Genomic DNA, 144179 nt, shown 5'->3' with positions numbered 1-144179 from the left:
AGATTAATGATTTCTCTGACTTAGAAATTGCTGCAGGGCAATTGCAAGATGCAATTATCTCTGCATACAATGACAACTGTCCTCTTAAAACAAGGAACCTGGACCTTGCTAATAAGAGGAAGGAGACGAAAAGGCTATTTAATGTAGCAAAGATAACAGGACAATGGACTGAATATAATAAAGCCCTGAGAGAAGCTAAAAGAGCCTCCTGGAGAAGACACTGTTAGGAGATAGTACAGGCACCAGAATGTGCCAGAGTGAAGACTCTCGGTGTGCTATTGGCAATCTCCAATTAGAAAACGGAGAATTTACTAAAACAGAGAAGGAAACATTGGAGGAACTCCTTGTCCACTTCCCTGGTTCACAAATCATACAAGAGCCTCTTGGTGGCTGGGAAAGTTTTGGACTTGAATTTCCAAATTACCGGGGTTTAAGAGAAAACTGGGCACTGCCAAAAGTATTATTATTTATGACAAGTTGAAATGGGCCGTGTTCTCATTCCAACCATACAAATCCCCAGGATATGACGAAATTATGCCCATCATGCTCCAGCAAGAACTTCAAATAGAACCCATTATGCAGTTCATCAGCAAATATCAACTTCAGTGGAAGGGTCATCTCGAACGAATGAATCGATGCAGAATTCCAAAAGCACTGCTTCATTACCATCCATATGGCAAAAGATCTCTAGGCCGTCCAAAGAAGAGATGGGCTGAAAATTCTAGTTTGAGACCGTAACAGGCCACTTGGCCTAATACTTGTTAGGAAGATGATGATGATGATGCTCCAGCAAGGATTAGAACCAATGTCCAAACAACTGATACTTATTTTAAGGGCTGGTTTGGTATCAGGACGCATACCAATAAGCTGGAGGCATAGGTATAAGGGTAGTATTTATACCAAAACCAGGGAAATCTTTGATCCTGACGAAGTCCCTAAGACATATCAGTTTAATGTCATTTATACTCAAACTCTTGAGAAATTGGTAAAGGACGGTGAGTTGAATACCTTTTCCTTGCACAAGAACCAACATGCCCATCAAGAAGGCAGATCAATAGACACTGCACTTTTTCAGGTTTCACGAAAACTGGAAAAGACAATTAAAGCAAAGGAGGTGGCACTAGGTGCCTTCATTGATACTGCAGGCGCCTTTGACATTACCTCCTTTAAAGCTTTTACTACAGCTGCAAAGAAACATGGTATAGATGAAACCTGTATCAGATGGATTGAGTCCATCTTGAAAGGCAGAGTGGTACATACAACCCTCATGGGCAGCAATTTAGCTGCAAAGGTCATGAGTGGATGTCCACAGGGAAGTGTATTATCACCCATCCTGTGAAATGGATTACTGGATGAAGTCAGTAATCTAGGATTTGATATTATGGACTATGCTGATGATATAGCCATCATAGTTCGGGGAAAATTCACGAATACCATTAGGGACCATATGCAAGTGGCCCTAAATAAGGTAACAACATGGGCTGAGAGACAAGGTCTTAAGATCAGTCCTCATAAAACAGCCTTAGTACCTTTCACCAGATAAACAAATTTGAAGGGATTAGGACCATTATTTCTTAAAGGTGAAGAACTCAAAATGGTTGAGAAAGTCAAGTACTTAGGGGTGATTTTTGACTCTAAGGTAGACTGGAATCAACATTTAAAAAGAATAACACAACGAGCAAATACAGTTTTTGAAACTGTTAGATGCACGTACGGAAAAAAATTGGGACTAAGGCCTAGTATGATTCACTGGATCTACACTAGAATAATCAGACCATCTATAACCTATGAGCTCTCGTTTGGTGGAAAAAAGAACTCCTAAATCAAGCTATGCAGAATTCAAAGAACAGCCTGTATGGCTATAATGGGAGCTATGAAAACGACTCCCACTGCAGCTATGGAAGCACTCTTAAACTTGACTCCATTAGACACAGTAGGAATGGAGGAAGCGAGACTGCAACATTCTAAGCAACTGATATTCTCAGATGTAGAGTTGGGTTTGCTGAAATTCAAGAGATTTATGGCAAATGACATACTGTGCATGGAATCAGACCATATTAATCCTGTTCGACATTATACAAAGAATTTCAGTCATCATTGACTCTGAAGTATGGAAAAACAAAACTCCAAAATTTCCTGAGAAGTCTCTGGTGAGGTACACAGACTCAGGAACTGGATCAGGAGTCTATGGCATCAGACCAATGGTTAGCTTAAGCTTCCCCTTGGGTAAATATGCCACTGTTTTTCAAACACAGATATACGCCATTATGCAATGCGTTCTTGAAAATATAAGAAGAGCTTATATAGGAAAGCAGATTCTTATATTCTCGGATAGACAGGCTGCCCTTATGGCTTTAAATACCATATTGTTACTTCAGGACTGGTTCTTAACTGCCTCAATATAATTTGGATCCTTGCAGAACAGAATGAGGTTAAACTCATCTGGGCACCAGGGAAACGAAAAAGCTGACGAACATGCAAGATAAGGAGTGGCTTCAAAATGTATTGTAACAGAATACCTAGTTGTTCTGTCAGAGAAGCAATTAAAAAATGGTTTAAGGTTCAACACTATAAAACCTGGATTAAGACACCAGGTATCAATCATGGGAAACAATTTATTATTAGACCAAGCAACAAAAGAGCTGAAATATTACTACAATGTAACAGATTTCAGCTGAGAACAGTCACAGCTTTTCTCACAGGTCATGCACCTGTGAAAAAGCATCTTAATTTAATGGGCCTACTTCAAGGTAACCTACACTGGCTGAAACAGCCCAGAACATTACTTGCTTCTGCGATGCATTGGCTCGCAGAAGATACCATACCTTATCCTTGGGAAAGATTCTCTAGAACCAAAAGATTTTGAACCGAGTTCTATATCTGAACTGTATACCTTAATCAAGTTAACAGGGCTGATGAATCGGTATTATATTATAAAACATAGGTAGCACAATAAGCCTAAGGCTGCAGTGCGTCCGGAGCAATGACGGGCCTAAATCTTGGAAAAAAAAAAATACAACACAAATCAGATAACAGTCTCATGTGTGGAATGGGAGGATTTCGAAGTTTCATTATTATTAGAATAATAAGAATAATAATACTAATAATAATAATAATGATTATTATTATTATTATTATTATTATTATTATTATTATTATTATTATTATTATTATTATTACACATTTATTGACGTGGGTGTAACTATGGAATTGAAACTAATTATGTTAATAATGCACATTATATTGTCTAAAAACTTGCATTTTCAGTTTACTCAAACAAAATAATCATTACGATGCAAATGTACCACGATTTGCGTGGTAAATCGGGAATCAACTGTGGATTATGATGCAGAGAGTTCCATTTTTTCCCTTGAGATTGTGTTATCAAATTTTGTTTGTTGAAGTCTAAGTATGTAGATTTAATCAATCTTTTCACAGAGGAATACGTAGATTTAGTAACAGGTCTGTAAGTAGCAGTGCTGCCCTTCTTTGCTAAAGCATCCGCATTCTCATTTCCCAGGATTCCACAATGGGATGGTATCCATTGGAATACAATTCTTTTATTGAGTGTTATTAGTTGAGACAGCATTTTATTTATTTCTGCTATTTGAGATGAAGGTGTGTGTTTAGAGACTATTGATAGAATAGCTGCTTTGGAGTCTGACAATATAACTGCATTTTTAAATTTATTGATGTGGCAGAGAAGATTCCTGAGACTTTCACTTATTGCAGTGATTTCTCCATCAAAACTTGTTGTTCCATATCCAAGAGATCTATAAAGTGAGAAGAGACAGCACGTAACAGCTGTGCCTGCACCTTGTTCCCTGGAGATCAAGGATCCATCGGTGTACAAATGAAGCCAATTTTGTGGAGGGTACCTAATATTAATTGTCTCTAAAGACAATTGTTTCAGTATTTCAGTGTTTACTTCTGATTTCAGTATTTCTTGTGTTAAATTTAGATTATACTCTATATTTAATAGTGTTAAAGGGTTTGGTTTAATTTGTAAGTTTACATTTAAATTCGGGACGTTGATTTTCTGTTTTAATTCTTGAACCATTGATATGAAACTTTTTTGAGTTTTTAATCTACGGAGAGGATTGTATGAATGTCAATTGTTTCCTGGTAATCTGGTGAAAAAAAGAAAATGTAAATTAATGTTAAAAAAAATATTCTGCGACAAGATGTGGTAGCTATTAAAATGATAAAAATAAATAATATAAATTGAATATTATAAAGATGAATAGAGATGGTAATTGATGATGTTCAATAAAGATTTTAAAATGGTTGATGCAATTGTCTGAAGAGTCTTTTCAGGAACCTTTAATTTTCTGAGGATCTCCAATGTAAATTTGGGAATTGTTCCTCGCCCACCAAACATAAGTCCAATGACATTCCAATCTTGAATATTATATTTGTGACTGAGATCATCACAGCATGAAAGGTAAATAGCGCATTTCTCTTCATGTACCTGCTTTGGTTGATCTTCATTAATTTCGAACCTTACAGTGGGGTCAAGAATGAGACCAGTTTTTTATCACGGTCAATTATTATAAGAAGTGACACGAAGTTGTTTATGATGTTACGTGGATTAATGGTTCCAATATTGTTGACATTAATTGGTAAGTGGCGAAGACTGGCAGTAATTTCGCTTGAAGGTTCCTAGTTTGATTAATATAAGGGTTGTCTTCTATAACTAATAATCTGCAAACATTAAGATGTTGGAGAAAAGCTTCCCACTGTGCTTTAAAAATTCCAAGTCCTCTCAAATTTCGAGGTGCATACAGCATTGCATCCGGTACATCTGTCGGTAAGCCAACGATTTCCTTGACAGAACTACGGATAAGTTTATCAATATCATTAAGAAATTTTAATTTAAGATCCTTTAACGGTGCACATTGAAATGGATAGATAAGCTGAGGCGAAATATATTGGTTTAAAATGTCCAGTTTTTGATCAGGAATGAGCAAAGGTGATGACACTAGGTGGTTGAGACTATTTGTCAATTTATTAATAATTTCTGTAGGATTAAATTTAATTTGATCATGAAAAGTGATTCCCAAATATTTGATGTTTTCATTAGAAGTCAGACAGGATATTACAGAGCCATCTATTAACTTAAAGGCTGAGAAGAGAGTTGACCTGGTGAAGAGAAATGACTTCACTTTTATCAGTATTAATCGGCAGTCCAATTTTTGCAAGTGAGTTCTTGACTAACATTGTCAGATGTTTTGCAGCACTATCATTTTGACTTATAAGAACTAAATCATCAGCAAAAGCTAGCACTGATATGTTTTCAAAGTTAGGAATGATATTTTAACCATATTCTTCTACAACTTGCTTTTCACTCAATTCTTTTAAAAGAAAATCTAGTGCCATATTGAAGAGAATAGGAGAAAGACGAGCACCTTGTGCAACTAATTTTTGCATTGAGATTTGTCCTGTTTTAGATATTCTTTTTATGGAAACACTAGTTGTATTGCCCTTAAGCAAAGCAATGATGAGATTTTTCAATTTAGAAGGAACAGGGACAGTATGAAGAGTCTGTTCTATGTGAGCATGAGAAATATTATCAAAAGCTCGTGTTATATCAAGAATACTACTGTACAATCTTTATGTTTCAATTTGGAATCAGTTAAACAACCATTCAAAATCGATGAATCAATGTAAGCTCTGGAGTGGCCATACATCCTCGTTGGTTGGCATTAAGGCAGAGAAACATTCTAAATTTGGTGTCATTTATTCTTTCAACAATTCGGCAGATTAAGGAGAATACTGTGATTGGGCGCCAGTTTTTAACTTCGGCTGGGTCACCATTCTTAAAAATTAAAATTGTTCGACCATGCTTGAGAGGGAGTGGGACATAACCCCAACGAAGCATGTATGTCGCGAGGTAAGAAATTGCTTTATATATTTTAAGTTCTCTTATAACTTTCATCCTTACTCCATCCAGCATATACTCCTACAAGCTTTGATGACATCAGTATCTGTTATTAATATACTTTCTATCAAGATCAATATATAGGTTATATCTTTCCATTAGAATATCATTTGTAGATCCAAACTGGTTATTAAAATAATTGGAAACAGTTGAGGTATTGAGTTTACATTCAATTGAATTAGAAGAAGATATTACATGACGAACAATTTTCCTCCTTTGATAATAGTAATAAAATTGAGCTAGTTCAAAGTCAAATTTATTTTTTCTTCTTTCAGATTGTTTTCGACTGTTTTTTTTTTTTTACATTAGCTAAAGTATTCACTCCAGGGCAAATAAAAATGCTTATAGCGGGAAAAGGAAGCAAAGAAGGGAAGAACAAGACATAATCCCTGCATTAGCTCAGAGAGCAATTAGTGATAAACTGTACAATCATTTGAGATCACAGGTGGGAATTCCTCTACCAAGCATTGCTACCCTGCAGCGTTGGACAAAAAAATTGCCCTTTTCTCCTGGTATTCTTACACCGGTACTGAAAATTTTAAAAGAGCAGGGACTGTCTTTGAGCGAAATGGATAAGTTATCAGTGTTACTATTTGATGAGTTGAGTGTCAATGTTACGACCACGAGGATGATTCGATATTGGGCCCTCACAGAAGTGCTCAAATCGTAATGATCCGAGGATTGACAGGTGAGTAGAAGCAGCCCATCTATTATGATTTCGATAAAACAATGGACAGAGAGCTACTGTTCGAAATTATAACAGAAATTGAAGTGGCAGGCTTCAGAGTAGTTGCAATAGTTTCTGATCTGGGTAGCGGCAACAGAAGACTGTGGAATGAGTTACAAATAAATGTAAATCAGACCTGCTTTTCAAATCCTGCTTCAGAAGAAAATATTTTCCCCACCTGATTAAGTTATTAAGGAACCATTTTATTGATAGTGGGTTTCAATTGAAAGACACAATTATAGAAAAAAATGTAATTGAACGGATTATTAAATCCGATTCTTAGGAGTTGCAGCTATTCCCGAAATTACATTGGGGTCACTTTACTGTGCAAGAGAATGATAGGCAAAGAGTTGCACCAGCCATGGAACTTTTTTCGCGTCACACTGCTGCGCTGATTAAATATTTGGTACCCGAAAGTAAGTTCATGAATTTTTTTATTCACAAATGACTTCACAGATGTAATGAATTCCGAAAGATCCCACAAGGAACAAGTAGAAGGAATGTAGGAAACAGTAGAACTGAGAGTCAGAGGCAGAAATACTCTTCTACCTTTTCAGAATGGCTGCCTTACCTCTATTAACTCTATTAAGAGCTTGAAAGGGTTGTATAGCGATTTAAAAGAAAAGGAATTGATTCTATAATGACCAGGAAACTCAGTCAGGAAGCTCTGGAGAACCTATTTTCCCAAATTCGTGGGATGGGACATTTTTATAATAATCATCTGACTGTGGAAGTGAAAAATCTTTTGCGCCTATTAATATTAGGATGTCGCCTGCCCCACCCTACAAGTGCCCCAGTAGAAGATTCAGGTGGAATAATAATAACAAAGCAAGTTTTTCAGGATCTCGTGGACATTTCTCATGAAAGCGTGAATGACATCCTTGAGGAAATAAACTCATTAGAAGTGGATACTGATGATAGAATTGACACAACAGAGCTAATGAAAAGGGAAGAAGTAGAATTGCTCAGATATGTTGCTGGTTATATTGCTAGAAAATGTAACAACAGAAATGCTGTTTCGAATGCTAATTCCAGTCAACAATCTCCAGGATGGATAGAGGTCGCTACATGTGTTGGACTGGTTCATCCCTCTCCTCAGTGGATGGCAACAATTGAAGAGTGTGAAGTTATATTTAGAAAATTTCATAAAAAAATCAGTCAAAAGAAAAAAGAATGTAATAAGCTGCTTCTTTAGATTTTGAGGACAAAGTTTCCAAATGAAGACCTGGAATTACTAAAGTTATTTAGTAGAGCACGAACATTTTTTAGAATTCGTTACCTAAATAGAAGAAAACAGGAAGAAACCGCATGAAGCAGAAGCAATGGCCATCGCGCCCTTCACAAGACTATTTGAGTCAGTTCAAATTTTGTGAAACATTCTTTTGTTGTATTTGTACAATCAGTGTTAAAATTGGGATACTTTTACTCTCCGCTGCTATTGCAATCCATCCTCAACCATTCCACTAAAATAGGTTAATTTACAAAATTTCATTTTACAATCCTGTATAAGATTAATTATCAATTAGTTTTAGTACACACTCTACTCCACTGTTATTAAGAGACATTTAATACATTTTGCATGCGTAATTTAAATTATGTCGTTCATCAGTAATATAATTAATATTTTGAGGCTCGGAAACAGAAATTGCCGTGTAAAATAAATTCAATATAGGCTACCTATTGTGCAATGTGCAGGCCTATTCGTTAATAACGTTCTTTAAAATTGGACTGAAATATTCTCCAAAGATTAGAGATACAAAAGCAAGTAGGTACAATGAAGCATTCATAGTAGTTTTTATATTGCTATGAGAATTTGGAAAGTAAACGATCATTGAATTAAAAAAAAAAAAAAAGATGGGATATTGAAGTGAGAGTTCTACCTCTAAGCCTTTACTCCTCCAGTGTGTATGTAACCCAAACAAATATATAAATATAGGTCTTTAAATCACTTGGTTATCGCTAGAAAGTGCAAGCTGAGGGTTGACAATGTTGCCGTGGTGACGTCACAGATTTACAACCCTCTTGACTGTCTCTTTAAATGCTGTTATGAAGGGACCTGTGAGAGTGATAGCGACTGACAGTTCACCGACCTTGGTTTTTTGTATTAACACCACTGCCACCTGGTGAGTGAAATTATAACTACTTACTCAAGTGGAAGCTTTTGATGGGTTAGGCGCAAGACACAAGTCTAGAAAATGGGTCACAGTCCTGCCATCTATCCACAATATGCGGAATCCGAATCACTTAAAGTGAAGTGAGTAGACATTAGATACATAGACTACATGCTAAGAAATAAACATGAAGTTCTGTCTACATTAATAATAAGATTATTAGAACGATATAATTTTTAAGTTCACAAATACTATTAATTAATTTTTAGTTTGCGCAATAACTAGATGCGAAACAGGAACAAGATAAAGTTAAACTTCTATCAAGATTAATCCCTTCAGACCTGAATTTATGTTTTAAAAAATTGAAAAAAAAAAAAAAACTGGTCACATAATCATTCTGGGGATCCAAAATTCCCGAATCAAGTCTTCACAGAAAATCAAAATTTAGGAACAATTTTGACCCCTGGGGCCCCAAAATTTTAAATTTTATTTTTAATTCAGGTATAGAAATGTTTAAAAAATAATATTCTCCATTTGTATCACAATGAATTTTTCAAAATATTTAAAAGTATCGAAAACATTCCAAAATAGAAAAAAAGAAACAATGTACAGTATCATGTAGAAACATCAGGCCTGAAGGGGTTAAGCAAGCTAACACTTCAATGTTATTTATTTATGCAGTGATAAGAGAAGTTGTGAAACAAATACAAAGAAAACTCGTGAACTGAATACAATTTATTAGAGTAATAACTATAGGATTGATAGAATTCCGAAAAAAAAAAAAAAAAGTTTTAACTTCAAGCTTTATGTTCGTATGGAGTGGAAGGCACACAGGTATGCATGGGATAATTTTGATTGTGCTGCTAAAGCCCCTTGAGTCTTGGTGTTGCCTAAACCCCGAAAGACACAAACCACTATAAGGAAGAACATACTGTTTTATCGTCGTTAAAATCAACATATTTTCACACAATTTGAACGCAGAAACTATCAAGAAATCTCTACTAACTAATTTCAAGAATTAAGTAGAATTGCCCGTTCAAGATGGTATGAACATGCAATAATTTAACATTAATATTTCTCACAGCAAAAGCCTTACATTTCTAGAGGTAAACAATCTTAAACCCTCAGTTTCCTGCTACTGCAATGCAGACCAGGAATATTTCTGGAGTAATAGTTCATGCTAATTCAATTATTTGACGTAATAAAGAAGATGAAAGTCGCAAGGCCTTACCTTGTTGGCATCATTAATTCCACTGTCTGTTATCCTGATGTTAGTTAAAGGGTCCCACTCAATGGGCTGCATGTCACTGTCGGCATCGATGCCTTCCCACAGCATGGGCTCCTGTTGTTCCTAGAAAATTTCAGAAATGTGGAATAATAAATGGTAAAACTTTAATCGACGATGGTGAAGTTTTAAAAACTATAAACGGCGTAATTTGTCTCACTTTAGAACAAAAGTAAAGTGATGTGTCCCATGATTTAGATTGACGCAATTAGGCCTACATTAGACTAGTCTTACCTAAATGAGAGGATTCTATGGAAGATTTAGAGTTCACTTTGTCTGAAAATGTTCTCTGTCGCAAGCAGATCTCTCTGTAAACCTACAATACTGCAAGTAACTTCGATAATAATCGAATCAGTGAATTACTTGAAAATTCCTGGAATTGTTTCGAAAGTTCTGAAAGACTTGTAAAAGCCGCCTAAAATGTTTAATTTAATTTAATACAGCTAGTGACAATCGGCACAGATGGACTAGGGAAAGAGACTCGTGTGCTGGGATGCGAGTTAGATTACACTCCGGCTGATTGATTATAATTATGTGCATAACCTATATTTTATTTCCATGCTCTCGGAGGCAGTGCCGAAAATGCAGTACAGACAGTGCAACTTTCTACATTCGAACGTGGAAAGATAAAATGTATCCACTTTTTTTTTTCTTTCCGGCAGCTTGTAAGCCTGTTATTTAACGAGGTCACTCAGCATCGACTGAATTGGTGGAATGGAGGTGATATTAAGGCAAAATGAATCTATGGTGAGCTACGTGATTATGTGACCCAAACAATTGATCAGACCAAGTAGGCTGGAAGTAGTTATGAGATTCAATATATTTAAATTTCTGTCAACATTGAGACCGCTTCGATAATAAAAGCACCAAAAAGGAAAGATGAGTTCGTGTCAATTTAGCCGTTATTAATTGAGGGGTCTATGATTAGTTCGTGGCCACCTGTAAGACCTCTGATATTGTGAGTTCGTAACGTTGGTTAAAAATTATAGATATTTCGAAGCAATTGTTCATTCGTACAATATATTTCTATTAAATTAGAGACAGATGAAGATTTTCGTAACAGTTACTTGAATTAGAATTAGATTTAATAACAACTACGAGTATGAACATACTGTAATACATTATGCCAGTCTTTCTCAAACTTTTTTCCATTTCGGATCACTTTTAACGTAGTGTACAAACTTGGAATTCTTGTAGTCCATTTTTATTATTATTATTATTATTATTATTATTATTATTATTATTATTATTATTATTATTCATTTAATGAGGTGGGTGTAACTGTAGAATTGAAACTATGTTAATAATGCACATACACTCTTACCTTGTTGGCGAAATGTTTAGTCCACCATCATTAATTCCAATGTCTGGAATCCTGATGTTCGACTGGGTTAGTTAAAGGGTCTCACCCCATGGGCTGCAGGTCGTTGTCGGCGTCGATGCCTTCCCACCCTAGAAAATTTCAGAAATGTGGAACAATAAATGGTAAAACTTTAATCGACGATGGTGAAGTTTTAAGGGCTCTTTGTCTCACTTCAGAACAAAAATAAAGTGAGATATCCCATGATACAGATTGACGCAATTAAATTAGTCTTATTCCTGAATGAGTGGATTCTATGAAAGATTGAGAGTTCATTTTCTCTGAAAATGTTCCCTTTCACAAAAAGATGTCTCTGTAAACCTACAATACTGCAAGAAACTTCGATAATCGAATCAGTGAATTACTTGAAGATTCCTGGAATTCTTTCGAAAGTTCTGAAAGACTTGTAAAAGCCGCCTGAAATTTGGAATGCAATTTAATACAGCTGGTGATAACCGGCGTAAATGGAGTAGGAAAAGGGACTTGTGTGCTGGGATGTGAGTTTGATTACACTCCGGCTGATTGATTATAATTATTTTTCTTTTCACGCTATTGGAGGCAATGCCGAAAATGCAGAACACACAGTGCAACTTTCCACATACAAATGTGGAAAGATAAAATGCATACACTTTCTTTTTCCTTTCTGGCAGCTTGTGAGTCTGTTATTTAACGAGATCACTTAGCGTCGACTGAATTGGTGGAATGAAGATGATATTAAGGCAAAATGAATTCATGATGAGCTACGGGATTACGTGACCCAAGCAAGTGATTAGACCAAGTGGGATGCAAGTAGTTATGGAATTCAACACATTTCAATTTCTCAGTCCACTGCGAATAGAGGAGGGAGTTCGGCAGTGAAGAAATATTGTGTAGAGGCATTGACACCGACATCGCATAACAGTGTAATAATGGCGAATATTGAAGATAATAGCCAAGCAGTAGTAAACCTGGAAGCAAACATTGAAGAGATCAAGAAGTTGGAAACTCTACAGAAGGAAAACGACCTAATGAAAAGTAAGGTGAATATCTTAGAAGAAGATCAGAGAAGAAAGAAATTAATATTTTTTGGAATCGAGGAAAAGGAGGAGGAACAGGCATTGGAAACATACGAGATTGTGATGAAAGTGTGCTGGGATTGGTTCAGGATTGATGTGAGTGATGGACAAATAAAAGAAGCATACAGAATCGGGAAAAATGGAAATAGTCCTACTCTAGTTAAATTCCCAAGTGTAATGGCAAAAGAAAAAATTTTGAACAAACGAAAGGACTTAATAAACTCAAATATTAGACTGGAACATGATTTTGAATATGAAGTAAGATGCAGGAGAAGAATATTGATTTCTTTTATGAAGGCTGCAAGGAAAAATGGTCATTTCGCTAGATTATATGGAGTCAAATTTATATAAATGGGGAGATGTCTGATGTGGAATTCTGTTTGGAAAATTTGAACCATACAGAGATAGGGACAATGAAAGAGGAGATAAGGAACATTATAATGAAACATACGAAGGGAGAACTACTTGAAAAATTAGAAGGTGGAGAGGTCATCACACAGGAAATAATAGCAAACGATGGAATGAATCATCAGCGAGTCAAATGAGCCAGGAAGAGAGGCCAGCGACCAGTTTGCACAGCGCAGCAACAGCAGCAGACGAGAATGTCAACAAGTGATTAAAGAAGAAACAAGAGACTTGCACTAAAATTATGATGACGCCATCAGGTAGACAGGGGAGAACAGAAGGACGGCATACAGGAGCTGAGAACAGCAAAAAGAGTGCAGTGAATCCAGCTGGAAGAACGAATATGGGTCAGCAATTACAAAAGGGATCGACAAATGAAGAAGATACCTACTAAGATAAGAAGTCAAACTTCTGCAAGAACTGGAAGGGATGAAGTAATATTAGCAACACTGAACAGAGTTATGTCAGTGGGAAGAAAATAAGGGACAGAAAAGTTATAACTTAAGAGGTTGGTGCATGAGTAACAAAACATAGGAAAGTGATGAAGTGAAAATGGTGATGGTGACAGAAAAGACGGTAAGGCAAGGGGATGATAGTGAAAAAGGATAAGATACAAGTAATAACCAGAGAGTGATAATAAATATTTATTTAGTATTTTTTTAGTATTTAGTATTTATTTATTTATTTAACCTGGTAGGGATAAGGCTGTCAGTAGTGACACAAATATAATAAAAAAAGTAGGAATGGAAATGTAATGAAGCTTCTTCGTCTGAAAATATACAGAGTAGGTTAATGGGAATAAGTGGTCAGTGAATAAATAAGTTAACAACTATGAAAGAGTTCAACTAATGTAAACAATGTTGGGAACAAGTAATAAGAGGTTGAGAGAAGTGACTGTATTGTTAAATGAGATTAGTTAGAATAAGATAACACTGCGTAACAAATTTTAACTATGGAATTCACAACACATTTCTAGCTTCCATCGTTCATAGCATTCTAATACTATATTGTATACCTACATCTCAAATGGCTCAACTAACCTTATGATATCAGTTTTAAAGTCCATACTGATAATTCAAGACAAGATGGCCTAGAAAAAATATTTTAATAGTACAAGTAATTTCCACTCTGCGTGTATGATTTCTTAGTTTATTTCTATGTAATATTGTAACTTTATGAATACCACATCATTAGGCCACAAGCTTGTTCTATAGCCTACTGTAAGAAATACCTCGCATCTGGAATTCGTTATCTAATGACGTCAGAGACTGCCGGACTTTATCACAATTCAAAATTAAATTGGAAAATAATCCTGCGTATGATGCAGCCATCACCAAGTAACCTAACTTGAGCTTAGTACTGGCGCATAACTTAAAAAAGGCTGCTTTTATACCCCAACCCACTCTAATAATTCATTAATTCATTTAGTGTCCTGCCGAAGGGCAGGTATTTTACTGCAAACTCAGCTTTCTCCAATCTTTCTTATTTTCTGCCTAGGACTCGAGTTACGGAATGCGCGCTGGTTCGAGTCCTCATGGGGGAAGAACTTCTCATGAAATTACTGCCAGCGTATGATGTCCAACATCGTGATGCACTTGGGGAGCTACGATAGGCAGCAAAATCCCCTTACTAAACGTAATGCTGCAATATGAGAACGTTATAATCATGGGGGACTTCAATTTAAATTTAGTTGACTCACATTCTAGTACGACTAAGAGACTTCAACAGAGTTGCCAGATTTCCCGATTTTAATATAAAAATCCTGAGTACCACTTCTATTCGAGGCGGGACGCAAAAAGTCCCTCTAGAAAATTAACATCACTTGTATGATCTTATGGTTACCTAGTAACTATTACATTTAATTAAATTCCATTTAAAATTTTTGTTTCTTAACATTGGAAAGAACGAATATTTTGGCAAGTGTAAGGTTTGTAGCAGTGAATTCAGTGGTGAATATGATATTTCTAAACATTTAAAAAGAGACGTTCATCAGAAATGCGTGGCACAGGGAATGGAAAAAAGCTTGTTGAAAATGCTAAACTCCAGTGATAAATATGTAGGGTCTATATAAACTCTGTAAATGTATACTGTATGTTAAATTATGGGTTTTGAGCAGTAGTATGCCAGGGCACAGTATAAAATGTCAGTTTAGATGTATGTCTTTAAAAACACAGGTAGAAATATTTCAAATAAATTATTTAAAATTTAAGCCCTTTTAAACTTTGTCCCATACATAACACAAAATTACACCACTGAAAACATTTTCAAGCTCCCTTTCAAAATTCTGTACATTTTTACAAAATTATCCATGGATCTAAGTAATAGAGATTTCAAGCTTTAAAATGATGTATCACACAATTGTCTTTCACTCATTTTATGTCTGGTCTCTTCTGAACAGAAACACTGTGGCTTCACCCTTAGGAAGGAAAGCTGTAGCTTATTGCTTCTGCATTTAGCCTATTTCGGTAATTTGTTTTCGTGGATATTCAGAGAATCCAGATATGGAACTGATATTACATTCCTTTTTAGACCTTTAATAGTATTAATGATATTAATAATAATGAAATGTAATTATTAATATTTCTTTTGTAATATTACGATTAGCCTATATTATAATATTAATTGGTGAGTTTTCATGTTTTTATTGATTCGTATTTTCGTGACTTTGTATATATTTTGCAGTATTCTCCAAATTTAAAATACTATTTAAATACAATTTACGATTCACAGAATTCCAAACTTTCAGAAGCGCTGCATTGTGCAATTTATTTTGCTTGTATTTATTGATAAGGCAGGTTGGTCAAAAAAAATATCATGTATTAAAACTATAAAATCTCATTGTTCTCAGTGATTTTTAAACTGCGCCACGCGTTTGGTAGTGTCTCTAAATGTGCCTGTCCAATAGAGGCTTAATTTATTATCAGCCCCCAATAATATAGACATTTATTCCTAGAATCGCCATTGCCGCTACAAAATGTAAATGTTTTTATTCCCTACTTATTATTGCAGTTTTCAAGTAGGAATCGTAATATAACTTAGGAAGCTTACCTTTATTTGGAAGAGGTTCATCCTGGTTGTCCCATGGGAATCGAACCGAGCTCTTCAATACATGTACTCTCCATAAAACGTTATCTCTGCGTGCTTTAAATGAAATAGAAAATCATAATGGCAACCCAATATGTCATTTACATTGTTGAAGACAGCATTGTTACACGTTGAGAGATGAATGTGAATTCCATAGAGAATGAAAAGATGGATCCAGTGTCAGTGAATAGAAGCTGTACATAAGACAATAAATTGATAGTACTTGGATCGAGTATTTTCGACCTGATTTTAAAATATAGTCAACTGGCCTCAAGGAAATTTAAATATTGTTTTCATATTTTATATTTAAAACATATTTTTAAATTTTTTGAAGAAATTGATGTAACTTACATTTTATGAGCAGTTACAGAGCCACGCACTGCATTCGTGTTACTTGATGTTTATCAGTATATAAATCACAAATCTTTACTTTTCTTGAGAATATTAATTTCAAAATTCTTTGGCTTGAAGATTTTCTTCTCTTTTATTAATTTTGTAACTGAAAGGTGAAACTCATTCTATACTATGTTGGCTGTGTTCTCATTATAGTCAGGACTGAGTTCTTCTTATACTGTGGTTAGGAGATGAACCTTAATGTTGTGACTGCAGTTAAATTATCCATGTAATATGTACAATTCAAAATTTGTTTTGTAAATGGTGTACTTTGTATTCTAGGCAATCCCTGTTTAGGGAAAGTGTTTCATAATAATAATAATTGAATATAAACATAATTCTTCTCACATGCTCATCCGTGTATTATCATTACAAATAATTTATCAGCATATCAATAACAACCTCATAAAATTACTTACAAAACCACTCCCAAAAATAATATACACTTATGAAAAATAAATAAATAAAAAAATAAAAAATTATTGGATTAACAATATTTTCACCGTTACAATTACACATATATAAACACTAAATATAAACATTTACATAGAGATAAAAAATGTTACAGTAGAAAAAGTTCGTCCAAAGGGCTGGACTCTGGAAGAGTACCCAAAACGCTCATTGCATTTCCGCGTTGAATAGCAATACTTAAGCGCTGACGCAAATAAGTAGTGCAACGGCGATCACCAGTAATGGAGATCAAAATTTGGCCGATTTGAGATACCAAAACTTTAGCGTCATGGCTCCAAGGACCGAAGGTCTCCACAGCAAATGGGACAAAGATATAATTGCCTAAAAGATGAGCATATTTATTGACTTTCTTCTTCACGGCTAATTCAGCAGCAGATGCTGCGCGTCAGGAGGTATTCGGCAAGTGAGATGGAGCTAGAGTGTCAATGCTAGTGGAGTCCCAAATTAACGATTTTCCTCTAGACCATGGAATTAAGGTCAGACCATCGGGTCGTTTACCATCCGCGCGACTAATACCTGGTGGTTCCAAAAGAGACGGGATGCCACAAGAAGTCAGAGATCTTTTAATGATATCATTGAGTGATGTATGTCTGGGAATGCGGCCCTTGCTCCTCGCACAGCTGAGTGCATGATAACCGTAAATATCAGCAATTCCCCCGCAAATACATTGGTGTGGCTGGCAGAGTTTACAACCAAGGCGTATTTGGTTTTTAAAAAATTATATTTCTTTGCATGTGTCTTCATTTTCTCTGGAACAAGTGAAAGAAGACAGTTGAAATTTCACAGTTTTCTCTATCATACTACATTATGTCAGTCATGTAGTAAGACCGTACTGATTGAAAATAAAGTTTAGAAACCTCAGTAAGGGTCAAAACGTTTTCAAATAATAATACAATAGAAATATATTACCTAATTTGACACTGGATAATTGGAATAAATGTCTGTTTCTCTAGTAACTGCTTTAAAACGAATGTTGATAATTAACAGAGTCAAGGGGATGATAGAGGTAGTATCTTTGTTTGGGGTTGACCCAACACTGGTCCTCATCTACCCAGGGCTAAGCGGAGGCAATTGCAAGATCTTTTTGCCGAGGATGCTATAGTCAAGACCGTCCATGCATGGCGAAGCGCCACATCCTGCAAGAGGTGACCCTGCTTATACTGAACATGGCAGATGTGGAGTAACGATCAGCGCGTCTGGCCGCGAAACCAGGCGGCCTGGGTTCGAATCCCGGTCGGGGCAAGTTACCTGGTTGAGTTTTTTTTCCGGGGTTTTCCCTCAACCCAATACGAGGAAATGCTGGGTAACTTTCGGTGGTGGACCATAAAATAACCCAATAAAAAAAGCATGGCGGATCTAGACTTGGCTAGTCGATAAAAAAGCCCCGACATGTAGAACAACAACACATGGTAATCCTGTGAGTTTTTTGGCTGGTTGATAAACCTGTGAGATATCCTTATGCATTGGAAAGATATCTACAAAAACCCAGGTAAACATCTGAAGAACCAGCGATCTCCCCAGGGAAGTCCAAAGGCGAAAATCCGGTGCCTAATCGGGAAACCAATGCTGAGGAATGGTAACCCCTACAGCAGAGTCCCTGGCCCTCCAGGTGGGGGGTTGGTCGTTAGGCCAGCTACCTATCACTGTAAAAAAGAATTTGCTAAAAAGTCTCAACAAACGAAAGTCAGAAGGAAAAATGGAATCAGACTAAGGTGAAGACAAAGGAACACGAGTAAATTAAATATTGGAACATGGAATGTAACTGCTCTTCTAAAACCGGGAAAAATGCAAGAACTAGTAGAACAAATAACTCAGACCAAATTAGATATAATAGCATTGCAAGAAATTAGATGGAGTGGAAATGGCATAATAAATAAAAAAGATTTTACTCTATATTATAGTGGTTCAGATAAAAGAAAAGGCCAGCCTGGTACTGGCTTTTTAGTTTTAAAAAAGTTACAAAATAACATAATGGATTTTAAACATTTCAAGGAAAGAATGTGTAAACTAAGAATCACGAGCAAATATAACAAGATTACCTTAATAAGTGCATATGCACCAACAGAAGACAAGAACATTGAGAGTAAGGAACAGTTTTATGATGATTTAGAAAAGTTAGTTAAGGGAGTGCCTGGAAGTGACACACTTGTGATCTTGGGAGATTTCAACGCGCAACTAGGAAGAGAATTAATAATATATAGATACGTCACTGGTCAACATACACTGCATGAAAAAATTAATGAAAATGGTGAACTCCTATGTCAATTTGCGACGGCAAATGATTTAATAATAATGAGTACACAATTTTAGCACAAAAGGATAGACAAAGGTACTTGGATCTCACAACACTGTAAACCAAATAGACCACGTTATAATTAATAATAATAAGAAAGATCTTATAGAGGACGTAAGAAGTTTGAGAGTCCACATATTGATTCTGATCACTTTTTAGTTAAAGTCATCATGAATCAAAAACTGCCAAATATATACAAGAAACAGGAAACTGATCAGATGATTAAATGGAATAAAGTTAATTTACAAAATACCAAGAAAATTAAGCAATATAGAACAAAGGTGTTTGAAAATCTTAAAGGCCTACCAGAAGAACAGGTTGTTAATAACAAATGGGAAGGAATTAAAAAAGGCAATAGATGAAGCGGCAAATGAAACAATTGGTAAGGAAGAGAAGAAACAAAGAAATGAGTGGTGAGATGAAGATTGTAGGAATATTATAGCTGAAAAAAATGAAGCAAGAATGAGAGCATTGCATAATAAGACAAGAGCTAGTAATGATATTTATAACCAAAAAAGGAAAGAAGCTAATACAATATGTAGAAACAAGAAAAAAATGGTTAAATGAGAAGATCATCAAAATTTAAGAAAATTCCAGCAAGAAAGAAACAAGAAAATGTTTTGAAGAGGTTAAGAATTTCAAATGTCAGCAAAGTGTGAGTCCCATGATATGTAAAAGTGCCAATGGCAACATACAAATGCAACCAAGTGAGGTAATGGATAGATGGAAGGAACACTTCCAGACACTCCTTAATATAAATACTAATGAAACAGAAATAACACAAATTTTAGGAATGGAAATAGATACTGATCAACAAGTATCCTCACCAAGTTTTAATGAGGTATGTCATATAATTAACAATCTGAAAACAAATAAAGCTCCTGGATCAGACAACATCCCACCGAATTTGATAAAATACGGGGGAAGAATGCTCAAACAAGAATTGCATAAATTGATGACAAAGATATGGGAAGAAGAGAAGTTACCAACACAATGGAATGAAGGAATCATCTGCCCAATCTTTAAAAAAGGAGAAAGATTAATGTGTATTATGTTATTAAATATAACATATAAAATATATGCCATTATATTAAACCAAAGAGTTGTTAAAATAATAGAAAACAAACTGGATGACTATCACATGGGTTTCCGAGCTAACAGATCAGCTGTAGACAATATATTTATAGTTAGACAAATATTTGAGAAATGCCATGATTTTAATATTGACCTATATAACATCTTTATTGACTTCAGTAATGCTTTTGATGCAATATGTAGAAATAGAATTATTGAGTGTCTAAAATTTTATGAAGTACCTAATAAAATGATACGATTAATAGTCCTAACATTAAGAAACACTGAGGCAAAAATAAAGGTGACCAATAAGATAAGCGAAAAGTTCAGTATTCGAAACAAGGTGATCCGCACTCAGCTGCACTATTTAGTTTGGTTATAGACTTTATATTGAAGAAACTGGAAACATTACAACAAAATTAAGGCCATGTATAGCTTATGCTGATGACATAATAATAACTGCAAGAACAAACCAGCTTTGATAGAAACATTTAACAATCTAAAAGAACAGGCAATGAAATATGGATTGAAAATTCACTGTGTAACAATGATTTTGTTTAAGTTAATTTTTTTGCTGTTTCTAATTCAGTATGTTGCAAAACACAAGAAAACATCAATTTCCCATGTGTGAAATTGTTTTTAGAGATATGGCATCGATTTTCTTAATTTCAAGAAAATATCTTCCTTTTGTACTATATAAGTGAGTTTACAATAATAGTTTTTTCTATATTAAGGCAGAAAACATATACAGGGTCTGAGCAAATGTGCAGAAGTTATGTAAGTACATTAAAACATTTACACATCATAAAAACGCATACACAGTGTCTAAAGATGTATTTTTTCCTACTCTCTCTTTTGTAGGTTAAAACACTTACACATCATGGAAAGATATTCACAGTGTCTACAAATGTGTTTTTTTTTCTTACTTTTTCTCTCGCAGCTTACATCAGACTCTGATCAACCCCAGATGTAGTCGCCACTATACTGTACTTGGTAGTCCATCTCTTTTCTAACAGTTGTAGGTCTTGATGGAATCTTTCGCCCTGTTCCTCTGAGTATACATCCATGTGTGACTTGAAAACATCTGACTGGAGGACATGTAACTTGAGTGACTTTCTTCAACCCATTGCTTTGTAATTCTTCAGAAGACCCTACACCACCTCCCTGTAATTGTCCACTCTACGATCACCCGGGAAACCTTTCACTATATCACGGAAGCTTTTCCAGGTTCCCCTTTGTATAGGTAGAAGTTTCACAATGAATTCATCATCGTGAAGTAATTTCTTCACCAGGGTGCCCACAAAAATTCCTCCCTTGATCTTCACCTCTGAGAGTTTGGGGAAGACAGATACTTGAAGATATCTGAATTTGTATCTAGTACTTTTACAAATTGCTTGATGAGGCCAACCTTAATGTGGAGCGGAGGCATCAGAATCTTGTTTTCCTTCACAGAGAGCTCCCACCTGTTTTTCTCACCAACCACAAACTCCGTCTTCAATGGTCATTCACTGGTCTGAAAATGCCTGGCTATATCCCTGCTAGCCTACAGGCAGAGAAAACAGGGATATTTTGTGCTTCCACCTTGTTGTCCCATCAAAGATGCAATCATTTTTGTCACTAATTACATTCCACTGTTGTTCTGCATAGTTAACCATCTGCAGAAGCTGCTGGACATGGGAGTAATCTTCTTTAAGATGGGCTGAATGAGCAATTGGAATTGAGGGACACTTGTTGCCGTTGTGGAGGAGGACAGCTTTCAGACTCTTGCACGAACTGTGAATGAAGAGCTGCCAGTCCTTTGGATCATAGGGAAACGCTATTTCTTTAACACATTGTGGCAATAACACAGTTTGTCAGCGAGAGTGAAGTATTGCGAGAACGTTTGGTGACACTTCCTCTTGTCCGGATACCTTGCAGCTCCAGTCCAAAATGTTCCACTGCTTTTAATCTTGATGTTAAAAGTTCTGCACAGGATTTTATTAATCCTAAGTCCGTGATTAAATTGTTTAACTCCTTTTGAGTGGGAAAGTGAGGTGTAGCCTCTGCATCCTCTGAGAAGTCCTCTTCCTCGCTGACATGATTCACTATTGGAAAAGTCAGACTACTGCCGTCCTGGAGGAGGAGAAACCAGAAGCTCCTCGTTGTGTGCAATAGGCCTGAGTGATGATGATGGGGCCTACACATTGTTTTCGTACCTCTTCTGTGATGGGATAAGTCAACAACACAGGAATAGCAGATATTCCGGTGATCTGCTGGTTCATACCGAACTTCATTCTTCTGCTCTCCCCTCTGTGCCAGGCCTCAGAATGAATCTACAGCTCCTACACACAACATGTGGTGCCCAACTTTGTCTTGGTCACCCATAGGTACGCCGCAATATGACTTGCAGGCTGAGCGGGAGTTGTTGGCATACTTGATTCTGTTCTTCAGCACTCTGGAGGTCAGGAAGACCCGCACACATAGCAAACCAGTCTGGATCATGCTTACAATCACTGGGAGACACCATCATTAATCAACCTTGTCAGTGAAGCAGTAAATTGGATTAACTCTATAAATATAAGTTAAATATTACAAAAAATACAGAAGACGTGCTAAGCAAGTATTACGTAAACTATTAAATTACATAATTGACAACTAGGAACAGAGAAACGATTACAAGAAGGTAGGAGTACCCAATTTATCTTATTTGTGATCTAATTTATCCAATAAATGAATAAAATTTACTTAAACCGAAAGGTTTTTTTTGTTACACAGTGATAATTAATGAGAAGAAAACAAAATTCTTAAAATGTAGAACAAAAAGAGAAACTTTACGAGATTTTAAAATAAATGATAAAATGATTCAACAAGTACCGAGTTTCAAATATCTTGGATCAACTGTTAATAACAACAACGCCATTGAGGAAGAAATAAGAGAAAGAATTGTAATGGGAAACAAAGCATACCATGCCAACCTGCAGTTATTTAGAAGTAAATTGATATCTAAACAGTCCAAATTTAAGCTATACTGGACTACAATAAGCCCTGTAGTAACTAATGCCAGCGAGACATGGGTCCTTAAAAACTCCATAAAACACAGACTACTAACTTTTGAAAGAGCAATATTAAGGAAAATTTTTGGTCCAACTAAAATGAATGATGGTAAATGGAGAATTAAATATAACAGTGAACTGAATGAGCTGATAAAGAATAGGAACATAATAAATCTTTAAGATTAGGATGGTCTGGTCATATAAATAGAATGGAGAATAATAGACTGGTCAAACAAATGTACAAATGGAAACCAATAGTTAACAGAAAGCAGGGTAGACCAAGAAATAGATGGGAGGATGATGTCCTGAATGATTTGAAATTGATGAAGGTGGAAAACTGGACAAAGATAGTTGGAAGCTGTAATGAATGGAAGAAAGTTGTTGAGAAGGCCAAAACTTTCACCTGAGAGTTGAAGAAGAAGAAGAAGAAGAAGAAGAAGAAGAAGAAGAAGAAGAAGAAGCTGATAATTAACACTGCATTCTAATTTTTGAAGTTTACATTATTTGGAAAATTCATTAATTTCAACGAAAATAGTGCCCATTCTGGAATCCAAGAGGATGTTGATGAAATGCAATTATTTTTTCTTTCAGCTATAATACGTTGTTCTTTAGTACACTTATTCATTTTATACAACTTTTAACACTAGGCTTATATCACTTAGGAATACAATAATAATTACTTTCACGTGTTAATAGCACAAGGAAAGGTTGTCAGATCGATGTCACAGTTTTCTATGGGGATTTGTTTGGAGAAAATACACAAAAAATACAACAACCAGTGTCTCAGCTCTCTTTCCCATAGGCCCCAGTTTACACGTAAAAAATAAAGTATGAAATACTATCGGATGTTCTTGAGTTGCTGTTGCATATTCATACAGCAACACAGACTGATGTCTTCGATCTCTGTAACCGAGTTTACAATACATTATATTATTTTTTTGTTTAGATATTATTAAGCCTATTATTTTTTACTTATTATAATTATTATTTGTTGGTTTTATGGACACAAACACATCGTCTGACATTCCGATAAATGTGGAACCTGTCACTAAAGCTGTTCTCACTGGAGCGGCGCGATATTTTCAAGGTAAAGACGTTATGTATCACTACTTTTTAAAATTACCATCATTATAATGGTTTTTCGTTTCATGAAAATTTGAAATCAATTTTCATTCATAGTAGAAATACACTCATTAAAATAACAACAAAATTAACTAAATAAAACATACTTTGAAAGAATACTAATTCGTTAGAAGAACAGAATTTTTTTATGTTATTTATTTTAACTACCAGATCGGCATCTAAAGGTGGGACTGATTGAAGACCTCTCCAGTGCAGAAGTAAATTTGCAGTCTTGACAGGTGACAAAGCCGTAAATTTATTCATGAACACTCTAGAAAGTTTCAAGTTCGAAGATACAGAAGAATTAATCTTCGATGAAGCTGATCCTGAAAATGATGCAGAAACACGTAGTGCTACCTCAACAGAAGAGAGTGATACCAAGTCTAGAAATCTCCCGAGATACGAGTGGATACCATTGGACACAAAAATAAAAGTGGCTCACGAGCATTCGAATTGGAGTCTGCATGCATTGCAGCAACAGGGTTCCCATCCGTCAAGATACAAGAGACTTCTTGCATTGTGGTGAAGAAACACTGAAATGGGAGGTACGTGGTACAATAAAATGGTGATGATAGACGTGGGTGTATGACAGATTTGTGGAAGGAATGAACAAGTGACAATCAAGAGACTGCAGGAGTGGGCTTTAGCGGTGGCCTTTCAATATTGGGGTTCTTCTTTCGACTTCACACAAGTTACAGCTGAGTTGTTGCTTTTAAGAAACGACATAAAATAGGCAGAGAAAAATACGAATCTGGTCTCTGCTCGAGAAACTTATTCGGAAGAGGAAATGCTGCAGTCAGCAGATTGTTTCCAAAAGCAGGCATCCACCCTCATTCCACAATTTGATCCTGATTACATCATTAATACCGACCAGACTGGATGCACGTATCAGGTCAACGTTAAAACAACTTTAACTACCAAAGGAGAAAAACAAGTTGTTGTTACTGTTGGCGACCTGAACAAAGTCAAACATTCGTATACTCAAGATTGGAGGAAGAAGACTGCCATTCTTAAAAAAGCAATCATAACAGCAAAAATGAACAGTTTCAATAAATTTATTGAAAATATTAATTACAGAACCGATAGCGTTAAAACATATAAATTTCTGAAGAATATTTCCAATACACAGGAAAACACTAGCCAACCTATTATTCATAATAACAAAACACTAACAGATAGTAGAGATATAGCAAAAGCTTTTAATAAACACTACTCAAACTCTCACAGATTACATCCCAATATAAAAAACACTGACAAATTTATCAATATTACTAGTACAAAACCTGAAATATTTCATCAAAATTTTACTTCCAAAGAATTAACTCTAGCTATACAAAATTTAAAAACCAAGAAATCTCCTGGCCCCTACAACATTCATTCCGAATTTTTTAAACATCTAGGGGAAAAAGCCAAGTATGTACTTTTATCCATTTTCAATTTATCATGGAACACCTCAATTCCTGCCGCTTGGAAAAAAGCAATCATTGTACCAATTCACAAAAAAGGGAAACCTGCTCATGATGTTAATAGTTATCGACCAATAGCACTATTAAGCATGATAGCAAAAACCATGGAGTCCATGATCTCCAACAGGTTAACTTGGTATTTAGAATCCCAAAATCATTTATCACCAAGACAAGCCGGTTTTCGACAACTACACTCTACCAATGAACAAGTCATACGTCTCAGCCAAGGAATAAAAGACAGTTTTAACAAGAAAGAAGATACCTTGGCAATATTTATTGACTTTCAGTTAGCATATGACTCTGTTTGGAGATATAAATTATTACTAAAACTCCAGAAATTAGGTATCTCCAGCAATATGTTCAGATGGATATCAGAATTCCTTAGTCAAAGATTCATTGCCACTAAATTCAATAACTCACTTTCTAGTTACAGACAAACATATCGAGGTCTACCTCAGGGCACCGTCCTCAGCACAACTTTATTCAATATTTATATAAATGACTTACCCTCCCTATTAGAGGAATCAAACATGAAAACAGCACTATTTGCAGATGATATAGTTTTGTGGACTTCCGGATCTTACAGACTTAGAGACAAAATTCAAAATTCTGCTCTTAAAGCTCTAAATCAACTAACTTACATGAATGGAATACATCAAATTTGATGACACTCAATTTAAGCAAAAGTAACTACCAAATATTTTCACTTGGTAAAAAAGAAAGAGAAAATTCAATATCCAATACAATGGCCAACACCTTCCTAGGACTTATGCATCCAAATATCTTGGAGTTATTTTCGATAGTAAGTTAACATGGAGCAACCATTTGAAATACATTTCTGAAAAAGCTCGTAAAAAATTCTCCCTTCTAAAAAGACTAGGAGGAAAGAAATGGGGATGCTCTAGGAATACTTTGAACATTACATACAAAATGTTTATACAGCCAGTGCTGACATACTGTGGAGAAATTTTAATTACTTCACCTTTCATAAACGACATAGAATATGTTCAAAACCAAGCTCTCAGACTCATTACTGGTGGAATCAAAACAACGCCAATAGATTCTATGAGATTCCTCACTAATATTAACAGCATCAAAATGACAATAGAAGAAAAAGCACTGATTCAATATGAAAAACTTATCAGATTACCAGGAAACAATTGGCATTCATACAGTCCTCTTTGTAGATTGAAAACTCAAAAAAGTTTCATATCCATTGTTCAAGAATTAAATCAGAAAATCAATATCCCGAATTTAAAAGAAAACTTACAAATTAAACCAAACCCTTTAACTCTATTAAATATAGAATATAATCTAAATTTAACAGAAGAAATACTGAAATCAGAAGTAAACACTGAAATGCTGAAACAATTGTCTTTAGAGACAATTAATATTAGGTACCCTCCACATAACTGGCTTCATTTATACGCCGACGGATCCTTGATCTCCAGAGAACAAGGTGCCGGTGCAGGTGTTACGTGCTGTCTCTTCTCACTTTATAGATCTCTTGGATATGGAACAACAAGTTTTGATGGAGAAATCATTGCAATAAGTGAATGTCTCAGGAATCTTCTATGCCACATCAATAAATTTAGGAATGCAGTTATATTGTCAAACTCCAAAGCAGCTATTCTATCAATCGTCTCTAAACACACACCTTCATCTCAAACAGCAGAAATAACTAAAATGCTCTCTTAATTAATATCACTCAATAAAAGAATTGTATTCCAATGGATACCATCCCATTGTGGAATCCTGGGAAACGAGAATGCGGATGCTTTAGCAAAGAAGGGCAGCACTGCTACTTACAGACCTGTTACTAAATCTACATATTACTCTGTGAAGAGATTTATTAAATCTTCATACTTAGACTTCAACAAACAAAATTTGATAACACAATCTCAAGGGAAAAAATGGAACTCTCTGCATCATAATCCACAGTTGATTCCCGATTTACCACGAAAATCGTCTGTAGCTGCATTTAGATTGGCAACAGGCCATGATTGTTTGGCCAAACACTTGCATAGAATTGGAATATATATGAGTCCCCTAACTGCCCATTGTGCAACTCAAACCAAGAAATTGATTCGGAACACCTGAAAATCTGTGCTTCAGTGGCTGGTCATGATAATATCTTTGAAAAATATTGGAGTGCAAGAGGTCAAATGACTTTATTGTCAAACGCCTGGCATTAGAAAACAACAACAACATTCGTATACTGCACAATATGCAATAACATCTTTGGGAAAAGTTTCACCTGAAGTGTTATTGTGTATGGAGGAACTTGGAGGTAAATTTGGTCTAGAGTAAGTGCAAAGGTTAATGAATTACAGGAGGAACTAAAAAATGTGGTTGTTACATGTTCAATTTCAGGAAAACTGACTTCTCCACCTTTCGAGAAATTTTTGGATAGGTACAGTCCTCCAGTCATATGTGAAACAAAAACAGTTCCTTCTTATGTTAGATTCATGGGGTGGACAAACAGTACAACGAAAAGTTTGTTAATGAAGACAACCTGCCAAATGTACTACTCTAAATGTACACCATTATGCCAATCATGTCACATGTATTTTTACAGGGAGATTAAACAGTTTACATATCTATTAGAAAGGAGTCAAAATATCTCTTGCCGGGAGGATGAAATAGAAATTCATTCCCTTTTACATATCAGCTGTCGTCTCCAATTTTTAAAGACATGCTACTGTATGTATGGTGTGCAAGTAAGTTAGTAGCGGAAAGAAAGCTTGTCTTGTGCTTCTGAATGACGTTAAGAGAAGTGTGATTGTGGAATGATGAGCTTCACGAGGTGTGCCAGGTGCAGGAAGTCTATCTATTTCCATCCACAGTCCTGTAGTGAGTGCACCATTGGAAAGGACCAGGAGTAGGTGAGTCCTTTCATTAATTGAAGACTTGAAATAAAAAGGCTCTAAGTGCCATAATCATGAATTTGAGGAAAATGAGTTTTAAGTGTACTAGGTAATTAATGGTCATAGTTTCAGTATTAATGTGTTTTAAGCATAGTATGGAGCTAGTGTCCAAAGGAACTTACAAACGTAATATTGTAATAGTATGAAAAATGTACTGGAAGTGGAAATTTAATGAAAGGCTCTAAGCTCCATGGTTCAGAATCAGCAAAATGATAGTGAAAAGGACAAACGAATGAAACAAAAATGCTTAATTGTTCATAAAGTAAAAGTTCATTCTGTAATGCTTCTGTAAAATTGTTTGTGGTCATAATTTGTCAGGTACTGTATCTTTTCAGTCAAATACTTCTTCTTCTCGATTAATACCTGGATTTTCTTCAGAGTTAACGAAAATATTTCAGAAAATGTTCCTCTGCAAACTTGCACTAAGTCACCTTGCCCATCTGGAACAGTGTAATGAATAGTTGCTTGTCTCCTGCTCTGTGAAGGGTCATGGTAGGTACCATGACGTCTTCTTTTAACATGTGATACTTGCATCAGCCCCATCAAGTAACTCCCTCGCTTTTCAATATCTTCCAGGCCATAAAAATCTTCAAACAGCCCGACCTTGTGTTCTTGCATTTATACTTGCATGCACACCGACTCTGAAAGCAAGATGGAGAATCCTGTGCACTGTACCTCACTAGGTCTATCAGTTTTTTCTGATGTCACAACCAACCTAATTTAGTTAGACCTTATTGTTGCTTTCATGCAAAAAGAACAAGAATAAACAGTCTGTCCAGGTATGGTGTAGGTTAGCGATCAGTAATGAGACTAGCCTCCTGTGCTGGACAAGCTTTTGCAGGAACACGTTTATTATTTGAACTTATGTATTCATTTCCTTCGTTTTTCAGCTTTTTTTTCATTGCAGCCGCAGTACCTTCTCCTTTAATTCGTCGTTTCTTTCCTGTTACTCAGACTGTTACAAACATCTGCTGCCTCCGCCATTTAATCTAACTATGAGGAGGAAGCGCGCGCAACATAGAGCCTTTCATAACAGCAGTGGCAGTTAAATTGTATGCTATCTCTCAATTGCATTTAGTACTACATTTTCAATCGTGGCAATTCAAGTCTTTTAATACATTATTGGGCTTGGCATATAGATCCCATTTTGCACACAATTTCAAAATTCCTTATTACGGCACTTAGAGCCTTTTTTATTTCAAGTCTTCAATTAGTATAGCATGCTTCTCTGTGTCTTAAAATGTTTTCTACATCTTCATTACACAGCTTTTAACACTAAATCACTTTGGGAAATGTATTATGTGTCTTTCACGTGTTAAATTTAACACGTGAAAGACAACATAATACATTTTCCAAAAATGTTTTGATTAGAATCCTTGAAAGAACAATGTAAAGCATTAGGTCTACTTCTGACTCATCATGGTATTGTGGCAGCTATGCCTTGGAACAGATGGGGCATAGCCTTCATGAATTGGTCTGCAGTATGACAGTAGCTACGTGGGAGTATAACCATAGTCTAATACAGTAGCGTGCAAATTAATCCGCACAACGTAATTACTTATGCAAAAACACTCAAACGGGATAAAAAAAAAAGGATCTAAGACATACCTCAGTAATCTATGTGGCCTCCCTTGTTCCTAATAACAGCTCTGAGACGATTTGGCATGGATTCCACTGATTTCCCACAAATATTCTTCATTTCTTCATCGCGAAACCATACACCAATGAGGGTAGAAATCATCTTCTCCTTTGTAGAACAATCCATTTTTTGCATTCTTCTTTTGCAAACTGACCACAAGTTCTCAATGGGGTTGATGTCGGGTGAGTTGCCTGGCCAGGGGAGTACCTGAATATTCTTCTTGTTGAAGAATTCTGTAGTTTTTCGAGACGTATGGCATGGTGCCAGGTCTTGTTGGAACACACCTCTGCCATCCGGAAATGATTTTTGCAGCTGGGGTACGATTCTGGTTTCCAATAAGTGAATGTATTTGTCAGAATTCATCAATCCCTTGATAGATATTAATGCTCCAGGCCCTTCATGTGTAAAACAACCCCAAAACATTACTTTAGGGGGGTATTTGGGTGCTTGTTGGAGTTGAGCTGCTGTTACTTTTTCGGATCCTTTCCGTACGTAAGAAACACGGTGGCCGTGGACCTCGAAATGAGACTCATCAGAAAAAGTACATTCTTCCAGTCATTCACTGTCCAGTGTTGATGTAATTTTGCCCACATTAACCGTTTTTTGCACATAATAGGGGTTAGCAGTTGCTTCGTAATAGGCTTACGAGCCCTTCGTCCAGCTTCCAAAAGCCTACGCCGCACTGTTGTGACGTGAATATTCGCCCCAGTGGTAGCCATTAACTCGCAGGTTAAGTCGGCAGCAGTTAGTCTAGGATTTAATTTACTTTTCCTGACAATTAAACGATCATCTGCAGGCTAAGTCTTCCTTTCCCGGCCACAGTTTCCTTTTTTCTGGGGTGTGATGGATCCAGTCTCCCTGTATCGTTTTATGATCCAATTAACAGTAGCCAAACTGATGTGACGTTCTGCAGCAATTTGCCTCTGTGTCATAGAAGAATGCTCTGCTAATGTTATAATTTTAGACTGTTTTCGTGGAGTTGTATCCATTTGTGAAGACGACAGAATGTACACAGGATTGCAGTATTAAGTCTTCAACACAACTGAAATGCTTATAAGTACAAAACGACAGGCAAAATGTCACATATTATAAAAAAAATAATAACGACAGACCTTCAACAACGGAATTACAAGTACTACAGATGTCAATTAAAGCGGTATGAGCAGCTGTGAGGCCAACAATGACAGAAAATGTAAAAATATATCGTGTTCAGATTAATTTGCATGCTACTGTACATACAGTCACGAAGCTTGAGATGATTTTTGCATTTCTCGCGATACAATGCTCCAAGCAGTTAGCAATTGAGAATACTAGGAACAATAATCTGTGTGATAGTAGTGATCCTAGTGGCTAGCAACTAAAGTTCTACTGTCATTGCATGCATATTCCCTATGTATTGAGCTTCGTGACTGTATGTACTAGATTGTGGTATAACTATAACTGACAATGAGTCTATGCGCGCAAGAAGGGACTATTATTTTGGGCTTATCTGGATCACAAGAAAGAAAATGCCGAAACATGTATCCCTTGATTTTTTTATTCTCTATCAACTAAAAAGAATCCAAGTTTCTGCAGGATGTTAAATTATTGCACTTCCAATACATATGAATATTAAAAATTTGCTCTAATACAGTACATTTTTTTTTCCAGGAGATCTAAGACCTATGGGAGAGAACACTGAGACACGAGTCTTTATATTTTTAGTGTATTTTCACCAAAAAAATCCCCATGCAAAATTGTGACATTGTTCTGATAACTTCTCCTTGTAAGTTTAAGAATTACCTTAGTTGACTAGTTTTGGCTTGGAAGCCATCTTCAGAACTGCATTGGTCCTCGTGGTTTCAGGTATCTTCGCCCCCCAGTGGGCGTGCGTTTGTGTTGTGCAATATGAAATCAAATAGTGTGTATTCTGAAATTCAGTTGTGTGTTGAGGATTTGTTGCGGGTGTGTTTTTGTGTACCTGTATATTTAGTATTGTTCTAGTGTGTTTAGTTTCTGGTTTTTCGGTTGGACATGTAGAATTTCAATGTCTGTGTATATATTGCTGTAGAAGTGGTTGGCATTCATGAGGTGTTGTGCATATGTGGAAGTGTCATGTGATTTGGTTATGGCTGTATGTGTTCTTTGTAACTGGAACGTGTTTCAAATGTATTCAACTACGGTATTCTTAAACTTAGTTCTATTAACACGTGAAAGTAATCATTATTGTATTCCTAATTCATTTTATTTTTTTAACAAAACAAAATAATGAAATTTTTATGTTGTGCTAGCTGAAAGGACCTGGCGTTGCCTGAAAATATCAGGGTTGACCGGGTTTTTCTTTTTGTTTCTATTTTTAATTAAACTGGTTGTTGAGACTTTCCAGAAATCTCGGAAACTCTTTTTAATTTTAAAATTAATATTTAAACACATCAGTGACAAGATAATAAAGTCTCTACTGTGGAGGCAGCTGTGAGGAGTCTCTCCGAGTGCTACTGACAGAATAACATGATGTTACTGGGGAATAACATTTCTAATTACAGTTGAAAGCAGAAGTGTTTGCGAGCCCCATCCAGAGTTAATGCTTACAAGGAAAAATTTACAGACCTCCCATTACCCCCAGAGCCAATACTCACCCGCTGGGGCACGTGGATTGAAGCTGCTCTCTCTATTCAGATAATTTCAATGCAGTTAAAGAATTCGTTACTTACTTACTTACAAATGGCTTTTAAGAAACCCGAAGGTTCATTGCCGCCCTCACATAAGCCCGCCAGTGGTCCCTATCCTGTGCAAGATTAATCCAGTCTCTATCATCATATCCCACCTCCCTCAAATCCATTTTAATATTATCCTCCCATCTACGTCTCGGCCTCCCTAAAGGTCTTTTTCCCTCCGGTCTCCCAACTAACACTCTATATGCATTTCTGGATTCGCTCATACGTGCTACATGCCCTGCCCATCTCAAACGTCTGGATTTAATGTTCCTAATTATGTCAGGTGAAGAATACAATGCGTGCAGTTCTGTGTTGTGTAACTTTCTCCAGTCTCCTGTAACTTCATCCCGCTTAGCCCCAAATATTTTCCTAAGCACCTTATTCTCAAACACCCTTAACCTATGTTCCTCTCTCAGAGTGAGAGTCCAAGTTTCACAACCATACAGAACAACCGGTAATATAACTGTTTTATAAATTCTAACTTTCAGATTTTTGGACAGCAGACTGGATGATAAGAGCTTCTCAACCGAATAATAACACGCATTTCCCATATTTATTCTGCGTTTAATTTCCTCCCGAGTGTCATTTATATTTGTTACTGTTGCTCCAAGATATTTGAATTTTTCCACCTCTTCGAAGGATAAATCTCCAATTTTTATAGTTCCATTTCGTACAGTATTCTGGTCACGAGACATAATCATATACTTTGTCTTTTCGGTATTTACTTCCAAACCGATCACTTTACTTGCTTCAAGTAAAATTTCCGTGTTTTCCCTAATCGTTTGTGTATTTTCTCCTAACATATTCACGTCATCCGCATAGACAAGAAGCTGATGTAACCCGTTCAATTCCAAACCCTGCCTGTTATCCTGAACTTTCCTAATGGCATATTCTGGAGCGAAGTTAAAAAGTAAAGGTGATAGTGCATCTCCCTGCTTTAGCCAGCAGTGAATTGGAAAAGCATCAGATAGAAACTGACCTATACGGACTGTGCTGTATGTTTCACTGAGATACATTTTAATTAATCAAACTAGTTTCTTGGGAATACCAAATTCAATAAGAATATCAGTTAAAGAATTCGTTGGTGCGCTAAATCCAATTGAAGCCTTGTCAATTCAACGTTCACAGAATATTTTAATAGTGAATATTTGCAAAGGGAGTTGGCAGTAATCAAGGCACATTCAAAGTTATACCTAGCTGAAGTCACATAAAACTTGAAAAATATGGTTTGTCTTTATATGAATCTTTATCAATCCTCAAGGATGTTTAGAGCAAACGTCAGAGTGCTCCTTTAAAGTATGTTGAAAAATTAAGTGATAAATTGTGCACGGTTTTAGGGAGAAATCCTGACAAAGTTTTAAGTTCTGTCGATAAATATTTTCAATGTGAAAATGTTGTGCTTCCAGAAGAAATTTCGCCAGAGCTAGTAAGTGCTTTCAAATTTTGCTCAATAACATTTGTAGACATGAATGGTCCTTCTCAGTTCTGTGATAAAGGTCATAAACTTACCCGAGCATTTGGAGAAAATAATCATTGTGTACTGCAAATCAAGTTACAGTAACCAGGATGGTGTCTAAGGAAGAATGTACATCATAAGTAACAAAACGCATAAGCCTAAAATTAAAATTTTTAGTGCATGTTTAACACATATTTTCGAAATGGAGTATATTTTACAGATTTTGACAGCATAAATGCATGCATATTTTAGATATTTTTAGTGCATATAAATCCGATGTCTATTTATTACACTAAGAACAAAAGGTCAACTAACATGTATATATGACATGAAAGCAAACGTGCAAAAGTTTTCATTTAGTAGATTTCAATATGCACTCCGTTCGTAGCTCTGCATATGTGTAAACAATATTCAATCACTTCCCATGTGCCTGCCATCATGTTGGGAGTTATGTTTGCTAGGCCTGCAAGTATCCTTTCACGTAGATCATAGATGATGAAGGTCAGAGTACACAACATTCTTAACATACCCCCACATAATGTATAATGTCTGGACTTTGTGGTGACCAGGGATCAGCCCTCCTCTTCCAAGCCATCTGTTAGGAAACCATAAGTTTAACGCTATGCATTTTAACCATTGATGAATAGTCTTACCAGTTAGAGCAGTGCTGAGATGTGCAAAGGGTAAGCCCCGTCGTGCAGCAGAAAGAAGTAGAGAGCATACCCGCTAGCAGATCATGGTGCACTGTGTTCTCCGTGGGTAAGAGATGCTAGCCCCAGGGTGCTCTGTGCTGACGACCGCTGAGTTGGAGCATCACCACAATCTTCTCGACGAAAATTTCGTTGAAATGTTACAATTGACCGTGTTTCAATCATCCAAATTACAGTCTGTGCTTTCTGCTGTGGCGTTGCCATTCTGACATTTCTGTGCATTTCGAACTGGATGCTCAAGGTCAAGCAATGGACTGTATTTGTGATGTGTGCTTACCCCAATCCTGGATAGTCTCCTCAACTAAAGTCAGCTGGAACAGCTGGGATTACCAGTGCTTCAGTTCAGTGACTCGTGCGTGGTTTGTACTCTTGTATGTGACCTTGAACAGCCAGCTCGAAATGCACAGATATTGATAGCAATGAAATGTAAAAACAAACAAATGCCTGTAAATTTGTGCTCCAGGTGAGCCAACTAACGACCCATTTACACTACATCAAACATTTTGAGTTACTGAACATGCGTGAAGAATAGGATGTTTTCATCTCACTTATTTCTCCTATTATGATTCTTTTTATATCCTGGAGTTCTTTTGTGGAAACCCTGTACAGGACTAGTTGAAAGCACCCGGCATTGTCCGGGTTTCCTTTTTCCTTCTATTTTTAATTAAACTGGCTGTCAGACTTCTTGGAAACTCAACTACTGACAACCAAAACGAATTGTCTTCACTAAGCTTTCCCTGTCCATAAAGATCAAAAGGGCTATAATATGAGAGAGGGATTCATCACTAACCAGCACTATGAGTGCTACCACCATTTCTTACCAACCACTGAATTCAAATTCAAAGAAATGGAAAATGAACATGCATGCTTTTGGCTTAAGTTGTCAGTCCTGAGTCCTAACAAGGAAGGTGAAGAAAGACATCTTGCCAGCATTGCCAACTGTGGCCGAATTCGACTAAACATAGCTTAATTTTTAGTAATGAGCTTGTAACAGAATGGTCGTAGTCGAATGTCAAAATGTAGTCGAATTGAGATTCGATCCGGCGATCATCTGTGAATACTCTACTTTTATGTGTAAACGTTTTCTTTTAAGGGAGAACACTAGCGAGTTTTCTAACTTTTACAATTTTCAACCGATCTGAATGATTTTTATATAAGTTAGCACATGCAATGTTATAAAACTAAGTACCATGCAAAATTTGAAGCTGATTGGTTGTTTGGTTCTGAAGTTATTAAGTATTTTGTATTTTTTAAATGTGCATATTTGACGAGCCCCAAAATTTGAAAAATTTGATTTTGGATGTTTAACTTTTTCAAATAATAAAGTGAACCTTACTTTTGATTTCTGAGTGCAGGTTTGCCATTCTTACATGTGTGGTGAAATGTGTAAATGCAAGGTAACAGCACAGGAACGTATTTGTAAAGTCTAACCATGTCAATTGATGTACCTACTGAGCTAGTATAATGTATCATGTAAAATTAGGAAGTAAGATGGACTCTTCTTGCATGCAGCTAAAGCAACCCTCAGAATATCCATTTTGCTTCACGGTACATATGTGGTGAGAGGGGGGGCATAGCCTTTCACACGACCCTAATTCCCCTAGAGACTGTCGCCCCTTGAGAAAACATTTTATTTCTCAAAGAAGTAATTAGCCTAAAGGGCCGAAAGGTTGCATCACATCCTGACACAATATTATAAAAGAGGCGGGACATTGTATCCCTGTGTGATTTCTCTCTGGATCTTGCTTCAGGCAAATCCACTTAAAATTGTAACATTTATACCAGAATAAAACATTATCTACTGACTACTGATTCTTGTCACTGCTGTTTGTCTTTGCCAAGACCTGAGGGTCCAACCCACGTGACTAAAAAGTAAAGACTGTTCTACACTACACCACATATGTAGACGTGGGTTATTACACTGTTAAAATTAATAATGATATTTAATTTTCTTTTTTTTTTAAGCTTTGCAGGGTTATAAATGCTCCTTAACCAGTTCATATTGTGAATATCCAAAAAATGCCACTACAGTTTGTTAACCACCTATTAGTGATATGCAAGCAAAATTTCACAGCAATCAGATGAAAAATAACCATTTCGGAGTGTTTTGAAGATGTGAAAATGTCATCCTGAGAAAAATGGCAATTTGTAAAATACCCTGCAGCAAGTGAATTCATACAACTGCCCAGGATCATATGTTTCATCCTCTGCATGTTTTATGGCTCTCTGTATTCTCGTTCTCTTTTCAGAGCTTCTCCATTCGCTTATGCATTTTCTCTTTTCGACATGTCTCTTGTATACAATTTGGGCTACCTCTGTCAGCTCACTATTTGTCACTGCAAAATCAATCCGTTTCTTTGAAACAAATATTTGTTCTGGACATTTGGCCCAGATTACTGAATGAACACATTCATCTGTATTTTGTGTACACCTGGCTAGAATTTCATTACATGCCAAATGTTGATATAGTGAGAAACTTTGTCACTACTTCAGAGCTCAACTGGTGTTTCATTTTGTGTGACTCTGAGACTCCTCTCCCTTAGCCTGGCTTCTGTTAGGAATCGGACAGTGATCATGACTTGGTTTCTAGTCAGTTGACATGCATTGAGACAGAGTTGCATAAATACCCCTTTTCATTCCTGTACATCAAGGATGCCACTTACAATTTGCAGCTCTATAGTAATTAGTGAGAACTGAAATTGTTTTTCCATTCAGCTTTCTTCTTCCAAGTGTTATGCATTTACCTCCCACTCTCTGGTCTAATTTCTCAGTCCTGTGCCCATGCACTTGGCGACATGGTTTATGTACTCCCCTTTCATAATTTGGTATCGTCATAAATGTTGAGTTGAGCCAAATGTTGCGATTTTTAGCATCTCCATCTGACAATATGGCGGTCACTCTGCTGCCACCATCTCCATTGCATAATGCATTAAGCAAAGCAAGAGAGACAGCCTACCTAGCTCAAATGGGATGGAAGACGTAAGAAAATTTATGAAAACAACAGGATTTTTTTTTTGTAATGTATGGCTTTTTCGGTTATGTTGTGGTATATAACGTTTGGAAGTTTTGTTGGTAATTATATTTTACATCATGTGAATTTCATAAAATTTATTACAAAAATGGAGACTGTATTTAATTAAATATGGCTACTATATTGGTTACAAATATGTTTGTAACATCATCAAGGCCTTCATATCATATCTTTAAAATAGCCTATTTTCTAAACTACAGAAATATGGTATTGGCCTCACTTTGTGAGTATACATTCTTTCCCTGATGGTGTTTTATGTTACAAACTAAGATATTTTTAGTATTTAGTAATCAATACATTTATAATTTTAATGGAAGAAATAAATCCTATCTCCATCTGTCCTCTGTTAGTCTGTTACATAAACAAAGAGTTCACTGTTCATTCATCACGGTCTTCAATGCACTGTCTAATTATCTTAAAGCTTTGAAAAAAGGTTCAGAATAGAACTCATAAAATTTCTTCATATTCATACCTTCTACTCAACTCATGACTTGTTTATTCTTATAAACTGTATTAACCTACACAGGCGGCTATGTAGGCCTACTTATAATTTTGTACATCTTTTGATTTCTTCTTTATCACAAAGGTACAATGCTTACCAATAAATGAAATGTAATACATTTACATCTAACATTAACTATCCACTAGCACTGCATTTTTGTCTATTTTTCTGTACCTTTTCTTGAAACTGCACGCACACACCGATTTCTCTTGACTTCCTTGTATTTTTTCCGGAGCCAAGCAACTTCTAATGATTTATATTCATACTTTTCTCGTAACATAGCTAGCATAATGTCATTTTCATTCAAAGAAAGCTCTGTTTGTGTGGAAGCATCACACATTTTATTTGGGAGATCACTGGTAAAGTCATCAAGTTCAGCTGACGCACAATCTTGCAGTAAAGAGTCACCATTAAAGGATTGACGTAACTTTTTCCGCAATACTTCATACTTTCTGGTGCTCAATTTTCTTTTTACTGGAGGAGGCGGATTAGGAATATCGAATAGTGTGAACAGCATTCCACACTAACTTGTTCCTATTAGTGTTCCTAACTGCCCATCTTCGAAATGATTAGAGCACAGTTTTATATTATTATATAAGTAGTCAATACTCTTATCCATTAAATCTTTCCTTCCAAGGTTTATCAACCACAATCTGTTCCTGAAAAAAAAAAAAAAAGCATTAGATTAGATTAGTCTGCATTTCTATAGCACGGGACACTGAAATTTCCAACTTGCATTTTTCTAAGTTCTGTAGTGTGGAAATCTGTGACAGGTTTGTTTAGGCTTTTGGTATGCCTTGCATATACTAAGTGAAGTGAAATGTACGTTTTGCGTTCATTTTTAAGTGTTCTACCTCTTTATTTTGCGTGTTAAACAGTCACTTTTAGGTTACCTACACTGATCAGTTCTTTCCAATTTTTAGTTACACTGACCAGCAAAAAAGTGGATCACCTAAGATTTTAAAGAACTATAATCATTTTATAGCTTATGCTTTAGGTTATTTTTTCTTCATTCTGACTAAGGCATATTGTAAAATGAAAAAAACATGTAACCTGTGCACTTCATCCCGTCATCAAAATGCTTTTTGTTTGCAGTTTATTTTAAGTTCTAAAGTGTTGTCCATAGATGGTCCATAGGTTAAAGTTCAGCAATTATTTGCTGTTTGTCGATGGAGCTAGGGATTGTACGGTGAGTTTTCGTAAAGTGGTCATTGAGACATTCCAGTGAGATTTAGTTGCAGTCTACCTGGATAACAGTATGTATAGTGTAAAATTCCAACTAATATACACAATAAAGTAAATCAAAATCATTTTACAGCGTTTACTCACCTTACAGGGTCCTTAGGAAACATAAAAAATGAGAGTTCTGGCGTTTTCCACTGGTTGTTGCTACAATTAAAAGCACTGCATACTGACCCTTTGCAGGGAGTCATTTTAGGATTAACTTCGTATCAAAATACTGTAGAAAAAGTCTTCTGCAATAAGAATTGTTTATTAAGTGTAGTCATGACTAGCATGTGCTTATTATCTACTGTCTTTTCTGACCGAACTACATAGAACGAAGCTTACTGGTCATCACAAAGGCAACATTAAATGATTCGAGTTTCATGACTGTGAACACCAGTCAAGATGGAGAACAATAATTATAATCCAGCTGAAAACCATGAAGGTATAAACAACGTCCTTCCAGGTAAAGCGAAGAGTATGACAGAATCACTGAAGAAGACTTCTGGCCAAAGGGAGTCTATGTAAGGCAATTCATTTTTCATCAACAACAGTTTAATGGCGCATGACTTTGAGGAGAAATCAAATTTAAGCAAATTCCAACTGAATAATGCTGTACAACATAGGATTAAAAAACGCCCTCACAATGTCGTCAAAGGATATTACTGAAGACTAAGACTTATAATGCTAACAGAAACCATGCTAGTAAATATAGTCGATCTACCAGGCCTTCATGCAGTTCATGCACTCACCCAAGAAAATCAAAGAGGCAGCTCATCTGCCCTGGAAGGAATGCGGAGTTGGGGGTAGTTTCGTAATAGTAGTGGAGGGGGTGGATGGAGAGAGAGAAAGTTTGAAAATAGAAATACAATGTGGCATGCATTATAAAAACATTGACTGACCAATTCTGTGTCGCATTACAATGGAGTAGGTAGCTAATTTTGAATCACTTTCATCATCATCATCATCATTGCTCCTATCATCACTATCGTCTTCTTTATACAAAGAAATAATCAGATTATCCACTACTGCAGGCACAGTATTATGCCGAAATCTATATTGGCTCTCCACTTTTAATGTATGTTGACAATAACCCTTCCAGTTCTCTTTGGGGCAATCCCGGTTTCTTTCCTAATTTTCTTTTCTAATTTGTTTTAACGTAAATTCAGACAAACCAGTGTGCAGTAATATGCTGCGTGTTTAGTGCCTGAGTAACTAAATGTGTAAGACTCTTATTCTTGGCTTCATTATCACACGTTTCTATTACTTTCGCTATTATTTCACGTACTTGAGAATGAATTACCTTCTTTTTCTTAGGAGCCGGCATGATTAGGTACACTTAAGTCTAAATTTAGTTGCTATATACAGATACGCTTACAGATACACTTAGTCTCTCTATATATGCAAACTCTACACACGAAAATTTTATTGCTACGTCTTAGCCTTGAATATATATTTACATCAGCAATTCTATTAACTAGAGAAAACAAACGTTCACCTCCATCTTCCACATATAAATGGAGAGAAATGTTTTTTGAAGAAAATAGGCCTAGAAAGGGGATAAGGGTCATTCCATAGTTACACACGTAACATTTTTGAAGTAATTAACTATGATCTTTGCAGGATATTTAATTGAATACTTAGTAGTTCATAAAAAATACATTACTGTCTTTTAACATAAGCATTCCTAAATATTAACACAAATTCTTAATGAAAAGGAATAATTAATAATGTAAAAAATATGAAATATTGTATGCCACTTGATTTATTACCAAAATGGAAAATGTTCATATCATTGTGCCAAATGACATAAATGCATTCACTTGTTTTCCATATAATTAAGACACTTGTTTAGTACATGTAACTGCTAAATCACGAACTTAAAATATCTTGGAGCAACAGTAACAAGTATAAATGATACTCGGGAGGAAATTAAACACAGAATAAATATGGGAAATGCCTGTTATTATTCGGTTGAGAAGCTTTTATCATCCAGTCTGCAGTCAAAAAATCCGAAAGTTAGAATTTATAAAACAGTTATATTACCGGTTGTTCTGTATGGTTATGAAACTTGGACTCTCACTTTGAGAGAGGAACATAGGTTAAGGGTGTTTGAGAATAAGGTGCTTAGGAAAATATTTGGGGCTAAGAGGGATGAAGTTACAGGAGAATGGAGAAAGTTACACAACACAGAACTGCACGCATTGTATTCTTCACCTGACATAATTAGGAACAATAAATCCAGACGTTTGAGATGGGCAGGGCATGTAGCACGTACGGGCGAATCCAGAAATGCATATAGAGTGTTAGTTGGGATGCCGAGACGCAGATGGGAGGATAATATTAAAATGGATTTGAGGGAGGTGGGATACGATGATAGAGACTGGATTGATCTTGCTCAGGATAGGGACCAATGGCGGGCTTATGTGAGGGCGGCAATGAACCTCCGGGTTCCTTAAAAGCCAGTAAGTAAGTATAATACAGTACATTACTTCTTCTAAAGACTTGTATACTATGCCTACACTTCTTGTTATACAAAACAACACTAGATTACACTAAAATGCACGGTCCACGGTTTACAACCATATGTGGTGATATTTCCTGTATAATGTCATGACGAATATACCAATGTGTCAGCCATTTGTAGTACTTCCCTTCCTTGGACATCACAGACACTTTCACTTCTTCGCCACCACAAGCTTTTGTAACCTCACCTGTATATTTGATGTCTTTTTTTACTACATCAACGACTAGGCTATTTAGTGTCAATGGGATTGGTGATAGCGAAATGGTATTTGGTGAGATGAGGCCGAGGATTCGCCATAGATTACCCGACATTTGCCTTACGGTGGGAGAAAACCTCGGAAAAAACCCAATCAAGTAATCAGCCCAACTTAATTCTTGAAAATACTATCAAAAAATGTTCAAAATGTATAAACACTTATATCAATAGAACAACTACTATAGATTTAAAAAGGCCTATGTTTTAGAATTGCTAAATGATACCTAGGGTGAGTTAATTGATGTTATTAAATAAAACGATTTTAAATTAATATCAGAAATTTAGTACCATTTATCTAATGTGCCAATAATCACGTCAATTTATTTATACATAGGCCTAGTATGGTGGCTATCTACTTACCATAAAAATGTACTGTATAAGCTTGTTTTTTTTATATGAAATAAATTAACATAAAGCAATTTTTGTAAGTTTTTAATTCAAGGAATTAAAAAATAATAAATATTTTATACGAACTCTAGGCATAAATTGTTTTATGCTAATTTTAGGCCTACACACTATATTGTTATTGTTTAGTCAACTGTCCAAAGAAAGGTGTGAACCTCACAAGTGATACCAAGAAGGCACCATTTATGAGGCAACTAGGCCAGGAGATAATGCGGTAGCGTGACCAGTTCTTTTCCCCCTTAAAACAGTTATGGAACACTTATTTTCAAGAGTCTTTAACCTACAGTATATGTACATTGAAAAAAACGCACAGGTGCGTGTGCACACACACACACACACAATTATCTAAATCAACAATAAGTATTTGAAATTTCATTACTAATTTTGTTTAGGCATAAAGACTTCCAATGAGAATAACAATTGTAACTGGATTTTAGGATAAAATTTGGTCACACATGAACATAACATTTTTCTTCGTTTGTACATAAATCAAAATGTTGTCCATATAAGAAGTTGATTTCGGAATATGTATTTTATAAACTTTGTGTTAAATTTCTATCGTACCTGTTAACATGTTTCGACCTATTTATGGGAAATCTTCAGAACTGGTCGTTGTTGGTTTTGGCGCCTATTGTTTTGTTTCCTGTGAGGGTGTGTTCGTGAGATGTAGTGTAGTCAAAGAGTGTGTGTGTTCCGAAGTTGAGTTGTATGTTGAGAATTTCATTGCGGTGTATTTTTGTGTGTCTGTATATTTCATATTGTTCTAGTGTGTTTAGTTTCTGCTTTTTGGTTGGATGTGTAGTATTTCCATGTCTGTGTTGATGTCTTTGTAGGTGTGGTTAGCATTTGTGATGTTCTGCATATGTGGAGGTGTTTTGTAATTTTGTTATGGCTGTGATGTGTTCCTTGTAACGTGTTTCAAATGATCTACAGAGACATCAACACAGACATGGAGTTACTACACATCCAACCACAAAGCCAGAAACTAAACACATTAGAACAATATGAAATATACAGACACACAAAAACACTTACTTACTTACAAATGGCTTTTAAAGAACCCGGAAGTTCATTGCCGCCCTTACATAAGCCCGCCATCGGTCCCTATCCTGTGCAAGATTAATCCAGTCTCTATCATCATATCCCACCTCCCTCAAATCCATTTTAATATTATCTTCCCATCTACGTCTCGGCCTCCCTAAAGGTCTTTTTCCCTCCGGCCTCCCAACTAACGCTCTATATGCTTTTCTGGATTCGCCCATGCGTGCTACATGCCCTGCCCATCTCAAACATCTGGATTTAATGTTCCTAATTATGTCACGTGAAGAATACAATGCGTGCAGTTCTGTGTTGTGTAACTTTCTCCATTCTCCTGTAACTTCATCCCGCTTAGCCCCAAATATTTTCCTAAGCACCTTATTCTCAAACACCCTTAACCTATGTTCCTCTCTCAGAGTGAGAGTCCAAGTTTCACAACCATATAGAAAAACCGGTAATATAACTGTTTTATAAATACTAACTTTCAGATTTTTTGACAGCAGACTGGATGATAAAAGCTTCTCAACCGAATAATAACGCGCATTTCCCATATTTATTCTGTGTTTAATTTCCTCCCAAGTATCATTTATATTTGTTACTGTTGCTCCAAGATATTTGAATTTTTCCACCTCTTCGAAGGATAAATCTCCAATTTTTATAGTTCCATTTCGTACAATATTCTGGTCACGAAACATAATCATATACTTTGTCTTTTCGGGATTTACTTCCAAACGAATCGCTTTACTTGCTTCAAGTAAAATTTCCGTGTTTTCCCTAATCGTTTGTGTATTTTCTCCTAACATATTCACGTCATCCGCATAGACAAGAAGCTGATGTAACCCATTCAATTCCAAACCCCAATGAAATTCTCAACACACAACTCAACTTCGGAAAACACACACTCTTTGACTCTACACTACATCACACGAACGCACCCTCACAGGAAACAAAACAAGAGGCGCCAAGACCAACAACGACTAGTTCTGAGGATGACCCATAAAAGGTCGAAACATGTCAACAGGTACGATAGAAATTTAACACAAGAAAGTTTATAAAATACATATTCCGAAGTGATACAATGTTAAAAGTCGTGTAATCAAGATGTAGAAGTTGATTGTTGTATGATGTGCCTCACTTTTACATTTATGAAACATTAAAAAAATGAAATGGTTTTGAAGAAATATAAACAAATGTCCATTTGAGCGTGAAACACAAACTCTCAACCTTTCTTTGTAATAATTGTAATCAAGCACGAAATAATCATTGTTTTACGTTTCTATGCATTATAATTATTAACAAAGGTCAGTACTTCATTATTAATTGAATTTAACATACATAAGTAATGATTTATTTGCCTTAAATGTGCATTCAAATATGTGACTTCTAATAGATAATTTCGCGCTCTTAAACCACAAACTTCTTGGTGCTTTTTCTCCCACTTACGTGTTGTTACACAATCAGTGTTGTCAGATTAAAAAAATTCGGATCATAACGAAAAAAAATGACAATTAACAAGCAGAGATTCGTGAGATTTTTATTTTTCGTGAAAATGTCGCATTTTCATGGAATGACCCATTAAGCAGAGTGTATTCGCCCGAAAAGTACCGTTAGCCAGCCGCTTGCTCCAAGGTTAGCCTCACACCCCTCAAAACAATCACCCCTAACTTCTCCAAGGTTCAGGGCAGATGATGTGTGTCACCGATAGTACGCATCAGTGAAGTTTCTTGCTTTTACGAGAGGATTGGAAACCAATAAAAATCCATACAGAAGAAAACGTCGTCGTAATTAAAACGAACCACATATCAATTGTCAGAGTCTATGTCTACTGTGATGCTATAGCAAGCTGTCATACATATAAACCCAGATGGCAATAGACATTCAGAGTATCTCCACAGTCAACTGCAAGATAAAATTCGAACATTGGTTCAACAAAGAGTGTTCGGAGATATGTAAGGCCAACTGAACGTCCTTCATAGAGGCAGAGCCTCCAAAAATGGACCCACTGAATTATGCGAAAAAACACAGGACGTAAGATTCTCCAGAAGACAACTAAATCGGTGTATAGCGAAAATGAGGCTAATCTGGCAGCAGAAGACATAAAAAACTCTTTCTCTGCCCAGAAAAGAAAACCCTTGCCCCCTACAAAAGGAATTCACATCCTATACAGGAAATGCACTTCTCACAAAATGGCAAGAAAGCAACAGACTGAACACAAAAATGAAAATAGGAGAGAGGAACTCAAAATCATCCACCCATTACATGGAAGTGAAGGATACTACCACACAACTGAAAAATAAGACAGCCAGTCCAAATGAGCACATAAAGCAATCAGCCTAGCTACTCCTAGACACCCGGACATCACTGCTGATGGAATGTTTTTCATCCAGCACCAACCCAGAAGACTGGAGACACTGTGATATCAAAATCTTGTAAAGAGCAAAGGCAACGTGAATGATCCAAACATAAACAGAGGAAACCCTGGAAAACAATAGCTTCACACTGCTAACATCAGAGGAATAGTAAGAATATGCTCTAGGTTGTAAACACCCTGTTACAAAAGATTTGACAAGAGTTCCAGAAAGGGAGCTGTGTAACATATCTTCATTGACTTCAGCAAACAGATGCCCACACCACAGCCACAGTGAGGGGCACACGTCCAAGTGAATGGCAAACAGTTGGTGTCCTGTCTTCCTTTTCGTGTTTTGTTAACAAATAAGTGTGATTCGTTCACCTCAACTACATGTCTTACACAGTAATTGAAATACTTTGAATTTCGTAATTTGTAAGGATTTTCGAAAGTATTTTGTATTTAAATGCATAAAACTGATGTATTTTGTATTTCAAATACTCAAAATACTTTCTTCTTCTTATTGTCCTTCAAGTTTTGGATTTGGATTTGAAGAATGAACTTTTGTCTTATTTGCCTACCCATTTCAGATGTGCTAGCCATACACTTACGTTTCTTGCCACAACTGATTTCCTTAACACTAGGAGGACCAGAGATACTGTCTACCTACAAGGACCGGACCCGTCATTTTGACGGGTGCAGGTTTAACAGGTTTTCTTTCCAAATATTTAACACTTTTGAATAGGAACGTTTATTTATATAATTTTTTAATGCTTTTAAAGTATATGTATGATTTCTCTAGGATATGACATTTTTTAAATTTCAGTAACTATTGAATTCATCTTAAAAAATCTAAGTACAAAAATGAAAGAAATAATTTCCATATTTAAACACTATGCATTACACTATAAACAAGAACAACAAAAATAAGCTTCCTTTCATGATTGTTTATTCAAAGCCACCAGCTGCATCACATCACCTTACACAGGCACACTCGGAACTTGCTAAGCATGGTCCACACACATACTTAAAGCACTTCGACACTGATTTTCACTTCTGTTCTTCCCTCTGCATCCTCCATTCTGACATGTCTTGCGGACATTGCTCTGCTGAAGAATTCTTTCAGGAAGAGGGGCTGGTGGTCTAGTGGTTAAATATCTGGCTGCTAGTTCTTCTCTCAACTTGAATATGAACTGGTGCCAAGACACATTGTCACCTGTTACCTTCTGTACAGAATCCATGCGTTGATTGCGGCAGGTCCAGCACATTGAAAAACACTTGCATAGGCCATCTAGGGCATCCGTATTTCACAGTGTAAAGTCGAGCCATTTGATCTACGGTGTCAACACCACACTTAGTTTCAGTATAGAACATCACTGTTTCAGGTAGCTTTTTTTGATGCTGCTCATTGATGGTAACTGTGTTGTGTATTGTGCTCAACAGGAGTACATTCTTGTTCTTTTTACACTGATAGGAGGTTAGGGTCATGTCACCTGACTTGTAAATAGTGGTACTGTGCAAGGGCACTGTAGGTGATTTTGCTGATGGAGGAACTTCCCGTCTACACGTTTCCAGTGTACCGACTATGCTAATACTATTGTGTTTCAAATTTTCTCCAAGATTTTGCCGTGAAGAAATTGTCGCATGTAATATTTCTTCCCTTAGAAAGGTAGGGCTCTGCCAGACGCATTACAACATGTTCTGCTAACGGTACACTGCAGGACACTCCTCATCTCTACCAAGGTAAGGAAAACCGTTCACCAAGTATTTAGAGCTTGTATCAACAGCCAGCCAAAACTTGTCTGGTTTGCTGTTCATGTACTGCATGAATGGGCAGCGAGCCTTGCAAGGAAACAACTGTTCATCCACAGTGACATAACAAGCAATTGGCAATGAAGGTATTGCATATAGGAGTAGCAGCTGAGATCGTGTGGCTTTCTCGTCAAATCGCAGAAACCACAAAATTTCACTAAATTGATGTCCACTCATGGTGTTTCGAAAAAATGCTGGTCCCCAAACCTGCGACCATAACAATTTTAGGAGAAAGTTTTTGCGCCATATACTCCTCTCACATACATAAGAGAAATAGCAGCTTCCAATGCTTCAATACTAATGGTCCAGCTGTCATCTTGTAATTCCTGACATGCTCTTTTTTCAGTGCATCTTTTTATATTCAGAAGCATGCAGTCATCAATTAGAAGTTTCCATGCACTCGAGTGCTTACCATTTATGACGGACCTCTTCGCATGGCCTGTAGGTCCAGGGACTTCTGTCACGATATTCTGTCGTGCTCTTCTTCCAGGTGCAGTTTGTGGAGGAATAACATCCATTGTGTCCCATCAGCAGCAGTCTCAACACTTCCTAGGACAGGATTGTTTGTTACCTGAGAACAATTTCTTCCTCGGCCTCTGCCACGGCCACCTCTGGTAGTTGGAACATTAGGAGCCAGTGGTAATGAAGCAGCTGAAAACATAATTAATAAATTATATACTTTTATGTTAGAGACACAATTCAATCCAGGAACTAGAGTTACAAAGATTTTTTCACATTGCTGTTGTGGTAATTAGAATTGAAGTAACATATTACTGGTATTTATAAGAAATATGGTGATGAAAATAATAATAATAATAATAATAATAATAATAATACAACGAATAAATAATAACAATAAATAATGATGGTAATAATAATAATAATACGACAACGAATAAATAATAACAATAAATAATGATGATGGTAATAATAATAATAATAATAATAATAATAATAGTAATAATAATAATAATAATAATAAGTATCTAATAATAAAAAATTACGTAGCCTAACTTACCTTTGTAGATGAAGTATCAGCTGGCTGTTCTGGTTGCTCGTTATCTTGCCTCACATGCGATGAATCTCCATCTGAAGAGTCACTAGTTTCATCTCTGCTAGGAACGTAATCTGCGTCCTTATCAGCGTGGTCTGTACTTTGATTTTCACATAATTTGTGGATTTCGTCAATTTCGCACAGATTACGGGGATCTTCACGTTCTGAGTCGTTACCAGACATATTCATCAAATAGTCGATTTCTTCTTCTGACAAATAACGTTTGTCAACAGAGGCTGCCCTTGTGAAACTGAATTTTCGCCGACGAAAACAGCGCGCACATGTCAAAACAACACACACTCAGAGAGCAATATTTTATTTTTAGATACCGACAAAGGACCTGCCGAAGTCATAAATCATTCACAGAGTCGAATGAAATCTAAACATTGCTGCAACAATAAAAATTTGAACCGCATCTGGTATGCAGGCACGGCCGGTCTGAAACTTGAAACCCGTCAGAATGACGGGCGATGTTGCTACTAGTAGTAATTGCTTGTAACATCCTTTAGAAAAGTCATAAAAATCCAATATTTTTAGGAATCATACATCACAAAGATAAAATAAAAGTCGTAAATTGTGGGAGTCATAGGATGAAAAGCTTTCGAATAATAATTATTTAAATACGTGGTACCCAGCAGAATGACGGGTCCGGTCCTCCTAGTGTTAATGCCATAAAGAAATCTCCAACAGCATCAAGGATCCATCACCCAACACTTGCTAAATGTTCAGCATTATGGAATGCGTCTAGGAGACCCAAATCCTCAGAAATTATATCAGATGTCTTGAAATATTCATTACAGTTTCCTTGCCCAACTCGATGGAATTCTCTTCATGACTCAATCTCTCAAATATTGCAATTCAAACGTGATACAAACAGTATATGTGAAACACTGGGATAACCAACTGCTGTAGCCCTTGATTTAATGCAAAATGAGAAGACGTGCTATTACGGCCAACTTTTGTCCCCATTAATTTCCCTCAAAAACAGATTACATATTCTGTTACCTACTAAACTCTGCTATCTATTCCAAGTAACTCCAATCCTAATAAGTTCGCTTTCATCAAGATTTAAAGCGATGTTGATCTGACCCCAGAAGCAATTGAGCTATGACAGCTTGCTTCCACCCATCATTTAAAATGGATGGCTACCTGACACTGCCTCACCAAATGATAAGAAGAGGATACAGAATATGTGTGTGAAATCAGCTGAGCAGTTCTCTGCTACATCTTTGGTTAGTTCAGACAATGAAAACAATTCTTATGTTTTCAACTCAAGTACAACAGACTTTGAAAAGCAAAAAGAAAAGAACTTGTCTACTGCGGAGTATGAGCTTTCATACAATTCTTAAACAGCAAAGGGACAACCCTGTGCACTCTAGAGAATTACCCAACAGTGAAACAAGCTTTTATAAAGTATAATACAAGTTTGTGTTCGTCTGCGCCTGTAGAAAGACTGTTCTGTTTTGCAGGATTTATTCTTTCACAAGCAAGGGGATCCTTATCTGATAAACTTCTCGAGAAACTGATTTCTTTGAAAGGGAGCAGTAATTATTCACATGTAGCATACTTTCATTGCTGACTGTTCAGTTACAGTGTTTATAGAAAACTTCCGAGGTAAAAATACTTTTAATGTTAATATAATATTTTAGATTTTTAGTAATATTATTTCTTTAGGCCTATATACTGCATTGATTATTTGAAATACAAATGTATTCTGAGTATATAAAATAGGCCTACAAATGTATTTTGGTTAGGCCTAATTTTTTAAAAGTATTTTGTATTTGTATTTCAAATACTATTCTTTGAAGTAGACTATTTTGAATTTATATTTGAAATACCTGGATGTCAGTATTTTGCCGAGCTCTGGTCCTACACCACCAATCTTCTGTTGACTGTTAGTAATGATAACATAGCAAACTTCCCTGTAAAATCTATAGTAGTCCACAACAGTATTGGCACCGACTTCGGCTTTGATTGCAGCATCAAAGATCTTTATATGGAGTAGCTGGAGATAAATGAACGTTAAACTCTGGACAAGAGTCAGTTTATTACATTCAAACAAGGTCTTGACTGCTATCGCACAACTAACTACTATACTTCAAGCAATACGGCACACTTTTATTCTTACTTCTCTTCTGCTGCACCACTTTTCCTTCGGCTCCACAATCAATACACTTGATATTTTCTTTGCTGGGCAATAATTTGTGGACGACACAGAACTCTATGCAACTTTCAATATCTCTACAACATTCATATAATTTGCGTAAATTAAAAGCCATGACTTGAAAGTGGTACTTCTACTAACAATGCATGTTTATAAGGTTGCTATAGCAATGACGTCACGAGAATTGTTTATTCAATATTGGCTTATAATGATACAATTTTCATAAAATTTTCGTCTAAATATATTGTATATTCGTCCTTCTGCCACATCGGAAATAATTTCGATACAACAATAAATTCTAAAATACATACTTTAATTTCCAAAAAGACACTATCATAACCAGGGAACGGATTTATATGGACTAAAAATATATGAAATATGTAAATATATATGTAGTTATTTTTACCAAAATATGGAATTAAATATGGATTTTTACCAAAATATGGAATTAAATATGGACTTAAAATTATAAAAAAATGACTATGTACGTTAAATATTGGTACATTTTAATCAAACTAAACAAAAAATATAATGGACGTACCTTATCTTCCAATGTAGTTTCAACAAAACACAATTTTTATTGTCTGTTACCATAACAATAGGTTACAAACATTTCTTTCAAGTGCTGAAAAGTGAATCTTCTTCTATTGTCTCTGAGGATAGATTTATACTGACTAAAAGAGCGTTCGACGTCACAAGAAGTAACTGGTACATAATTCAATTTCACAATGTCTGCTGGGGATAAGTCCAAGTTAATCTTCACTGTTGATTCACCACTCATCACAGCAACAACCTTTTGTAGTTCTTCATATCCAGGGTTTTTTGAAAGTACAGTGTCCACCTTAGCTCTTACTGCATCTGCAACTTTACCTCTACCACGATTCAGTTGTTCCACAGTACTATTTATAATTTCAAAACTTTCAGATAGTGAAAGGTGCCTATTTTGGAGACTTTTGAGCGTTTTTATGATGCATGAAAATGTATGCTGAATGTGAGCTAAGTCATTCTTCACACTTATGTCACAGGTAACTGTTTTCGCAGTATCAATTGAGACTGCATCTTCAGAGTCCAATGCAAGGAGAACATTGTTAATAGAGTCTATATGTTCGGCATAATATTCAACTGCTTCTAGCCATGTACCCCATCTAGTTAAAATTGGCTTTGGTGGCAATGGAATTTCAGGGTACATTTCTTTCAACACGTTAACTCTACTGGGAGCTTTGAGAAATACTTTTTTCACTGATGAAATCAACAAATCTACTTTAGGGAAATTGTCTCTGACCACTTCTGCCACACGATGAAATGCATGCGCCACACAAGTAAAATGAGTCAATTTAGGATATACAACAGATAATGCTTGTCCAGCTTTGACCATATAAGGGGCAGCATCGCTAATAAAGAATAACACATTATCGTACATAATACCCTTTGGCCACAGGATACCCATAGCTTCGTTGAACAGTTTAACTATAGTTTTGTTATTGCACTTTTCTAGAACATCACAATGTAAAAGAATTCGTTCAGAATATTGTTCACTTAACAAACCGATAACTACATTACCAACAAGTCTACCTTCTTTGTCGGGAGTCTCATCAATGGAAACCCAAATTGAACTATCTTTAATTTCATCTCTTATCTTCTGTATTGTCTCATCGTAGATGGATGGAGCATACGTCTTCCTAAGTGTTGACTCATCCGGGATTGTATGTTGAGTATATTTTTCAAGGAATTCCCTGAAGACCTGATTCTTTAGTTTGTAGAGAGGAATATCAGCAGAGATGAGAGAACGGCACAGGTCGATGTTAAACTCAGATCTTACATTCGATGTTGTTGGTTGTGTTAAAAACAATTGTCTCTGCTTGGAATTTAGTTGTTTGTTGGCCTGATGTTTACTAGTTGTAATGTGTTGTTGCACCAGGAACTTTTGTGTAGATGATACTGCACACTGACACAAATTACAAAATAATATTTTATTGTCAGTTGATAAACCATCTTCTTTAAATTCTGAAATGTAACTTGTTAGTTTTGATTTTAAATTGACTGAATGACGTACTTTTGGCATATTTACCGTCTTTATAGTATGATTTACAAAACTGAACCTATGTGTACTCTGACTGGCATTTAACTGTTGAGCTGCACAACTGAAGTCTGTTAAAAATTTTAAATTAAATTAATACAGTTTTGTAACTTACTTTCCCATTGTTGATAGGACTGCTAATTTTCAAATAACTCTGATGTTAAAGGGATTACTGAACATGTGTTTAAATCTCTATTGTTGAAATGTATTTTTAAAAGTTAATGGAATTTTGTTTTGTTTTATTGTTAAACCTAATATAATATGGACTGTTTTATATGAAATATGGAAAATATATGGAAATTAACGAAAATATGTACTAAACTCTAAAATATGGAAAAATATGGAAAATAAAAGTAGGATTTTTCAACCCTACACATTGTGAAACATAAAGATAATGCAAAATATAAATTATATTAGCTTTATAAGTAAATATGTATTTACATATAAATCCTTTCCCTGATCATAACATATAAGGTTAATCGAATTTTCTGTTTAACTTGGTCGATTAACCTAAGGGGTGGTGCTATAGATCAGGAAGTTCCAGGTTCGAATCTTGTCTCGTCTAAATCAAAGTAAGTAAAAAGTTGCATTTATATGATGTTGTAATGTAGGCTATAATGTAATTCGAGATACATAAATTAGATGGCAGAATTGGAGTAAAAAGGGTGTAGAGTGAAGTATAAAAGAAGAAAAGATTTGAAGAGAAGGGAGAGACATCTAGCAGACAAAAAGAGAAATACATTTTAAAGATTTATATCACTCACTAGAGGAGTTGATTCAACTAACCTGGAAATAATGTGAATCGTTCAGTGACGGTTTCTTGGAAATAACCCCAAATCCTTCAGAATCCATATTCAAGACGAGACCAAAACAGATTTTCGACATCACAACACTATCATTGGAACAGATCCATTATAGGACCCACCCCGAGTATTCCATAGTATCGATTATATACAGTATATTTTCTATTATTATATCAAGTATGCCATCTTAAGAAAACAAAAAACATACAACAAATATATATCATTTAATAAAACCAACAACAATGCAATTAGCTCATATCAGTCATCTTTGTTATGCAATAAATTATATTTTATACAAAACAAAGTTAAAGAAACAAACCAAAGCTAAACTTAAAACACAGTAACATTGAACTTTCTCAAACAATAAAACATTGGAATTAATACAACGATGAAATTAAGTTCGTATCAGCCATCTTTATAATATATTATGTTGTATATCATTCAAATTAAATTAAAGAAAACAAACCATTCAAAACTAAAAAAAAAAATAAAGAAATAAACAGGGCTAAACTAGGGCTTGGTTAGTTCCCTTTGTACTTCGCTTAATCCCCCGTAACTGTCTTACAGCTATATCCTCTGCAAGAGGGCTTAGAAATATAACAGAGGGGTCATTCCTATCCTTTACACTGTTAACTGCTCCTAAACTCCTTTACCCAACACTATGAGAGCTACCATCGTTTCTTACCAACATTCCGCCACTGAAATCAGACTCCAAGAAATGGAAAATGAGTATGCGTGCTTTTGGTTTAAATTGTCAGTCCCGACATGCAAGGTGAAGAGGGAAGACATTTCTGAATTTGTTTGATATGTTGTGCTATATTAAAAATGCCATCACATGTTAAATGCGAATATTTCGAGTGCAAGAATCGGAAGGACAGCCACCCGAAGAAATTGCCAACGTTTCTTCAAAATACCGGGAGATAGTGAAAGGTGAGTTTTCATTTACAGTGTATTAATATTATCATTTAAACTAATTTTATGTATTGTAGATTTTCCTAGCGACGTGCATCATGATGAATTGCATGAATTGCCGGATACTATGTTTAAGTTATTTAGGTGTGTGTATATATTAATTTATGTAATATGTATTCGTCTAAATTAACAATAACTTACCCGATGAACAGATGCAGTAAGCCACGGTAGTACACCATTTTACTACAAATTTTCGGCATATGAAAAGGCTAACAATTTAATTTTTTATTAGGCCTACATTTAAATTTGTTTGATTCACATCGTATTTTTAAAAATGAATAGCTATGCGGGAAAAACGTTGCAAACGACATTATTTCTGTTTCTCTAAATTATAATTTTGCAAGTTTTTCCGCTTTGCTATTAAAATATTGTCGTAAATTATGAGTGTTTTTCTCCAAAAATGCGTTACAAATGGAGTAATAATTAGTATTGTACCTTTAAGGTCATTGGAGCAGTTTCTTTTCATTTTCTAGCTTATTCGAGTGATTTTACAAAGTACGACGAAATGGTGTTGCTGTGCTCATCATTTATATTTATATTTTATTCTCCCTTTTGATTTCAGATGCAAGGGATGGCTAGAAGCAATTGGCAGAGAAGACCTAATGGCGAATGTGCTCAAGAAATTGTACAACAACTTTCGGGTGTGTGCGGACCACTTTGAAGATAAGTATTTCACAAGTACCTTCCGGACACATCTGAATAGAGAAGTCATACCTTGCAAAGTTCAGGCTATCTCCATCAAGTCAAGGTAACTTATTTAATCGTATACTTTTTAGGTATCTAAAACGAAGTCCAAATTTTCCAGAATGTTGAAATCTTTGTGTAACTATTTTTAAAATGCTTCTGCTGATAACATCTCGTTAGTATGAAAATGCTTCTACATTTTGTATACCGGTACAACAAATGCATAACAATTGTTAGCCGGGGTATAAAAATAGTAAATTCTTTTGTGCTATTTCCTGAAATGCAGTCACAAGATTTTTAAAGTAAGCCAACGATATGCAATTTCAATGCTTCGGAACTATACTCATAAATTCTGTCATAATTGGAGATTCTGTAATTGTTATTTATAGGAAAAGATATGTAGTCCCATATTGGGCTTAGTAGACCCCATAACTATTTGTGGTGTTATAGGCCTGCTTACTCTTACTGTTAGTTTATAATTATATATTTTCTGTTTTGTTTTATACAGATTCTGCAGGGCCAAGTCACATGGAGTGGGAAGAGGCTGCTCAACCCACTGCGAGCTCTGGAGACCATGAGGAGATTGATAGTAACGCCGAAGAGGAGAAAGATTCGCAGTCTTTGAGTACAATTGCATCGTCTGAGAGGAAGAGTTCTCAAGACTTCCCAGAAAGAACCGAAGATACACACTGCCCTTGCATGTATAAAGAGTAAGGTTCCTGGGCCATTATATGAACTGGTAAGAAAACGCATCTCTTCAGATGGACGGTGTGTACAGAGGAAATCAGTGGTCACCGAAAATGAAAACAAAGGCTCTTAACATTTAATTACAGAGCCCAAGTTCCTATAGGATGATTAGGAAGTTATTAAATTTCCCTTGAAAATCTACATTGCTTAGAGTAATGCAAAAGTATATCAATGATGTTGGTTTTAGTGATAAACTATTTGACATACTAAGGAATGCCTGTAGTAAGATGGCTGAGACTGACAAACTGTGTTGCCTTATGTGGGATGAAATGTCTTTAAAAGCACACTTGTGCTACAATAGTAATGAAGACATCGTAGATGGCTTCGAGAGATATTGTAGCAATTATTCATCAGATAGAATTGCCAACCAAGGTCTTGTGTTTGTAGTTAGACGTATCTGCAGTAATAACAAACAAGTTCTGGATTATTTCTTAGCACATTCAAGCACCCCTGGCAATACATTAGTTGAACTCATTGGCAAAGGAATAGAGAAGCTGAGAAGCATTGGTTTAAAAGTAGTAGCTACTGTTTTTAATCAGGGCTCTAACAATAAAAAAGCGTATCATTTATTGGGAGTTACTACAGATCAGCCCTCCTTTACAGTAAATGACTGGAAAATTGTGGCATTTTTTGACACTCCACGCTTGATTAAAAGTACACAAAACATGTTCAAAAAGTATTCTGCGAATTTACTTAAATGTGTTGAAGCTATGACACATAAGTTTGATTGCAAGTAGATTGCAAGTTGAGTGTCTGCCGATCTGAAATTCAGACTGAAATCGATGGTATTAGTTTTTTTTTTTTTTTAGCGATTAGCAAATGTTCCCACAGACATCTCCCAACGAAGTCAGGAAGTTTTGGTTTTTCGTTACGTAGTGCATTTATTTTTGTCCTATACTTATTAGTAATGGTATCAAAAAGTGAAATTTGTATGTACCAAAATCTAATGCAGCTCTCCCAATCCACAAGTTCACGAGCCGCCACTGATGTTACATATTCAAATAAATGCATTTTTTATTGTTTCCAGACCTATATGGTCACCTTTATGACAGGCGGATGTATAAATAACTTTTTCATATCCCTTGAACATAAATGTTATGCCCTCTTGTATTTTTCATTGTCTGCAAGAGCTGCACGACAACTAACACACTGCTTAGCATCACAGGTTTTCTTAGCAATATAACCAACAATATATTATTATAATGCATTTGCATTCACGATCTCATTATCAACATCAGAGAAATTAAAAGATTCCCTCACCAGCTATTAACCTCTTTCACAATTTCATTTGTTACTAGAACATAACATTATTTTAAGCAGCAATGCCCGATTACTGTACTGAATATCATTGCAGGAAGAGTTATCTGGCTTGTTCTACCATCCTTATTTCTAATTATGCAAAAGTAAATCTCTAAATAATCTTGATTAATACTCCAAATTAAGAGCAAATGCATACCAGTGTACATTTTTAACGACTTCCTACAAATCATACAATAAAGGAAGTAAATTCAGTTGTAGATGATAGAGATAGGTTGGGATGAATTCTTTAATCACTGCAGCTTATTAAATATGTTCAATAACATATAAAATTTAATGCTGTTAACTAATGCTGAGTTTTTTCATTCAATAAACCCATCAACTCTCTTGCTCTCCAATATTCCCATACACAGTCTAGAATTTAATGTAGAAAATTACGAACAAACTGACATAATGCTATTAAGTGTTAATCTTAAAAAAAAAATGTATGTGCCTTCAATGTCATCACAAGGCTCAACACATTGTAATCACTTATTTGAAACATCAATACTTGAGGCTTTCAGAGCTAAAGTGGATTAACTCACAAATTTTCATACATTGAGTTTAACTCATTTTCTGACTGTCTGAAGTTGGATCTTTTCCGAGCAGTGATAGATCAAGTCTTAATTTCCAAGCATTCACCGGTAGGTGACACTAGTCACTTTTGGCTCAGATTATTTGTTCACTATGTTCTGAGCCATAGTGGGCCAAGTCACCAAAGCGTTGCATCAATTAACATCACGATTGTTTATATTTTATAAATCTAGAATTTGAGAATGGAGCAATAAAATTATTGCTAGTGAAATTAGATAATCTACTAGAGCAGGTTTGTCCTGCACCGTGGCATCGTGGTCTAAGGCATCCTGTCTAGGACTCGTGTTAGAAATATGCACTGGTTCGAGTCTTCATATGGGAAGAAATTTTCTCGTGAAATTTCGGCCAGTGTATGGGATCAGTGCCCACTCAGCATCGTGATGCACTTGGGGAGCTACGATAGGTAGTGAAATCCGGTTACGAAAGCCAGCTATAACGGCTGGGGGGGGGATCATCGTGCTAACCACACGATACCTCCATTCTGGTTGGATGATCGTCCACTTCTGCTTCGGCATGGGGTCGTGAGGCCAACAGCCGGCTGGTCAGTCTGGGCCCTTCACAGGTTGTAGCGCCACGGATTATTATTATTATTATTATTATTATTATTATTATTATTATTATTATTATTATTATTACTACAGCAGGTTAACTTTAAGTTCTGTCCACACCTGTGGAGTAACGGTCAGCGCGTCTGGCCACGAAACCCGGTTTCGAATCCCGGTTGGGACAAGTTACCTGGTTGAGGTTTTTTCCGGGGTTTTCCCTCAATCCAATACGAGCAAATGCTGGGTAACTTTCGGTGCTGGACCCCAGACTCATTTCACCGGCATTATCACCTTCATATCATTCAGACGCTAAATAACCTAGATGTTGATACAGCGTCGTAAAAAACTCTAAGTCCTATTATCTCAAAACTACAGCTCATGGAAATGATCCACTTTAGCTCAGAACGCCTCATTTATTTGTACAAGACAATAAGAATACAGCATTGCAGACTCCAATTTCTACTGAGGATGATTTGAACTTATTTTCTTCATAACAGAATAATAACTCTAATAATAAATCTAGACATTTAAGAAAATGAAATAAACTGACTTTAAATATTTTTTTATGAAATAATCTCTGATTTCCAACAGACTTAAGTATACGTATGATATTTTGTACACTTTCCTGCGATGTTAATTACATTAGTGTACTAATAGTGAACTTAGGATCATGAAATCTTTTCTGTATTGCAATAAAACAGTGGAATTTAATTGTAACAAAATATCTTGTATGTTTATGAAAAAAATATTTGGTTGGTCATGTCTAATTCATTTCATATTTCACAGCTCTTTTCCTACCTTCACTTCCTGGCACATCACGTTCTGAAAATCCTGATGATGTTGGCTCAAGAACTTTATTCCAAAAAAAATTAATAAATAATTGTAACAGGGATGGTTACATGTCAAACATTGATATATAACGGAGAGAATTTGTAAATAATTCACGTGGAGTGTAAGTAATTATCGGCGGAAGTCTTGAAATTGTAAGTAATAATACTACTATAGAGGGGAAGGGAAGAGAAATCTTTATTTTCCCGCAATTTTTTGCTTGCTCGTGGCACTCCTCTGGTAGGTACGAGAAGCTTATTGACAGATTACACTTAATCTAGCTTATGCACCCCTCTCATATACAGAGTGCTTCAAAAATACGGGGCATAATTTCAGGTATGTACTATATTTCCCACATGTAGACAATCAAAATAGTTCATTACAACATGTGTCCGGAAATGCTTCATTTCCGAGTTATGGCCTTCACAACATTGAAATTCACCGGAACGTTTTTCTTTCTGCAGGTCGTTGTCATTACAGAAGATGTTCAAAATGTCCACCTCCTGCTTGAATACAGACCTCACATCGATGTCTCATTGACTTGCGAACAAGATCCCAAACTCCAGGAGTATTGCGTATGTCCTCAGAACATGCCACAATTCGATTCCGAAGGGATTCCAAATCAGGCACCGGAGACGAATAAACCAATGATTTTAAATGGCCCCACAAGTAGAAATCGAGAGGGTTCAGATCAGGTGAGCGTGAAGGCCAAGCAATTAGGCCACCTTTACCTATCCATCGATCAGGAAACCTTCGATCCAAGTACTGGCGAGCCGTACGACTGAAGTGTGCAGGAGCGCCATCATGCAAGAAGTGAATGTGTTGACGATTGATCAGTGGAGTGTCTTCTAAAACATGAGGTATGGTGTTTTCCAGGAAGTTTGTGTACGCCTGCCCCGTAAGTCTGTTTACAAGTACATGGGGTCCAACTAATCGATCACCAATGATACCAGCCCACATGTTGAGGGAGAACCGCACCTGGTGATGAGATGAAACAGTGGCACGTGGGTTTTCATACGCCCATACAGTACATGCTGATTGTGGAAATTTGTTATGCCATCTCATGTGAACTGTGCTTCATCTGTAAATAATACTAAGGCAGGAAAGTTCGGATTTACACCACACTGCTGCAAGAACCACTGACAGAACCTAACTCGTGCAGGGTAATCTGCTGGTGACAGGGCCTGTACACGTTCCGGCGAATTTCAATGTTGTGAAGGCCATAACTCGGAAATGAAGCATTTCCGGACACATGTTGTAATGAACTATTTTGATTGTCTACATGTGGGAAATACATACCCGAAATTATGTCCCGTATTTTTTAAACACTCTGTATATTCTAAGCCCTCTTGATCCTCTGTGATAGCAATATAACTTTGGTGATATTACGAAAGTTTCACGCTAGTGTACACTCGCGCTAAGCCCTGCATATATGAATCTGTGACAGGTTAGGTTATGTTAGTTTAGGCCATTGTTGTGCCTTGAATATACGAAACTATATCATTAATGGTCTATTGGTGGCTAGTTTAATGGCTGACATGCAAACTAAGTTGCATTATGGAAAGTGTGTGTTTATTTCATTATTATTTGTTATGCTCCACTATATTTCAGTAATTATTGGATTAATACAAGTTTTGCGTTCTTCACATTACATAGTATTGTGTGTTTTATATCTCTAATTTCCTTTTCTTCACTAGAAGTCACAATGTTTGCACGTCCATGACCACGCACCTATCAATCCAGACGCAATTTAATACATTTCCGAACAATTTCCTTTTCTTCAAATATATCCGTATAAAATCCTCAAGTTTTCAAATCCACCTCCAAAAAAAATCCCTTAGAAATTCACTTCCAAAATCACAGGAACTAACTCAGCACTAGTTTCGCCAAAAACAGTAACACTGAACTTAAAGCAAAACAATATCAATTATCGTACAAATTAGGTAAATTTACATGCTAGGTTATCAAAACTTAAAATCGCAGCACCATAAAAACAATTTTTAAAAAATCCAACACTGACAATAATATGATATAGTACTTGATTACATCCCCCCCCCCACAATTATGATATTAAATAAAACAACAAACCAACATTGTCTTTAGAAACACATTTTTTCACTTTTTACTCCAATCAATTTCCCCAAGAATTTCTTTGTAATGTCTTGTCCTTCACTTTTTATTCTTTTCCTAAACATATATTGGGCCAAGTACTTCACAAACTCTTTGTAGGCTGGTAGTGATGCTTTAACACGCCTCCATGTACTTTCTATTGTGTTCGTATGGGCTCCTGTTTCAGTATTAACGAACTCAATGCTATGGTTTACTGTTAGATGCTGGTAACCACACTTACTAAGGTTTGAATACGCTTTCCAAAAGTCTGATATTATTGTAGTTTTAGGATGGATCCAGTTTTCAATTACTTCGATTAGTGTTTTCTCACTCCTATCATGTACTGCTACTAAAAAGCATCTCCCGCTGTCCCTTTCCACTCCTCCAAAACCCACTGCCCTCCCACGAAATGATCTCTGTTATATTTTCGACGACCAAATTTGCTTTCGTCTATTTCTACTACCTTACTATCTCCTCCAACTTTTTCGCTGTTTACTTCTACAACCTCATCAATAAATTGCCTCCAGTCTGTAACAGTGTGATCTCCAAAGTAGTATTCATTTTCAATTTGTGCATTCGTACAACCATTCACAATATCATAGGTTAACAACATTTCTTCTTGCATTGTTAATTTACTCTGTGTAAACCACGATCCACATCTTATCGATTTCGTTTTTCCACACTGTTTACCTTGTATTTTTTGATGGCATCTCCATATAAGTCCATCTCGTTTACTTTTACATTTCTTCAAACTCATCCCAGAATTACATGTATTGCAGAACATTTCACTCCTAAGTAAACCACAATCACATAAAAAACCATAGAACATATCTATATTCATGGACAAAGCAACTACAAAGTTTCTATTTATAATTCCATAATTTCCATTTCTAGGCTTACATTTTAAGCCAAGAGGGAGAATTTGATACACTTCTTTTTGATATTTAATTATAGCATTCGAAATTGCCGCCATGATTCTGATGAAACTAATTTTCAATAATATTGGTTGGTTGGCAACATAATAAAAACGATATATATTGATAATTTAATTGATCGAAACGCTACTTCCGTTGCCCTATTTTTGCGGCTTTGCATATTTTTTATATTTAGGGTGGGTCCTATAATGCATCTGTTCCCTATCATTAGACACAGCCATGATTTTATTTCAAGCGAAGATTACGCCCATCCTCAGTTATGGCCTAGGACTGGTATGGAAAGAAGCAAAAATTATCTAAAAACATTAGAAAAGTCATGGAACGTTCCCTGTATGTCTAAATACATATCACCCAGACTCGTCTATGAGTTAGCGAAAAGAACTTTTCCCATCGGTAACTTAAGAACCATCCCTACGTTACTCCTACGACCTACGAAGAACCAGACAGGCAGAGGAAGAAATAGGATATTTAGCCAGGTTTCTACCACACACAAGCCATAACCACAGAACAACAAAATGATGCCACAACAGACAAAGGTGGTCCACACCTGTGCAGTAACGGTCAGCGTGTCTGGCCGCGAAACCAGGTGGCCCGGGTTCGAATCCCAGTCGGGGCAAGTTACCTGGTTCAGGTTTTTTCCGGGGTTTTCCCTGAACCCAATACGAACAAATGCTGGGTAACTTTCGGTGCTGGACCCCGGACTCATTTCACCGGCATTATGACCTTCATCTCATTCAGACGCTAAATAACCTGAGATGTTGATACAGCGTCGTAAAGTAACTTAATAAAATTAAAAAAAAATAAAAACAGACAAAGGTCAACCTTCATTTTCCTCTTGCCACTGCCAATGGACTCCTAACGAATATTCACACGTTTATCACTGAGATTGTGGCGCTGGAAATCAATTTTTAACACTTTTATCACAGCCACGACACATTTCAATTTTTAATGTATAATATATAAGCAATTATCACTACGATGACACAATAATTCTTGCAGATAACACAGAATATGTCCCTCCCACCATGATGATCTACACACTTTCACTTCACTGCCACTAGATGACTCTCGATTTCCACTAGACGACGTAGCAGGGATGCCAATATCAGCAAACGAAACTAATGTGAGGAATGTTACAGCAGGTGTGCTAAACGTGAGGAATGTTACAATAGGTGTGTAGCACATTAGGTTAGGTTAGGTGTGTAAGATTATATGAATGGTTACCACAGTTGGCGATACTGCAATAATTCTCCCACTCCACCTCAAATTACATCACAATGAAGAAATATGGCCGCCTTCTTCATCGAAGCAGGACGATTTTCCTATATAAGTAAGGAACCTATTTATTTAGGTAGGGTTAGGTGGGACCACAGCTCTCCGAGAGATCACATCGAGTTTCTACTATTCCACACTACAAAACTAAGGTATTTTCAGTGTTTGTTTCTAATTTCCTATACTGGCAATACATGACTGAAACTTCCCTCGAAGTTTAATGTTTGCAGTAAGGGATCAGTAATAAACTTAGGTAATTGTTTCGTTCGGATAAATCGCAATAAAGAGAACGCCAGTAGGGGAAGTTATGCTCACCCACACGAAATGTGCATTCGACATAACACTCACCTATCACGCAGTGTGTCTGATGAGCTAGTAGGGAAGGGGTGGTGGGTGGAGCTTCTACGTTCTGCTTATTGCAGTTTTCCCTTTCGTTCTGTCCCAGATTTATATTATTTTTTTTTTCTTCAAAATCCCCCAATTTTAGGGGGTTTTACAACATGTTGAAAAATAAAATAAATGCGGAAAACACGAACCATCATGGTAATTATTTTTATATCTGCCAAATTTAGGCCTATGTAGGAATGGCTAAGCAGCCGACCTATGTGACAAGGTTAGTGGGTTAGTTGAGGTATAGGCCTATAAGTGACCTTGTCACATTAGTAGGCTAGTTATGTATATCCCCTCGACTAACCCACTAACCTTGTCACATACCTAAGGCCACTTAGCTGTTCCCGTATAAATTTGGCAGAGAAGTGAATAATTACCTCATCTTTTGGAACTCATCTTTTTTTCTTCCTTGTAATATTGGGACTTCCGTGATTATTTAGGTTAAACTAGCAATGCTCGTACCCTGCTTCCCACACCTTCAGTTGTCTCCTCTGCAATACCAACATAACTTTGGTGACATTTCATGCTAGTGTACACTCACGCTATGCCTTGCATGTACGAATCTGTGACAGGTTAGATTAGTTTATTATTTACTTTAATGACACCGTGGTTTATCGTATTTGACACATGTTGGAAAGAATGATTTTGTAATTTGCCCTTTCAACATAGTTTGCCACAAGCTTTCCCATTTCGATAAACTATGTTGTTTCATGTCAGGTAGTATTTCGGTTTTTAGAATCTTCTTGTAGCAGATTTCCAGTTCACTGTCTTGAGATGCTTGCTTCGCTAGTTGGTCAGCAAGTTCATTGCCGAGTGCTTTAATCCAGCTGAATTCTATGATCTAGTTGTCTGAGTTTCGTCCTACATTCTTCTTATGGTTGTTGCTATCCGTATATATTGCAACTGTCTTGTCTGTCTTATCTTTTCTATTATCTTATCTAAAGCCTTCACAACTGCCATCTGTTCAGCTTGGTTATTACAACACCTTGCATCAGTCTGAATTTCAGTTTATGTGTAAGTGTTCCATCTGTAAATATTGCTATTCCCGAACCTACTCCTCTCTCACTTTTACTTCCGTCAGTAAATACTTCAAACTTGTGAGTCTTATTTTTATTCACTTCTTTTATTTTGACAATGTCTGCAGGGTGTGACCATTTGTCACACTGAACATCACGGTCAATGTTTTCTTCTCTTGTTGCATTGCATATCTTTGCGAGCTCTTGTTACTCACGGTGACTCATACCGTGTTGATGAAACATTAGAAAGTCTCTCTGGTACAAAGTATTTTAGTAAAATTGATCTTTACAGTGGCGTTTGGCAAGTGGAAATCGAAGAAAAGGATAAAGAAAAGACCACCTTTAGCACCCCACTAGGTTTTTATGAATATAACAGAATGGCATTTGGTTTGGTTGCAGCCCCAAGCACATATCAGAGATTGATGGACGGAGTACTATCCAGCCTAAAGAGAGTATCCTGTTTTATGTATATTGATGACATCGTCCTGTACAGTTCAACTATAGCAGAGCATGCTGAAAGACTTAGAGAAGTTTTACAAAGATTAAGAGATGCAAACTTAAAGCACACCCTGTGAAGTGTACATTTGCCGTGCACGAAATCGACTATCTCTCTCGGACATGTGGTAGATAGGAATGGCATTCGCCCAGACCCAAAGAAAGTACAAGCTGTACAAGAATTTCTGATTCCTAAAGATGTTAAGGAAGTCCGCTCATTTCTTGGTTTAGTTGGTTACTATCGCAGGCACATAGCAAATTTTGCTGAGACTGCAAAACCATTTATCGAACTTACAAGAAAAGATAAACAGTTTGTATGGCTAGAACCACAACAAGAATTCTTTGACATATTGAAAAATGCCTTGTGCAGTGAACCTACTTTGAAATATCCCGATTTTAAACAACCGTTCATTTTAGCGACTGACGCCTCAGGAGTTGCCCTCGGAGCAGTGCTATCTCAAAAGATTGGTTCGGAAGAGCATCCCGTAGCATACGCCTCTAGAGTTTTGAATAAAGCTGAACAAAATTATAGCACGACAGAAAGGGAATTACTAGCACTTGTATGGGCTACGAAACACTTTTGTTGTTATCTATATGTTCATGAGTTCATAGTCATGACCGATCACACAGCTGGTTAATGAGCTCAAAGGAACCAAATTTTAGACTACTTCGTTGGACTTTAAGACTTTCTGAATTTCCATTCCAAGTCCAATACAAGCCCGGTAAACGTCACCAAAACGCTGACACTTTATCTCGAATGCACAATGTTTTCGCTATAAAAAGTGAACAGACAGTCAATCACTCAGAAATCTTCAGATGGCAGAATCAAAGTACTTAGAATGGGTAGCAGATACAGAAAGATTTAAGTTAGACGAAAACGGTATTCTGTTTTGTTTCGATACAAAGCAGTTGAACTCAGAGCAACGGTTAGTTGTTCCTTGTCCTATGAGAAATTTGATTTTGAATACTTACCATGATACTCCTATTGGTGCACATCAAGGTCAAAAACGTACATTCGAACTGCTTAGGCCGAGTATGAAAACTGATATTGAAAATTACATCACGAAATGTGTATCTTGTAATGAGAGAAAGATGGGAGGCACCCTATAGCTCTGTTACAGAACTTTGCTACTTGTTTAAAGCCTTTTGAACTAGTAAGTATGGACATAGTTGGTCCATTTCCCAAAACAACTTCAGGTAACACATATTTGTTGACTTTTATGGACACTATCACAAAGTATAGCGAAGCAATCCCGATTCCTGATTAAACTGCTGAAACAAAAGCTAGAGAATTTGTTACGACGATAGTAGCACGACATGGCACTCCGAAAAAGCTACTTACAGATCAGGGTAGAAACATCTTGTCTAAATTATTTAAAGATGTTTGTAAATTGCTACAAATTCAAAAAATACAAACGAGTCTGTATCACCCTATGTCGAATGGCTTAGTGGAATGCAGCCATCAAACATTCACTAACATGTTATCACATTTTGTACGTGCAGATCAGAAAAATTGGGACAAATGGATAGCAATAGTCCAGATGGCATACAGGAGTACACTGCACTCCGTAACGGGATATTACCCACATTTTTCGCTTCACGGTAGTGAAATGCAGCTCCCATTTCCTATCGATATCGTTCCGAAATTTTCGAGAAGTAACATAACCAATGAGCATGTCGAAGTTTTAGCAGATAAACTAGAAAAAGCTTACAAGGTAGTAAGAAACCAAATAGCTCCAAGTAAGACTGCACAAACAAAGCAGTACAACAAAGATCCTAGTGTAAAGTTTCGTTGTCTCAAGGTAGGAGACTTTGTATTTCTACACTCTCCAGCAATTAAGAAAGGTGTAACGAAAAAATTGTCGAAACCATGGATTGGTCCATTTCAGGTTGTAGAGAAACTGAATGAAATGAACTACAGAATTAAGTTCAAAGATGGTAGAATATAGGTAGTGCACCTAAACTGGTTGAAACTATGTCCCCCAGAGTCTCAAATTAAAGAAGGCAAGTTTCGTCCCTGGCAAGCAGACGAAGACAGTAGTTTCAGTGAAGCGGAAACCATCGAAATAATTAGAGACGACCCGAAGTCGTACGAAACTCCCCGTGAGGAACCAGTAGCAGTGGATAGTGACAACGGATGATCCTCGGAAGACGATATTCCTCTTAGTTACGTGTTCCCCAGAGTGATGATTTCAATGAGGAAGATGATGTACCTCTAGCTCAGCTAAGGTATTATTACAAGCTGCACCGAGAAAGGTAACCGCATAAACTAATGACCTTCCTTACTTACTTACTGGCTTTTAAGGAACTCGGAGGTTCATTGCCGCCCTCACATAAGCCCGCCATTGGTCCCTATCCTGAGCAAGATTAATCCAGTCTCCACCATCATATCCCACCTCCATCAAATACATTTTAATATTATCTTCCCATCTACGTCTCAGCCTCCCCAAAGGTCTTTTGCCCTCCAGCCTCCCAACTAACACTCTATATGCATTTCTGGATTCGCCCATATGTGCTACATGTCCTGCCCATCTCAAACGTCTGGATTTTATGGTCCTAATTATGTCAGGTGAAGTATACAATGCGTGCAGCTCTGTGTTGTGTAACTTTCTCCATTCTCTTGTAACTTCATCCTTCTTAGCCCCAAATATTTTCCTAAGAACCTTATTCTCAGACACCCCTAATCTCTGTTCCTCTCTAAAAAACTGAGAGTCCAAGTTTCACAACCATACAGAACAACCGGTAATATAACTGTTTTATAAATTCTAACTTTCAGATTTTTTGACAGAAGACTAGATGACAAAAGCTTCTCAACTGAATAATAACAGAGATTTCCCATATTTATTCTGCGTTTAATTTCCTCCCGAGTGTCATTTATATTTGTTACTGTTGCTCCAAGATATTTGAATTTTTCCACCTCTTCGAAGGATAAATCTCCAATTTTTATAGTTCCATTTCGTACAACATTCTGATCACGAGACATAATCATATACTTAGTCTTTTCGGGATTTACTTCCAATCCTATCGCTTTACTTGCTTCAACTAGAATTTCCGCGTTTCCCCTAATCGTTTGTGGATTTTCTCCTAACATATTCACGTCATCAGCATAGACAAGAAGCTGATGTAACCCGTTCAATTCCAAACCCTCTCTGTTATCCTGAACTTTCCTAATGGCATATTCTAGAGCGAAGTTAAAAAGTAAAGGTGATAGTGCATCTCCCTGCTTTAGCCTGCAGTGAATTGGAAAAGCATCAGATAGAAACTAGCCTATACGGAATCTGCTGTAAGTTTCACTAAGACAGTTTAATTAATCGAACTAGTTTCTTGGGAATACTAAATTCAATAAGAATATTATATAAAACTTCTCTCTTAACCGAGTCATACGCCTTTTTGAAATCTATGAATAACTGATGTACTGTACCGTTATACTCCCATTTTTTCTCCAATATCTGTCGCATACAAAAAATCTAATCAATAGTCGATCTATTACGCCTAAAACCACACTGATGATCCCCAATAATTTCATCTACATATGGAGTTAATCTTCTCAAAAGGATATTCGACAAAATTTTGTACGACGTCAACAAAAGTGACATTCCTCGAAAGTTACTACAGTTAATCTTGTCCCCCTTCTTAAAAATAGGTACGATTATGGACTCCTTCCATTGTTCTGGTGTAATTTCTTTTTCCCAAATTGCAAGTACAAGTTTATAAATTTCGCTAGATAATGCGCTTCCACCCTCTTGTATTAATTCTGCTGGAATTTGATCAATACCTGGAGACTTGTACTTTTTCAGATTTTCTATCGCAATTTCGACTTCAGAAAGTGTGGGTTCCGGTATAAATGGCGCAGCAGTTTGTATTTGAATTTCGTCCTGATCATTTGTATTTGGCCTATGTATATTTAGTAGTTGCCCAAAATAGTTTTTTAGTAGATTCAATATTCTGAAATTAAAGGATGAGAAAACTAAGCAACGTTATCAGGTTGAAATTTCAAATAGGTTTGCTGCTTTAGCAACTGCTGACGAAGCTGAGGAAGAGTTAGATGTTAATAGCGTGTGGGACAATATCCGAGATAATATCAAAATTGCAGCTGAGCAGAGCATAGGTTATCATGAAACTAAAACTAATGACCTCACCATGACAAATTCTGATGTGACGTCTGCTTCCTATGTTTCCTCTCGCCGTGAAGATATGAACCCAGATGATGATGATGATAGTTCTAACTTAGATAATGATGAGGTAACTGAACCCAACGTAGGACGGAATAGTGATGAAATGTCCTCCCTTAGATATAATTTACGTTTCAGACCAACTGATTAGATTATTTCGTTTCAGACTGTACACTCACTACTACACTCCTGCTCACGACAGTAGTTTGTGATTCAGTAATTAAAATAAATTAATAAAGTAATGCAGAGAGTAACCGAAATTGAAAGCACTCTTATTGAATTTAGACAATCCATTGATATAACCGCAATGGACAAGCTCCTTACTTTGTCTTCACAAGTGACAGGCAATTTTATGCTCTCATGGAAGAGAATGATCTATCTCAAAGTAGAGATGAATTGTACATGTTATGTCCCCCAGATGTTATTTTTTTCAGCCTCCTTGCAATCACATTGTTTAGCAGCTCTATTTTTTTTTAAATCCCAGGAAGCAATGAGACTGTGTGACCGACGGCTGGTTGGACCACACAGGTGACCTGTATGGTACAGATCGTACCAGAATAATTATTGGGTGTACAGCGTACCAGCTACCGTACGTATGACTAGAAGTTGTCATAACCCAAACGCTACACGACCGTCAACTTTTACATTTATTATCCAAGGGACAGGTATTATTAATATATCTGCAAACTGTCATTTTTATTCTGATCAGTTTAAACTGTTTCCCCATGTTTTTGGAAAACTGTACCCAGTATATGAGCCTAACGATGTTATTGTCCCTGATATAACTTCTGAAATAGTTAATCCAGATCTAAATCTATGTGAACAACATGTCATTACTTAAGAATATGCTTCCAAATATTAAAGATTTTAATAATGATTTGTAATTCCTCTATGATTACAAGAGAAGATTAAAAGTGTAAAATCTAAAGTAGAAGAATCCCCCACACAAGTAAGTGCAAACCCCTGGCTAATTGCTTTAACCATAACAGGAGTTATATTGTGTCTTGCTTGTATGCTACAGATGTACCGACAATGTCCACGTCTGCATGGTGTCCGGTTATATCAGCTCACCCGCAAATAACCAGAGACAGCAGAACCTTTACGAGAAGGCCAGAACGAGACTGAGCTTGGCCCAGTGCAAGAAACCAGAACTCCCATCCCTACTGCGAGGAAACCAGATATATCAACCGATGTCTGCGCTGACCCAGCTTCAACCAACACAGTCTTCGCCGGATCTATATTTGTCTCCAGGGCCTAGATACTACTCTTCATTATGCAACAGTCATCTCTTCACCTCAATGAAGAAAATTTGTATTGAAGAAGATTATTCTTTACTGATCATTTTTGTGAATGACATCACTATTCTTGTATCTAACATGTAAGTGTTAAGTCTCACTACAGATAAGAGATCTGTAACGTTAAATCAGCATATCACTTTGTGTGCAAAAAATTCGTAAATACTATCGAGTTAAATGACAGACACCCTGCAAAGTTATAAATTAAAACATCCAGGAACTCAGTTTACATTAAATTATGCCTCGTCACGTAAATGGATTACTCATTTAATGCATAGATACATCAGATTTATTAAATAGCAGCAGTCCTACCGCCATTATGATATCAATGTCATCAATTATATAAATTTCGATCTATTGCTTATGAAAGTCAAAATCTTTGGCACTTCGCCCTCCATAAAGACTTTTCTTATAATTTGTAATGTGAATGATACAACACTAGCTTACAAGACACAGACAATCCATATCCTCAATAAGAATGAATGATGGCCTCTAGAATGGATTAAAATCCTGCAAGCCTGAATGATTATGAGGGCCACTAGCGAGGGAACTACACCCCGTAAGCCTAACAGAAAAAGGTCTACTAAGACTTGTGTGATAGTCATACTTCACAGGATCCGACATGTCTTGCCATTCATTTGATTAGGAGTAAAAGCACATGCCTATTACAGCATCGTCTTTTAAAAAGAAGAGGGCATTGTTGTGCCCAAGGATTATGAAACGCAATCATAACTTTGTTATGGCCATAAGCAATACATTTTCACTTTATTTGAAAGTAATGAAATCGTACATTCAGTTTAATCATTGAAGACAGGAGGCAGCTTCCTGTTGCGATTACAGTTGTGCATCTTAGTGAAGTCAGCAAGAAGCAAAGTCCAGTCCTTGAACAAGACAGGAAATGTGTACGCTTGCATTTTAGCGCAAAGCCATTCTTACGCAACAGCTGACATATAACGAAAAATACTCAGATTATGCAGCAATCATTAACAAACCGCGTCTCTTGCAAGACTTCTAATTGGTGATCATTTTGAATTCTGATTTTCTATTGGTTCAATCAAAAACAGACATTAAATCGTGAGAGTTCCTTAAATCTGTACTGTTCCAAGTGACAACAGGAAATGCCGATCCGAAATAATGGTTAGGAATCGGAAGTGTGGTGTTCGGTCAATGCAATACCGTCTTTTTAGAAGATTCGCGGGCAAAATAGCGTCACTCTGTTACGTCGCAAGGGCGTGGTTCGAGAACTTATAAAAGGACATGAAACGTCCAAATTGTGATCATTAGTCTTTGGTCAAGACAGCAGTCATGCAGTAGCGGTCGTAACTTCCAGACGTCCAGAAAGAAGGCAGAAAATGGCATCTTCTTTGAATAGCACAGGGTTCGCCTTACAGAAACTAAGTAAAATTAACTATTCAATTCTCATACTTTACAATTAACAGCCATTACGATACTTCAGAAATAATCCTTCCATTTCAATACTCCATATTTATCTGTTCTAATTTGATATTTTGTTAATAAACTTAGTAATAGTGAATTTCTAGAAAGCCTGAAATCACATTCTAAATAAGGAATCCCTCCTATCCATAAGGAGGAAGTACAGTATATAAATCGTCAGAGAGATAGGAAGTGCAATGCAGTGCTAATTCGTTTGTGTTGTCTTGATAAATTTGTTGCTATGCCAAAAAGGGCACAACAAAATATTTTGGTTTTCGTAAGTGGGATATAACTCGCGATTTTCTCAAAGATAAGCCATCCGCCCTGTTCGTGGTAGAGGGCACAACAGTACTATGTAGCAGAGTGAGTGGATAGGAATACTTCTCTCTATCTCTATTTATAGGTGTTCACATATTAAGACACTAATAGTAATTCATAGCGTGTCAGCCCATGTAGGGCACCGGCCCTTATGCACTATGTTTTCTCTTTCCCTGCTTTGCACACCTTTCACTGATCCTTGCAGTGATGATGAATGTGAGCTACTGCAAATCAATTTGTCATCCTGTTCCCGTTAATTGAAGTTTTATTTTGGACAGTTTTCTTTGTTAAGAGTTTATCCATTATTTCCATTATCAGTTACAATGGCCTATGCAGTATTTTGTTAAGGGGAGTCATTATTAAAATTAAGTACAATTTACATTCTCAGTATTTAAAATTTTGTGTATTATTATTATTATTACTATTATTATTATTGTTATAAACTGAGTTTTCACAGGGGATGTGAAACTACAGTCCTGAGAAGAACATAGTCATGCTGTGGCTGCATAGAAACATTTGCCAATGTAAAATTTTCACTAACCGTGCGCGAATCTTACCAGACATTTTGTTAAAAAAATTGTAAAATTGAGTTTGTGGTGGTTTAGACACATCAGAGAATCGGGAACGATAATAAGAAGTTTACATTAAAAATATGAACTGTCAAATGCACAAAATATTAAACGGACATTTCACAATAAAGTCAGAACCCAAACGAACAGGTGAATACCACTCTTAAAATGAGTTTAAAGTCGACAATGCACAATATTTAACAACACCTACACTGCGGAACTGTCAAAACTACTTTCTCAATATGTTTCACAAGTTTAATTTCTTATTGTGTCAGCTTCATTTTATTACAAGATCAGTACTAGGTAGTAGATCTTTCTATAACAAAGAAAGCATTGTTGCAATTCGAATGTTCCACAGCACCAAAGAACAAAGGCTTGTAATAATACACTCTAAACAAATAAGTAATAACATAAGGTACAGTACTACCCACAGCAAAGAAAGAAAGAGAGGAAGGAAAGAGCGAAAGAAAGATAGTCGGATAATCTGCCAATCGGTTAATAGGGTGACGGGTTCTACTTACTCCAGCACTATTATGTCAATACCAATTTCAAACCTCGTACTCCATCTAGCATCCACCTTGGCCTCCACTCAGGGTTGCCAAACGTAAGAATGCTCTGGCTGTAACTCTGTTTAAGTGTATATTACTGTTGATTACTGGCTTTACCTATGGCATGCAAGCTCCTTCACTTAACTGTGCATTGTACATGTGCTGTGTCACATCCTTCGACTTAAGAGGAATAAACAGTGCAGTCTCCCCTGTTTATGGAGTGTACGGCCAAGTGCAACATAGTTTACTACACATATGGTGGAAAATTGTGCACATATTGTTTGGCAAGGCGTTGCTAAACTTTTTGACCCCACCTTTACTTGCCAGTTATTATCAGTTGTTTTAAAGTTTATGTGAGACCAAAATAAAAACAATTTTCCCGTATGTTAACATGAACAGTTCCTTGAGGGTTATGAATATTTTAATACCAAAATTGTTCAAAATATTCAGAACAAAAAGATGTGGACTGGGTGTAAATGTCATTGGCTTTAAAGCTTAAGTAGCCACCTAAGCATTCTGCAATATATTTTAGGTCCTATCAGCAGCGTAGATGCTGAAAGATTTTTCAGTAAATACAATTTAATGTAGGAAGTAATAAGACAACACGAATGATGGAAGAAAATGTACAGGCGTGTTCCTTCTATGATTTCTTTGTTACGAATTCATGAACATGATTAACAGGGTCATAAATTAAATTAGTACCTCTATGTAAGTATTATATTAATCCCCAATATTTTCAAAAGACATGACCTATCCTCCTATATTGACGTAGAGTCCATGTCTTCCTTCAAAACGCCACAGAACGCAAAATGACGAATGTATGAAAGCTACAAAATGCTAAATGTTAAAATCAAAATGCTAAATTTCTAAAAATCGTAACCCCTAACAATGTAGTCTTTGTAGTTTTGTATAACAGAGTTAATTACTTACAGGCTTTAGCAGTGGATAATCTTCAGAAGCCTCTCTGATGTTCGGAAGGCTGAAGATTCATCTGTGAAAAGAAAAGAAACCAGTAATTATTATGTTCAAAAATTTGTCACTGGATTATATATTCGACTGCATTGATTAATAATTTTAATACACACTAAGATTTAGTAGCCAGTTCGGTATTACTGAGCACAGTTACATTCAATACCCAAGAACTATTCCATTTGCTTAAAGTGCCAGCCATATACTGAAATGGTGTCTTCTGGGAAATAGCTGGTTGAAACAATATTACTAATTTTAAATCTCCAAAATGTTCAACACAGAAAACACCTGATAAACACAAGCTAGATATTTTGATAACTAGTCAATACAGAGGTATACAGGCCAAAGGGGATGCGAACCCATGCTGCGCTCCTGGCTGTCCATGACAGTGAAGATCGAGAGTTTGTCCCTGGACGTGAAGGGCTGAATGAATTGAAAGAGAGGGAAATGGGAAGAGAAACTTTAAAAGGTTCCTTGCAAGGGAGTTTGGGGCTGAGAAAAACTGAGGCCACTTGTCTCATTTCGGGTTTTGCTGCTCCACTGAAGGAGCTCTAGAAAATTTTGGAGGGAAAAAAGCCGAAAATGGACGTAACCTAATAGCTACCACGTCATGGGGGGAGAGAGAGGAAGAGGAGGCATTCAACAAACTGTAGTTACTATCTTTATTTGCGTGGTGTTTGTGGGCCAACCTGCATTGTAGGCCCTAACGTTACGCCCCTGAAAAACTAGAAAGGTATTGAAGCTTCAGTGGCTTCTAAGCGTCACCATGGCAACTGCTCAAACTAGCCAATCAGAGACCATGTGAACAGGCCAACATTGCCGACTGTTTCACAGCGAGCACATGCTTTGTTTGGAAGTGCTGAATCTTCGTTGCTGTGTTACAGCAAGTATTGGTGTTCTGTTGTTGCTATTGTTTTCGTAGATGTTTTGTTGTTGATGAAGATAGGCTTAGTTTGAGTTTAGTTGTGAGTGTATTTGTAACGCGATTTATAGTGTCCGTGTGTTTCACTCATACCATGTCGTAAGGCAGATGGTGGCACAAAACGAGCCACAGGCTCACATGGAACAAGGAGTGCTGCAAGGGACAGCAAGAAGAAACGGAAAAGACGCTCCTCTTCCAAGGCAGGCGAGAGAAATGGTTTGTAATGTGCGGGACTATTTCGAGAAAGAAGAGACAATGGCGGGCCTCTTATTCCTGTACAACAGGTGGTAAATAGTGCTGCAGAGGCTCTCAAAATAGGAAAGAACACCATCATTACAATAGGAAAGGAAAATTTTAAAATAAATGAGCAAGAAAATGGACCTTCCTGACTTGAAACCCTGGGAAAGAAAAGCAAAGGAGAAAAGCAGGTGACAAATTTAGATGCCTTTCAGGAGGAGCAATCTGGCGGCATGTATATTTATAATACTGACGGGAGGAGCATCCTACGTTAAAAGAAGTTGCAAACTTCACTTCGAGATGCAGATCTTTTCCACAGCAGTGTTTCTTCTCTGCACACTGTCTTAAAGAATTTAGGTTTCAAGTATAAAAAATCAATGGTCGTAAGATATTAATGGAGAGAAATTATCGCTTACATATTAGCCTATGTACCATATTCACATTCATTCACACATTTATTATTATTATTATTATTATTATTATTATTATTATTAGTCCGGTCTAAGACTACCGTATGATACAAATTTGTGAGTTCACAATTTCGTGTCAGCTGCTTAGTTCCGACATGGCAGACAGGTGGTGCAAAGAGCCACACTGCACTACTGCACAACTTCACAACGTCGCGTCGCTCCCTTTCTGCATCTGCGAGAGAGAACTGTCAATATCTTTCTAGTTTTGCATAGACTGTAGTTGCAACATGAAACATATGGTCTCTTCTCCTTAGTTGCAACTTACTGCATGAAATGTATAGTCTCTTCTCCCTAGTTGTGACTTATTGCTAGAGCCCTGAATTTTACATGCTAAAAGTTAATATTGTTCCTCACTATAGCTCATAAATATAGACGCCACGCCCCCACTTCTTTGAGATGTCATTCAGTATTTTCCTTCGGTACCGCTAAAGGTCTCTAATCCTCTTAACCACCATTTACAAAGTAGCGCACGATTTATCATTGCCATGCCTCCACTTCTTTGAGATACCATTCTTGCCATTCAGTATTTTCCCTTTGGTATCGTTGAAGGTCTTTAATCCTCTTATCCACCACTTACAAATTAGGACACGGTTTACAAGATCCATTGCTCAGTCCTTCTGACTCTGTTGTCTATTATTACATATCGGACTCTTGTGAACTAAGCTTAAAACCCTCCTCACGGACACTACTTCTATTCATCTACACTCAGTGTCAAATTAAAGCTGAAAGTCCATAGTGTATGATGAACTTAATATTTTCCCTTTAATAGTTACTAGTTTTGTCTGAAAGACCATTAAAATTCTTACTTCCTATTCCAGCAATTGGTGAAATTTTTCCATCCACATTACATACATTCTTATGAAACAGTACAGTCCATGAAACCACATTTCCGAAGCGAGTTAAGTATGCAAAAATTATCTGAAATATGAAAAAAATAACAGCTCATAACAGAAAAAATGAAAAAGATATTAAAAAAAAATATTTACACTAACAAGGGAAACTTTACATCACACCCCTTTCACATTTTATTGGAACACGGCTCATTTCGAAGCTCGTGCAAACGAGAATAAGGAACGACCTTGCAAGTATGCCGAAGTTGCTTCTAAAGGGCGTAAATCCTAGTTGAGAGTCACTGCATGCCAATTAGTATACTTTATAATTATATCATCGTTCACGTAGCTCAACCATTAGTGACGTGCCTTTCGAGTAAAAGTTCTCGGTTCAATTCCCGGCTACTTTTTATTATTTTGACATTTTAAAACAAAAGCATGTAGAGGACTGGACTTCTGAATACCGATGCTTGGATGTGAGGATTATGACGTTGAAACTTTTGAAAATATGAAGAATATATATGCTTTAACACAGCACAAGGAAAAAATCTGGAATTTATTTGTTGTAGTATTATGCTACGATGTGTTGTTTTGATCATATGTTCAGTAATGAGACCTTCCACTATCATTCACTGCAGAATTAAGTTGCTTTGTTCGCAATAAAATAAGTAAGATACTTTTATTTTATTAGTTTAGAGTAATCACATTTGTTTTGTCTTGTTTTTTTTTTTTTTGCCATTAGATTTCAAACAATGAAAGAATAATTAAAAAACTAACAAAAAGGATTACACAAGAAAATAAAACATTATTATAAGACAAGATGACAAGATGTGTATATGATTTGGACACAGGTCTTCTACTTAACAACTAAACACGCTATCCGTTGAGTTACCTCTGTGTCCTTCAGAAGCCATTCCATGTCCATTACACATTTACATACAATGTTTTGTGATTCTTGTAACGTTATTTAAGCCCTTTTAATCATAACTTCGGCATGTTTTGATTTTATATTTTGATTCAGATCTCTCAGAGCAATGAAATAAGTTATCATTTGTTAAAATCTGGAGGGGGGAGCAATGAAAAGTTCCCTTGTAAGAAAATGCAAATTTTTACTTTCATACTTCACATCTGTCGTCAATTTGCAAAAGGGGACATGTCCAAAATAACAAAGTCTTGGAAAATCGCAAAAACTATAGCCTAACTAAGTTAAATTAAAATGTTCACATATTTTCTTCTAATTAGATCACTATGGGTACATACATTCAGGATCCATGAACATTTTAATTTTTTAAGACTGTTATGTTTTTTTTTTTTTTTTTTTTTTTTTTTGCGATTTCCCAACACTTTGTCCCCTTTTGCAAATCGACGACAGACATCAACCTTAACCTAGGCCACATACAATAGTTATTTAAAAAGTGTTACGGGCGAGACATTAATGGCATGTCCATAATACTGTCATTGGATCTATAATTTCCTATGAGATGAAGTAACATTATTATTTTTATATCAGATGAGTTCAAACAAGAGAGTAACAGAGTTTCGAAAAAGATTGAAGATTAGCCAATCAAAATATCTTAAACATTTGGCAAAGGAGTGACAGAGAGATGTTAAAAGAAGAGAAATTGGGCTGAAAAAAAAAGCAAACACTAAAAAATAAGAAAGTACAGTATACACAGCATGTGAAACACTAAAAAAAATTGCTTATACTGTAGATGTCCACGAACTATGGGGAAGTCTTTGAATAGAGTAAGTAAAGTATTACCAAATAGCCCTCACAAAAATTGATTTTACGGAAGAGCCCTCAAGCAAAGAATTTCTTTGTCACAAGAAAATCTACCCACAAGACATATAGGGTGCTATTCATAGACATTTCGCAGCACGCGCTACGAGCATACTAAGCTAGCTCCGGCTATCCACTGGTTACTTGTACAGAATTCAAATCATATCCTATCGCTAATGCTGGTTTATGAATAAGAAAAATGCTGATCATCCACCGAAAGCCCGCGCTAAAAATGTCTATGAATATGGCCCATAATGAGCAAAGTGAAAATAAAATTTCTGACTTTGCTGTAAAGGCAAAATGAAACCTTTTTGCTTCCTACCACGGATGATGTTAGCTTGCAGTGAAAAGTATAAAAGCCAATATTACTACTCCAGAGGAGTTCTATAACTGCGCAAAAGAAATTGATCCTGGCATTAAAATGAAATATATTAATGCTGCTGAAAACTGAAGCTGTAAGAGGACTGTTAGAAGCTAGATGGGAATAAGTGACTTACATTTCAAATTTGCAAAGCCTCCACTACTTTACCATTGCAGAAAAATGTGACACCTTAGTTGTGGGTCAAACCTCTATTAATGCCAACACCAAATGAACTTGTTACTGTTCTTCCATCAAGCAATGAGCATTGCACAATTTTAGAAACAAAACCAACTATTGTGAACAATGGGGATTTTGTTTTCGTTCACTTAAAAGAGAGTATAAAAGAAGATAGTAGAGAGAAAAATTATTATGCTATTGTATTACACATATGGGACGATGGAGGATATTGTTCACTTACTAATTTACATGTATTCTAACACATCAAAGCATTGGATTCGGCCAGGAGAAAATGATAATTCCTTTCAGACAATTTGTACATTTTTAAGGCAGTTTGCTCCCCAACATCGTTGCACACATGATGCCCTAACTATATACAAATCTTAAATAATTAAGGCCCGATTGTATAAACCATTTAATCTTAGATCAGAGGTTAAATTGATCCTTGTTTCAGCTGAACTTGGAATTTTGTGTTGTATAAAGTCTAATCTGAGATTAATTTGTCTCAAACTAAAGTCAACTTTGACTGAAAAAATTTCTCCGATTAAGTTAGATGATCCAAGTTCAGTTATTTCTTTTCTGTTTGAAATATACGAGTGACAGATTGTGCAAATAAAATATCCATTATTATTAATATTAATAGATATGTTAGGTACATTTATATATATTTATTTCAATTTCTTGCCTTAATACACAAACATTCTTATATTTTATAAGGCTCTATCATGTTCAGCAGTATCAAATAACATAACCTATAATTATATTATGTTTATAACAATCATTAATTATTAATGGATATGATAGGTACATTCATAAATGTTCAATTAACTGTATTACTAAACGAAAATTGTCGTTTTATAAGGCTTTATTATGTTTAGCAGTATCAAACACCATAACATGATAACAACGTGGAGAACAGTCAATCTCCTTCTTATTGTCCGCCATTATTTACATTGTACAAAAAAACCAGTGTCTCCAACAGAGTGTAATACGGAAAGTCGCCAAAAAGTAGTTGCAAAGTCGCTAGATTTCTCATTATCAACAAAGAAAGATTAAATTTTGTCACTATGGGGTGCTAAAAAGGTCACTAAATCCCTATTTAAGCAATATAAAAGTTAAAAGAAATTGTTGTTGAAAAAAGAGTTAAAGTCGCTAGATTGGCAACACTGAACAAACCTGTATAACATGGTCCGCGCATCACGTATTTCACCTGTTTATGCGATGTTGCCAAATCCTTTTCACGTGAACTTAGATTGCATTTGAACCAAGGTAATTTGATCGCAGAAAAGTTTTATACAATAGAAGAAGTGTCTGAACTCGGTTTACTTTTCGATCTTCGATCAAAGTTGATCTTTAGTCAGGGAGTTTTATACAATTGGGCCTAAGTGTTCCAAAATAGAAACCACCAAAGAATACCATATTGCAAAAGAATTTAATTTAGGAATATCACTTCTTAACGAACAAATTTCAAATGTACACAATCCTTTGTTTAATTTAGGCCTATTTAAATTCATCAACATTTACAAACCTCCGTAATTAGCGCCTTCCAACATTATTTTACTCAACCTTCCCTGTATGACGTAATACCCTCATACACACTTTGTAAGCCTGCTTGTGTCCATCATTCAACAATATAACCTAGCAGCTTCCAACACCACACGCAAGTCCTAAAGAAGAGATTGAAAACTATTAATTACTAGCTAAGCACATATATTTTTTTTTTTCGTTTGAATATTTGCAGTTGCATATGGCCTGGTTGATTTACACAACTTGCAACAATCTTCCTTATGGAAAACTACAACATTATTAACATCAGTTATAAAAGCCAACGAATGTTCAACATAAACAAATAGCTACAAACAATACCATTTTTCATACAATGCATTAATGGAAGATAAAATTTTCTTCATTGTTATATTGTTATATTTTAACCAACTTATCAATTAGCAGTAATTATTTTAACTATTTTAATTTTTTACATTGTCTGTGTGCTAATCCAGTAATGTGTTCATATAGCCTATTGTTACATTTATATCAAAATGATCTGAAGATGGCAAAACATTTGCCGAAAACGTCCACCTATGTAACACTGTCAAACACATCATGCTAATTTAGCGAATACACTTCACTCAGCAATTGATAAGCTTTTTGATGGCAAACAGTCAATAAACTTCTGTATTCTCAGCTTACTGACACTTATATAATATACCTGTAAAACTTAAATATTACCTATATAGGCTAGATTAAATTTGTATTTTACTTGTGAACTAGACCTGTTATGAATTTTAAATGTTCACAACTGTATCAATTTCATCGCCGACAAAAATATTCAAATCTGTTACAAAATTTGTTGACCGTTAAATCAGAATTTTTCTCTGCTCCCATTGTTTAAAGTCAACTAACTTTAGTGGAAATTCCGAGATAGACGAACACCTGAACAATGATGGTCAAATCAAGACATCTTGAGACACAGGAACAGGCTCAAATGAACTTGAACCTTAACTGTTGTCATCATCCTGATGGAGGTGAAGTAGGCTACTGTATAACATAGATGCATTCTCAGCCACACGTCTAAGTCAGCACCCCTCCACTTTGAAGGTATTTTTCCAACTTCACCATTTGTGGGAGAAGGTCAAAGGTTATGCCAGCTTTGCTATGGAAGAAAATTAAAGTCGTAAAGAAGCAATGCTTTTTTTTTTCTTGGAAATGTACGCTGCACACTGCTGCCAAACATACCAGTAATTCGCAGAAGGGGGTTTGAGTTGCGTGTAGCCTCATGTTTGCCCAGCAGTGTCAAAGACGACGTTTTTCTTTGAAGAGGTAAGATAAGAGCTTGTTTATTGATCAGGATTTCTCAGATTTGCTCCAATCACAAGGAGCTTTAACATACGTTTAACTAATGAGTTAACATTTTAATTCACGTGTCAATATAAACTCCATGCCGAATACAAAACATTGTGATTATTATGATATAGGCTATCAAGTTGATACATAGACGAAAAAAGTTAATAATTGTAATATGTATTATATGTCTTTCTCGTGTTAAATTTTACTGTACCTGGTTAACATGTTTCAGCCTGTTATGGGCCAGCTTCAGAACAGAACACGAGAAAGACATGTAATACATATTCCGAAGTGATACAGTGTTAAAAGTTGTATAATCAAGATGTATAATAATTTTAGTTTCAATTTTAAATAAAGGTCATCTTATTGCTTAAAATTTGTTTTCTGCAGATGGTTGTGGTATGAATCAGTGTATGGATGTTGGTATAAAAATAATTTATCTAAGGATTTTCTTTACAACGAAAATGTGACAGCACTGCTTGACATTACAAGCTTTGATGTGTGTTTAAAAAAAATACAAGATAAATCCTGTCACTAGGGGATTAATTCAACGATTTTACTATATTGAAACATACACAAAAAAGGAAATGAATAAAGAGTTTTACTTTATCATTATAAGAGTATGGGAAAGAAGTATTTTGGTCGATTTTTCAAGGACTAGGTATCAGAAATATTCTGTTACAGTGTTCTGAAAATGTACTAGGGAAGCGGATACTGGTATGTTCCGGATTTTTGTATAAGTAAACTAATAAACGAATCAATTAACTGTAATGTTATATTTGTTTAGGCTCTTAGTCACTAGCATACAATCAGCAATTGAAGGGTCCGGAGCCATAGTGGGCCAAACGCCATTTATTAAAAATGGAGAAAGCAAGGGTTAAAGTTAAGTGAATGCCATAGTTTAATGAAGACTGACATCATTTAGTTTTAATGTATATACTTTATATTTACTTGCTATACATTTCCATTCAATTATGGTAATAACTTCATTTTAACCATTGTTTTTTACGGTTTTAGTAAATGGCGCTTGGCCCACTATGGTTCTGAACCCTTCAATTAACCTGCAGAAACTCTTGGATGCAACATGTAGAGTGGGGGAAAAAAAAAAAAATCCTATGAAAATAATACATTAAGTTATAGGCCACAAGGGAGAAAAAATATAGGCTAGTTATTCAAGAGTCAAGAAAGATATGAAAGTTCTGAACTTACTGAGAACAATTACTGGGACAGATAGGCTATATTCTGTAGGAACAAAGAAATAATCTTTAGTAAAAACAATTGCTGAGACCAGTTAAGAACGACCTTGGTCTTAGTATACCTGCTGTCTATTAAAATACCTTGTGAGTGCAGAAAATGCTATATTGGCCAGACGGGACGCACCATTATGGAATACTGCAAGGAACATCAATGCAGCATAAGACTACATTACCCCGATAAGTCGGCAGTAGCGCAACACAGCCTGGAAATGGGCCACAAGATAGATTTCAATGCCACCACCATCTTGGAAAAGGCATAGGGTTATTGGGAACTAGCTAGTCATCAAGGAAGTCATCGAAATCCAACTAGATGAATACAACTGAATACAGTGTGGAAACCTGTAATGAACATGGCAAGCAGTTGGGACTAGGAACTAGCAGCTGACCATACAGGCTAGACCATCGAGCTAAAAGTGGTGCTCTGGGTGGTGCTGGACTCCATGTTTTAACTGGTCAGCAGAAGGAGGTGTATACACAAATGGAGATTTTTAAATCCCCTAATTAAGATGCCTCTTGTGTGTTCTGCTTATAACTTTAGCAAATGAAGTGACAAAACAAAAAATACATCATGCTTCAAGTAAGTAGTTTGCCATAACTTAGTATTCGGCGTACTATAAATAGCCTATAACAGTTGTTATTGATAGAAAAATTCTGTAACATGTATATTGCTTTACAGATTTCTGTTGGGAAATAAGTTGTTAAGGAAGCAGTGGGTTTAGAAAATGAACAGAATCCGTGGACACCCAGAGTAACGCAATCAGCTAGTAGGCCACCAATGTTATTCCATTTCAACAGGCTTGAGATACGAATGTTTAAAGTAAAACTCAATTTAGGCCAGAGTCCATGGCCCTTAAAATTAAAAATATTTGTCTCTGATTTAGGCTACATTCATTTCCTATACGACTATATACGGAAAATAGCTTCCTTTTCTTCTTCTTTCACTACCTCCTGATCCCCACCAGAGCAGCGTGGAGGGCTTGCCTCTGATCCATTTCTTATATTGTTCCCAGTCAGCTGTAAGAAGTTTTATTTGTGCCATCGACTTCCGTCTTTTTTCGACTATCTCCTTGATAACTTCTTCCCACATTATTCTTGGCCTCCGTTTCAGGCGACTTTCCTGGGTTTAGCTTCTGCAAACTGCCTTGTCTTCCTTCCTTTGGACGTGTCCATACTACCTCAACTGCTGTTCTTCTGTTCTTTTGACTAGCCTACTGGTTCTTGTTGCAATTCCTCTCTGATGTGTTCCGATCTCTCCTAGTTTCACATGCTGTTCTCCTTGGTACCTTCATCTGTACAGCATTCAAACTGTTAAGACCCAGCTCTCCCATCCATATATTAGTATTGGTTATATAATTGCTTTCTGAACTCTAGTCTTTGTTTTCTTTTCCAACTCTGACTTGCCAAATATAATGTCATTAATTGCGAAGTATGCCGAGGTTGCCTTTTGGACCCTGTTACGGACTTCTAGTTGGAGTTTTTCTGTTTGGCATATTCGGTTCTGAGGTAGTTGTAGGACTCAACAGGTTCTAATTTTTGTCCTAAGCACATGATCTCTATATTTTCCTCCGTCCTTGTAATCATCATAACTTGACTTTTCTTCATATTAACTCTCATGCCCCTTTCTGTCAATGTTTCCGTCCATTCCGTCACTGCCTTCTGTAGTTTGCTCTCTGCATCTGTTATGCGCACAATATACTAAAGCCTGTACATATACTGGTCTCATTTTCCACATCCCAACTAGGCTACAGATTCATCCATTCTGGCTTTACATGTCATTATTTCATCCATAAAGATGATGAACAGTAGTGGGCTTAAACTGTCCCCTCATGTCAAATGTACCTGACCATCCATACATACTACTCCTTCTACCTTTTGAAATACTGATTGCATAGCTCTCATCAGCTTCTTAGGGGTTTCTTTCTTCCTCAGAACTTTCCACATCTCTTCTCTAGGAACTTCATCAAAAGCTGAGTGTAAACCCAGGAATCCTAGATATGCTGCTTTTTCTCTGTTTAATCATTTATCTATTATAGTTCTAATGGAGTGGTATGGAAAATAGCGCCCACGGGAATAACAATGGGTGATTTGTTGGTATTTCCGGCGCAAAGGATTGCGATACTCTGGATATCCATGGACTCTGAAAATGAAGACAAATCAATGGTATCCCACAACACATAGTATTTTATGTTCTGCACACTTCGAGAATAAATGCATGTAGGCTATTTTGTAAACGAGAGGAGACGTTTACTGGCTGATGCAATACCAACCATCTTCCATTTTGTACCTCTTTACAAAAGGAAAGAGACTTCTGGTCATGAGTTTAGTGACGACTATTAAAAATAAATAAGTGTTAGTAAAAATTGGATATTCGAGTTATGAAATAAGATTCACAAGATGCAATATAGTCCTACTTTTCGTCTCATCCTATCCTCCTGAGACAACTCTTTTTAATGGCTCCATAGGAACCACACAGTATCCTTATCCGTTGGTGAATATGATGAACAGTAATAAAAGAAAGCAGAAATGAAATGTTCAGTCCATGTAACAACCATAACACATTCAACCCACGAGCTCAGAAGACTCGTTGGGTTCAACCTTCGAGGATAAAAATAAAGGAGAGAGCGAGCCAAGGCAAAATGCTTGAAAGCGATGGGACGGATGTGACATTTTCCTTGCCTGCCACTCACGGGTATGTGTCTCTAGTAAGTATTACAAACTCTTTGGGCTAGAGGGTTAGGGCAAGACCAGATTCCATTACACAGGCTAGTATATACAGTCACGAACCTTGAGTTGTTGAGGGTACTAGGAACAATAGACTGTGCCGGTACTATTTCGCATTGTCTGTGACGAGGCGATAGTAGCGATCTTAGTGGTTTCCAACTATCTATGGATGCATATTTCCTACGTATTGAGCTTCGTGACTGTATATAGCCTACTAGACTCTACTATAACATAGAAAAAAACATGGCAGCCATCGAAGATGGTCAGCTGACAATATACAAGATCAGACTCAAATGGAAACTATTCTATAATATAAGTTACAGGTAACTTACTGTACAAACAGGCATAACTTATGAGAAAACGCTTTGAAATTATTTAGGCATAAATTCTACAAGAAACCTTCGACCGAGAGTTATTTTTCACAACTACGCATTTCACTTATAACGAAATAGTCTAATATTACTGATTACGTTAAATCACAACTGCATGCATAAAAACAGCTCAATAAACTAGAGTCGGCAGCATTTGGGAAGGAGATCGTCTGCTATATGCTCCATAGCATTTCTGGTATGTGACGTCACAAGGCGGTACAGTAGAACCAATCGGAATCAGTCTGTAACAAGTGCTTCCCGAGTCCGTTTGTTCACTGTGAGTGTTTCAATACACTGAATAAATAAAACTGACATAATAACTTATGTGTGTAAGGTAAATAAATAAATGAAAGGAGAGATTGTAAAAAGACAAGTATTGCACAAGCAGGCGCGGGAAATAGTGTTTAAGGTGTATAATTATTTTTAAAATGCTGACGAGCAGAATGCTGCCAGCCATCATGGTGATGGCTGCAATGTTGCCAACGCACAAGAAACGACTGCAGAAGCATGTGGTGTGGGATTGGGAACAGTGCAAAGAACGCTGTTAATAAAGGAAAGGGGGATTGTTTGGTGTCATGCTTACAGTAAACAACGCTAAGGTCATTATTATCTTTTGAGAATTTAAATTCTCTCCTGCGCTATTTGTATTGCACACACGTGTAAGTGCGATGTGGCAATGTTGTATGCTGCCTTGTTCTCTCTATCTGTCTCTCTCGACGCAAACGTTAGCAGACGACCGCCTTCCCAATTGCTGTCGACTTTCTAGTATACTATCCATCGTATACAGGCTACTAGAAAAAAACAGAATGTAAACAAAGTAACTGATGTGCAAAAAAAAAAAATGGAAAATGCAGATTACCTGACATAGCCCTATTTACTTGTTGCCAAGTTCACATTTCTTGTGCATTTTTACTTTGGTTCCAAGTTCGTCAGTAACTTTCCTTCTTTAACTGACTTTCAGTTTTTTTCTTTTTTGCCAGTTCCTTGGACACTTTTTTGTTATTAAAAACTTTGGTATAGTTAAATATGTTAGCTAACACTTTTACACATTTTTTAACAACTTTTAACAAAGGCACACCACAACTTCATCCACCATCTACTATATTAGCTTACAGAGTTTTCAATGAACTGAATTCTTAATGTTATCATAGCAACTCTCAGATTTTAACTTAAAAAATTCAGACTCGTAATTGTTGCTAATCAGTACTTGCATGAGTCGATAAATTTCACAATATAAGCATTCTTTCAGAGACTGACATAGTATGATTATTAGAATTAACAAGGTAACTCACCAAATTATCAAATTTGCTCCAGCTGTCACATTTCAAGTCACATCTAAATTACTCGAAACTTTAAAACTCAATGACACAGATGGTGTACATCACTACGTATATCCATCATAAGTTAATCTATTTTAATGAAAAAGATGTAATCTTCCTTGATGATAGTTATGAATGGATTGTCTTTTCCCGTAATTTCACTTGTGAAATAGTCTAATCAAAATTTGCAATGATATCTTGTTGATACCATTCAATAAAGTTATTCTCATCTTTCTGTAAAATCTGCTGCACACGCTCTTGAGAATCTTTTCTTTTCTTTCTTTGCTAAGTTTCACTGCGAGATAAGATGAATGATTAGGAAAAATTATAGGATAACCATCATTAGTCAGGTTTGTTTGGAATTTTCAGAGGAACACGAATAAGTTCACTATTCAGCAAAGGGAAAATATCTTCTCTAACCACAAACTTAAGTTTGAAATATATAACACATACTGTTTTATCATTCACTTCAAAATTATCACGTTGTATATTCTTCAGCCACTTTCCCCTCAATGTTTTCTCTTTACGAAATTTAAAAACTGTAATATATAGTGCTTTGCCATAGTTCGATTTCTAACCAGACACACAACAGGAATGACCCATTTCACAACCAAATTTGCTGCTTAAGATTACAGTATATTAAATTAAATGAATGTCTACGAACTGACTTACGTAAAATCATTACTTAATCACTCAGAAACTACAAATACACTAGTTTATCCTCTCAACTTAACACCAAACGAAACTTCTTTGTAAATCACCGCCTGCACCTATTCGACAGTGCCGCCAACTCCAATTTGCGAAAAGTCACTACACACTTACAAAAACTCACCAAATTTAACGTCATAAAACCCACCTAATTTTCGTATCTACAAATTTTTTTGCACTTAATTGTTAAATAATGAGTAGATAAGATAGAAATAATTATTAAACACTCAATATCGAAACTATAAAATTAGTGATTTCACATATTTCAGATAAAGGTGTAGAAGATGAAGTTTGAAACACCTGCAGCTGCAGTTGAAGTTCAAATTTTTAACATGATTGTGTTGAAGAAATTAAAAATTATAACAATACATAGCACTCCGTCTTAGTGCAGCCCTAATTTCAAAATTTATTGAAATTTCTATTCTATTTATAATTTTGTTTTTTTTTTTTCTCTCTATGAGGCCGGGAGGAGAACATCTCTATGCACCGCGACCTGAGTCTATTGTGCGCCCCTGGGATGAGTTGTAGCTCAACGACCGCACCCACGTCGAACCGACCTAAATCCCAACACCCTAATGACCAGTCCCACTATCCCTCTAAGTCTGTGTACCATTCCACCACAACAGCACCCTCACATTCCCCTCTTAAATGGTCTAAGGTATAGGCCACCCCTCCCATCGAGAGGGGAGTGGGTTCCGCTGCTGGGTCACCAACTACCATGCTTTGGCATATCCATAGAGCCAGCCAAGAGCGTCAGGAGCTTTGGATGGCTGCCGCAGGCGCAATCTGAAAACCAAGTACACAATCAGAATGATAAGGAAAGGATGATGAGGGGGAAAGGAAGTGACGAGAATGAGTGGGGTTCCATACGCCTGATAAAGTTACCTGATATTCATTCATAGGAGGGAAAAACCCTGAAAAAAAATACCTCACCCAGACAACTTGTCCCAAGCAGGGAATCGAACCCTGGCCCGCTAAGTTTGGGAGCAAACGCACTACCACAAGACCACAGTGGTGGACTAATTTTGGTTTAATGATAATGCTTCGAAACCACTTCTGAATTTCACCAAGCAAGACGTAACATTGATAGTGCGAACTTGGTATGCTAATTCTTTTAATGGTTTTGTATTTGATACCTCTTTGTACTGGAAAACTTTATCCCAAAAATCAATAGTAAAGCTGAAATTTTTCCATTTCTTCAAGTTCATCGTACGCTACTGTACTTAAATGTTTTCAGTAACTTTTTTGGCTATGTTGAATTAAGAAATTCTTGATTTGTTGTAGAACATAATGGAAACTTAAACTAGCAACATTTTTCAGTATTTTCATACATTCATAAAGTCTTTTCAGCAGGTGCTTGATTGGAGGAACAATGAAAGAAACGCACCATCATCAAATTAATTTTTCACTTTGTGTATTAAGGCTGTGTTCTGTTTTCAGTTCCAGCCATTGGGTTGTTATGTAGTTAAGGGCAGAATACATTGATACCTGTAGTCATCTAATATTGCAAGACAAGTATTTTGAACAAGGGCACCTGCAGGATCCAATCTTTGCAGCGATGTCGATGATGACGCCAGGATCTAGTAGGCTCTTAGGATGGAGTGAAAGATACACCAAAACAGCTGTAAGCCACATGTGCTTATATAATTTAACACTAGTAAGTTTGCCATTTAACCAATCATTTATATTTAAGTCTTAAAAGTAGTGTACACAAGATTCAACATTACCTTGAACTACTTGACTTTCAAAATGAATTGTGAAAGCGTCTCTTAACTGTTTTTCCCTTTCTACGTTTTGCTGATCCAGTTTTGGTAGGTGCTATTCTCTTTCCAGAGTAGGTAGGTGGCTTCTGATCTAAGTTGTAATTACCACTTGGTCAGGTTCAGCATCTATATGAGAATACACCTATGTAGCCAAATTAATCACAGGATCACAAAACCTGATTCACGAAATTTTTTGGTTATTTTATAAACTCCGAATTTACCAAGAGGATCAACTTGCAGAAACTTCCTTTGAAGTTGTCAATGACATCTCTATAAGACGAACAATGTAATGTTTATGAAAGTCCATCACTGTATCTGCGTGGTATAAGGCATTATGCTTTGGCCTAGTGATACGAAATGACCGCTGGTTCCAGTCCTCAGGGGAGAGAACAAATTTTCTCATGAAATCTCGACCAGTGTATAGGAACCAGTGACCACTCAGCAGCATGTTGAATTTGGGGAGCTACAACACATAGTGGAATCCGGTCTCGTGAGCCAGCTGTAATGGCTGGGGTAGGGATTATTGTGCTAATCACATGTTACCTTCATACCAGTATTGCTTTGATTATCGTTCACACTTGCTGAGGCATGCAGACGTGAGGCCAGCAGTCGACTGATGATCTTGACCCTCCATAGGCTGTTGTGCCAAGGATCTATTTATATATTTATGAGTCATTCCATGTACACTTTGACATAACCATACAATTTTAAAGTTAATTTTTTTGTGCATTTTGACAGGTAATAATTAATTTTATGGTTATTGGCATATAACAACCAAATACTGATCCCTTGTCTTCTGTAATATTCCAGATTTTTTAATTTAAAGTATGGATAAAACTAAATGCCTTGAATTTATAATTTCTGTGGTTGGCTAAACTATGTTGTGCAACTCACTATTCTTTTGTCTTGAAGGGTGCCATTGTTTCGCCTTTAATATTGGAGAGAAATACATGTTGTTCATAGGTTCTCCAGTTTTTATATTAAATATATTAATCACATTTACTTTAGCACAGTTAATAGCACTTAATGTCCCAATCGTCATACAAAATATGAATAATAATATTTTTCATATATTTAGAATAATAGTGAACACGGCATGACTACTCAGTATGGATTTAACTTAAGTCCATCTGAAGATCAATTAACTGTAATGGGCTTCGCAGATGATATTGTTATCTTTGGTAAAGACAAAAAATCCGCTTTAACACTCTTCAATCACGCATTTCAACAATTCGATGAAATCGGACTAGATATTAACATTAACAAGTGTAAAGGCATTTGTATTAAAAGAGGGTCAGCTGTTTGAAGAAAATTTCCACATCTCGTCTGGAAATGAAATAGCTGGTTTGCAAAGAGGTGACTTCATTCGCTATCTAGGAGTCAATTTTTATGATGAGATTAATTTTGATCCTCTTTCAACATTGTCTAAAGTAAGAACAAATGTAGAATTGCTTATTTCTTCACCACACTTACAAGCGGATAAAAAATACAACATCATTAACACCTCAATCTGTCCTAGTCTAATATATCCATTTCAGACAGTGCCCCCAAAAAGAATTTCTAATAAATTCATAATGGATGCAGCTATTATGACTGCAACTGCCTAATGACCTTCCTGCAGATATGTTGTATACAGACACAAAATTCAAGGGATTAAGTTTATTTTGTTCAGCATGGGAATTATACTTACAACATATAAATGCATGTAAGATATTGCTTAAATCCAATAATTCCTTCCTACATGCTACAAGGCAATTATCCCAAAAAATTACATCCAGTCTCATAGCACTCAATATCACCGAATCAGCAAATATTTTAGACAAATACGGCACTGTAGATACGCGAAAGGTACGGCAAGTATTAAGAGATAAAGCGTTTGAGAACTGGAGCCAGAAAAAACATAAAGGCAAAGGCGTGCTCTTATACCAACAATATACCCCGGCCAATAAGTGGATCCGGAATCACAAGGGTCTTTCCTGTAATGAGTGGAGGGAAGCGATCAAGATGAATGCGAACGTGTCAGCTGTGCGTAGTGTACCTGGCAGGTCTTCGGACAGTAACCTCTGTCGACGTTGCGACAGGGAGGTTGAAACCCTTGCCCATGTCCTGGGGGCCTGTTCACACAGTGAACTTCTACGAAATACGCGCCATCATACAGTAAGATCTACAATAGCAACTGCCTTAAGGAACAAAGGTTATTCAGTATATGAAGAAGTACACGGCATATCCAGTGAGGGCAGTAATTGAAGAATCGACATAATTGCATTTAAACCTCCCTCTCTTGAAGGTTACATCATAGACCCTACTGTGAGATTTGAATAGCACGAACACCAGCCAGAAGAAGTACACGAGGAAAAAAGGAATATATACGAACCTCCCATCAGTTTTTATAAGGACAAATACCATCAGGAATCCATCGTCATTACGGGACTAATGATAGGAGCCTGTGGGACCATACCCCGGTTCCTAGTCGACTTCTGTAAATCTTTTGGGCTGCATAAAAATATTTTAAGAGATCTAACAATTGCAGCACTCAAAGGCTCAATAGCTATTTTCAGGCATCATACATATGGACCATGACTAATTCGGATCTCCTTGACGTTACTTCGTTTAATATCATGTGTTTCAATATAATTCAAACTGTTATTTTTCACTCTAACAACAATGTATCACTAAGCCTCAAGGCATTTACTCTAATGTATCATGGTATTCTTTGTCGATGGCAACCTGTAGTGGTTACAAGAAGAAATTAAATAAAAATATGGTACCACTTTAATATGAGGCTGCAGGGAAACCAGCAGGAATGCGGCATCAAGCATGAGGCAGGACAGGACAGCTCTCCTGAACCTTCAAGAGTTGGTGATGATGTTATCACTTTATATAGAAATTAGCCTATGTGCATGCAGATATCATCGTATACGATTAAAAAGTTCACACAACGTGGCAACCGTCACATATATAAACCCAGAGGTTCATTGCCACCCTCACATAACCCCGCAATCGGTCCCTATCCTGAGCAAGCTTAATCCAGTCCCAATGCGTGCAGTTCTGTGTTGTGTAACTTTCTCCATTCTTCTGTAACTTCATCCTCTTACTCCAAATATTTTCCTAAGCACTTTATTTTCTGTTACTCTCTCAAAGTGGGAATCAAAGTTTTATAACCATACAGAAAAACCAATAATGTAACTGTTTTATAAATCCTAACTTTCAGCTTTTTTGAAAACAGACTGAATGACAAAAGCTTCTCAACCGAATAATAACAGACATTTTCCATATTTATTTTGCGTTTTAATTTCCTCTCGTGTATAATTTATATTTGCTGCAAGGTATTTGAATTTTTCCATCTTTACAAAGGATAAATTTCCAATTTTTATATCTCCATTTCGTACTATGTTCTGGTCACGAGACTTACTTACTTACAAATGGCTTTTAAGGAACCCCAGATTCATTGTTGCCCTCACATAAGCCCACCATTGGTCTCTATCCTGTGCAAGATTAATCCAGTCTCTATCATCATATCCCACCTCCCTCAAGTCCATTTTAATATTATCTTCCCATCTATGTTTCGGCCTCCCTAAAGATCTTTTTCCTTCCAATCTCCCAATTAACACTCTATATGCATTTCTGGATTCGCCCATATGTGCTACATGCCCTACCCATCTCAAACATCTGGATTTAATATTCCTAATTATGTCAGGTGACGAATACAATGCATGCAGTTCTGCATTGTGTAACTGTCTCCATTCTCCTGTAACTTCATCCCTCTTAGCCCCAAATATTTTCCTAAGAACCTTATTCTCAAACACCCTTAATCTCTATTTCCTTCTCAAAGTGAGAGTCCAAGTTTTACAACCATACAGAGCAACCGGTAATGTAACTGTTTTATAAATTCTAACTCTGGTCACGAGACATAATTAGTGTTTGGTCTTTCCAGGATTTACTTTCAAACCTTTCAAGTAAAATTTCCGTGTTTTCTAAAGCATCATATCTACTGTGTATATGAGGTCTTATACACTGCTACCTAATGTATCAGGAAAAAAATATAAGTTGATATTACTTATCCCAAAACTTAACAGAAATCTTGTCTTAAAGAACTCTTGTGGGAACTTCATGTCATGAAATGGTTACAACTGTCACAGAAAAAAAGTATGTTTTGCAGAATGTACAGTCTCTATTGTAATGTTCTTTTAGTGATTTTGAAGCACTTTTGAAATTCTTTCTTGGATTGTTAAAGCTATTTGACATTACCCCATTACATTATTGATATATAAATTATAAATCACTAACTCATTACTAAACACTATACATTAAATGCCATGTGACTGCAAAGACAAAACCAGACTGCAGACCATAACCTCACACTCATGACATGCTATTAAGTACCAAGCCTTGTCGAGTCATGGGCACCGGCCTGAAAGCTGCTATTTCCCATATCCAGTCCAGTACAGCTTCCACATTGTATTCCTAGTCTAATAAAAAAACAACCCATGTCTTCTTACAGCAATACTTGGATATACCGCTGGTTCTTATGGCTTTTCTTTGTAAATGACTGTAATGAAACAGGTCAAAAGAGGAATAATATGGTGAGAATGATCAAACATCTATATTGATCTATTTCTTCATAGAAGTTGAGTCCTAGACCATACTACTGTAAAAATATACTGACCATGCTTCGTACTCTCTGCAAAATAAGAGTTTCTTGTCCATACTTACGTTGATGTGAATGCACAAGATGAACAAGGCTAGTGCACCATACAATATTTACACAAATATATAGTTGAACAGACAGGTGCAGTACATATACAAAGTTGTGCATAACTTTATTTTTATATTTTGAATAAGATAGTTTTCTCAATTTCAAACATAGCAGCAATCATTTCTATTACTTGTCACCTATAATTTTAGTTTTCTTACGGATTCCTTACATAATTTTGTTCAAGTAAATAAAAAATATTTCTATTAATTTAGAATCATGAGATATCTCAAACATCCGATATTTATATTGACAGTATATTTTTTACATGTAATTAAATGCAATAATGTCATATGAAAGGTGTAAAATATATATATATATATATATATATACGCTTTCAGAAAAACTTAAGGTTTTACTCACCAATTTGTAACAATGCAATCTTGTATGGAATTTATCTAGAAATGAATGTGAAATTCCATCCATATTTCCAAATTAGTACAGAAAAGAGCAATTGTAACAGAAAATTAATGTTACATTTTTGTTAAGTTTCTTGCAATATCATTATAAAAAACGTGCATATATTATACCATATTTGTATTTTGTAGCACAAAATGAAAGGGGTACTTTATTATTTGCACAATATTAAAATAAAGTCATGAAAATACACAAACTGCACTCAAAAGTTACATACTAAAACATTTTCTAAGCGTAAAAAAATCACACATTTTTATAATATTGACCTGCTATTAAACTGACAAAAAAATCCAAACAGCATCATACACAGAATTAAAACGAGCCTGAGATCACACTTCTAGTTCCCATGGAATGTTAGTTTACTAAATTAATTTAAGTATGAATCACTTCCACAGTAGATGATTATCTCATAACTTCAACAGGGTGGACAAGCAGTTAATCAAGAAATAAAAGTAATATACAGTAAACTTATATAAATGTAACTGTAGGCTAATTATATATTATTCACCTGCACTATAATCAGACAGCTGCAAATTAAGGTATAAAAGCAATGTACTGGTGCAACTGGTTTTCAAACAATCTGAAACTCGTCATATTCAGCTTTTTTATTTTCAGGTGTGTGCATGTTATGAAGGAATATCTTCGACTCTATTATCCTATTTAAAGAAAGTTCGACTACGGTCTTAGACCCTGCGATTTGCTTTGAACGAGACACGAATCAGGCACTGCAGATAAATGACAAGAGAGCTGAATATGTACTGTACCTGTCTTCCATACCTCAGTGAAAAATATGGCACTTCGCTTTACAACTGGGATGTTACAGGCTTACTATTTGGAGCGAGGGGTTGTTTACAAAAAATTACATGTAATATCCTTAAATCCTTTAAAACTCCCTTATGAGGTTCACAACATTGTGATGGAAATTCTGAAAGCCTCTCTTCAAATTCTACACTATCATTTATATGTTAACACATAAATTGTTGTTTTAATGTACAAATCGAATAAGTATTTTACTCGGTTCATTCCCCTTTATCTTTTATGTTTGTTAATTTCAGACCCCAGTGGTCAACCTCACTTGAGGCAGATGATTTTAACTATATCTCAGTAGGGTCATTCCATACAAAATTTTAAAATTTGTAACGTCAAGTTCTAGATTTTTTTTCAATATTCTAGTAAATGAATGTCATAATGATAAATAGTTAAATGGCCTAATATGAACTTCATCTCACCAATGGTTGAAAAGTAATGAAGGGTGAAATATTCGGGGAGCTGATATGTAGACTATTGTTAAAAATATTATTAAAATGACATGCTTCATTGTATCAACGTATAAATTGTGCCAATACAATGATGACTCTATATATTTAAACTCACTTCTGAGTTATTATGGATTTTTACTTCGAGCATGTATTAAAACTTACAGTAAAATAAAAAATGTTAATGGTTTTCAAATCGAATACTTTTTTTACCATGCTCTTTTTTCTACGGTGAGAAACAATTTCTTAATCTATTACAAAAATTTTATGATGCGATCTCTAATACTTTGGGAAAAATTAAATAAACCAGAATTGCAAATGTTGCCATTAAGGATCAAAGTTGCGTGCAGAGTATTACGTCACGCGCTCATACCAGACATCCACACGCGCGCTTAGCGATCGGTATGACAAATGCCAGATGTTGCGACATTTGTTCAATGGTACGCTAATAGATTTCACGTGGGAGTTTCTTTTTTTCTATTATAATCTCAGTGCAACTTTTTCCCTTCAGTTTAGAGGGTGATTTTGTTCTGTTGTGTCATTGTAACTTTTCCCTTCAGTTTAGAAGGCGATTTTGATCTATTCCATCATTGTAAGTTGTAAGTGTTCAATATGCCTAAATTAAAGACGAAAACTTGGAGTCATCTGTGGTGTTGCAACACTTTCGGACTTTAAAAACATTCGTTACAAGTCTGTATAAGAAAAGTGACAAGTAGCATGTGTAAAAAGGTCCCGCATTTAGTGGTAGGTGATGTAATTTGAGAACGCTTTTGCGATAAGATTTCAAAAATTAAAATAATTAGTGAAGTTGCTGGGACTGAAAGTGAGGTCGACAAATCAACAAGCGAAGAAGAATGCTTACAAACAGAGGCGGGAAATTCAACAAGTGAAGAAGCATATGCTCCTGAACGTAAGGAACTTTAAATGTATCTATCAGAAATGTTGACGTCATTGTTACAGAGAAATTTAGTACAAGGAATGGATGACCACTGACAGGGCCAATATGATTTTAGTGAAAAGTGACTGTGTAAATTGCATTAATAACTTCATTGGTTGGCTTAAAAAATTCACGATACTGTACACAACTTCATTGGAAAGTCCCAAGCAAATTATTTAAGTAGCTGAAAAATGAAATAAAGCCCAGTGAGTTCATTATCATTGGTGATTTTTCAGAGAATTGCAGTTTCATTATTCAGGATGCTACACAAGGTCATCACTGGAGTACTTTTCAAGCAGCAATACACCCATTCACACTATATATTACAGAAATTCAGTTGGTGGTAATTTAGAGAACCTTTGTTTTTCAGTAATTTCGGAATATTCCCTATGAAAATTTACGATTTATAAATACGTGAAGTAATTTTTTAGGAAAACCTTATCCTGCTAACACAGCTAACAAGTAAACATTCTGATGAGGGCAGATAAAAAAGTTAATTTTTTTTCTTCCACCATGTTAATAATGTCAAAATAAGTACTTATACAAATTTTGGCTACTCGACCGCAATTACGAGGCCGTCCAGAAAGTAATTTTCCCTGGGGCCATTTACAGAATAAAGCACAACTGCATGGTAAGATTTATTGGAACAGATACAGCAATTGTTGCGCTATTTGTCAACATGTCCCCAACTGGAATTGAGACATCTGTCATATCATGGGATCAATTTTTGTATCTTTGTGTCATAGAAGTCAGCCACTTGGGATCGGAACCAGCGTTTGATAGCAGTTTGCAAGTCTCTGTCGATCCCATGATATGACAAATATCTCAATTCCGGTGAGAATATGTTGAAAAACTGCTCGAAAATTGCTTTGTCTGTTCCAATAATTTTTTCCAATGAAATCGTGTTTTCTTTCTGTTAACTTACCCTGGCAAACTTATTATTTTTACGGCCCTCGTAATTGCAGTTGAGTGGCCAAAATTTGTACAAGCACTTCTTTTGAGATTATTAACATGGTGAAAGAAATTAATTAACTTTATCTGCCTCCATCAGAATGTTTTCTTGTAAGAAGTTTGTTTTCCCTTATTGTAGTGATAATTACGACTAATCTTACAAAAAGAGTCTTAGCACTTTCGAAATACTGGAAGAACTTGAGACAGTATCTTCTCAAGAAAATGTTTCAAATATTGGGTGGTTCTACAATCTCCTGAAGATGACGGTAATGAAACTGGTGACGATTCGGTTGGCGAATATTGTAACAATCTCTGTGCCATTGCCAACTTGAGGCTCCAGCTGAACTTTTTGTCAATAACGAGTTTGTAGATAGCAATGAAATTGTTCAAACACAGATTGCGAAAATGAAAACGTGGTAGAAATACAACTATCTTCCTGAGCCTCCTCTGTAGAAGCATCAGGGATAATTGGAGGGACTGATGTGACCTTATAAGAACAGTCATTAGCTAAAATTAATCCATGTTGATGGTGTCAAGTAACACCGAAACAGCTGTAAGCCACACATGCTTACATAATTAACACGAGTAAGATCGCCATTTAATCAATTATTTATATAATTAATCGTTCCAGTTCTGTAGAATTAGAGTCTATTTTTCTTGCGTTGTGGGCCAGAAATCTAAAAGATGTGTTTACTGCGAAAGAAAAACCACAAAAGCATGCAAGAGATGTGATGTAGCATTGTGTGATAAGTGTTTCATACAGTTCCATGCGTACGATGTACATCCATTTCCATTCTCTTCATTTGTAAGTCCATGAAAGCAGCACTTATTTGGCTAGTGGTTACCGGTAATATTTTGTTTGGTTTAGGCTGCTTTAGTTGTGCAAAACTTTTTTTTCATTGGTAGCAGTAGTTCCGTAAATTTATTGTTATGTATTTTTTTTTTTTTTGTAAAAACTGAATCCTTACAGTAATAAAAAAATCCTATTATATCAAACATGTAAAAGTTGACTAAATTATGTCCAACAACTTTAGTAAATATGCCCTATTACATAGCATCCACATGGAATTTCTGAGTAACAGAGATAGTTTATATGCATAGTAGTTTTGTACAGCTGTCAAAAAAAAAAGTGGCCGCACTCGTGAACAGCAAATATTTTCAAAGTCCACTTCGGGTCGCGGCAATGTTACACGATGCATGTGCTTGTACAAGCAGTTCCGGAACTATGAAAGTGTTCCATGTCTGCGCCTCGTAGACCAGCGGCAGAGTGCTTGTTTAATGATTCAAAGGTTCTGGGTTCGGGCCTTCTTCAAGTTTTCATTTTATTTTTTAATCGTTCTTTAGGGATGTAAATGATATTCAAATTATCATTTATATTCAGTTATCGTTCTTTATGGATATCACGTTATTTATATTTTGTTATTGTTCTTTAGAGATATGAACAAAATTCAAGTCATCATTTATATTCTGTTATCGTTTTATAACGATATGAATAATAATTATTACTATTGTAGCTACAGTATATCCAATGGGGGTTAGCCCTATTTTACATATGTATGTTAGGGCTATAGTTTTATACACAAAACAGATAAGCATAAAGAGAAATGGAAAAGAAAATTAAATTAGCTTACGCGATGTAAACAAAACATAAACAATCCGTAAATTAGGCATTGCGATTGCAAAACAAATATCAGTTATCAATTTGAAACATACAAAAACATTAACAACACACATACGTAACACTTCTATAACACAAATATGCAGCTTTCCGTACCATACATCATAAATTAATATACAATAGTCACACAAATACAATCAAACTATAATTACGACATTGCGACGACATCAAGCATCCCATAACTGACTCACATACATAACAAATCAAGCATCCGTTGCAACACATACACTTCAACATAGTAACCACACTTTTAAAAGTTACAAACTTGGCTCCAAGAAGTATAAATAGGACACTGTTACTAATTACTATTCTTCTACAATTTCTTAAATACATCTGTAATAAATCTGTGAAATTCCGATATGAATAATATTCACGTTTTTAATATTGTTATCGTTCTTTAGCGATATAAATAATATTCAAGTTATCATTTATATTCTTTTCCTTCATTAGCATTATAAAATAATATTCAAGTTATTTATATTGTTATTGTTCTTTCGCAATATAAATAATCTGTATTTTATGTAAGTAATTATTATAACACAAATAACCATCTTTCTTTGTAAAACAGGTTATTTTATTTAGATAATTAAATACGTATTATATAATATCTTATATTAATTAAACAAACCGATATTTATCATTTATATTGTGTTATCGTTCTTTAGTGATACTGTATAAATAATATTCAAGTTATTTATATTGTAATCGTGCTTTAGCGATATAAATAACATAAATTTAATATTAGGTTTGGAAAAATCCAGTTGCACAACACTGCTATTAGTTTTTCTTTTTGTATTATTACATTATACTATCTTGAACCACAATAAAATGAAAAGGAGTTACGAGGAATTGAACCTGAGACGTTGACATCTAAATTCCGACGTTCGTCCGCTGAGCTACGAGGGCAAAAGTGTGGAAACATTTTCGGAAAAATTGGCCCAATCACACTCTAAGATTTTCTGATGATTCGAAGAAGCTAGTCCAGGATGCGGGGGGCAAAGGTTAATTGAGATTTCCCGATCTCTGATAGGGTCAAACATCCTGATAGAATTAATATTTAACCCTTGCCGTGACTTTCGGTGAAGTCCGGAGGGCCCAATTAGTCAAATCCACTCTCCTCATCTCCACGCTTGGGCCCCCTGGAATTTAATAAGATGCGAAAGAGATAGTGGTGTGCGGAAAGCAACGGGATGTTACCGCATTTAGGCCTATCCTTCCCAAGAAAAGCTGCAAACATGAACAAAGGAAGCTTTTAATAGAAGAAGAAGGATCTTCTGCGGACGTCTGGAAAAAGAACTAAGGAAGAGACTAGTGAAGTGGTTTGTGTGGAGTGTGGCATTGTATGGGGAAGGAACATGGACATTACGACGAAATGAAGAGAAACGAATTAAAGCATTTGAAATGTGGATGTGGAGAAGAACGGTGCGTGTGAAGTGGACAGACAGAATAAGGAATAAAATTGTGTTTGAAAAAGTGAGTGAAGAAAGAATGATGCTGAAACTGATTAGAAAGATAAAAAGTAATTGGTTGGGTCTCTGGTTGAAAAGAATAATAGACGACATTAGGATATGTGGATCATATGCGGAGACTAAGAGGAAGGCAGAAAATAGGAAAGATTGGAGATTGCTGGGTTTGCAATGAAAGACCTGCCCATGGACAGAACACTTATGTATGTATGTTCAGAATGCCTGGAATATCGTGTCTAAAAACAGTTGCTATTTGCAAAGACTAGTCAATTCCATGCCCACTCGACTGCAAGATGATCGAGATAAGAGGAAGATAGACTAAATATTGAATTGTGGCTTTTTGTTTTGTTTTTTGAACGCTTAATTGTTTGAACGTTTTAAGGCCGACGCCAGTAAATTTGTTTTGTTTATGCCACGAAAGATATTTTTATTGAGAATAAAATCTTTTTTCTTTCCATTTGCAGCCACAATATCATAATGATAAAGTCATGGCATAATATAAGTATTAATGAACCTGATGTTAATTACTAAAATAATCATAAAAGAGAAAGGAGCCATTATGTATAGTTTGTCTCTCTCAAAAACAGAACAAAAAAGAACATAAAAAGCACATGGTTGTAGTCGAACACAGGACCTCATGAATAAGAGACCTGAACGCTACCATTATGCTAACGATAACACACAGAATACTTCAATTATAACTGTAGATATCAGGCAACGTGGTCCAACAACATGTAACATCGCCTGTCTCCGAATTGTAGCGAAGATACCCGAAGGGAACTTTGTTTCAGGAGCGCGGCCACTTTTTCTTTTGACAGCTGTACATATGTCCCTTTGTATCTGTATACACAAAATATAAGTGTAATAATAAATTTTTTAGTTATATTAAGCAAAAGAGTCATTTTTTTATTAATTATGTCCAACAGTTTTAGTAAATAATCATTGTGATGACTTTTCAGTAATATGCAAGAAAAGGTTGCTCATATATTCACAGGGTCGTATTCGACCCACAGTTAAATGGGCACTAATGATTATGTAAGCAGAGATTTTGCATTGTCGTTCTCTTACTATGACTAAAAGAAGCAACATTTGTGAAAATGAAGACATTTTTCAAAAATAAAAATTACAGGCATATATAGGTCAAAGGAGCAGCAATGCAATTTACGGAAGTAAGATAGGCTTAAAATATGAATGAACTCTTGTATTGCTGACATTGTTAAAGAATTACTGTACATTAAATATTATTCCCAAATTTCTTATTTCTTTAGACATCACAGAGCTTTGGAGATGGTATATTAATTTATTTACTTATTTATATGATTTGATTACACTGTACTTGTAATGTCTTTGTTTTTTTAATAATGTCAAAGTTTTCATCTTTTATAGCCAGTTCTTCACAACCTGCACACATTTTAGTCAAAGTTTAAAATGCACACATAAGCTTGTTCCACCCTTACAAATGGTTCCTTGTCTTACTGGCAACTAGAGGCACTTTTCCCATTCTATATCAAATGTAACACTTTCATGCCTATATTAATATTCCAGCAACAAGATTGTCACACATTTCTTTTGTCCATTCAGTCCATACCATCATTTGCAAATATTACACTTCACCAAGGACTTCCTTGCCTGCTCTGGATACATACGGTAACATATTTCCTATCAACTTTTCAATGCTGTACATAGTGCAAATATGGTTGATCAGTACGAGATTGTTGTATTAACAAAGTTTCAGGTTTGCAGTTCTATTCTTGATGTCTTTAGTATATTTAAAGAAGTATTAAAGCTCTTGACTTCTTGAGTCTTTCTTCCTTCTCTCTTTCAGTATACCAGGGATATATAAGAAAAATAAGTTAGAAGATCATTAAAAATAAACTGAAACTTTTATTTTTAACAGTTAAGCTTTTAAATTTACTAGTATGTACAACACCAATTATATACTAAATTTGTTTTTGAAAATGTGTAGTGACTAGAATGTTCTATAAAAAAAATAACAGGAAGTAATGAGGTAATTTTTATTTACTACCCGATATATATTTTATATCAGAAAATGTATATTAATTACATACAATCAACTACTCTCCAACAGAACAAGTCTCGAAAGTTACGAAACACGTTTGTAGTGAGTATTTTACGTATGGGGAGGGGCCAACACAAGGTGAAACAAACATTTCATATTTTACATAGGGTTCCAAAAATACAGATACTGTACATATATGGTTAATTCCGAGTGGACGACACTCACATTATAGACCACTGGGCTGAATTTGTTGTCACTCTGGGGTCAGGTCTGAAAGAAGAATGATCACTAACCAATAAACAGACATGGGACTCAACCAACTGTATTTGTTAACTGTTAAAAATGCGTGTCTTTCAGACAGAATTTGTGTTCCTTCTCAATGATCATTCAGTGTTTAAATATGTATTCAAGTATTAAATATGTATTCAATATGTATTGAGGAACTTGAGCATGTAAGATACTATTATTCTTTCTAAATTTAAATATTTTCCAAATGTCTGATAAATGAAATAACTTAACAGTAAAGCAAGTATTTCAACTGCTATGTCTTAAGATATTTTCCCATTACTTTGGTAATAAATTTAATTCAATCGCCAGTAAATCAATTTGGAAGATGATCTCTCTTCGCTTCATTATTTAAATTCATCATCACCATCAGCACAAACATAAATAGCTTAGATTTAGGTTCATTTCAACCTGTTTCTATGTCTCAAGTTGCTTTTGATTTGACTGTAGAGTTATAAAATCATTAAATTAATCTAAGATAATATATATTAAGTTTTCCTGCTTTAACTTTAGTATAATTTTCAAATACAAGAAGCTGATATTTTTGAAGACGAAGTGTGGAAAGTACTTTTCAAAAATTAACTTCCCATCAGAAAAAAGCAAGTATTAATAGGTATATTTTCCTTGTTAGAAATAACACACATGGAAGTGAACAAATACAGTTCATAAATGTTCAGTATTTAATGAAGATTAAAATCTTGCCAGCATAGATACCTTAAGATATATATATATATATATATATATATATAAAATAACACAGTGTCAAGAATAAATTAAAGATTCCATTCATTAGTGCAAGCAAATTACAATTCACTTCTGTATATGAAATATTACTCATGTGAACTGAATTTCCACGATAAATGAACTATCAGTACAGCGAAGATGACCAGCATTATTCACTCATATGATACAAAGAAAACATGTTAATCTTTTAATATTTCGGGTTGTAAATCTGGAGAATTCAGATGAAGTTAGCTTTACTATATTCACAAAACTGACATAAAATATATTTTCAAAAGATATATTTCCCTCTTCCTGGCACACCATTAGGCAAAAGCTGGAGCATCAATTTTTCAATGCCAGAGAACTGGTTCAAATCCCGGCAAGTTTATGTATAATTTCTGGTGGACAAAGACAGTGCTTAGTTGCAGTTCTATCCTAATTATCATTCGTATATCCATCTCTCTTGGTGCACTGTGGGAAAAGAGAACTGCACAGTTTTGGCCCATTATGTCTTGAAAGTACAAGAGGTATCTAGTAAAAAAAGAAAATTGTAATAATTATGATGTTGCCTTGTAATCACCATACATATTTAGACTATAACCGAGGTTTGGGCCAATTATTTGTAAAAAGAATTAAATTGTAACTCATTTACAATTATGAATGAAATCTACCAGCAGTATTTATATGTAATCATTCTATTTCATGTATACATGCTTGAAAAGAATTGTACAATGCAATACACACAGGTGTTTACAGACACATAACCGATTCACTCAATCTGTTGAATTTGTCAATGTTCAATATGGGTTGACATTTAACACCATTTTGAGCATTACAATATCAGGACAATATTGTTAGATGTTTAGCCTAAGAACAAAGACACAGTTTCAGAAAGTTTTTCAAGAAAGTTTTTTTCTTCTAATATATGTATTTCGTTTTTAACATCTTAGAGTATATGAAGGAAAGCACATTAAAAAATCTTTCTTCTAAACTTAAGGAGTTTCATAAATATGTGCAAGCCCATGAAGCAAGTATGTATAATCATCCACTTCTACATTGTAATATTGTAGTCATATGAGGCCTTCATGTAAATCTGGATTCACACATTTCACTGAACTTCAGAGATTAAAAAAGTATGTGGATATCATATCGTCGCCTGAATGCAAGATCTAGGTAACTTGGTTTTTCATATTTTGTGACATCGCCTATTTACTTATTTATTGCACTAAGGAATATGTCTCGTTTTCTTTTACCTATTTGTTACATTGGAAAATAGATGTCACTGGTATCGTTCAATCAGTTACCTAGATCCTGGATTACATTTTGTGCGATTTTTGCTATGCTATAAAAGAGGTACAGTAACTAAAAAACGCAAATTTCCTGTTACCTAGTTCTTGCATTCAGGCGACGATATATTCTGCCAGACTGTGTTACCTGGCCCCTGTTTGCCGAGGTTCTGAAGAATGAAGAAGCAACAGTGATTTCATTACATATTGTTACTAACAAATGCTCAACAGTAATGCAGCTCTGTTGTGTGTTGCTGACATTAACGTCAAGGTAATATAAACAGGATCAAGATAAATATTAATAAATGGAATAATAAACTGGTTCCAACTGAATTTGTAAAAGTTTCTCTTTTTGTGGGAAAAATAATTTACATTTTAAATTATCAAAGGTACATTTCACGAACATTATATCCTCTTCCATCACTATAGTGAAAAAGATGAGAATAGATTCGAAACTTTAATTATCCAACTCCACGTTACAGTCCTACCATTATAGACACGTGTAATTCTGAACACCAGCCCTACAGTCCTGTAGAGTAAGGTCCTCAAGGGACATGGAGTCTTTCGGAAGAAATAACAACGGTTTTATTTGCGATATTCGGAATCACACATATTATCTACTTGAAATACTAGGTGTGTCACAAGCTACACAGTTAGACCCACAATCAGTCGTTAATGAAAACTTCAGAATTTAATATGCCAAACATAAACTGAAACCATTTTTCTAATTTTTTTATAATTCTAACATTGGAGAAGGTCAGATCGCCGTCATCATCTCATTGCATAGACCAGCCTCCTATGGTGCACCCTGGGCAATGACTCTATCGGTAAACTGGCTTCATGTGGGTGAAAGACGAACAGTCATGTACCCGCCATTAGACAGTAAAACATAGTGAATGCCATTTTTACAGGTGCCTTCTACTCAGACATATAATATTTTCACTGTCAAGGCTTTTACTGGCTAGATCTGAAGGTACAAGCAACTAGCCCAGCAGCGGACCATCAGATCTGTGCCCCGTAAGATATGCAAATTGAACCCTAATTCCTTCTCAGCCTCGGTAATTCATTTCTCTCCTTGCATTCCTACCTCTCTCTTTTGTATTTCTCTCCCTTTCTCTCCCCCACTATTCACAATTTTTAACCTTCTTGCAGGATAATTTATTTGCACTTGCAGTCCAGTGTTGTCAAATCAACATGAATACTGTAGCACTGAGTGATAAAAAAAAATATTATTAAGCAAGTACTAGCATTTTTCGATGAAGAGAAACAAACAGGTCAATATCTGTTTCCTCCAAATCAGATGATATAAGGTCACAACATTTAATGAGGAACTGACTGGATTGAAGCCAAACAATGAACCTCGTGTTGTCTTGTAGGTAATGTGAGAGTTATCGTAGGGCTAATGCAGGGCTACATTATTATATTTACAGCACGTTTATCTAGAAATCGTAACTACATAACAGTAACAGCTTCAATGTTGCCTTATATCACTGATTACGGATAGCCTCCCCCCCCCCAAACTATATATCTTTGTGACCCACAGGAAACAAACAAATAACAGTAAATGTGAACTCACCACACTTGTTGTGGGGCAGAGGCGGCATACCAGGCCAGACAGAGGCTGTAAAGAGAAGAAATAACATTTCGATTAAAGTAATATTAAATAGAAGGGATGCAGGCATTCAATATAATATATGATATGTCGTGTTTTAGGTTTTTGCCAGCTGCTATTGAAGCATTAGACATATCTGGTGCAGAACTGTGTATTCAACACTGAGTAGATGTATTGCTCATAAACTGAATCAGGCTGAAGATGGAATTCAGACAAAAAAGACCTCTCAGCACATAAACAAACAAATAAATTACAAATTTACAATCTGTACCAAATCAGCACAAGTTTAGATATATAACACCAATTTGTATAACAAATCAATACAAAATACAAACTACATAACAATGTGAGTTATTTCCCTGCGTCACACTGCCATGTGTGCTATGTAGCACATCCTAACACTACTTAAAGCTGAATATAAATTAAGACATTAATAACAATCCATGGCCAAGGTCAACCAACAAACTATTGTCGTCACGTGCACAAGCCTGGGCAGAGGTGATCGATCATCCAACAGATACAGGAATAACGTGGTGAGCAAGATCTTCCCTCGAGTAAATGAAGACATTAAGTAATACTAATATACAGGGTGTTTAAAAAATACGGGGCATAATTTCAGGTATGTATTTCCCACATGTAGACAATCAAAATAGTTCATTACAACATGTGTCCGGAAATGCTTCATTTCCGAGTTATGCCCTTCACAACATTGAAATTCACCAGAACGTTTTTATTTCCGCAGGTCGTTGTCATTACAGAAGATGTTCAAAATGTCCACCTCCTGCTTGAATACAGACCTCACATCGATGTCTCATTGACCTGCGAACACGATCCCAAACTCCAGGAGTATTGCGTAGGTCCTCAGAACATGCCACAATTCAATTCTGAAGGGATTCCAAATCAGGCACCGGAGACGAATAAACCAATGATTTTAAATGGCCCCACAAGTAGAAATCGAGAGGGTTCAGATCAGGTGAGCGTGGAGGCCAAGCAAATGGGCCACCTCTACCTATCCATCGATCAGGAAACCTTCGATCCAAGTACCGGCGAGCCGTACGACTGAAGTGTGCAGGAGCGCCATCATGCAAGAAGTGAATGCGTTGACGATTGATCAGTGGAGTGTCTTCTAAAACATGAGGTATGGTGTTTTCCAGGAAGTTTGTGTACGCCTGCCTCGTAAGTCTGTTTACAAGTACATGGGGTCCAACTAATCGATCACAAATGATACCGGCCCACATGTTGAGGGAGAACCGCACCTGGTGATGAGATGGAACAGTTGCACGTGGGTTTTCATACGCCCATACATGCTGATTGTGGAAATTTGTTATGCCATCTCGTGTGATCAGTGCTTCATCTGTAAATAATACTAAGGCAGGAAAGTTCGGATTTACACCACACTGCTGCAAGAACCACTGACAGAACCTAACTCGTGCAGGGTAATCTGCTGGTGACAGGGCCTGTACACGTTGCAAATGATAAGGATACAATTGATACTCTTTCAACAGTCTCCAGACAGTCGTATGAGGAACATTGACTTGCAACGCTACCCTTTGTGTGCTGATAGAAGGAGTCATGTTCACAGCCTCCAGAATCTCCTCCTGTACTTCTGGAGTTGTAGATCTTGGTCGTACCCTTCCCAAACCAGGAGAGTTAAATTTTCCATACTCGCACAGACGGTAATGGAGACGTACAAATGTCTTCCGATCTGGACATTGTCACTGTGGGTACCTCTTCTGGTACAAACGACGAGCCAGCGCAGCATTGCCGTCCGCCTTACCGTACATGAAGTGTATCTCTGTCAGCTCTTGATTTGAATACATGTCGCACAGTCTAACGCCTACACAACACTGAATGTAACCTTCGCCTCGGAATGAACTGTCAGAGTGCCCTCTTAACGTCTCCTTTGACGGCAACGACCTGCGGAAAGAAAAACGTTCTGGTGAATTTCAATGTTGTGAAGGCCATAACTCGGAAATAAAGCATTTCCGGACACATGTTGTAATGAACTATTTTGATTGTCTACATGTGGGAAATACATATCTGAAATTATGCCCCGTATTTTTGAAACACCCTGTATAAAAGGAGTAATAGTGAAAACATGAAATAATTTTGTTGCTGACCCAATGCAATACAGAAAATATGTTATTGTCTATTTATGGCTGAGTTATATAATGTGAACAAAATTTGGATAAGTTTCGATAATACAAATGAATTACAATTTCGCGAGTTTGATTTCCAATCATCTCAGAATTCAACATTAACATCATAGCCTACGAAAATATTACCACATTTCCAAACTATGCGTGAGTTGTACCAACTCTGAAAGCCATTCCTTGACACCTACCTGTATTGTGTTGTTACATACTTTCTTGAACATTGCCTACCCCATTTCATTAAGATTTCACTGTAATTTAGAATCTCCATAATATTAATAACATTATTTCATACACTTCTCTGATTTCATTTCCTCCATAATCATCTTTGTTTCTGAAGTTTTCTCAATCTTATCGTGGTTGTTGTATTTATGTACAGTTTCCCTGAAAAAGGATGAGACGATTGAATATTCCTAAGTCTCAGATGTAAGACATTGCGCATGATCGGAGACCAGAGCACTGATACACAAGATAACGAATATTGAGTTACTTAAATTCAGACTATTTGGTTTGTTATTAGCATCGTTCCGAAATTCACTTCAAAAACTGCAAAAAATATGATAATATTACGTAAATGAAAGATAAATATATATATAAATCGTGTAGTTAAATCGACAATGGACCTTCATGACTAGATCGACACTCCGCACAGAAAGGAAAGCTTTCGTGTCGTTTCAATAGCTCAGACGCTAAGACTTCTGCATGTTGTGTAGAAGAGTGCGAGTTCGAATCTTAGTCTACATCAACGATTTTTTTTATCTAAATAACGTTGAAATAGCTATGTAATGTTGAAATAGAGTTTTACAAAGTCCTGAGATTAAGTGTTAATGATCGCAAACAATACAAAATTACAAGTTATAATATTATAAACGTTAATCTAATGAATGCATTTATACACACACATATACAATGTAAATGCATATATATTAAAAACTAACAATTAAAATGAAATTAAATATATATATATATATATATATATATATATATATATAATAATAATAATAATAGACAAACTTTTACAAAGGTTTAGAGTCCTTAGGCTATGTCATTTGTTGAGTAATTATTACAATATTTTATTAATAGCTTTCCCATATGTGTAAGAAATGCACTCGCACAAAACAATTTTTGTTAAAAGTATGGCTTTGGATTTTTTCATTCTCACACCTTCAGTTAATTTTAACTATTTTATCTACGTGTTTGCAATAGTATTTAATTTAGTATGCATTCAAGTTTATTCATGTTATGATTGAATGGAAAAGCACTGTTGCAGTTATTGACTAATTACATATATTAATACTAATTATTAAATGCATCTGTTAAGTAACCAATTGCAGTATCTTTTGCAAAATCTTGAATGTTTAAGTTGTCAATAATATTTCTGTAGTATATACTATAATACGTTAAAAGAATTTGCAATAGATTTGGGATCCTCTGCTTTATAATAATTGGTTTTAATGAAAAAATATTTTCTTTCTTAGGATATCTACAAGTTTAAATTTAATAATATTCCGAATAGGTTTAATTGCATTATCTGAGTTTTGTACTTTTCTATTCAAATATATTCTATTTCCCTCTTTCATAATTTTTGATAAATTACACTGTACTCCTTGCAGTATTTAAGAACATGAGGATCATTACATTGCAACTCATTACATATAGTTTCTTCTTTTTAATACATGAGATTTTGAAGTCCCTGCGTTATCTACATGTTTTTACTTTTGAATTTTTTCACAACATTGAGTGGAGAACATCCACTGAAGTGATTATGAAATTAAGTGAAAAATGCAATACATTAACTCTTAATATCAGTAGTACCAGTATCATATACGTTTTTCCAAGATTCATTTTGTAGACATAAATGTAAATAATCATTAGATACAGCATTTACGATCCTTTCTTAGTTTTTAAATTAATATTTTGAAATTGTTCAGTGACATTGGAAACACATAGGATTTGTTTATCATGTTCAGACAAGCCATTGATTATAGGTTCTGTCGAATAGGAATTAGTCTAATTCTGTGTACAAAACATTTATCAATGGCTGTGCTACTTCAGCTTAGATTTAATTTGATTAGTTTCACAACAACTGGACTTCCTGTTATATCCTGTTATTTAGATATTTAATTTAGGGTTGATTTATTAACTCTTACTATGCAAGATGCCTCTTATTTCAATAATTCTATATCACGTTAAATAGTCATTGTCTACACTAAAGTATTATCGTCATCCCTCACTTCTCATCGTAATGGCGAACCGACATGACATGAGACAGCGAGTTATAGCTCTAGTTGAGGCTGGATATGGGGCTAGATCTGCTGGCTGTTTGGTCGGTGTTCCTGGAAGTACAGCCGTGAGGTGGGTTCATCGTTACCAAAATTGAGGGGAGGTCGAAAATCTCCCTATTCCTGGGCGTCCGCGGATTTCTTCATTGGAAGAGGATGCTCTCTTATTCGAGACAGTTCGACAGGACCCCTTTCTGACTGCTAACGAAATAAGAGCAGCATCTAACTTTCCCGGCTCTTCACAGACTGTGATCAGCAGGTTGAGGAACCGCGGTATTAGGAGCCAGAGGGCTGCGCAAATGGAAATATTGGGGGAAGCACAAGCTGTCGACCATCTTGCCTTCGCTACCAATCGAGTGGATTTCGATTGGAGAGATGTAATTTTCTCTGACGAAACAACCATCTCGAGTGATTACGAAGGTCCTGTCCGTGTCTATCGTGAGGATGGTTTCTGACATGACCAGCGCTATGTGCACTGACGTGAAAGATCGGGGCGCTTTAGCATATCGTGTTGGGGGCGGATGTCTTACGATGGACCTGGCGTTATAGAACGCATCTATGGCTGGTTTAATGCGGGAACTTACGAGCACATTCTGGAAAATATATTCCTTCCCTCCGCCCGAGAACGTTTTCCCGAAGGAACATTGCTGTTCCAGCAGGATAACCATCCCGTGCACTATGCTGCAAGCATTCAAAGATGGTTTCAAAGGAGACCCGAGATCGAAATCATTAATTGGCCTCCGAAGTCACCTGATTTGAATGTCATCGAAAATTTATGGGCGGAATTGAAAAAGAGAAGGATAGCCCCTATGCCCACCGACGCCCTCGAAATCGAGACGAATTGTGGGATCAAGTTGTTGACACCTGGGAAGATCTCGCCGGGGATCAGAACTTATTCCACAATCTCGTGACATCCATGCCGGATCGACTTAGAGCTGTAATAGAAGCTGATAGCATGTGGACAAGATTTTAAGTTAACAGGTCTCTTTTTGTTTCTTATGATTTTTGTTTGAGGAAGAATACTTTTAACTTCCAAGTAAGTTTTATTTTTTTTGACGAGGTTCAGCCAACTTGTAAAACCCAGAAGTTGGGCATAAATTATTAATATTTTTCGACAAATTAGACAGTCGAGGAACTCTGAACAAATTAATTACACCGCAATAAAAAAAAGTTTTACCCGGGATCGAACACGAGACGTTTCGGTTATACAGTCGAACCAACACGCTACTATATGAGCTACCGAGACAAGACAGTGACAGCAGCAGTCCAGAATGTAGATCTCTTAGCAGGCATTTGCCATTCGGTACAGTGAAGCAAAGATATTTTGTGACTCCAGCTATGTTGTGAAATCCTGGCCTTAAATAGCAGTCTTCTTCGTGATCCTTATTCTGGTCCTTGTCCTTGTTGTGGTCCTTGTAACAATTCTTGTACTATTTGTCATGGTATGTATCGTTACGTCGATATCGAGTGAACCGCGCTGTAGAACTTTAACTTCCGACGACCAAGAATCGTCTCATTCTTTTTAAGGGTAACTGTACATTTACATTGAAAGTCTATCACATTTTTACAATCCCCACAACAAATGTGGCTATGGCTTAACTCCCCTTCTCATAATAAATTTGGCAAAATATTAATTGTGACGATCAGTATAATATTCTGAATGCAATTGTAGTAACTGTAAAAAAATTGTGCTGATAAACAACATCATAACGCCTAGCTGTAATTTTCTGAAATCCAGATTAGATGATATAAGGTCACGACATTTAATAAGGAACTTATTAGTTTTGAGCAAGACGATGAATCTTGTGTTGTTTACTAGGTAACATAGGAATAATGCGGGGCCACATATTCTGGTTGCAAGTTTATCTTGAGGCCATAATAACGAAATTCGATAGAATGAGAGTGTTTACAAATAAACATTGGCACACCCAAGAGCGAGGGGGGCTAAGTGGGTGAAAAAAAGTATGAAGAAAAGGAAATGGTTATATTATACTGACGTGACTGTATGTATTATTGTGGGAATTGTGTGATTATTAGAACACTTAATTTTAAATAGGATGAATGTGAATTGATCTTAACAATATACTTTTATTTCCAAAAGCTCAGCATTTCAATAATGATCGAAGATATGAAATGTTTATTTCGAGTGTGTCTAATAGCCCCAGCCATTCACATCAGCAATCACTTTCAGGTTTCAGTCCATCTACACTTCGCATAGAGATTCAATGCTGCTCTATGACACTGATTGCAGATAGCCCTCACCCGCAAATCATACTTCAGGAAAGTGAACATGAACTCACATTTATGTGACGTCCAGGTTTGTGCCATTTCGGGTATGTTGGCTGCTATAAAGAAAAGAAATGACAGAATATATTACAATTCAAGTGATTAAATCATTTGGTTAATGGCAGGCAACTAACACTAATTAGGTGGCATGTCTTTGTTGAGGTGTGATGTGTCATTTTCGGATATATTAATCTCGTCTTGTGATTCTATAAAGAAATGAACTGAAAATCTGTAATAGAATTCAAGTGATTAAATCATTTGCTTAAAACCAAATATGTAACACTAATTAGAAGGGATACAATCACAGAATATAATATAACTAGTGGCTTGTGCAGCAAATGCTGCTGCAAACTAAGTTCGTTAGACGTTCAAATAAAAATTTTTCAGGTTTATTTTCAATGAAGAATACTTGTCTTTTTGATAGTTATTTGCTTCCATAATAATGAAACATACTCCCTCTGAATGAATTTTTTTAGGTCAAATACTTTTTCTACAACCTATCCAACATCAGTTTTTGAGTTTCAACGCGAAAACGCAAGTATTAATGTCAGGACGATAGCAGTAGCTATTTCAGGTCATTGTGGATTGTAGGCAAAAGTTAAAAAAATGTCAGGTTTGCTAAGCTTTCGAACAATTGCATTTTCGTATAGCTGCTGCATGTAGAACTTGAAATGTAGAGCGTAAAATCATTTTATCCTACTAAGATATCTTGCTGAAATGATCTGGAGATTACAAAATTTTCTAGGCCTCTTATTTTATCAGTAAGTAATACCTTTTGATCTTTCCTTAGGAACTGTAATTTTTGCGCTCTCTCGAGCCAATACTGAAGACAATGACACAATCAATATCTACACTACACCGCCATTAAGTATATGAAAATGACCCAACCCCACTGGGTTAATAAGTATAAAAATATTCGATTTTTATTAACAATATTATTATCTTACTTAAGTTTTGTAGTTATATATAGCAGCCACTCAGTAAATTATAGAAATGAAGATCTAAATTAAGATATTCTCTACATTTACTTACATAACCTCAAAACGTTTCACTTTCATGTCATCAATATAGCATTAATATTATGTACAATTAATGAAAAATAGATGCATCATGATATTAACTATAATAATATTTAATATCTAATGGTAATGATGTCACCAAACCACCTCAAGTTTCGCAGATTTGAATATCCAATACACAGCTGTACTCAGAAAATTATACACTGCAGAATCAGTTATTAATAACAAATTGAATTGAGCTCTAAATACGTCGGCAATCCTGCAGGTCATACCTTCGTGTAATAGCCTATTGTTTATTGTAGTGTGTGTTTTGTTCTGAAATCCGATCAAGTCGGCCGTGATTCAATAAAAACTTTGGGTTCCAAGCTTCAAAATGAGGGGTTATTTATTAAAATCCGGTCAGCCGTTTTCCCGTAATTTCCATTACCAGTTCAAATTATATGTATGGATTGTTTTGTCGAATTTTGGGTGTTTGACAGCTGCTTTTCAAACATTAGAAGTATCTGGTGAAGATCTCGCTACTCAAATAGGCTACCGTACTTACTGGCTTTTAAGGAACCCGGAGGTTCATTTTGAGAAATTTAGAAAATGTTAGGATATTTTCAGATTTTTTGGAATTTCGACATTTTAAAATTTTTTGGAAATTTTGAAAAAATTTGAAAATTATTGATATTTTTGAAAATTTTGAAATTTTTTGGAATTTCGTCGAAATTTGAAAATTTTTTAAAACTTGAAAATTTTGAAAACATTGAGAAATTTTAAAAATTTTGTAATTTTTTGGAATTTCGTCGAATTTTGAAAATTTTGAAATTTTTTGGAATTTCGTCGAATTTTGAAAATTTTTGAACACTTTGTAATTTTTGGAAATTTTTGAAAATTTTGTAATTTTTTTAAATTTTTGAAAATTTTGAAATTTTTTGGAATTTCGACAGTTTTTGAAAATTTATAAATCTTCTGAAAATTTTGAATTTTTTGAAAATTTTTGAAAATTTTGAAATTTTTTTGAATTTCGACGATTTTTGAAAATTTTGAAAATTTTTTTTAAATTTAAAAAATGTTGAAAATTTAAAAAAATTCTTAAATTTCCTTTGATTTTTTAATTATTGTACTGCTAGCTGGGAGCAGCGAGCCTGCTGGTGCAGCCCAGAGAATGCTGTGGCTGACGTGTAGCCTCGAGCATATTGTGCTGCCAGGGGGAGTATTCGAAATAATTGAACTTTTTGAAAAATTTAGAAAATGTTAGGAAATTTTCAGATTTTTTGGAACTTCGACAAATTTTGAAAAATTTTTTGAAAATTTTGAAGAATTCTTAACGTGCTGCCAGGGGGAGTATTGGAAATAATTTAAATTTTTGAGAAATTTAGAAAACGTTAAACAAATATTCAGATTTTTTGGATTTTCGACAAATTTTGAAAATTTTTTGAAAATTTTGAAGAATTTTTAACGATTTTGAAATTTTTGAAAATTTTGAAAATTTTGAAATTTTTCGGAATTTCGACGATTTTTGAAAATTTTTGAAATTTATGAACTTTTAAAAATTTTTGGAAATTTTGTGTTTTTTGAAAATTTTTGAAAATTTTGAAATAATTTCAAAATATTTTGAAGATTTTGAAATTTTTGAAAATTTTTCAAAAATTTTCAAATATTTTGGAATTTCGACAATTTTTGAAAATTTTTGAAAATTTTGAAATTTTTTGGAATTTCGACGATTTTTGAAAATTTTTTAAATTTTTTAAATTTTTGAAAATTTTTGAAAATTTTGGATTTTTAAAAATTTTTGAAAATTTTGAAATTTTTTGGAATTGCTACGATTTTTGAAAATTTTTGAAATTTTTGAAAATTTTGAAAATTTTTGAAAATTTTGAAAATTTTTGAAAATTTGGAAAATTTTTGAAAATTTTGAATTTTTTGCAACATTTTGAAATTTTTGAAAATTTCGAAATTTTTCAAAATTTTTGAAAATTTGAAATTTTTTGGAATTTCGACGAATTTTGAAAATTTTGACAATTTTTTTAAAATTTAAAAAAATTTTGATAATCCTAACAAATTCTTGAATTTCCTTTAAATTTTGAACTTATTGTACTGCTAGTTGGTCGGGGCGAGCCTGCAGATGCAACCCAGAGGATGCCGTGGCTGAGCCTATCGGCGTTGCCAGGGGGAGTATTTGAAATAATTGAAATTTTTGAGGAATTTAGAAAATGTTAGGAAATTTTCAGAATGTTTGGAATTTCGACAAAATTTTAATTTTTTGAAAATTTGGAAGAATTTTTAACGTTTTTGATATTTTTGAACATTTTTGAAAATTTTGAAATTTTTGGAATTTCGACGATTTTTGAAAATTTTTGAAATTTTTGAAAATTTTTTAAAAATTTTGGATTTTTTGAAAATTTTTGAAATGTTTGAAGATTATGAAAATTATTGAAAATTATTAAAAGTTTTGAAAATTTTGAAATTTTTTGGAATTTCGATGATTTTTGATAATTTTTGAAATTTATGGAAATTTTTGAAAATTGGATTTTTTGAAAATTATTGAAATTTTTTTTTAAATTTGAAGATTTTGAAAATTATTGAAAATTTTGAAGATTTTTTAAAATTTTCAAATTTTTTGGAATTTCGACGATTTTTGAAAATTTTTGAAATTTTTCCAATTTTTGAAAATTTTTGAAAATTTTGAAATTTTTGAAAATTTTAAAAATATTTTGAAAATTTGGAATAATTTTAACATGTTTGAAATTTTTGAAAAATTCTTGAAAATTTTGAAATTTTTGAAAATTTTGAAATTTTTGAAAATTTTGATATTGTTGAAAATTTTTGAAAATGTTTGAAAGTTTTGAATTTTATGAAGATTTTTAAAATTTTTGAAAATTGGAAATTTTTTATAATTTTGTAAATTTCTGAAATTTTTTTAATTTTTTGGAATTTCCACTTTTTTGAAAATTTTTGAAATTTTTTAAATTTGACAATTTTTTAAAAATTTAAAAAAATTTGATAATTCTATCAAATTCTTAAATTTCCTTTAATTTCTGAATTTATTGTACTGCTAGTCGGTATTGGCGAGCCTGCAGATGCAACCCAGAGAATGCCGCCGTGGCTGACGTGTAGCCTCGAGCCGATAGCGGTGCTGCCAGGAGTATTGAAAATAATTGAAATTTTTGAGGAATTTAGAAAATGTTAGGAAATTTTCAGAATTTTTGGAATTTCGACAAATGTTTAAAATTTTTTGAAAATTTGGAACAATTTTTAACGTTTTTCAAATTTTGAAATGTGAAATTTTTTGATAATTTTGAAATGTTTGAAAATTTTGAAAATTTTGAAATTTTTTGGAATTTCAACGATTTTTGAAATTTTTGAAAATTTCTGAAAAATTTGAATTTCTTGCAATTTTTTGAAATTATTGAAAATTTTGAAATTTTTTGGAATTTCGACGATTATTGAAAATTTTTTTAATTTTTGAAAATTTTTGAAAATTTTGGTTTCTTCAAAAAATTTTTGAAAATTTTGAAAATTTTTGAAATTTTTGAAAATTTTTGAAAATTTGAAATTTTTTGGAATTTCGACGATTTTTGAAAATTTTGACAATTTTTTAAAAATTTAACAAATCTTGATAATTCTAACAAATTCTTAAATTTCCTTCAATTTTCGAAATTATTGTAGTGCTAGTTGGTAACGGCGAGCATGCAGATGCAACCCAGAGAAAGACGTGTCTGACTTGTGTAGCCTCGAGCCTATGGGTGCTGCCAGAGGGAGTAATGGAAAGAATAGAAATTTTTGAGGAATTTAGAAAATGTTAGGAAATTTTCAGAATTTTTGGAATTTCGGCAAATTTTAAAATGGTTTGAAATTTTTGAAAATGTTTGAAAATTTCGAATTTTTTGCAAATATTTGAAATTGTTGAATATTTTGAAATTTTTTAAAATTTTTTAAAATTTTGAAATTTTTTTAGAATTTCGACGATTTTTGAAAATTCTCGAAATTTTTGATAATTTTTAAAAATTAAAAAAATTATAACTAACAAATTCTTAAATTTCCTTTAATTATTGAACTTATTGTACTGCTAGTTTGGTGCGGCGAGCCTTCAGATGCAATCTAGAGGATGCCGTGGTTGACATGTGTAGCCTGGAGCCTATCGGTGCTCTCAGGGAGAGTATAGGAAATAATTGAAATTTTTGAGGAATTTAGAAGTCAGGAAATTTGCAGAATTTTTGGAATTTCGACAAAATTTTTAATTTTTTTTTTTTGAAAATTTGGAAGAATATTTAACGCATTTGAAAGTGTTTGAAAATTTTGGAAATTTTGAAAATTTTTGAAACTTTTAAAATTTTTTGTAATATCGACGATTTTTGAAAATTTTTGAAATTTTTTAACTTTCTGTAAATTTTGGATTAGTTTGAAAATTTTTGAATTTTTTGAAGATTTTGAAGTTTTGAAATTTTTCAAAATTTTTGAAAATTTGAAATTTTTTGGAATTTCGACGATTTTTGAAAATTTGACAATTTTTTTTAAATTCAAAAAATTTTGATAATCCTAACAAATTCTTAAATTTCCTTTAAATTTTGAAATTTTTGTAGTGCTAGTTGGTCGGGGCGAGCCTGCAGATGCAACCCAGAGGATGCCGTGGCTGACATGTGTAGCTTCGAGCCTATCGGTGTTGCCAGGGGGAGTATTGGAAATAATTGAAATTTTTGAGGAATTTAGAAAATGTTAGGAAATTTTCAGAATGTTTGGAATTTCGACAAATTTTTAATTTTTTGAAAATTTGGAAGAATTTTTAACGTTTTTGATATTTTTGAAAATTTTTGAAAATTTTGAAATTTTTTGGAATTTCGGCGATTTTTGAAAATTTTTGAAATTTTTGAAAATTTTTAAATAATTTTGGATTTTTTGAAAATTTTTGAAATGTATGAAGATTTTGAAAATTATTGAAAATTATGAAAATTTTTGAAAATTTTGAAATTTTTTGGAATTTCGACGATTTTTGATAATCTTTGAAATTTTTTAAATTTATGAAAATTTTTTAAAATTGGATTTTTTGAAAATTATTGAAATTTTTTAAAATTTGAAGATTTTGAAAATTATTGAAAATTTTGAAAATTTTTTAAAATTTTCAAATTTTTTGGAATTTCGACGATTTTTGAAAATTTTTGAAATTTTTGCAATTTTTGAAAATTTTTGAAAATTTTGATATTTTTGAAAATTTAAAAAATATTTTGAAAATTTGGAATAATTTTTAACGTGTTTGAAATTTTTGAAAAATTCTTGAAAATTTTGAAATATTTGAAAATTTTGATAATGTTGAAAATTTTTGAAAATGTTTGAAAGTTTTTGATTTTATGTGAAGATTTTTAAAATTTTTGAAAATTGGAAATTTTTGATAATTTTGTAAATTTCTGAAATTTTTTTAATTTTTTGGAATTTCCACTTTTTTGAAAATTTTTGAAATTTTTGAAATTTGACAATTTTTTAAAAATTTAAAAAAATTTGATAATTCTAACAAATTCTTAAATTTCCTTCAATATCTGAATTTATTGTACTGCTAGTCGGTAGCGGCGAGCCTGAAGATGCAACCCATAGGATGCCGTGGCTGACGTGTAGCCTCGAGCCGATAGCGGTGCTGCCAGTATTGAAAATAATTGAAATTTTTGAGGAATTTAGAAAATGTTAAAAAATTTTCAGAATTTTTTCGAATTTCGACATATATTTAAAAATTTTTGAAAATTTGGAAGAATTTTTATTGTTTTTGAAATTCTTGAAGTTATTTTAAAATTTAGAAATTTTTGAAAATTTTGAAATTTTTTAAATTTTTGAAAATTTTGAAATTTTTTTTAACTTGGACGATTTTCGACAATTTTTTTAAAATCTGAAAATTTTTTAAAATTTTGTAATTTTTTAAAATTCTTTAAAATTTTGAAATTTTTAGGAATTTGGATGATTTTTTAAAATTTTTTAAATTTTTGAAAATTTTTTAAAATTATGATAATTTTTAAATTTTGAAATTTTTTGGAATTTAGACGATTTTTGAAAATTTTGACAAATTTTTAAAAATTTAAAAAATGTTGATAACTAACAAACTCTTAAATTTCCTCTAATTATTGAACTTATTGTACTTCTAGTTTGGTGAGGCGAGCCTGCAGATGCAACCTAGAGGTTGCCGTGGTTGACAGAGCCTATCGGTGCTGCCAGGGAGAGTACGGGAAATAATTGAAATTGTTGAGGAATTTAGAAAAAGTTAGGAAATATACAGAATTTTTATAATTTCGACAAAATTTTTAATTTTTTTGAAAATTTGGAAGGATTTTTAACGTTTTTGAAATTTTTGAAAATTTTTGGAAATTTTGAAAATTTTTGAATATTTTGAGTTTTTTGGTATTTCGACGTTTTTTGAAAATTTTTAGAAATTTTTTAAAGCTTTGAAAATTTTTCAAAATTTTGAAATTTTTCGAAAATTTTATGAAAATTTTGAAATTTATTGCAATTTCGACGATTTTTGAAAATTTTTGAAAATTTTTTACATTTTTGAAAATTTTTGAAAATTTTTTAATTTTTAAAAAATTTTTTAAATATTTTAAAAATTTTTTAAATTTTTGAAAATTTTGAAGTTTTTGAAAATTTTTGAAAATTTTGAAATTTTTGAAAATTTTGGACAATTTTGAAATTATTTGGAACTTCGACGATTTTTGAAAATTTTGACAAATTTTTTAAAATTTAAAAAATTTTGTTATCTCTAACAAATTCTTAAATTTCCTTTAATTATTGAACTTATTGTACTGCTAGTTTGGTGCGGCGAGCCTGCAGATGCAATCTAGAGGATGCCGTGGTTTACATGTGTAGCCTGGAGCGTATCGGTGCTCTCAGGGAGAGTATAGGAAATAATTGAAATTTTTGAGGAATTTAGAAGTCAGGAAATTTGCAGAATTTTTGGAATTTCGACAAAATTTTTAATTTTTTTTTTGAAAATTTGGAAGAATATTTAACGCATTTGAAAGTGTTTCAAAATTTTGGAAATTTTGAAAATTTTTGAAACTTTTAAAATTTTTTGTAATATCGACGATTTTTGAATATTTTTGAAATTTTTTAAGTTTTTGTAAATTTTGGATTAGTTTGAAAATTTTTGAATTTTTTGAAGATTTTGAAGTTTTGAAATTTTTCAAAATTTTTGAAAATTTGAAATTTTTTGGAAATTCGAAGATTTTTGAAAATTTTGACAATTTTTTTTAAATTTAAAAAATTTTGAGAATCCTAACAAATTCTTAAATTTCCTTTAAATTTTTAAATTATTGTAGTGCTAGTTGGTCGGGGCGAGCCTGCAGATGCAACCCAGAGGATGCCGTGGCTGACATGTGTAGCTTCGAGCCTATAGGTGTTGCCAGGGGGAGTATTGGAAATAATTGAAATTTTTGAGGAATTTAGAAAATGTTAGGAAATTTTCAGAATGTTTGGACTTTCGACAAATTTTTAATTTTTTGAAAATTTGGAAGAATTTTTAACGTTTTTGATATTTTTGAAAATTTTTGAAAATTTTGAAATTTTTTGGAATTTCGACGATTTTTGAAAATTTTTGAAATTTTTGAAAATTTTTTAATAAATTTGGATTTTTTGAAAATTTTTGAAAAGTTTGAAGATTTTGAAAATTATTGAAAATTATGAAAATTTTTGAAAATTTTGAAATTTTTTGGAATTTCGACGATTTTTGTTAATCTTTGAAATTTTTGAAATTTATGAAAATTTTTTAAAATTGGATTTTTTGAAAATTATTGAAATTTTTTAAAATTTGAAGATTTTGAAAATTATTGAAAATTTTGAAAATTTTTAAAAATTTTCAAATTTTTTGGAATTTCGACGATTTTTGAAAATTTTTGAAATTTTTGCAATTTTTGAAAATTTTTGAAAATTTTGATATTTTTGAAAATTTTGATATTTTTGAAAATTTTGATATTTTTGAAAATTTAAAAAATATTTTGAAAATTTGGAATAATTTTTAACGTGTTTGAAATTTTTGAAAAATTCTTGAAAATTTTGAAATATTTGAAAATTTTGATATTGCTGAAAATTTTTGAAAATATTTGAAAGTTTTTGATTTTATGAAGATTTTTAAAATTTTTGAAAAGTGGAAATTTTTGATAATTTTGTAAATTTCTGCAATTTTTTTAATTTTTTGGAATTTCCACTTTTTTTAAAATTTTTGAAATTTTTGAACTTTTGACAATTTTTTAAAAATTTAAATAATTTGATAATTCTAACAAATTCTTAAATTTCCTTCAGTATCTGAATTTATTGTACTGCGAGTCGGTAGCGGCGAGCCTGCAGATGCAACCCATAGGATGCCGTGGCTGACGTGTAGCCTCGAGCCGATAGCGGTGCTGCCAGTATTGAAAATAATTGAAATTTTTGAGGAATTTAGAAAATGTTAAAAAATTTTCAGAATTTTTGGAATTTCGACATTTATTTAAAATTTCTTGAAAATTTAGAAGAATTTTTATTGTTTTTGAAATTCTTGAAGTTATTTTAAAATTTAGAAATTTTTGAAAATTTTGAAATTTGTGAAATTTTTGAAAATTTTGAAATTTTTTGGAACTTGGACGATTTTCGACAATTTTTTTAATTTCTGAAAATTTTTTAAAATTTTGAAATTTTTTAAAATTCTTTAAAATTTTGAAATTTTTTGGAATTTGGGTGATTTTTTAAAATTTTTGAAATTTTTGAAAATTTTTTAAAATTATATTTTTTAAATTTTGAAATTTTTTGGAATTTAGACGATTTTTGAAAATTTTGACAAATTTTTAAAAATAAAAAAAATGTTGATAACTAACAAACTCGTAAATTTCCTCTAATTATTGAACTTATTGTACTGCTAGTTTGGTGAGGCGAGCCTGCAGATGCAACCTAGAGGTTGCCGTGGTTGACAGAATTGTAGCCTGGAGCCTATCGGTGCTGCCAGGGAGAGTACAGGTAATAATTGAAATTGTTGAGGAATTTAGAAAAAGTTAGGAAATATGCAGAATTTTTATAATTTCGACAAAATTTTAAATTTTTTTTAAAATATGGAAGTATTTTTAACGTTTTTGAAATTTTTGAAAATTTTTGGAATTTTGAAAATTTTTGAATATTTTGAATTTTTTGGTATTTCGACGTTTTTTGAAAATTCTTTGAAATTTTTTAAAGTTTTGAAAATTTTTCAAAATTTTGAAATTTTTCGAAAATTTTATGAAAATTTTGAAATTTATTGCAATTTCGACGATTTTTGAAAATTTTTGAAAATTTTTTACATTGTTGAAAATTTTTGAAAATTTTTTTAATTTTTAAAAAATTTTTTAAATTTTTGAAAATATAGAAGTTTTTGAAAATTTTGAAATTTTTGAAAATTTTTTGAAAATTTTGAAATTTTTTGGAATTTCGCTGATTTTTGAAAATTTTGACAAATTTTTTAAAATTTAAAAAATTTTGATATCTCTAACAAATTCTTAAATTTCCTTTAATTATTGGACTTATTGTACTGCTAGTTTGGTGCGGCGAGCCTGCAGATGCAATCTAGAGGATGCCGTGGTTGACATGTGTAGCCTGGAGCGTATCGGTGCTCTCAGGGAGAGTATAGGAAATAATTGAAATTTTTGAGGAATTTAGAAGTCAGGAAATTTGCAGAATTTTTGGAATTTCGACAAAATTTTTAATTTTTTTTTTGAAAATTTGGAAGAATATTTAACGCATTTGAAAGTGTTTGAAAATTTTGGAAATTTTGAAAATTTTTGAAACTTTTAAAATTTTTTGTAATATCGACGATTTTTGAAAATTTTTGAAATTTTTTAAATTTTTTAAATTTTGGATTAGTTTGAAAATTTTTGAATTTTTTGAAGATTTTGAAGTTTTGAAATTTTTCAAAATTTTTGAAAATTTGAAATTTTTTGGAATTTCGACGATTTTTGAAAATTTTGACAATTTTTTTTAAATTTAAAAAATTTTGAGAATCCTAACAAATTCTTAAATTTCCTTTAAATTTTGAAATTATTGTAGTGCTAGTTGGTCGGGGCGAGCCTGCAGATGCAACCCATAGGATGCCGTGGCTGACATGTGTAGCTTCGAGCCTATCGGTGTTGCCAGGGGGAGTATTGGAAATAATTGAAATTTTTGAGGAATTTAGAAAATGTTAGGAAATTTTCAGAATGTTTGGAATTTCGACAAATTTTTAATTTTTTGAAAATTTGGAAGAATTTTTAACGTTTTTGATATTTTTGAAAATTTTTGAAAATTTTGAAATTTTTTGGAATTTCGACGATTTTTGAAAATTTTTGAAATTTTTGAAAATTTTTTAATAATTTTGGATTTTTTGAAAATTTTTGAAAAGTTTGAAGATTTTGAAAATTATTGAAAATTATGAAAATTTTTGAAAATTTTGAAATTTTTTGGAATTTCGACGATTTTTGATAATCTTTGAAATTTTTGAAATTTATGAAAATTTTTTAAAATTGGATTTTTTGAAAATTATTGAAATTTTTTAAAATTTGAAGATTTTGAAAATTATTGAAAATTTTGAAAATTTTTTAAAATTTTCAAATTTTTTGGAATTTCGACGATTTTTGAAAATTTTTGAAATTTTTGCAATTTTTGAAAATTTTTGAAAATTTTGATATTTTTGAAAATTTAAAAAATATTTTGAAAATTTGGAATAATTTTTAACGTGTTTGAAATTTTTGAAAAATTCTTGAAAATTTTGAAATATTTGAAAATTTTGATATTGTTGAAAATTTTTGAAAATGTTTGAAAGTTTTTGATTTTATGAAGATTTTTAAAATTTTTGAAAAGTGGAAATTTTTGATAATTTTGTAAATTTCTGCAATTTTTTTAATTTTTTGGAATTTCCACTTTTTTGAAAATTTTTGAAATTTTTGAACTTTTGACAATTTTTTAAAAATTTAAATAATTTGATAATTCTAACAAATTCTTAAATTTCCTTCAATATCTGAATTTATTGTACTGCTAGTCGGTAGCGGCGAGCCTGCAGATGCAACCCATAGGATGCCGTGGCTGACGTGTAGCCTCGAGCCGATAGCGGTGCTGCCAGTATTGAAAATAATTGAAATTTTTGAGGAATTTAGAAAATGTTAAAAAATTTTCAGAATTTTTGGAATTTCGACATATATTTAAAATTTTTTGAAAATTTAGAAGAATTTTTATTGTTTTTTAAATTCTTGAAGTTATTTTAAAATTTAGAAATTTTTGAAAATTTTGAAATTTGTGAAATTTTTGAAAATTTTGAAATTTTTTGGAACTTGGACGATTTTCGACAATTTTTTTAATTTCTGAAAATTTTTTAAAATTTTGAAATTTTTTAAAATTCTTTAAAATTTTGAAATTTTTTGGAATTTGGATGATTTTTTTAAATTTTTGAAATTTTTGAAAATTTTGAAGTTTTTGAAAATTTTTTAAAATTATGATATTTTTTAAATTTTGAAATTTTTTGGAATTTCGACGATTTTTGAAAATTTTGACAAATTTTTAAAAATTTAAAAAATGTTGATAACTAACAAATTCTTAAATTTCCTCTAATTATTGAACTTATTGTACTGCTAGTTTGGTGAGGCGAGCCTGCAGATGCAACCTAGAGGTTGCCGTGGTTGACAGATGTGTAGCCTGTAGCCTATCGGTGCTGCCAGGGAGAGTACAGGTAATAATTGAAATTGTTGAGGAATTTAGAAAAAGTTAGGAAATATGCAGAATTTTTATAATTGTTGCCGTGGTTGACAGAGCCTATCGGTGCTGCCAGGGAGAGTACAGGAAATAATTGAAATTGTTGAGGAATTTAGAAAAAGTTAGGAAATATGCAGAATTTTTATAATAATCGACAAAATTTTTAATTTTTTTGAAAATTTGGAATGATTTTTAACGTTTTTGAAATTTTTGAAAATTTTTGGAAATTTTGAAAATTTTTGAATATTTTGAATTTTTTGGTATTTCGACGTTTTTTGAAAATTTTTTGAAATTTTTTAAAGTTTTGAAAATTTTTCAAAATTTTGAAATTTTTTTGAAAATTTTATGAAAATTTTGAAATTTATTGCAATTTCGACGATTTTTGAAAATTTTTGAAAATTTTTTACATTTTTGAAAATTTTTGAAAATTTTTTAATTTTTTAAAAATTTTTAAAATTTTTGAAAATCTTGAAGTTTTTGAAAATTTTGAAATTTTTGAAAATTTTTGAAAATTTTGAAATTTTTTGGAATTTCGCCGATTTTTGAAAATTTTGACAAATTTTTTAAAATTTAAAAAATTTTGATATCTCTAACAAATTCTTAAATTTCCTTTAATTATTGAACTTATTGTACTGCTAGTTTGGTGCGGCGAGCCTGCAGATGCAATCTAGAGGATGCTGTGGTTGACATGTGTAGCCTGGAGCCTATCGGTGCTGCCAGGGACAGTATAGGAAATAATTGAAATTTTTGAGGAATTTAGAAGTCAGGAAATTTGCAGAATTTTTGGAATTTCGACAAAATTTTTAATTTTTTTTTTGAAAATTCGGAAGAATATTTAACGTATTTGAAAGTGTTTGAAAATTTTTGGAAATTTTGAAAATTTTTGAAAATTTTAAAATTTTTTGGAATTTCGACGATTTTTGAAAATTTTTGAAATTTTTTAAGTTTTTGTAAATTTTGGATTACTTTGAAAATTTTTGAATATTTTGAAGTTTTGAAAGTTTTGAAAATTTCTGAAAATTTTGAATTTTTTGAGAATATTTTAAATTTATGAAAATTTTGAAGTTTTTGGAAATTTTTGAAAATTTTGAAAATTTTTGAAAATTTGGAATTTTTTGGAATTACGCCGATATTTGAAAATTTTGACAAATTTTTAAAAATTAAATAAATTATGATAACTAACAATTTCTTAAATTTCCTTTAATTATTGAACTTATTGTACTGCTAGTTTGGTGCGGCGAGCCTGCAGATGCAATCTAGAGGATGCCGTGGTTGACATGTGTAGCTTCGAGCCTATCGGTGTTGCCAGGGGGAGTATTGGAAATAATTGAAATTTTTGAGGAATTTAGAAAATGTTAGGAAATTTTCAGAATGTTTGGAATTTGGACAAATTTTTAATTTTTTGAAAATTTGGAAGAATTTTTAACGTTTTTGATATTTTTGAAAATTTTTGAAAATTTTGAAATTTTTTGGAATTTCGACGATTTTTGAAAATTTTTGAAATTTTTGAAAATTTTTTAATAATTTTGGATTTTTTGAAAATTTTTGAAATGTTTGAAGATTTTGAAAATTATTGAAAATTATGAAAATTTTTGAAAATTTTGAAATTTTTTGGAATTTCGACGATTTTTGATAATCTTTGAAATTTTTTAAATTTATGAAAATTTTTTAAAATTGGATTTTTTGAAAATTATTGAAATTTTTTAAAATTTGAAAATTTGGAAAATTATTGAAAATTTTGAAAATTTTTTAAAATTTTCAAATTTTTTGGAATTTCGACGATTTTTGAAAATTTTTGAAATTCTTGCAATTTTTGAAAATTTTTGAAAATTTTGATATTTTTGAAAATTTAAAAAATATTTTGAAAATTTGGAATAATTTTTAACGTGTTTGAAATTTTTGAAAAATTCTTGAAAATTTTGAAATTTTTGAAAATTTTGATATTGTTGAAAATTTTTGAAAATGTTTGAAAGTTTTTGATTTTATGAAGATTTTTAAAATTTTTGAAAAGTGGAAATTTTTGATAATTTTGTAAATTTCTGAAATTTTTTTAATTTTTTGGAATTTCCACTTTTTTGAAAATTTTTGAAATTTTTGAAATTTGACAATTTTTTAAAAATTTAAATAATTTGATAATTCTAACAAATTCTTAAATTTCCTTCAATATCTGAATTTATTGTACTGCTAGTCGGTAGCGGCGAGCCTGCAGATGCAACCCATAGGATGTTGTGGCTGACGTGTAGCCTCGAGCCGATAGCGGTGCTGCCAGTATTGAAAATAATTGAAATTTTTGAGGAATTTAGAAAATGTTAAAAAAATTTCAGAATTTTTGGAATTTCGACATATATTTAAAATTTTTTGAAAATTTAGAAGAATTTTTATTGTTTTTGAAATTCTTGAAGTTATTTTAAAATTTAGAAATTTTTGAAAATTTTGAAATTTGTGAAATTTTTGAAAATTTTGAAATTTTTTGGAACTTGGACGATTTTCGACAATTTTTTTAATTTCTGAAAATTTTTTAAAATTTTGAAATTTTTTAAAATTCTTTAAAATTTTGAAATTTTTTGGAATTTGGATGATTTTTTAAAATTTTTGAAATTTTTTAAAATTTTGAAGTTTTTGAAAATTTTTTAAAATTATGATATTTTTTAAATTTTGAAATTTTTTGGAATTTCGACGATTTTTGAAAATTTTGACAAATTTTTTAAAATTTAAAAAATGTTGATAACTAACAAATTCTTAAATTTCCTCTAATTATTGAACTTATTGTACTGCTAGTTTGGTGAGGCGAGCCTGCAGATGCAACCTAGAGGTTGCCGTGGTTGACAGAAGTGTAGCCTGGAGCCTATCGGTGCTGCCAGAGAGAGTACAGGTAATAATTGAAATTGTTGAGGAATTTAGAAAAAGTTAGGAAATATGCAAAATTTTTATATTTTCGACAAAATTTTTAATTTTTTTGAAAATATGGAAGATTTTTAACGTTTTTGAAATTTTTGAAAATTTTTGGAATTTTGAAAATTTTTGAATATTTTGAATTTTTTGGTATTTCGACGTTTTTTGAATATTTTTTGAAATTTTTTTAAAATTTTTGAAAATTTTTCAAAATTTTGAAATTTTTCGAAAATTTTATGAAAATTTTGAAATTTATTGCAATTTCGACGATTTTTGAAAATTTTTGAAAATTTTGAAATTTTTGAAAATTTTTGAAAATTTTGAAATTTTTTGGAATTTCGCCGATTTTTGAAAATTTTGACAAATTTTTTAAAATTTAAAAAATTTTGATATCTCTAACAAATTCTTAAATTTCCTTTAATTATTGAACTTATTGTACTGCTAGTTTGGTGCGACGAGCCTGCAGATGCAATCTAGAGGATGCTGTGGTTGACATGTGTAGCCTGGAGCCTATCGGTGCTGCCAGGGAGAGTATAGGAAATAATTGAAATTTTTGAGGAATTTAGAAGTCAGGAAATTTGCAGAATTTTTGGAATTTCGACAAAATTTTTAATTTTTTTTTTGAAAATTTGGAAAATATTTAACGTATTTGAAAGTGTTTGAAAATTTTTGGAAATTTTGAAAATTTTTGAAAATTTTAAAATTTTTTGGAATTTCGACGATTTTTGAAAATTTTTGAAATTTTTTAAGTTTTTGTAAATTTTGGATTACTTTGAAAATTTTTGAATATTTTGAAGATTTTGAAGTTTTGAAATTTTTGAAAATTTCTGAAAATTTTGCATTTTTTGAGAATATTTTAAATTTATGAAAATTTTGAAGTTTTTGGAAATTTTTGAAAATTTTGAAAATTTTTGAAAATTTGGAATTTTTTGGAATTATGCCGATATTTGAAAATTTTGACAAATTTTTAAAAATTAAATAAATTATGATAACTAACAATTTCTTAAATTTCCTTTAATTATTGAACTTATTGTACTGCTAGTTTGGTGCGGCGAGCCTGCAGATGCAATCTAGAGGATGCCGTGGTTGACGTGTAGCCTGGAGCCTATCGGTGCTCTCAGGGAGAGTATAGGAAATAATTGAAATTTTTGAGGAATTTAGAAGTCAGGAAATTTGCAGAATTTTTGGAATTTCGACAAAATTTTTAATTTTTTTTTTGAAAATTTGGAAGAATATTTAACGCATTTGAAAGTGTTTCAAAATTTTGGAAATTTTGAAAATTTTTGAAACTTTTAAAATTTTTTGTAATATCGACGATTTTTGAATATTTTTGAAATTTTTTAAGTTTTTGTAAATTTTGGATTAGTTTGAAAATTTTTGAATTTTTTGAAGATTTTGAAGTTTTGAAATTTTTCAAAATTTTTGAAAATTTGAAATTTTTTGGAATTTCGACGATTTTTGAAAATTTTGACAATTTTTTTTAAATTTAAAAAATTTTGATAATCCTAACAAATTCTTAAATTTCCTTTAAATTTTGAAATTATTGTAGTGCTAGTTGGTCGGGGCGAGCCTGCAGATGCAACCCAGAGGATGCCGTGGCTGACATGTGTAGCTTCGAGCCTATCGGTGTTGACAGGGGGAGTATTGGAAATAATTGAAAATTTTGAGGAATTTAGAAAATGTTAGGAAATTTTCAGAATGTTTGGAATTTCGACAAAATTTTAATTTTTTGAAAATTTGGAAGAATTTTTAACGTTTTTGATATTTTTGAAAATTTTTGAAAATTTTGAAATTTTTTGGAATTTCGGCGATTTTTGAAAATTTTTGAAATTTTTGAAAATTTTTTAATAAATTTGGATTTTTTGAAAATTTTTGAAATATTTGAAGATTTTGAGAATTATTGAAAATTATGAAATTTTTTGAAAATTTTGAAATTTTTAGGAATTTGGATGATTTTTTAAAATTTTTAAAATTTTTGAAAATTTTTTAAAATTATGATATTTTTCAAATTTTGAAATTTTTTGGAATTTAGACGATTTTTGAAAATTTTGACAAATTTTTAAAAATTTAAAAAATGTTGATAACTAACAAACTCTTAAATTTCCTCTAATTATTGAACTTATTGTACTTCTAGTTTGGTGAGGCGAGCCTGCAGATGCAACCTAGAGGTTGCCGTGGTTGACAGAGCCTATCGGTGCTGCCAGGGAGAGTACAGGAAATAATTGAAATTGTTGAGGAATTTAGAAAAAGTTAGGAAATATGCAGAATTTTTATAATAATCGACAAAATTTTTAATTTTTTTGAAAATTTGGAATGATTTTTAACGTTTTTGAAATTTTTGAAAATTTTTGGAAATTTTGAAAATTTTTGAATATTTTGAATTTTTTGGTATTTCGACGTTTTTTGAAAATTTTTTGAAATTTTTTAAAGTTTTGAAAATTTTTCAAAATTTTGAAATTTTTTTGAAAATTTTATGAAAATTTTGAAATTTATTGCAATTTCGACGATTTTTGAAAATTTTTGAAAATTTTTTACATTTTTGAAAATTTTTGAAAATTTTTTAATTTTTTAAAAATTTTTAAAATTTTTGAAAATCTTGAAGTTTTTGAAAATTTTGAAATTTTTGAAAATTTTTGAAAATTTTGAAATTTTTTGGAATTTCGCCGATTTTTGAAAATTTTGACAAATTTTTTAAAATTTAAAAAATTTTGATATCTCTAACAAATTCTTAAATTTCCTTTAATTATTGAACTTATTGTACTGCTAGTTTGGTGCGGCGAGCCTGCAGATGCAATCTAGAGGATGCTGTGGTTGACATGTGTAGCCTGGAGCCTATCGGTGCTGCCAGGGAGAGTATAGGAAATAATTGAAATTTTTGAGGAATTTAGAAGTCAGGAAATTTGCAGAATTTTTGGAATTTCGACAAAATTTTTAATTTTTTTTTTGAAAATTTGGAAGAATATTTAACGTATTTGAAAGTGTTTGAAAATTTTTGGAAATTTTGAAAATTTTTGAAAATTTTAAAATTTTTTGGAATTTCGACGATTTTTGAAAATTTTTGAAATTTTTTAAGTTTTTGTAAATTTTGGATTACTTTGAAAATTTTTGAATATTTTGAAGTTTTGAAATTTTTGAAAATTTCTGAAAATTTTGAATTTTTTGAGAATATTTTAAATTTATGAAAATTTTGAAGTTTTTGGAAATTTTTGAAAATTTTGAAAATTTTTGAAAATTTGGAATTTTTTGGAATTACGCCGATATTTGAAAATTTTGACAAATTTTTAAAAATTAAATAAATTATGATAACTAACAATTTCTTAAATTTCCTTTAATTATTGAACTTATTGTACTGCTAGTTTGGTGCGGCGAGCCTGCAGATGCAATCTAGAGGATGCCGTGGTTGACATGTGTAGCTTCGAGCCTATCGGTGTTGCCAGGGGGAGTATTGGAAATAATTGAAATTTTTGAGGAATTTAGAAAATGTTAGGAAATTTTCAGAATGTTTGGAATTTGGACAAATTTTTAATTTTTTGAAAATTTGGAAGAATTTTTAACGTTTTTGATATTTTTGAAAATTTTTGAAAATTTTGAAATTTTTTGGAATTTCGACGATTTTTGAAAATTTTTGAAATTTTTGAAAATTTTTTAATAATTTTGGATTTTTTGAAAATTTTTGAAATGTTTGAAGATTTTGAAAATTATTAAAAATTATGAAAATTTTTGAAAATTTTGAAATTTTTGGAATTTCGACGATTTTTTTAAATTTTTGAAATTTTTGAAAATTTTTTAATAATTTTGGATTTTTTGAAAATTTTTGAAATGTTTGAAGATTTTGAAAATTATTGAAAATTATGAAAATTTTTGAAAATTTTGAAATTTTTTGGAATTTCGACGATTTTTGATAATCTTTGAAATTTTTTAAATTTATGAAAATTTTTTAAAATTGGATTTTTTGAAAATTATTGAAATTTTTTAAAATTTGAAAATTTGGAAAATTATTGAAAATTTTGAAAATTTTTTAAAATTTTCAAATTTTTTGGAATTTCGACGATTTTTGAAAATTTTTGAAATTCTTGCAATTTTTGAAAATTTTTGAAAATTTTGATATTTTTGAAAATTTAAAAAATATTTTGAAAATTTGGAATAATTTTTAACGTGTTTGAAATTTTTGAAAAATTCTTGAAAATTTTGAAATTTTTGAAAATTTTGATATTGTTGAAAATTTTTGAAAATGTTTGAAAGTTTTTGATTTTATGAAGATTTTTAAAATTTTTGAAAAGTGGAAATTTTTGATAATTTTGTAAATTTCTGAAATTTTTTTAATTTTTTGGAATTTCCACTTTTTTGAAAATTTTTGAAATTTTTGAAATTTGACAATTTTTTAAAAATTTAAATAATTTGATAATTCTAACAAATTCTTAAATTTCCTTCAATATCTGAATTTATTGTACTGCTAGTCGGTAGCGGCGAGCCTGCAGATGCAACCCATAGGATGTTGTGGCTGACGTGTAGCCTCGAGCCGATAGCGGTGCTGCCAGTATTGAAAATAATTGAAATTTTTGAGGAATTTAGAAAATGTTAAAAAATTTTCAGAATTTTTGGAATTTCGACATATATTTAAAATTTTTTGAAAATTTAGAAGAATTTTTATTGTTTTTGAAATTCTTGAAGTTATTTTAAAATTTAGAAATTTTTGAAAATTTTGAAATTTGTGAAATTTTTGAAAATTTTGAAATTTTTTGGAACTTGGACGATTTTCGACAATTTTTTTAATTTCTGAAAATTTTTTAAAATTTTGAAATTTTTTAAAATTCTTTAAAATTTTGAAATTTTTTGGAATTTGGATGAATTTTTTAAAATTTTTGAAATTTTTTAAAATTTTGAAGTATTTGAAAATTTTTTAAAATTATGATATTTTTTAAATTTTGAAATTTTTTGGAATTTCGACGATTTTTGAAAATTTTGACAAATTTTTAAAAATTTAAAAAATGTTGATAACTAACAAATTCTTAAATTTCCTCTAATTATTGAACTTATTGTACTGCTAGTTTGGTGAGGCGAGCCTGCAGATGCAACCTAGAGGTTGCCGTGGTTGACAGAAGTGTAGCCTGGAGCCTATCGGTGCTGCCAGAGAGAGTACAGGTAATAATTGAAATTGTTGAGGAATTTAGAAAAAGTTAGGAAATATGCAAAATTTTTATATTTTCGACAAAATTTTTAATTTTTTTGAAAATATGGAAGATTTTTAACGTTTTTGAAATTTTTGAAAATTTTTGGAATTTTGAAAATTTTTGAATATTTTGAATTTTTTGGTATTTCGACGTTTTTTGAATATTTTTTGAAATTTTTTTAAAATTTTTGAAAATTTTTCAAAATTTTGAAATTTTTCGAAAATTTTATGAAAATTTTGAAATTTATTGCAATTTCGACGATTTTTGAAAATTTTTGAAAATTTTGAAATTTTTTGGAATTTCGACGATTTTTGAAAATTTTTGAAATTTTTGAAAATTTTTTAATAATTTTGGATTTTTTGAAAATTTTTGAAATGTTTGAAGATTTTGAAAATTATTAAAAATTATGAAAATTTTTGAAAATTTTGAAATTTTTGGAATTTCGACGATTTTTTTAAATTTTTGAAATTTTTGAAAATTTTTTAATAATTTTGGATTTTTTGAAAATTTTTGAAATGTTTGAAGATTTTGAAAATTATTGAAAATTATGAAAATTTTTGAAAATTTTGAAATTTTTTGGAATTTCGACGATTTTTGATAATCTTTGAAATTTTTTAAATTTATGAAAATTTTTTAAAATTGGATTTTTTGAAAATTATTGAAATTTTTTAAAATTTGAAAATTTGGAAAATTATTGAAAATTTTGAAAATTTTTTAAAATTTTCAAATTTTTTGGAATTTCGACGATTTTTGAAAATTTTTGAAATTCTTGCAATTTTTGAAAATTTTTGAAAATTTTGATATTTTTGAAAATTTAAAAAATATTTTGAAAATTTGGAATAATTTTTAACGTGTTTGAAATTTTTGAAAAATTCTTGAAAATTTTGAAATTTTTGAAAATTTTGATATTGTTGAAAATTTTTGAAAATGTTTGAAAGTTTTTGATTTTATGAAGATTTTTAAAATTTTTGAAAAGTGGAAATTTTTGATAATTTTGTAAATTTCTGAAATTTTTTTAATTTTTTGGAATTTCCACTTTTTTGAAAATTTTTGAAATTTTTGAAATTTGACAATTTTTTAAAAATTTAAATAATTTGATAATTCTAACAAATTCTTAAATTTCCTTCAATATCTGAATTTATTGTACTGCTAGTCGGTAGCGGCGAGCCTGCAGATGCAACCCATAGGATGTTGTGGCTGACGTGTAGCCTCGAGCCGATAGCGGTGCTGCCAGTATTGAAAATAATTGAAATTTTTGAGGAATTTAGAAAATGTTAAAAAAATTTCAGAATTTTTGGAATTTCGACATATATTTAAAATTTTTTGAAAATTTAGAAGAATTTTTATTGTTTTTGAAATTCTTGAAGTTATTTTAAAATTTAGAAATTTTTGAAAATTTTGAAATTTGTGAAATTTTTGAAAATTTTGAAATTTTTTGGAACTTGGACGATTTTCGACAATTTTTTTAATTTCTGAAAATTTTTTAAAATTTTGAAATTTTTTAAAATTCTTTAAAATTTTGAAATTTTTTGGAATTTGGATGATTTTTTAAAATTTTTGAAATTTTTTAAAATTTTGAAGTTTTTGAAAATTTTTTAAAATTATGATATTTTTTAAATTTTGAAATTTTTTGGAATTTCGACGATTTTTGAAAATTTTGACAAATTTTTTAAAATTTAAAAAATGTTGATAACTAACAAATTCTTAAATTTCCTCTAATTATTGAACTTATTGTACTGCTAGTTTGGTGAGGCGAGCCTGCAGATGCAACCTAGAGGTTGCCGTGGTTGACAGAAGTGTAGCCTGGAGCCTATCGGTGCTGCCAGAGAGAGTACAGGTAATAATTGAAATTGTTGAGGAATTTAGAAAAAGTTAGGAAATATGCAAAATTTTTATATTTTCGACAAAATTTTTAATTTTTTTGAAAATATGGAAGATTTTTAACGTTTTTGAAATTTTTGAAAATTTTTGGAATTTTGAAAATTTTTGAATATTTTGAATTTTTTGGTATTTCGACGTTTTTTGAATATTTTTTGAAATTTTTTTAAAATTTTTGAAAATTTTTCAAAATTTTGAAATTTTTCGAAAATTTTATGAAAATTTTGAAATTTATTGCAATTTCGACGATTTTTGAAAATTTTTGAAAATTTTGAAATTTTTGAAAATTTTTGAAAATTTTGAAATTTTTTGGAATTTCGCCGATTTTTGAAAATTTTGACAAATTTTTTAAAATTTAAAAAATTTTGATATCTCTAACAAATTCTTAAATTTCCTTTAATTATTGAACTTATTGTACTGCTAGTTTGGTGCGACGAGCCTGCAGATGCAATCTAGAGGATGCTGTGGTTGACATGTGTAGCCTGGAGCCTATCGGTGCTGCCAGGGAGAGTATAGGAAATAATTGAAATTTTTGAGGAATTTAGAAGTCAGGAAATTTGCAGAATTTTTGGAATTTCGACAAAATTTTTAATTTTTTTTTTGAAAATTTGGAAAATATTTAACGTATTTGAAAGTGTTTGAAAATTTTTGGAAATTTTGAAAATTTTTGAAAATTTTAAAATTTTTTGGAATTTCGACGATTTTTGAAAATTTTTGAAATTTTTTAAGTTTTTGTAAATTTTGGATTACTTTGAAAATTTTTGAATATTTTGAAGATTTTGAAGTTTTGAAATTTTTGAAAATTTCTGAAAATTTTGCATTTTTTGAGAATATTTTAAATTTATGAAAATTTTGAAGTTTTTGGAAATTTTTGAAAATTTTGAAAATTTTTGAAAATTTGGAATTTTTTGGAATTATGCCGATATTTGAAAATTTTGACAAATTTTTAAAAATTAAATAAATTATGATAACTAACAATTTCTTAAATTTCCTTTAATTATTGAACTTATTGTACTGCTAGTTTGGTGCGGCGAGCCTGCAGATGCAATCTAGAGGATGCCGTGGTTGACGTGTAGCCTGGAGCCTATCGGTGCTCTCACGGAGAGTATAGGAAATAATTGAAATTTTTGAGGAATTTAGAAGTCAGGAAATTTGCAGAATTTTTGGAATTTCGACAAAATTTTTAATTTTTTTTTTGAAAATTTGGAAGAATATTTAACGCATTTGAAAGTGTTTCAAAATTTTGGAAATTTTGAAAATTTTTGAAACTTTTAAAATTTTTTGTAATATCGACGATTTTTGAATATTTTTGAAATTTTTTAAGTTTTTGTAAATTTTGGATTAGTTTGAAAATTTTTGAATTTTTTGAAGATTTTGAAGTTTTGAAATTTTTCAAAATTTTTGAAAATTTGAAATTTTTTGGAATTTCGACGATTTTTGAAAATTTTGACAATTTTTTTTAAATTTAAAAAATTTTGATAATCCTAACAAATTCTTAAATTTCCTTTAAATTTTGAAATTATTGTAGTGCTAGTTGGTCGGGGCGAGCCTGCAGATGCAACCCAGAGGATGCCGTGGCTGACATGTGTAGCTTCGAGCCTATCGGTGTTGACAGGGGGAGTATTGGAAATAATTGAAAATTTTGAGGAATTTAGAAAATGTTAGGAAATTTTCAGAATGTTTGGAATTTCGACAAAATTTTAATTTTTTGAAAATTTGGAAGAATTTTTAACGTTTTTGATATTTTTGAAAATTTTTGAAAATTTTGAAATTTTTTGGAATTTCGGCGATTTTTGAAAATTTTTGAAATTTTTGAAAAATTTTTAATAAATTTGGATTTTTTGAAAATTTTTGAAATATTTGAAGATTTTGAGAATTATTGAAAATTATGAAATTTTTTGAAAATTTTGAAATTTTTAGGAATTTGGATGATTTTTTAAAATTTTTAAAATTTTTGAAAATTTTTTAAAATTATGATATTTTTCAAATTTTGAAATTTTTTGGAATTTAGACGATTTTTGAAAATTTTGACAAATTTTTAAAAATTTAAAAAATGTTGATAACTAACAAACTCTTAAATTTCCTCTAATTATTGAACTTATTGTACTTCTAGTTTGGTGAGGCGAGCCTGCAGATGCAACCTAGAGGTTGCCGTGGTTGACAGAGCCTATCGGTGCTGCCAGGGAGAGTACAGGAAATAATTGAAATTGTTGAGGAATTTAGAAAAAGTTAGGAAATATGCAGAATTTTTATAATAATCGACAAAATTTTTAATTTTTTTGAAAATTTGGAATGATTTTTAACGTTTTTGAAATTTTTGAAAATTTTTGGAAATTTTGAAAATTTTTGAATATTTTGAATTTTTTGGTATTTCGACGTTTTTTGAAAATTTTTTGAAATTTTTTAAAGTTTTGAAAATTTTTCAAAATTTTGAAATTTTTTTGAAAATTTTATGAAAATTTTGAAATTTATTGCAATTTCGACGATTTTTGAAAATTTTTGAAAATTTTTTACATTTTTGAAAATTTTTGAAAATTTTTTAATTTTTTAAAAATTTTTAAAATTTTTGAAAATCTTTAAGTTTTTGAAAATTTTGAAATTTTTGAAAATTTTTGAAAATTTTGAAATTTTTTGGAATTTCGCCGATTTTTGAAAATTTTGACAAATTTTTTAAAATTTAAAAAATTTTGATATCTCTAACAAATTCTTAAATTTCCTTTAATTATTGAACTTATTGTACTGCTAGTTTGGTGCGGCGAGCCTGCAGATGCAATCTAGAGGATGCTGTGGTTGACATGTGTAGCCTGGAGCCTATCGGTGCTGCCAGGGAGAGTATAGGAAATAATTGAAATTTTTGAGGAATTTAGAAGTCAGGAAATTTGCAGAATTTTTGGAATTTCGACAAAATTTTTAATTTTTTTTTTGAAAATTTGGAAGAATATTTAACGTATTTGAAAGTGTTTGAAAATTTTTGGAAATTTTGAAAATTTTTGAAAATTTTAAAATTTTTTGGAATTTCGACGATTTTTGAAAATTTTTGAAATTTTTTAAGTTTTTGTAAATTTTGGATTACTTTGAAAATTTTTGAATATTTTGAAGTTTTGAAATTTTTGAAAATTTCTGAAAATTTTGAATTTTTTGAGAATATTTTAAATTTATGAAAATTTTGAAGTTTTTGGAAATTTTTGAAAATTTTGAAAATTTTTGAAAATTTGGAATTTTTTGGAATTACGCCGATATTTGAAAATTTTGACAAATTTTTAAAAATTAAATAAATTATGATAACTAACAATTTCTTAAATTTCCTTTAATTATTGAACTTATTGTACTGCTAGTTTGGTGCGGCGAGCCTGCAGATGCAATCTAGAGGATGCCGTGGTTGACATGTGTAGCTTCGAGCCTATCGGTGTTGCCAGGGGGAGTATTGGAAATAATTGAAATTTTTGAGGAATTTAGAAAATGTTAGGAAATTTTCAGAATGTTTGGAATTTGGACAAATTTTTAATTTTTTGAAAATTTGGAAGAATTTTTAACGTTTTTGATATTTTTGAAAATTTTTGAAAATTTTGAAATTTTTTGGAATTTCGACGATTTTTGAAAATTTTTGAAATTTTTGAAAATTTTTTAATAATTTTGGATTTTTTGAAAATTTTTGAAATGTTTGAAGATTTTGAAAATTATTAAAAATTATGAAAATTTTTGAAAATTTTGAAATTTTTGGAATTTCGACGATTTTTTTAAATTTTTGAAATTTTTGAAAATTTTTTAATAATTTTGGATTTTTTGAAAATTTTTGAAATGTTTGAAGATTTTGAAAATTATTGAAAATTATGAAAATTTTTGAAAATTTTGAAATTTTTTGGAATTTCGACGATTTTTGATAATCTTTGAAATTTTTTAAATTTATGAAAATTTTTTAAAATTGGATTTTTTGAAAATTATTGAAATTTTTTAAAATTTGAAAATTTGGAAAATTATTGAAAATTTTGAAAATTTTTTAAAATTTTCAAATTTTTTGGAATTTCGACGATTTTTGAAAATTTTTGAAATTCTTGCAATTTTTGAAAATTTTTGAAAATTTTGATATTTTTGAAAATTTAAAAAATATTTTGAAAATTTGGAATAATTTTTAACGTGTTTGAAATTTTTGAAAAATTCTTGAAAATTTTGAAATTTTTGAAAATTTTGATATTGTTGAAAATTTTTGAAAATGTTTGAAAGTTTTTGATTTTATGAAGATTTTTAAAATTTTTGAAAAGTGGAAATTTTTGATAATTTTGTAAATTTCTGAAATTTTTTTAATTTTTTGGAATTTCCACTTTTTTGAAAATTTTTGAAATTTTTGAAATTTGACAATTTTTTAAAAATTTAAATAATTTGATAATTCTAACAAATTCTTAAATTTCCTTCAATATCTGAATTTATTGTACTGCTAGTCGGTAGCGGCGAGCCTGCAGATGCAACCCATAGGATGTTGTGGCTGACGTGTAGCCTCGAGCCGATAGCGGTGCTGCCAGTATTGAAAATAATTGAAATTTTTGAGGAATTTAGAAAATGTTAAAAAATTTTCAGAATTTTTGGAATTTCGACATATATTTAAAATTTTTTGAAAATTTAGAAGAATTTTTATTGTTTTTGAAATTCTTGAAGTTATTTTAAAATTTAGAAATTTTTGAAAATTTTGAAATTTGTGAAATTTTTGAAAATTTTGAAATTTTTTGGAACTTGGACGATTTTCGACAATTTTTTTAATTTCTGAAAATTTTTTAAAATTTTGAAATTTTTTAAAATTCTTTAAAATTTTGAAATTTTTTGGAATTTGGATGAATTTTTTAAAATTTTTGAAATTTTTTAAAATTTTGAAGTATTTGAAAATTTTTTAAAATTATGATATTTTTTAAATTTTGAAATTTTTTGGAATTTCGACGATTTTTGAAAATTTTGACAAATTTTTTAAAATTTAAAAAATGTTGATAACTAACAAATTCTTAAATTTCCTCTAATTATTGAACTTATTGTACTGCTAGTTTGGTGAGGCGAGCCTGCAGATGCAACCTAGAGGTTGCCGTGGTTGACAGAAGTGTAGCCTGGAGCCTATCGGTGCTGCCAGAGAGAGTACAGGTAATAATTGAAATTGTTGAGGAATTTAGAAAAAGTTAGGAAATATGCAAAATTTTTATATTTTCGACAAAATTTTTAATTTTTTTGAAAATATGGAAGATTTTTAACGTTTTTGAAATTTTTGAAAATTTTTGGAATTTTGAAAATTTTTGAATATTTTGAATTTTTTGGTATTTCGACGTTTTTTGAATATTTTTTGAAATTTTTTTAAAATTTTTGAAAATTTTTCAAAATTTTGAAATTTTTCGAAAATTTTATGAAAATTTTGAAATTTATTGCAATTTCGACGATTTTTGAAAATTTTTGAAAATTTTGAAATTTTTGAAAATTTTTGAAAATTTTGAAATTTTTTGGAATTTCGCCGATTTTTGAAAATTTTGACAAATTTTTTAAAATTTAAAAAATTTTGATATCTCTAACAAATTCTTAAATTTCCTTTAATTATTGAACTTATTGTACTGCTAGTTTGGTGCGACGAGCCTGCAGATGCAATCTAGAGGATGCTGTGGTTGACATGTGTAGCCTGGAGCCTATCGGTGCTGCCAGGGAGAGTATAGGAAATAATTGAAATTTTTGAGGAATTTAGAAGTCAGGAAATTTGCAGAATTTTTGGAATTTCGACAAAATTTTTAATTTTTTTTTTGAAAATTTGGAAAATATTTAACGTATTTGAAAGTGTTTGAAAATTTTTGGAAATTTTGAAAATTTTTGAAAATTTTAAAATTTTTTGGAATTTCGACGATTTTTGAAAATTTTTGAAATTTTTTAAGTTTTTGTAAATTTTGGATTACTTTGAAAATTTTTGAATATTTTGAAGATTTTGAAGTTTTGAAATTTTTGAAAATTTCTGAAAATTTTGCATTTTTTGAGAATATTTTAAATTT

General features: G+C 33.3%; 2 long non-coding RNA genes across 4 annotated transcripts; both read right to left on the bottom strand.

Annotated features, from left to right (window-relative positions):
* Nucleotides 1-38370: 38370 nt before the first annotated feature.
* Nucleotides 38371-89739, bottom strand: LOC138710138 (uncharacterized). The gene is made up of 3 exons (XR_011335081.1): nucleotides 88933-89739; nucleotides 75633-75693; nucleotides 38371-39436 (listed from the first exon to the last, which is right to left on the bottom strand). It is a non-coding gene; the product is annotated as an uncharacterized lncRNA (long non-coding RNA).
* Nucleotides 89740-104738: 14999 nt separating this feature from the next.
* On the bottom strand, nucleotides 104739-116971 carry LOC138710137 (uncharacterized). 3 transcript variants are annotated; one of them, XR_011335079.1, is made up of 4 exons: nucleotides 116827-116971; nucleotides 115550-115594; nucleotides 108779-108823; nucleotides 104739-105178 (listed from the first exon to the last, which is right to left on the bottom strand). It is a non-coding gene; the product is annotated as an uncharacterized lncRNA (long non-coding RNA). The 3 variants fall into 3 exon arrangements; XR_011335080.1 differs by lacking the exon at nucleotides 116827-116971 and adding an exon at nucleotides 116308-116461; XR_011335078.1 differs by lacking the exon at nucleotides 116827-116971 and adding an exon at nucleotides 116702-116790 and having other exon boundaries at nucleotides 104740-105178.
* Between the last annotated feature and the right edge of the window lie 27208 nt (nucleotides 116972-144179).

This window comes from Periplaneta americana, chromosome 12 (genome assembly GCF_040183065.1).
Source record: "Periplaneta americana isolate PAMFEO1 chromosome 12, P.americana_PAMFEO1_priV1, whole genome shotgun sequence".
NCBI lineage: Eukaryota > Metazoa > Arthropoda > Insecta > Blattodea > Blattidae > Periplaneta > Periplaneta americana.
Note: the sequence above shows the minus strand (reverse complement) of the source record. Positions and strands in the feature narration are given on the sequence as shown.